Here is a 139,105-nt window from a genome sequence, read left to right on the forward strand (position 1 = left end):
CAAAGAGCTCAGGAGGGCTGGGTCTTCCATTCTTGGGCTTCCTACCACATGGCTTAGTTTTCACTCACCCCAACACAACACACACACACACCTACACACACAGATTTTTTTTTTCACTAGAAAACCCTGCTCTATGTCCTCAAGGTTTTCCTGCCTGCCTGCTTGGTTCATGCTATCCTTCCATCCTGGAATGTCCTCCCTCTTTTCATGTAAAGTCCAGTTGTCCTTCCAGGTTCAGCTTCCTGGATTATTACTCTGATCCTTATGATTTTCTCCCTTCTTGGAAACTCCCATGGCATCAAGTCAAGAGAGAAACAATGTGCCTTTTTGATTTCCCCGGGCCGGATCCTTAGCGCCGAAAGTCAGCCTGCTTGTAGTTCCTGTGAATGTTCCCTAACGTCCAGGTTGGTACTGGACAAACTGGATCTTCTCAGTGGAGCCCTGTCCTTAGGACCCTACGGCGGAGCCGGCGCTGCAATCCCACCGTGAGCCACTAGAGGTCGCCCGTCTACACGCATCTTGCCCAGCCCAGGCTCCGTGCAGCACACACATTACTAGAGCCTTTGGAAGTAGGGCAGGCTCATTTATTTCCTCTCCAACACAGCCTCGGGCCATCAGAGCCTCTGATGTCAGGGTCCCTGCCGTGCAAGCTGCAGAATGAAAACACTGCAAATAAGAAAGGTCACTGCATCCTCTCTACACATTTACTTCTCACCTGAAATCTCCCCTTCACTAGCAGCGTCCCAGCTCAGGGTCTGAATATTTTTCCTGACTCGATATTCTGACCGTGACTACGGTGCATGTGTGTGTGTGTGTGTGTGTGTGTGTGTGTTTACAGATTATTGCATCAGATCCATGGCCCAGCGATGTGTCAAGGAAGGTTTCCATCCACCCTCTTCTCATTCAATCTCCAAGAAGTTTCTGACCAGGGCATTGATGCTTCCACACTGTTCTGCTTTAGCTACTGTTAATCTCTAGAATAAGAAGATTAACCTTTTAAAACAAGGCTCTTATCAAATGGCCAGCCTTAGTGTAGAGGTGGCAGTCAGGTTTTATTTGAGAGATTTCATGAGCCCAGAGCAACAATCTGAAGGGAGCACAGTGGGTCTGAAAATGGGACAGATGCCACAGAGGGTAGGAAGAGCACAAGTGTAAGCACCTACAGTAACCTGGATCATGCACACCCAAGTGCCCAGCAGGGTGTCATGTTGGCGTTGCCAACCAAGATGCTGACATTAGCTGAGTCAGAGTGATTGTAAGGGCTTGGCAAGAGAGTATGCTCACTGCAGAGATTTAAATGGAGGTCCAGACCCTAAGAAGAAAACTAGCCTATATAGCTCAGCTTGGAATAGTGAAGATCTGAATTCAAAACCCAAGTGCAAGCTTTGTAAGTAGGGCTAACATGTTTCAAGACACTGGCAGGTTCTAAGTAGCATTCAGACCCACTGGCAAACTCTATTTTTTTTTTTTTAAGATTTATTTATTTTTAGAGAGAGAGGAAGGGGAGGGGCAAAGGGAGACAATCTCTAGCAGACTTCCCACTGAGTGGGGAGCCTCATGCTGGGCTCGATCTCATGACCCTGAGATCATGACTGAGCCGAAATCAAGAATTAGAGACTTATTCAACTGAGCCACCCAGGTGCCCCTAGACTCACTGGCAAACTTTAAAGGAAAGACCAATTTGCTTGTCTATTTCATCCATCACCAATACCACCATCAAAAGGATGCATTTATTAGTAGAGGCAGTGTAGCATCTCTGAAGCCAAACCACCTGAGTGGGAATCACGGTTCTGATATTTACTAGCCATGATTTAAACTCTCTGCCTCAGTTTACTCATCTGTAAAATGGGATCAATAATAGTACCTACCTCACTGGATTACTATGCAGATGAAATGAGTTAATATGTGTAAAGTGCTCAGAATAATGCCGGGCACATAAGAAGCACATATGAAAATATAAGCCATTTATTTTTTATTATCTATTTTGCACAAAATGTATAATAAGGCTTCTCTTCTCCAGGCTTGGCTGAGACTGCAAGGAAGAATGCCAAAAGACTTTTCCAGAAATAGTACAGTGACCATGTCACTTTCAGTTCAACAAGTCTCTCCTTCCCTACACAGCCAAGTTTAGAATGATCTTAAAGGTATTTGAGCTATTTGTTTTCTGTTCCTTCTCTTCCCTTTAAACAATAGATCTAAAACACATGGAGAATAACAAAACCAAGAACTGGTTCTTTGAAAAGATCAACAAAGGAGACAGATGTTTAGCTAGGTTGACTAAGAAAAACAAGAGTGAAACTAAAATAGCTAAAAATGGAAATGGAAGAGAGTCATGACTACTGATTATATAGAAATTTAAAAAGATCATTAGAGAGTATTATGACCAGTCGCATGTCAAGAAATTGGATAACCCAGATAAAGTGGACACATTCCTAGAAACACACAGTCTACCAAGACTCAATTATGAAGAAATTGAAAATCTGTGCAGACCTATAACTAACAAGGAGATTTAATTAGTAAGCAAAGATCTCACCATAAAGAAAAGTCCAGGACCAGATGGTTTTATTGGCAAATTCTACTAAGCATTTAAAGAATAAAAAAAATGAATAAAAATAAAAAATAAAAATATAAATAAATAAAGAAAGAATTGCACCAATCCTGTGCAAACTGGTCCAGAAACTGAAGAGGAAGGAACACTCCCAAACTCATTTTAGGAGGCCAGGATTACCCTAACACTAAAGTCAGACAAAGACACTACAAGAAAAGTACAGACCAATATCCCTTTTGAATATTGATGAAAAAATGCTAAACAAAATACTGTGAAACAGAATTCAATGGCAGACTTAACATTTTTAAAATGTCAGTACTACCCCAAATGGTCTACAGGTTCAATATAATCCCTATCAAAATCCCAATGATATTTTTTTTTCCAAAATAGAAAAATCCGTTGTGATATTCATATGGCATCTCAAAGGACCCTACATAGCCAAACCAATCTTGAAAAATAACAAAGTTGGAGAGCTCATACTTTCTGATTCTATTACTTGCTACCAAACCATGATGATCAAAACAGGGTTTTGCTGACATAAAGACATACAGACCAATGAAATAAAATAGAGAGCCTGAGCCCAGAATAAACCTTCATATGTATGGTCAATTATTTTTGACAAAATGTCAAGACCATTCAATGGGGAAAGGACAGTCTTTTCAACAAATGGTGCTGGGAAAATTGGATATCCACACGCTAAAGAATGAAGTTGGACCCTGATCTTACAACCATTCAAAGTACATCAAAGATCTAAGTGTAAGAGCTAAAAGTATAAAACTCTTAGAAGAAAACATAGGGGAGAAGCTTCATGCTATTGGATGTAGCAATGATTTCTTCTATATGGCACAAAAAAATCAGGCAACAAAAGAAAAAATAGATATTGGACTACATCAAAATTAAAAACCCTGTGCATCAAAGGATACAATCCACAGATACAAAAGGCAACCCACGAAATGGGAGAAAATATTTGCAATTTGTGTATTTGATAAAGGTCTAGTATCCAGAATATATAAAGAATTCCTACACCTCAACAACAACAGTGTAAAAATAGGCAAAGGATTTGAATGCCTATTTCTCCGAAGAAGAAGTGGCCAATAAGCACATGAAAAGATGTTTCACATTACTAATCATTAGGGACGTGTATATCAAAACCACAATGAGCTATCATCTCAAACCCATTAGGATGCCACTATAAATAAAACCAAAAGAAATAGAAAATAACCAGTGTTGGTGAGGTTGTGGAGAAATTAGAATTCTCCTGCACTGTTGATGGGAATGTAAAATGATGGCAGTGCTAGGGAGAACAATATGGCGGCTCCCCCAAAATTACAACTAGAATTACCATCTAATCCAGCCATGACATTTCTGGATGTATATACCCAAAAGAATTGAAAGCAGGGTCTCAAAAGTTATTTGTACCTCTAGTTCATAGCAACATTATCCACAATAGCCAAAGGTGGAAGCAACCCAAGTATCCATAGGTCCAAGAGTGGATAAACAAAAATGCGGTAGATACATACAATGAAATATTATTCATCCTTAAGAAAAAAGGTGGTGCTGACATATGCTACAACATGCATGAACCTTGAGAATATCATGCTAAGTGAAACGAACAAATCAGAAAAGGACAGATACTGTATGATTCTACTTAGATAAGGTTCCTTGAGTAGTCAAATTCACAAAGAAAGAATGACGGTTATTACCAAGGGTTGCGGGAGGAGGAACAGGGAGTTAGTGTTTAATGGGTAGAGATTTTCCATTTTTCAAAATGAAAAGTGCTCTATAGACTGATGGTAGTGATGAGTACATAACAATGTGACTGTACTTAATGCCATTGAAATGAATACTTGAACATGGTTGAGATGTTTGTGTATTTATACGTGTTTTCCACAATAAAATAATATGGATAAGAACTATTCACTCATTCCACAACTATTTCCTGAAGACCTACAATGTACCAAGCACTACTTCAGGTGCTGGAGGGCAGCAGTGAGATATGTAGATGGCCTTGCCTTAAAGGAGGTTCCATCTAGTCAGACCACACTAAACAAGAAATCAAACCAAAAACAGAGAAGTAGACAAGGTCATTTAGATACTGTTGAGTGCTCAGGAAAATTAACAGAATGATATGATAGTGGATGGCCTACAAGGTGGGGTTTACTGAAGATGGGATGATCAAGCAAAACATGTCTGAGAGGTGACATGCGAGCTAAGATCTGAAAGATGAGACATAGACAGGCAAGGAGCCAGGGTATGAATGAGATAAGCAGTTGCAAAGACCCTAAGGCAGCAAAGAACTTGGGAGTTCAAGGAGCAGAAGAAAGACCTGGGCTAGCGCATAGGGATAAGGGGAGAATGGGATAGGATGAATTTGGGGGGCCAGATAGTGGCTACATCTTAGAAGGCTCTGCTCCCTGGTTTAAAGGGTATAGATTTTATTCTGATGAGGAGCTACAGACCAGATCTCAACAGAGTGGAGACATGATCCGATTTGTGTTTAAATGAGGGGGAAAGAGTGAAAGCAGTGAGACCAGTGAGGGAATGAGAGGAGATGGAGGATGACTGATGGTCTCACAGTGGAGGTGGAGGGAAAGGGGAGATTGATCATTATTTCTAGTTTTTGACATGGGGGATGGTGGTGCCATTTACTAAGAAGCAGAAGACAGGGAGAGGAGCAGACTGGGCTAGGAGAAGAGGAGTTTGCTTTTACACATGTGACATTTAATACGAATATTAGATATCCAAATGGGAACACCAACTAGGCATTGATATGTACAAATTTGGAGCTCGGGTGAGAGGCCAGGCATGGGAATTGAAACTTGGGAGCCATTGGTGAATAGCTGTCTACAGCCAAAAGCCCGATTGGTATTATGCTAAGGAGGGAGTGTGTTTGGGGTGTTTTATGTGACTATTTGCCTAGAATGGAGAGTACAATTGAGCCCGTTAGTTAGAACGTCTCACACAAATTTCCCACCAGAAGCAGTTTCGCTCTCCTGGATCAGATGTGTAGGTCCACGCTCTGTAATACATGGAAGAAGATAAAAAATTGAACTGGAAGGGGTGGTTGGGGGGGTGGGGGGGTCCTCTTTCTTTCATCTTTTTTTTTCCAAGTCTTTATTTAACAAGCAAGTTTTTTTAATGAATGCCAAAAGCAAATTAATTTAATTGCTTTCCTAGTTCCCACTCTGAGCATGGCACTGGATAGAAATTATGGGAGGCAGATGAAAGAAATAAATGTGACTCCTCCCTGTAGGAAACTTAACTGCTTGGAAAGAAAGGACATTCACGAAAGAGATCATCAACAGGTACTGTGTTACGTGGGTTCAGCCAAGGAAAAAGAAACCACTGATTTCATTCAGAAAAAGATTGAGGAAGTGAACCAGGTATGTAAAAATGGTGGAAGGGTTCAAGAGTTGACTCTCAACTGGCCCTCAGGACAAACTCCTGTAACACTACAGCTGGTCACCAGGGAGCTAGTAGCTCTGAAGGCAGCACCAGATCTGTTGAGCTCAAGAACACACTTGAATAACTGCCATTCAGGAATCAGGAAGCTGGAATCAGGAAGCTGCCAGCACTGTGCTATTATGGAAACTGCCTCTTGACATTCATAAAATTAAAGAATGGACCTGGAGCCCTCACTCCCCCCACCTCCTCCCCTGCACGTGCGCATGACTCTTTCAACACCTCGCAGAATGGACAAGGAATATTGCTACAGAAATATTTTTCATCTCCACAACCTTTTTTTTTTTTTGCCATTTGAAAACAGCCAGAAGCAAAGGAAGACAGTCTCCACCTCGCTGTAACCTTTCAAATCTAGCACAAGTGCACCTACTTGTCGGAACCGATTTCCTGTCCTGAGTTTTTGCTACAACAAAGGCTGAGAAATGTGACTTTCAGGTTTCTTGCCTCTGAGGTTCAGGGAGGCACCCTAGGATTGGTTCTAAACTGGGGATAATTTTGCTCCCCCCCGCCCCAACCAGCCCCAGAGACATTCTGCAATGTCTGGAGACATTGTTGGTTGTCACAACTGGAAATGAGTGGGTGCTAGAGACATCTAATGGGTAGAGCCCAGGGGTGTTGCTAAACATCCTGTGAAACAGAAGTCAGCTCCCACAACAAAGAATTGCCTGGCCCAAAATATCAATAGTGCTGAGATTGAGAAAGCTGGTTATAGAAAAAAGTAAAACAGAGATTGAGAAAACCAAACTGTTGTGTCCAACAGTTGTGAAGGGCCCAGATGAGTTATGCAAATAATTAGTCTCAAATTGCTTTGGTTTTGTTCTTCAAAGAAAGTCAATCAGTCAGAGCTGGAGAAGTGAGAGAGTTTTTCATGAATGATGTGGGACTGGAATTGCATTCTGAAGTTTGTGAAGGATGATATACCCTGAGACAAGAGTAAGGAAAGGAAAATAGCATGAAGTTTGCAGTTAAGAATAAGAAGGCTGGTTTCTAAGATGAAAACATGATCAGTGTGATCACAGTGGGACATGGAGGTTATGAAGTTTCAACATAGGTGTTTCATCAGGTGGCGTCGGATTGTCAAGAGCTTTGAACATCTGCCTGAAAAGTTTGGACTGCAAAGTGGCAGAGCTGAAGGGCTTAGGATCTAGGCCAACGTACGCTTGAGCCTGATTCTTCCCCACCCTACAGTGAGACCCTGGAAGCCCTTCTAAACTTTTCCCAGCATGCAGTTTCCTGATACCTTTACAGCCTCTCTGGTTTATGTAAGATCAGGATGGTGCATGGCCTCATTCCTCTTTGCCTTTCTAACAAGAGGGATCCTTTGGAGACTTGTAGGTTTCCTGATTCAGGAAGGAACCAGACAATTCTGGAACTTGAAAGCCATTTTTTCCAATGCAACCCCAGTGGTGGCTTGTCTAGCCTCTCCGTCAAAAGCCAGGCAGAAGAGTCAATGATCACATTGTAATTTTTTATTACATTAGGTGGACTATTTCTATTAATTTATTAAACACTACTAAGGATCGTCTGTATATCTAGAGTCATATAAGTATTACCCTCTAGCTGAGGCTATACATGCAAGTATTAGGCTGTCTTCTAGACTCTACATGTGCAAAGTAATAGAGTGACAAGATAATTACAGGTGACCCTGAACAACATGGATTTGAACTGCATGGGTCCACTTACATATAGTTTTTTTTTCCCTATAAATGTAATAAGTGCCATACATATATTTTCTCTTCCTTATGATTTTCTTAATAACACTTTCTTTTCTCTAGCTTCTTTATTGTAAGCATACAGCATACAATATATACAACATACAAAATGTGTTAATCAACTATATGTGTTATTGGTAAGGCTTCAGATCAACAGTAGGCTATTAATATTTTTATTCAAGCTATGCCTTTTTTTTTTTTTAAGAGAGAGAGAGCCCATGGTGCAGAGGGAGGGGGCAGAGGGAGAAAGAAATTCAGACCCCGAGCTGAGTGCGGGACTTGGTGCAGGCCTTGATTTCAGGACTCTGAGATCATGACCTGGGCTGAAATCAAGAGTCCGCTACCTAACCAACTGAGCCACCCAGGTGCCCCAGCTATGCCCATTTTTTGAATTGTTTGGTTATGGTTGTATTGTAAGAATTATTCATCTATTGCAAATACTAGATACTTACAAAGTATAGGATTTGCAAGTGTTTTCTCCTGTTCTGTGGATTGCCTTTTTACTCTCTCCATGATATCCTTTCATGCCCAAAAGTTTTTCATTTTAACAAAGTCCAATTTATCTATTTTTTTCTTTTGTTGCTTGTGCTTTTGGTGTCATATTTAAGAAACCATTGCCAAATCCAAGGTCATGAAAATTTACCCCTGTTTTCTTCCAAGAGCTTTATAGTTTGAGCTCTTATATTTAGGTCTTTGATCCATTTTGAGTCACATTGTCTTTTGAACCACCTTGCCTTTTGTGGAACTCAAATTCAGATGTTGCCCTGCCACCCCTATAACCCAACCTCCTCCAACAAATGTTCCCTGCTCACTGCCTACCTATGATGGTCTATTTAGGTCTTCTTTCTCTGGATGGCCCTCCATTCCCCACAGACACCTTTCTAAAAGTACCCCCACCCAAATGTTCTTTCACCAAGATCACTTCAAATATCTGGCTGTTTGCTAGTGGCAATGGGAAAGCACTGAATAAACTTGTGGGTACTTGGAATTCAGAACAGCTGACCAGTGGAAGATATGCCCTTTCTAAGATCTATTACATTTTACCAGTAGACTTTTTAGAAAAAAGAATTTGTTTTTCAGAGCACTTTTAGGTTTATAGTAAAATGGAGAGGAAGGGACAGAGCTTTCCCATGCACTTCCTACCCGTGCACATGCACAGCCTTCCCCATATCAACATCCCTTCATCAGAATGGTGCATTTGATACAACTGATAAACCTACATTAACACAAAAAATTTAGAGTTAACTCTTGGCATTGTAGATTCTATGGGAGGTTTGGACAAACATATAATGACATGTACCCACCACTGCGGTATCATAGAGTAGTTTCACTGCCCTAAAAATCCTCCATGCTCTACCTATGTATTCCCTCCTCTTCCCTGATCCCTGGAAACCACTGATCTTTTTACTGCCCTATCCAGGAGGTCATATCTTTGGAATCTTACAGTATGTAGCCTACCGGGGATTTTTACAGTTCATTTTTGCCTTACTTCAAACATCAGATCCACAAACTCTTTGAGGAGATTGTGATTTGTCTTCTCGTGTGTCCAGGAGGCATTCAGTCAGTACTTATAAATGTGTGAATGAATTATTAGTTATGGCATTTCAATATCTTAGCAATCACCAATATGCACCATCTTTGGAAAGAATGACCCTCTCTGAAGCACCAATTTACAACAAACATCTAATGTGAAACTAAAGCAGCAGCAAGACAAGTCTGGAATCATTATGGAGGGCCTAGGTGACCCTTTTCCAACAAAGGCTTGGACCATCTACCTGTCTAAGGCATAGAGACACTTTTAGAGACAGAGTCACAGATTGCAACCACAGGTGCACATCATATAGTAACTGTAGCTTGTAAGATTATTTCTATATGATTTCCTGTGATGTGGTTTATTCATCCTTAGGTTATCATGGAGAATTAGGAACAAGGTGACATCCTTGTTTTTATCCTTACTGTTATAGGAAAATGTTCTTTTGTAGGAATAATTCTTCAAAGCACTTCAAAATTTCCTATACTAGGATTATAAAATACACACACAGTTCTTTTTCCTCAAAGAATTGCCTGATTTCCGTAACATCTTTTCACTAAATTGTTTTGCCAATTGTGTGCTCAGTGTTAGGGTGAATTTATGTTTTACTTTAGAGTTGCTTGTTATCAGAAACTTGAAAGAGCTGAACCTGTCTTTGGTTAGGCAAAGACATTTTGCTTTGGTGACGCAAACACTAAAAAAAGGTCTCTAATGTTAAATTATGGGAGATCAAATATTTCATGTTCAACAGTCACACAGCAGAGCAATTTATTTGCCAAGAATTTCTACACCAGATGTCTAAAAAATATATATACACCTATTATTTCAAATGTTGGGCAGTTCAGCCAACAAGTTAATTATTTGTGTGTGTGTGTGTGTGTGTGTAGGGAGGTATGCATAAAGCTGCCAACCATTTTTCCCCAAAGAATTGAACATTGCAGAAAAGCAATAATAATATGGCAAAAAAAAAAAGAAATTAGAAGTCTTTTGCTTATACTTGAACAATTTTTTTCTGACTTCCTCTTGGTTGGCTTCTGTGGGTGTCTGTGTGTGTTGTTGATTTATTTTAGAGGCTGTAAATGGTAGAAGGCCAGGGCCGAGCTCATGCTCTTAAAGGAAAGAAAATTGTTGGTAGCTTTGGAGGGAGGGTAGGGCAAAGGAACTGCATGGCAAATAATTAGGGAGTAAAGCCGTCATGCTTCCCATAGGCCATAAAAGGTTAAGAAAATATCAAAAAGGTAATAAATGATTATTTTCATTTTATACATCCTAAGCCCCACCATAAATCTATATGAACAGATAGTCTCTGGAAGTGTTGCCTGAAGGGGGAGAGAAGAGAAATTTGAGCAAGCAGGACAAGGAAATGGATGTTGCAGAGATTGGCCTCTGGGTAGGTAGGAGAGGGTGGCCCTTAACCTATGTATGCCTCCAGCCTTCTCTTTTTGGTACACACCTCGCTGGCTACTTCCCTTCTTCTTCCTCTTTCTCTCAGCCTCTTTTTCTTATGTGTTATCTCATTTCTGTGGATGATATGTACTTGAAACATGTTTATATTTTTTGTATTTGTTCATCAAAGTTGTAGGGTTTTTTCCCCCAAAATTTATTTTTTTAAGATTTTTTATTTATAGATTTGAGAAAGAGAGAAAGAACATGAGCAGTGGGGAACAGCAGAAGGAGAGGGAGAAGCAGATTCCTCCACTGAGCATGAGCCTGACATGGGGCTCCATCCCAGGACTCCAGGATCATGACCTGAGCTGAAGCCAGATACCTAACCGGCTGAGCCACCCAGGGGCTCCATTTTTCCTCAAAAATTTAAAGTGAATCAAATATCTTCTGTACCATACACCCTGGTCTCTTTCCCCAGTCTCTTCCCTCTAGCTCCCATAGACTGGTTGTTGGTTGCTTATTTATTTGTTGCTTTATACACTAATTTAGTCATTCTTAACAGATAAAGCAAATTCCCTAACTCTGCCTCAGAAATATTAGTGGACGGGCAGCCCGGGTGGCTCAGCGTTTAGCGCCACTTTCGGTCCAGGATGTGATCCTGGAGACCCGGGATCAAGTCCCAAGTCGGGCTCCCTGCATGGAGCCTGCTTCTCCCTCTGCCTGTGTCTCTGCCTCTCTCTTTCTCTGGGTGTGTGTGTCTCTCAAGAATAAATAAATAAAATATTTTTTTAAAAAAAGAAATATTAGTGGACAAAATGGAAATGTTTGAGAAATGTTACACAGGAATACCTCTCTTTGCTATTTTTTTTAATTTGCTTATTCCCTACCTAGTGGCAGAAATGATTAAGGATTGCTTACAAAAATGTGAATACTTTGGAAAGACAGAACAAATGAAAAGCAGGTCGGAAACTGAGTCAAAGGAATAATAAAGATGGAAAGTTCAAAAGTACTAGGAATATGTCATGTTTTAAACTTGTCGAGATGGCTCCTCTGCTCATTTTGGCTAACAAGACCTATTCAAAGAGACTGTTTTTTAGCAAAGGCTCTTTGGCCAACGTAGCAGGGGGAGATCATCTTCCAAGACAAGATTTCTCACTGGTTTCCTGGTTCCTTGTTCTATCATCAGAGTAAAGGAAGCACAGTCATCTCTACTGAGAGGAGGCTTCTCCAACACAAAAGGAGGAATTAGGGGCACAAAGCAATAATATATAGGGCTAGAATTAGAAACCAATAAAGACTTGAACAATTCTGATGTCTACAGTTTGCCTGATGCAGTACATTCTAGATCTTATTTATCTAATCAGGATTTCTCAGCCTCAGTACTATTGACATTTTGGGCCAGATCTTTCTTATACGGGGATGCCTATATTATAAGATGGTTAACAGCATCCCTGCCCCCTACCCAGTGAATACAGGAGCCTCCTCCTGTTGTGACAGGTATTTATGTCTCTGGGTGTGGGCAAATGTCCCCTATATAGGGCTAGAATTAGAAACCAATAAAGACCTTGGTCTTTATTGTGAACTATTAATCTAAATGGATTCAAATCTACTAGGCATCCTGATGAAGTGGAGAGATAAATGTTCTTCCTTCAGGGAGCTTGAAATCTTTATTGGTAAAATTAAGTGTATGACTTGATGGGATGAGCACTGAGTATTATTATGCTATATGTTGGCAAATTGAACTCCAATAAAATTTTTTTTAAAAAAATTAAGTGCATGAATCTGAACATTAAATGAATGAAAGAAAGAAACACTAAATCATTAAACCCAATAAGCCTGATTTCTTCTTCTGAAAATCCCTTTAAAAAATCTTTATCGAGTCCTTGTTTGGTGCTCAGTGGCATGCATGGCACACCTGTTTTTTTAGCCATTGTAAGGATCAAGTGAGAAGACGTGTGATTTCTTATTTTTTTATTCTTATTATTATTACCTTTGTTATTATCGGTGTTTATTTAAGCTTCATAGTTTTCAGAGTTATTTTTAACTGCATTCTCTCTATAACTTAGCAGGATGTTGTTGTTTTGGCTCCTGTCTTATAGATGAGGAAAGTAAGGCTCAGAGAAGAGATGTATTCCACTGATAAACAGCAGGTCCAAGACTTAACTCTCAAATACAACGTGTCCCATCTCCTCCATATTGTCTGCCAAAATGAGAAGAAGTGGCTGGACAAATGCCATAGAGTGGGACATCCACAGGGGTCTGGTTGGGATCAGCTATGGACATCTGTCTTCTCCTTCCCAGACATAACTACTCCTAGAATTCCATGTTACACTGCCAGAAAATGAGAATCAAAAACCCAACTGGAGGCATTTGCATTTTTTTAAAAAAACAATCTAGTACTCTTCTAAGCCTGTGCGCTGCATTCCAATTTCTGTTCAAAGAGGCTTCATCAGCAGAAATGTTATGTCTTAGAAGTCACCTGGGCTTTGTGTACATTTAGCAGGGGCAATTCAGACCAAGGATTTCCTACGTTCCCTTCAAAAGCACTCAACCTTTTCCAAGAAAACCTTTGGTTCTCTACAACTGTGTAATGGACCATGTCTACAGTTCCCCACTCAAGGCACTGTCATCTGTGCTTATGCTAATTTTTGCACAAAAGAGCTATTCACTGGGCCTTACTGCCAACCGCTCCTTGCTCCCCTTTACTATGACTTCAGCCAAAATCAGTTGATGATGTGAGACCCTTCTCTGCCAAACCTGCACCCTCAAGGTTGAGAGTCACCAGGGATGGCTGGCCAAGAAAGAAAAAGATGCTATTAGAAGATTGAGGAATAGGAATCACGAAGTAAAGAACTTGTCCTTCTTCCCTGAAGACGTGACACAAGTTCTGAATGTCAAATTTGGATTTGGGAGAATATTGACCTTTACCATCAGAGAATCAACAGACACATTCCCCCTATACATTTAGCAGCTCTTCCCTGGCCCTCCTACTTTATTACCACCACTCCACCTCCCTCTACCTACACATGCAGACCAAGAAAACACTTACAGCTTGTGAATATTTCAGCAGTGTGGTTTTAAAAGGTACATTAAATTTATCCTAGATGTTGTGTGTCTGATGTGGATAATGTTACGTGATGGAATAAAGATCTCCAAAGAGCTATTCCTATTAATAAATTGGCAGATAAAATGTTAAGAGTGAGCCTCAACTCTTGATTCTCAAAAAGGGAATCATATTATCATGATAGAACTTCTCCTAGGAGAGTACCAGGACCTCTTCTGCCTAGAAAAAAACATATTTTTTTCTGTTTCAAGAATTATAGGAAAGGAAGAACTAGAAAGGAAAATTAAAATGAAACTTGCATTTTGAGAAGCAAGTAAATTAAAATACCACTTGAAGCCTTTAATTCAAAAACCCAAGAGAAGTTCCTTGTTAATTTAAAATTCACTAGATAATAAAACTCTCTACATTAATTGCAAATACTGTATCATACCGTATACTATACATACACATGAATTATATATCTAGCAATAATTTACTTGATGCTTCGAAACACAATCCTAAATCTGTATGCATTCTATCCAAGAGCTTTCAAGAACAAAACTCATTGTTTCCTGGGCTCAAAGTGGCAGAAGGGGAAATTACAGATCTGGGACTTCTTTGTCCTCTATCACTATGCAAAATCTTAAGCATTTGCAGATGTGGAAAGAAGCAGTCACTAAAGGTTTCTAGGAAAAAAATGTTTTCCACTCACTGCCCACATGCTATCATAACTTGGATTTCCTAGAAGAGGGCATATCCTCCTTGTCACCCATGAGCATTTTATTTTTTAATTTTTATTTATTTATTTATGAAATTTTTTATTTAAATTCAATTTAGGTAACATGTAGTGTATTATTCACCTCAGGGGTAGAATTTAGTGATTTATCAGTTGCATATAACACCCAGTGCTCATTACATCAAGAACCCTCCTTAATGCCCATAAGCATTTTAGATGAATTGGACAAACTTCTTCAAAAAGGCAAAACTATATCTGAACCATTTCAATTGGAACGGAGGGCCTTGTCACATGTTTCAGAGTCTGGCTGATTTAACTTTAAAAGCACTAGAAATAAACCTCAGGTTAAATCACTTAATCCATCTGCGTTTCAAATCTCTCACCTGTAAAATGTGAGTGGTACTAATAGCTAATGTCTATTGAATATTTGCTATATTCCAGGCACTGTGCTGTGTGCTTTATATTATTTATTTCACTTAATCCTTCCAATAACCCTTTAACATAGGTTTCATTATTGTCCACATTCCCAGATGCAAAACTGAGGCTTGGTGTTTAAGAAAATTTGAGATGATCACACAACTAATGAGTGCCCTAGTAGGAATTCAAGACCTGGTACAACTCAGTATGAACTTTTAACCACATTCTATAAAGTTAAATAACCCTTAAAATATCCAGGTGAGTATCTGGCAAAGATAGTAATAAAACACTGCTGTGAGTTTGAAAATAAAATCTGCCCTTAGGTATCTTTGTTTATGACAGAGGTTCTCAATTTTGGAATATATTCAAATCACAAGGGCTATCTTAAAAAATAATAAAACTTTTTCTCATATCCCCATCCCATAAAAATTGAATCAAAATCTTTGGGATGGAGACCTGGGTGTCTGTTTTATTTTGTATTTTTAAGGCTTCTGGAGTTCTGATTCCCAGTAAGATAGAGAAGCACATACTGCCCCATTTCTCCCACTGAATGCAGTTATAAAATCTGAACAGATTGCATGGAGCAAATATTTGAAGTCTCTGAAAAGGGAAAAATAGTAGGTAAAAAAGCAGGTGGATTAGTGAAGAACACCAAAATTCTTAGTCCTACTAAACCATAAATGAGTTTGCCTTTTTGAGGGAGGGAGGGAGACTTGGACTCAAAGCATCCTAAAACTCAGAAGTGACCACCATTGGCAGAGATAGAAAGATCTCCAGGAGAAAAAGAAACATGTCTCCCAATAAACAGGGAGAGTGGGAGAAATCCCTGTTTTTCTAATTTTTTCCTTTATTTCTATGTTCTTGTTCTCCAGGCATTAATGACTAATAGGTATTTAAACTTCGAGGGAAGAAGTGGTCTGAGGAGCATGAGGGGAACTTTGCCACTTATTTTTCTTGTATCTTGGCCCTAGAAATAAGCACATTGTAGAAAGTACTTGGCAAAGTGGACAAAGCCCCAGTTCTCTGCCAGAAGACCAAAAAGGGGAGCCTCAAGGAATTGGAATGCATCATGGAGATAGCAGAGGGTGAGAAGCTTGAGAAAGTAACCCTATGAAGGGTTTATGGATTTCTGATCCCATGAGCTCTACAATTATAGATTTGATGCTAACCAACATCTCATAAGCTCTGAGAGTGGAACTATGGGATAAATTACTGCCCAAGTCCCAGAATGACCACTGGACCACTGGATGGTGCAAATATGGGACTGATCCAAATAGTAATGCAAGACTTTGAAAATGGGATGGACATCAAAACTACAGAAGGCTGTTTGGAACTTGTGGCCTGAATCCAACTAAGTTGTTTGGCTGGTAAAATAAATACTTCAAAACTCTCCATAGATTTAAGAAAGACCCAGAGTCTCATAAAATAATTAAAAATGCCCAGGATAAAACTAAAAATTACTCAGCATAAAACTCAAAGAAGAACTAGAAAAATTTCAGCTTGAATGGAAAAAGGCAATCAACAAATGTCAACACTAAGATGATATAGATGTTGAAGTTATTTGACAAAGACTTTAAAGCAGCTATTACAAATACGTTCCAAGAAGAGTAAACCCTCTTGAAATGGTTAGAAAGATGGAATGTAGATTTTTTATCAAAGAAACAAAAGCTACAAAGAATAAATAAAATAAATTTAACATTTAGGCCTAAAAAATAGAATAACCAAAATAAAAACTCAGTAGATGAGGTCAAGAGAAGAATGGAAATGACAAAGGAGAGAGTCAGCAAGTTGAATATATGTCAGTACAAGCTATCTAATCTTAACAACTGAATGAACAAAATATTGAAAAAACATAAACAGAGCCTTACAGACCTCTATGACAATATCAAAATATCTAATATTCATGTTATTGCAGTCCCAGATGGAGAGGAGAAAATGAAGTGCAGAAAAAATATCTGAAAAGACAATTGCTGAAAATCTCCTGAATTTTGTGAAAGACATAAACCTACAGATTCAAGAAGCTCAGGTAACTCCAAATGGGAGGGCGGGGAGGAGGGAACCCCACAGAGAAATCTATGCCAAGACACATCATAATCAAACTGTTAAAAAACCCAAGACAAAGAAAAAGTATTAAACCAGTCAAAGCAAAAATGACACATTTCTCATAGGGAACAATGTTTCAATGACTACGTATCTCTCATAACAAATCATGAAAGCAGAAGGAAGTGGCTTGACATTTCTTTAGAAAGTTCTATTGATCCAGAATTCTGTATTCAGCAAAAATAATTTTGAAGAATAAAGGGAAATTAAAAGTGTTCTCAGAAGAAGGAAAACAAAGAATTCTTAAGTAGCAGATCCATCAAACCAAAACCAAAACAAAAATACCTTCTAAAAAGGAAGTTCAGACAAAAGGAAAATGATATCAGGTGGAAATTTGTAATATCAAGAATGAAGGAAGAGCCACAAAAATGTTAGATAAATAGGTAAATATAGTAGACTACTATTCTTTAGTTCTTTAAAATATGCAAGATGATTGAAAACAAAAATTATGTGTCTGATTGGGCTTTCAAAATATATAGATAATACATAAGACACCTAAAACATTAATGGAAGGAGGCAAAGGAATCTATAAAGTGGTAATTTTTCTGCATTCCAATTAAAGTGGTAAAATATTGACCCTAAGTGGACTATAGAAAATTAGGTCTGGTTATTGCAATCTCTAGAGAAACTACTTAAAAAAAAATCCAAAGAATTATAGCCAAATAAACAATAGAAAAATTAAAACAGAATACTAAAGAAAACATTCAAATAACCCCAGAGAAGGCAGGCATGGAGAATAAAATAGAAAACAAATAGTAAAATATAGCTTTAACCCCAAACACAGTGAAGTTACTTAAATGTAAATAGTCTAAGCACACCAATTACATATTGTCCATCTATCTGCTGTCTACAAGAAACTCACTTCAAATATAATGATAAATGTAGGCTAAAAGTAAAAGGTTGAGAAAAGATAAATCACATAAGCCCTAATCAAAAGAAGGATGAATAGCTATGATAATTATCAGGCAAAGTAGACTTCATGAAAATGAAAATTGTTAGGGATTTAAAGGGACATTACATAATGATAAGCAGATCAATTCACCAAGACATAACAATCCTGAATGTGTATGCGCCTTACAACAGATTTCAAAATACATAAAGCAAACACTGACAGAGTTGGAAGGATAAATAGGCCCATCCATAGTCATAGTTGGAGACTTCGATGTATCTATCAGTAATTGACAAAATGTGTAGACAAAAAAGAAAAAACCAGCAAGGAGAAGTTGGAGAAAAGGCAACAGAGTAACATTAAAATGATCAATGGAAGAAGAAAGGAGTTTGAAATATTACAGGCAAACTCACCAACTTCACAGTTTGTTTTATGTACCGCAGTTATAAAAAGTAAAAATCCATATAGTACTTTCACTAAAGAACTTTTTCTACAAAACCAGAGGCATCCCTCTAAAAGCATTTCGTTTCCCTAAAATATGATTGACCTGAAGGAAGTCACGCACGTCTCCCTTCTTAACCTCCTTTTCTTCATGGGCAAATGAGGGGCTAGGGGCTCCCCACTCGCCCCACCCATCCTCCCACATGATTAGATTTTATCCAATGTTCCTTCTAGCTCTGTGATTTTTCCTCTGCTTTTATTTTCTGGTGAATTTTTTTTTCTAGGCTGGTGTTTTCAAATCATTCTTTACTGATGGAGCCAAGGTATCTTTTCATCTTCCTATTGTTTAATTTGCAAAGAAAGTATTAAAGATAAGACAGGGTGGGGACCTGAGTCACTGTCATTCAAACAAAAGGCTGTGGTCTGGAAATCTCCCCTCAGACACAAACATTTTGAAACAAAGGTAGAAACCAACATGGAAAATGAAAAAAAAAAAAAAAGTGAAACAAGTTCCAACCAAACATATTGCTTTATTTTCTGCTGAAATCTCTTTTTCCCCCTCTCATGGAGACACAGCTTAGGCAATATTTAACCAAATATTACTTATGTGTAATGAGAAACATGGTCATATTGCATTTGGAAAGTTGTAAGTTACAAACAAAACCTGACAAACTGTTCCAACTTTGATAATCTGAGAAGAAACAGAATAAATTAAAAGGTAAACCACATTCTTCTCAGCTTCCTGATGGGTTTTGTCCAAACAGCTTGAACAACTGCAAAATATTATTCAGGTAATTTCCAGGCATTCCGCTATTACCATGAGAATTTGAGCAAAGTTTATTGAACATATATAGTATTGCTCTAGTTTTAGAGCCTTTAGAAGAGGTAGGAATGTAAACGATAGGATCTCTATTTTCTAGTTATTGTAAAGACTTCTCACTAGGCTCTTAAATTCCAAGAGGGCAGAAAGTGTGGTTGTTTTGCTTATCAGTTACTTATTAACCAATTCCTGAGACAGTGCTGCTGAGAAGGTGTGCTTAATTCTAGTTATAGGATATTAGGGAAAATTGATCACCAGAGCTAATCTTAGCTAGCTCCTTCCTAAGGGGATGCCTTTTCATGCAAAAATGAGTTATATGTATGTACCCTTAGTCATAAAATGATTGATTGATTTGTTTGTTGTTTGGTTACATGATTATTTGATATATGTACACAGGTAACAACAAACAATCTGTTGTTTGTTGTTACCTATGTACATCCTCCAAAACAAAAGGATTGATGAAAATTTTCAGTTTCCCTATTGGTTTTGACTGTCCAAGAGCTTCTAAAACCAATCACCTGGAGATCTTATTAAAATGCAGATTCTGGGGGCCCCTGGGTGGCTCAGTTGGTTTAAGCATCTGCCTTTGGCTCAGGTCATGATCTCAGGGTCCTGGGATCAAGCCCCACATCAGGATCCCTGCTCAATAGGGAGCCTGGCTCTCCTTCTCCTTCTGCCCACCCCTTCCTCCCCATCCCCTCACCGCTGCTGCTTGTGCTCTCGCTCTCTCTTTCTCTCAAATAAATTATATCTTTCTAAAAATTAAAATAAAATAAAATGCAGATTCTGATTCAGTAGGTCTGGGAGAGAACCCAAGATTGGCATTTATAATGAACTTCCATTGACTATGGTCCGTGGACCACATCTTTTGTAACAAGACAAAGAAAGTGGGCAGTTGCCAACTAGAAATGGTGTCCAGGTGCACGTGCAAGAAGTTAACATGGCTACAATGTGCAGCCTTGATAGGGTAATAAACACAGAATTTTAAACTGGAAAATAACTGCACAGGTTATTTTGGAGGCATGAACCCTTAGGCATAAGGATGCTAAAAGCGACCTTCCTAAGGCCCTACAACTGGTTGTGGATTTGTTTCCACTGGGACTGGGCCTTGGGACTCCTGATTTTAAACCTGTTCTTTCTGCAAGTTGATTGTATACCATCGTAAAAAAAGTTTAGGAGCAGCCACTACATTTTCCTGGATGAAGGAAGGGCATCTCAGCCAAGATGAGAGGTGTGTTCGAGGCTGGTAGCCAAACATAAATGAGTCTTGGGCCTCGTTAAGCATAACTGAGCTACCCTCTTTCCCCAGATTACGGTCCTGGTGGCCTATGTCTGGTAGAGATGAGGCATAGTGCCTAGAGCACCCCAGAAAATATTTTCTGTAGCCTGATTCAGGACATTTCCCCCCCAGGGAGCAGCAGGCTAGTAGCTCTGTTTGGGGGCAAGTTAGTTCAATTCCATGCTGCGGAGCCCTGAGAGTGAATTTCTAGGGCCATCTCAACAGTCTGGCTTCCCTAGGCCTGCCTTGGAAAATGTCTGACTGCCCATTCTGATTTCACTAAAACTGGGGAGTGTTACTTCCTACATAAACCTGAGAAACTATTTTTACCTGGTTTTGTCTTCATCAGACTAGAGAGGGTGCTCACTGAAAACGTAAATAAAACCCACATTTTCCAAGTTGTACAGAAATCACCAGCATTTTTCAAAAAGCACTCCTTGGGAGCTTGTTTTCAAAGGGAAATTTTCTTGCTAACCAAATCTCAGGATACTTACAAAATCTTAATTCTGTTCACAATGTGTCCATCGTGTCCGTAGTAACCAAATGGATTACATTTTGGCTCCCTGAGGGGAGGGCATGCATGGGCAGGAAACACCAGTAATAATTTGGGGTTTTTGAGCTCCAGGAGGGTACTGGTCTGGCATCACTGCTAAATGCTGGAAGGTTTTAGGAGTCTCTGCCTAGAATTGTTGTAGCAATAAGGGTCACTGGCTTATTTCTGAGTGAATGGAAATCTCATAATAAGTTAAGATGAACATATTGGACCATCCCCTTCTGAGAAACCGAGTCCTTTTCAGGGACTTTCTCTCTGGAAACTCTCCCTTTCTGCCCACTACTCCACTACCTTCAAGTCTTCGGTTGAAAGAGACAAAGCAAAGTCAGCAAGATTAGCACAGATCTTTGCGGTTCAATGGAAAGTACACAGGGAGTGAATACACACCTGTCTGAGTTTGGGCTATGTCTGTAACCAGCTGTGTGACCCCTTAGCAAGTTGCTTAACTTCTCTTCTGTTTCAATTAGTGCTCATAAAATAAAGAAATCAGACTCTGTGGTTTAAAAATATATATTTTTATGAATAATAGTGAAAGGGAATATAAAGGAAGGGAGAAGAAATGTTGGGAAATATCAGGAAGGGAGACAGAACATAAAGACTCCTAACTCGGGGAAACGAACTAGGGGTGGTGGAAGGGGAGGAGGGGGGGTGTTGGAGGGGAATGGGTGACGGGCACTGAGGTGGACACTTGACGGGATGAGCACTGGGTGTTTTTCTGTATGTTGGTAAATTGAACACTAATAAAAATTAATTAAAAAAATATATATATATATATATATATTTTTTAGCCAGAAATATCTAGGTACCTACAGCTTGGTTTCTTTCTAGAGCTCATAAGCCCATCAATGGGGTTCTGACTTAAGAGACAAAAAAACTCATTAATGAGAAGAGTGTCCTATTTAGTTTGACATTGAATTCACTTTAAAAAATCAAGAGTACCTAGATGATGGAAACATATATTAAATACCCACCAAAATCAGGAGAAGACCATCGCTCAGCACATTATTAATTTTAAACTAATCAACTTGGCAGTTTGTGGTTGATGGTCCATTTCATGTTGGCTTGCTCTTTGGCGTGCTCTCTCTCTCTTTCTTCCTTTAAAGTGTCTCCCTCCCCTGTCCTCAGCTTCGGCTTCATCTGAGACTACTTTAACTGACACACTCAGGTGAGTCCTCTCTCAGTACTCTAACCCAGCCAGAGGAGCTCTAACTTAGAAACACAAAACCCCATCGTTTAACAACAAAACACCGATTCTCACAGGAAGCAGGTCTTGCCTTGTTTTAATAAAAACAGTCTTAGAGCACATACCCATGCACAAACCACACATGGAAAAAATGTGTCATTTGTACCTTTGGCTGGAGGAAAATGTTGATATTGTACCATGGTTAATAGAGATTGAATCAGCATTGAATCTCTAAATGACTCCCCACCCCCCCACCCCCACCCCGCCACAAGTGGGAGAGGAGAGTTTAGTTCCAGGGAGAGAAAGGCAGAGGAAACTTAATCTAAAGTGACTTGGCATTTTGGTTCACCAAGAACCAGGGTGCTGGGAGTCAGATTTCAGCATACAGAAGGGAGGAATCCCAAGTGCATGAAAATGATGACAAGAGAAAGAACAGATAATAACATCAAAACTAACTCTAATCCACCATGAGGCTCTGTTTGTTCTTCATTAATAATGGTGGAGTCTGGTGAAAAATGAAATAGATGAGCGAGAGGTCTTCACAGAGCGTTGCTTCAGCGAACGCGCTGCCAAGCTTACATGTGGCATGTTGTAACTTTACTACTCAGAATCATAAAAGAGCTGGGCATGATTCCCAGAACATTGCTAACTTTTCTTCTCTCTTTTGCGGTCCACATATTATAATTGTATGATTTCTTTTTTCCAGGGCCATTTTCAACTCTAGAAATGGAGAGAGTATGCGATGCACATGTTACCTAAGTTTAGATCCGTTCTCTCCCTAAGAATTCGGCCCCAACGTTTAGCTCCCATGGGAACAGTGGTGGTTTAGAGGGTGTGAGAAAGACGGCCTGCCTCAGTCAGAGATGAAACTGCACCAGCACTGCAACTAGATTCAAACCCCTGGAGACATCATGAGGGTTGGATTTGCCCTACCCACCCCCCCCACCCCTCACTCTTGGCAGGATATAAGATGTTGGCCAACTCATCTCAACTCATTCCTTTCTATTCACCCCCAAAGTTCTGGGGATCATCTCCTGTCCTTGCCTCCCTTCCTCTACCTCACAGAAGGAAGCATCCTACCTACCTCTCCACCAAGGCACACCCACTGTGTATGTCCTGAACCCTGTCTCTGGACTAAGCAGTCCAACCCACGCATGCATCGATGTGGACTCATCCACACAACTACAGGGTCCCCTTCCACAGTTCGTTCCTCTCTGCCTCCTGGCCCCCTTGACTCAGTACCCCTTGCTCTTTAGTTCAGAAAGATGGGAATACTGTCTCAGTTTTAGCAGCCTGCATCCCCAATCCTCCTCCGAGCTTTGTGCTTGAGGCTGTTTAGAGGTCAAAGTTGTGGAAGAGGAAAATGAACAGGAAATGAACAGAGGAAAATGAACCCTGGAAATTCATTTCTTCACAGGCCACATCTCTAAGTTTCAACCTCCTTCCCCCACTCCCAATCTACCTGCACATCCCTAACTTTCAGAGCTCTTTTAGCATCTTTTCATTTTTGACAGAGGCAGGTCATCCTGATAATTTTACCTCTCCTCTGGGTCTCTGCTCATGGCCTTCGAGCAACCCCTCTCTTTCCAAAACAACCTTCCCTCCACCCTGCCTCCCACCCTGCCTCCCACCTCTGTTCTCTCCAAGCTCCTTGAAGATGTATTTTTCCACATGAATAGACTCCATCTCTGGCCTAGCAGGGGCACCAAGGTTTACCTCTCCTGAAGATTGCATCTAAGAGCTCCGGACTATCTACAAGAAGCCACTACTGAAAGATTGATTAAGCCAAAGCAGGCAGATTGGAGATGGAAATTGAAGCTTGGAGAAGTGACCTGCAAGGGAATGAAGTTGTCAGATACCTCTCTCTTTCTTTTCCCCTCCTTTTCTCATAGCTTTGCCCTGAGGGCAGCCCTGAACTCAGAACTGGGAAGGGGACAGCACTGGAGGCTGCTGAAACTGAGATAGTATTTCTAATTTTCTGAGTTGAATGCTGAGAGAAGGGGTGAGAGTATGGAGAAGAGAGAGTTAGAGAAAGGGTCCCACAGTTCTGTTGATGATCCACACAAGGGCGTGCATGGTCAGATCCAAGAGCACAGCAAAGGTTTTGAGAGCTGGATGGATACCCACCTCTGATTAATCTCTGAACTGGCACACATGTGGAACACACTCAAAGTAGCATAACAAAGGCTTAAAAGGAACTGAGATTAGAAGCACCACCCACAGAAGGCAAAACAGAACTTTCAGCCGGAACTTAACTAAGTTGATTGTCTGATGAATCAAACAAACAAACAGACAAAAAACCCTAACACTTTCCGGAGAATTATAATAAGAATCCACATAACAATATTCATGAGGGCCAGGATAAGATCCAAAAGTGCTCAAGAATACAGAGAGCTAAGAAAATGTGACCAATTCCTAAGGGAAAAATAAGCAATATATGTCAACACTGAGATGACCCAAATGTTGACCATTCCCAAACTGAGATTTTAAAGCAGCTACTAGAACTATGATCCATGACATAAAGGTAAAAAATATGTACAATGAATCGAACAAAACAACTCAGCAGAAAAATATGCACCACAAAAAGGAATTAATCAGAAACTATACAACTGAAAAATGAAAGAGCTCAAAATTCAAAGATTCATCCAGTAAATTCAACAGCAGAATGGAGATTATCATCTCAGAAAAAAAGAATCCGTGAGTTTGAAGATAGATCAATAAGAATTATCCAATCTAAAGAACAGAGAGGGAAAAAATAAAATGAAAATAGAGCCTCAGGGACCTATAGAACCATATCAAAAGGTCAAATATATATGTCATGGGAATTCCAGAAAGAGATGAAAAAGAAATTAGAGCTGAAAACTTCCAAAACTGGAGAAACACATAAATCTATAGATTAGAGCAGCTCAGTAAACCCCAAGCATGATTAACTCAAAGTAAACCACACCTGACATATCATAATCAAACTACCGAAAGCCAAAGATGAAAAAGAAAATCTTGAAAGCTGCTCAGGAAAAATGGCACATGACATGTGGAGGAACAATGATTCAAAGGACTGTGAAATCTCAGAAACCAGAGGCCAGAAGACAGTGGATCAATGTCTTTAAAGTGCTGAAAAACCAAGAATGAGACAGGGCTTATAACTGAGAGAGGCTGGAATGCAGGATGATTACTAACTCTGGTTTCAGGTCTTGGAAATGGGACAGAAATCTAGAGATTAGTGTGTTGGTGGGACTCAAACAAGAAAAGACCTGCTTGACAATCAAGGCTTGTCTGACAACTAGAATGTCAGATCTGAGACTCACACACACACACACACACACACATACACGGTGTGTGTGTGTACAGAGTCCAAGAGCTTCTCAACAAGCTAGGAGCAGAAGCTGCAGGAAAGGGCTCATGGGGATGTCAGATCTGGCTAGATATTAGCTGTCTTCCATACATGTCCAAAATGTCTCACCGTTATCCACACAATGCCCTCTGCCTCGATCCCCTACTTTCTCATCTCAATATGACTAATTTCTACTCATCCTCAGTGGCCTGGTTCACATGCAACCTCATTTATGCCATAGCAAAAATTTACCAAATACTTCTTGTGTACCAGGAGTTGAACCTCTCCATAACATCTTTCTAGATCTTCCTACTGATAGCAATTTCCCCCACGCCCCAATTTTCATATCTATTCATCATACTCATTTTACACCTTGTGTTAGAGCTAGCCATATTACAGCTAGCATGTATGTTGTGTATTGCCTAAGGATAGAGGCTGAGTATTACTCAGCTTTGTGTTACCAGCAGGGTCTGTCATGGTAGCTGAAAGGTACTTATTGTTCAGGACTTTTCATGAGCGAAGTGAGTGGATACCTTTTTTCTCCTAAGCTAATTAAAAAGCTACCAGTCGTTAAGAAAAGCATGAATCACTTCTATCTTTAAAAAATTGCTTGATAAGATAATTATTTACTCTAGCAAATGATAAAAAAGTGGAAGGCAAAAAGAACACTGCTGTTTCTTAGAATTATCTCTCATAATTCTTTGGCATTCACTCATCCTCAAAAGACTCACAGCATGTACACAGAGCTGGAAAAGAACTTATGTGTGAAAGACCAAACCCTTATTTTACAAAGTAGAAAACAGAGAGGTGAAGAGTCTGCTTTAACTCTCACAGTAATTGAATCGGACTGGAATCGAGATCTTTGCGGCTCCCTCCTCTGAAGTTCATGCTTCCTCTAATTCAGGGCTGTGAGATACAGATTTACTGAGATAAGAAAAGACCAGAGTTTGGTTGGATGAGCCCGGATGGTTGGTTAAAGCATTGAAGAGGCTGGTCATCTTCTCTCAGGGGATTAAGGATCTACTGTGAACGTTAACTCAGTGTTTGCCTAGGCCTTCCTGAGTGACTAAGGCTGAATACAACCACGACTCCTGCCTCTCCGGCAGTTATTCTACTCACCATTTATATCCCCATCACTTGAAGTAGGAGGGCGCTCAGAGGGAGCCACTCCTGAAACAGGGTGGAAAGCATGGTTGGAAAGAAAAGCTCTGCATCTGATCTCACTTCCATCAAAAACTGAGTAGAGGACACCGAAGAACCCTGTACTGCCTTCGGTGCCTCAGTGTCCCCACTTGTGAAAGGCTGTTGAAAATACCAGTAATTCTGCAAACAGAAATGGTGTGCATATTAGCTGGCCACCAAATAAGACAGATTTCAGATGCAAATAGTAACAAAAAGCTGGAGAAGTATGAAGAGTTTTAGGTATAAAAGAAAGACAAAACTAAAAAGATAATCCCCTTAAGACACCGAGTGTGTGTGTGTGTGTGTGTGTGTGTGTGTGTGATTCCCAAAGTAAGAGGGCCAGGGTAATACTGTCAATGCTTAACTCCAAAATAGATAAAAGGTTAAAAAAAAAAAAGTCTGCTCTATTGAGGAAAAAAGTCCTGAAATAACCTATTACTGGTGTTCAGAAGTCACAAGGTCATCATTCATCTTTATAAAAAGGGATGCTGAACAAAGACAAACAAGGTAAAGGTTTTGCTTTTACATAACATCAGGCCAGGTAGAAGAAATAGCTGTAATTCCGTAGGCCTCAAGCATGACAGAGAAATTTAAAGCTTTAAGAAATATCCTATGAAATGCTGTACTTCTGGTTTCAACAAATGCTTGGAGACATCATGAAAGTCCTTTTGAAAGGGACAGAAAATTTTGTTCATCATTTCTTTCAAATACTTAAAAAAATATTTTTTTTCCAAAATTTGACAGTCTCCTCTCTATCTTGACCTAAAATCAGTCAGTCAGGCAATCCACACCTTTAGAGGCTTGCATCTAATTTTGCTATCTCAGACTTTAATATTTCTTAACCTCGACGTGGAGTAAGGCTTTACTCTAATGATGGTTAACATTACCGACTCCACGAGCTCTGAGTTTGCCACTTGACTATAACTGCCCTTGTCATGTTCTTTTAAATCTGTTTATGTACACACAGGCACACATTCTTACAAAAGGAGGAATGGAAAGAAAAATCACTGTGTTTGTCCAGTGAAATCTTGATTCAGATGTACTCCTAGTTGCAGAGGTCAATGCATAAGAGACCAGGGTCACAGACTGACCTGTAGCAAGAATAAAATATCTTCAAACTCTCCTGTTTAAGAAGGAATATGAATTTGAAATTATTTAAATGATATATGCAGGTTTCTCTTAATATGAAAATTATATTTCCCCCAAATTTTCTAGTAGAAGGGCATCCTTCAGTATAGCAAACATAGAAAGCTCATAACACTCTGGTTCAGTCTTCTATTTTCAGCTAAGGGTTGTGTTTTGTTTCCTCTTTTGAATTATTAAAATCTGCATGCCCACTAATGCTCTGCACTTTGCAAAAGTATAATACTAAGAAATCTTATATTATTTTGTATTAACTTGCGGATTTTTCTGGAGGAGGAATATCATTTAAATATTCCCTAAAGAGAAACCAAAAGGGAGAGGAATTTTCTTAGGCTTTCGATTGTAGCTTATAGTGAATGGGGAAAATCAGTTCTCACTTAGATCTACATGGCTGTTTGTGAGCAGAAAATAGTTTTAGTTATTGTGCCTATGCAACCAAGATTTTCTGGGACAATCCCAATTTCATTCTTTTCAATAAATGTGCATTTCAATTATGCTTGTAGGAAATTATCCAACACTCATACTCACAGAGGTGATTAAAGTCCATTGTGGAAAACTGTTCACTGCAGCATTATGGGTAACAACTGGAAGCAAGTTAAATGCCCTTCAGTAGCAGAACAGTTTAAGAAATTTCATCCAACACCAAGCAGATTCAGGCAGATCTCTATGAACTGTCATGGAAAAATATCCAATATATATTGTTCATTGGAAAATATCAGGTCACAGAACAGGTGTTTAAAATATACCCAACTGTGTCATACTCAGAAAAATTCTACCATATATGTTTGTAAAGGGCTAGAAATTTTCTGATGGATATACAAGAAGCAAAGCAAAAGATCATCTCTGGGGTTGGGATGGAGGGTTAATGAAAAAATGGAACACTTTTACTCATCATTCATATATCCTAGGTCCCAGTATTTCTATGCCACCTTCTATTAATTAAACTCCCCCTGATGCCTCTAATTCTCATTGCTTCCCACTATGTATCAGACCCTGTATTGTCATAAAGTCCTGCAGTCCTGGCCACAAGATGTGAGCTTGCATAAGACCGGTGTGAAATGGTTGGAAGAGAAAAGAAAAGAAATGTCACAGATCTTAAACTAGCAATGGGTTTGACTGCTGAGGGCTGCAGCCAACAGGCGAATGTTGTGTCTAGAGGGATTAAGTATTCCAGTCACCAGGAATATCAACGATGTTCTGATCAGAGTTGGGTATAGGGGCTGCCAGGTGGAGGTAACACAGGAAGTCAAGCACGTGGGAGCATCGCCATTCAAGTTGTCCAATGTTTTCCTTGGACTTGGTTTGTGGTGGACATGGCTAGTTGCCGTGTAACCCAATACCTATTCTCTTTGTCCTCTTCATAATAGAATCCAAATTTTGTTTGGGGCTACAAAGTATGCAGGTCAAAACACTCACTTCTTCAAACTCTCTTAATACAGAAGGGGCTGTGTTACTCAGTATTGGCCAATAGGTTGAAAGCAAAGAGTGCTTCGGGTGACACTTTCTGAAAATTACTCTTTTCTTGATAAAATAAGGACAGACTCAGCTGACTTGTGCCTTTATCCCTTCATGTCTCAACTGGCCTGGGAACAGATTCAATGTTCGGGGGTGGAAAAGCCATCTTGTAACCACAAAGATGAAAACCAAATACTGAGAATGGTGAAGGAGCTCAGCTTTGATGACCTAGGGCAGATTCAGAGGTCTGAGGCTGCTGCCTCCTCTAGAGTTCCAGTTATAAAGAAAAATAGCCCTCTGTCCGGGAAAGCTGCTGTAATCATCTCTATGGTCAAAGATAATCCTAGCCAATTCTGGATCCTCCAACAAAAGGGCAGTCACGATTCTGGATGGATCACGAGAGCTCTGAACAAGTGGGCTGTGGTCAGGCAAAGTAGAGGAGTCTGAAAAATGAACCAAGAACTCTAGAAACCAGGGCAATGGCCTGGGAAAACCCAGGGAGGCTTTATGATTAATGATTTCACTTGGAAATCATTAATCTGTTTGTAGAGTGGGATCCTCCAGGAAACAGAATACAAGGTGGCTTCTGGCTGTTGTATAAAATAGAGTTCACTCTTCCCAGGATCAGCTGCTTTCTGGTGCTCAGCCTGTAGACTAGATCCATTTTCCCAGATCCTTGGCTAAGCCACGGTGATGAAATCTATGCACCATTTCCTTCATTTCTCTGCCAGGACTCTAGTAGAGCTTCAGGCTTCATTTGCATCCAGCTGCCCATGGGTATCAGAAGCTGTTTGACTTAGCAGAGCCAGTAGCCTGGGGTTGGGTGCAGAGAGCAAGAAAGAAAGAGTTGCACTTTCCAGTCACCTGGCTCCTTGGAGTGGCATACCATCTCCTGCTCCCTTCTGTTACTTTTATTAACTAAAGAAAAAAGAAAAGAAAAGAAAAGAAAGAAACAGAAACAAAATTCCATAATCAAGGAAAGGTGAGTAAAAAAAAAGATAAATAAATAAATAAGTGCTAACTGGAAGAGTTTCTTTTTTTTTTCTTTTTCTTTTTTTTTTTTTTTTTAAACTTACTCGGAAGAATGCATTATCTGTTAGTAAGTAGTGTAAGCAATTATCTTTAGCGTGGAACTGGTATATTTTAGGCAATCCTACTGAAATGGTGTAAACAACATTTCCTGTGTCAAAAGCAGAGATCCAAGTCTGTTTTAGAATGGTCCTAATCTCCATCTATTATAATTTCCACCAATAACTTGTCTTTTTATATATGCTGGCATCTGTGTGAAAGACAGCATCCCACATTGACCAAGTCTCCATCTGGTGAGAGGCGGGAGAACAGGAACATAGGCTGTCACTTTATGCAGATGGATTTCTATTAATACAAACAAGTGACCCTAAAAGAGAAATTGGCTAGCTCCAGCATAACTTTAAGAAGATTGTTCTGAATTTCCTGAAAGCAGGTTATTTCTAAATACATGGTGTTGCCTTTTAAACACAGATCAGGCATTTTGTCCTTCTAAGAGCTGGTTTTACAAAGTGGGCTTGCCATTCTGAGCCCATTTGCTCGGGGAGGGAGAGGCAGGAAAAGATTGCAGTGAGACAGACAGACAGGGTCTCTTGTGGGAACAGCCCCAGGTTTTCCTGATGAGTGTTTCGAGACCCATCAGGCTATGAATCCTGGAGAGAGGGCAGGGGAAGGGAGTAGTTTAACCCATCATGGCTCTCTGCCACCTGTCTTTTCTGCTTCCTTACCATGAGAATACGTGGCTTGCAAATATCCTCAGTGCATCCATTGGGTAAATTTACATTCTGAATCTACACATACAAACCTTTACCAAGGGAGTCTGCTTTTAGGGTCACTAGGAAGGCTTTCACTGACTTCTTCTTCCTCATTGACCCACCCCTGGCCAGCCGTGACAAAAGCATAGCAACTGGGCCATGGAGAGACTCTCGAGAGTAATAACTCCTAGTTGTAAACAACCCAGTGGCCTATCAATAGAGATTGAGTGATGTTATATCCATGCAGCACAATACTATGATATAGTTAAAAATCATATTTTGGAATAGTTTTTTTTTTTCAAACTGGTTATTTCAGTACTCCTTCAGGGCTTCTGCCCTATGTTTGGCTCTCCTATTTTATACTTAATACATTTCTTTAAACGGACTTAGTTTTTAAAACATACGTATTCCCACCCATCCTCATCCTAAGTGATGATATCTACGACATGAGTTTGATGTGCTAGTTGTATTTTTCAGTACACACTAACCTAAACAGGTAAGTTTAAATACTTACCTGTTAATACTTAACAGGTAAGTATTAAAATTTAAAATGTTCAATTAAGTTTGGCTAAAATCAGTATCCCCAGCGGTACTCTTCCCACTGTTAGGAGAAACCCTGCTTTAGAAGACTACCTGGTGGGATCCCTGGGTGGTGCAGCGGTTTGGCGCCTGCCTTTGGCCCAGGGCGCCATCCTGGAGACCCGGGATCGAGTCCCACGTCGGGCTCCCAGTGCATGGAGCCTGCTTCTCCCTCTGCCTGTGTCTCTGCCTCTCTCTCTCTCTCTCTATGTGTGACTATCATAAATAATAATAATAAAAAAAAAAGAAGACTACCTGGTGTCCCTGGAGCAAAGACTATGCTGTTAATTGAAAACAAGCAAACAGATCAAATTTTTGTGGAAATAATGTCTGTTCATGTGTGTGTGCATATGTGTATGAAAAAGATGCATATGAACCCCATTGTTAATAGTGGTTAGCTCTATTAGTATGTAATCTAGTCTCAGATTGACTTATGGGTTTTTTTTTTCACAGGTGTCTCCTTTATTTAAAAGTGATGATTAACTCATTTTTAAAAAATAGTTTTATTGAGATATAATTTGAATACTAGAAAATTCATCTTTTTGAGGTATAAAATTTGGTGTTTTTTAGTATATTCACAAAGTTGTATACCATAGACTATACCTAAATCTAGGACATTTCATCACCCCAAAAAGAAACTCTGTACACATTACTGTCACTCTCCCATTGTCCCCTAAATCTAGTCCCTGGCAATCACTAATCTACTTTCCATCTCTACGGACTTGCCTTTTCTGGAAATGGCATAGAAATAGGATCACACAATAATATGGATTTTTGTGACTAGCTTCTTTCATTTCAAGTTTCCTCTATGTTGTAGCATTAGTAGTACTTCTATTCTTCTTATTATAGAATAGCTTTCTGCCACTTGAATATACCACATTGTTATTTATCCATTCATTAGTTGATAGACATTTTTTGCTACTTCTACTTTTTGGCTATTATAAATAATTCTTCTGTGAACATTTGTGTACAAGTTACACAGGGACATATATTTTCAATTTTCTTGAGTCTATACCCAGGAGTAGAATTGCTGAATTACATAATAACTCTAGGTTTAACAGTTTAAAGAACTACCAAACAGTTTTCCAAAATGGCTACACCATATAAAAATCCCACCAGCAGTGTAGGAGGGTTCCAATATCTCCACAACCTCACCAACATCTGTACTTGTCTGTCATTTTTGTATCCGCCATCCTAGGAGATGTGAAATGGTACCTCATTGTGGTTTTCATTTACATTTCCCAGATGACTAAGGATGTTGAGTATCATTTCATGTGTTTATTAGCCATTTGTACAGGCTTTGCTTTATTGCACTTCACAGAGACTGTATTTTTTATAAGTTGAAGATTTGTGGAAACCCTGCAGCAAGCAAATCTATCAGTGCCTTTTTTTCCTATAGCATTGGCTTGCTTCATGTCTTTGTGTCACATTTTGGTAATTGTTGCTTTATTGAAGTGGTCTGGAACTGAACCCGCCATGTATCCTATGTATCCCTAAATGTCTATTCAGATCTTTTGCCTATTTTTCAGTTAGGTTGTCTTTTTATTATTGAGTTATAGGTGTTCTTTATATATTCTATATACAAGTTCCTTATCATATATATGATTTCAAATATTTCCCCCGTTTCATTCTCTTGATAGTGTCCTTTGAAGCACAAAAGTTTTAAATTTTGATTAAGTTCCATTATGTTTTATTTTGTTGCCTGTGGTTTAGGTGTGATATCTAGAGTTCATTCTCTAATCTAAGGTCACAAAATTTATGCCCATGTTTTTTTCAAGGAGTTTTACCATTTAGCTCCTATATATGGTCTATAATCCATTTTGAGTAGAGGTTTGTATTTTGTTTGGGGAAGGAGTCACATTTCATCCTTTTTCATGGACATCCAGTTGTCCAAGAATGTTTTTTGAAAAGAATGTTTTTTTCCCCATTGAAAGGTCCTTGGAACCCTTGTCAAAAATCAGTTGATCACTAATTCATGAATGTAAGGGTTTAATTCTGAACTCTCAAAGCTATTCCGTTGATCTGTATGTCTAGACTTACACCAGTACCTCACCATCTGTATTACTATAGCTTTGTATTAAATTTTGAACTTGGGAAGTATGAGTCCTTTAACTTTGTTTTTCTTTCTCAAGGCTGATTTGGCTATTTTGGGTTTCTTAAATTTCTATCTGAATTCTAGGTTCAGTTTATCTCTTTCTACCCAGAAAAAGGCAGCTGGGATTCTGATACAGATTACATTGAATCTGTAGGTTAATACTTAATACATAATAATACTAAGGTCTGATCCATGACCAGAGGGTGTTTTTCATTAAGTTAAATTTCCTTTAATTTCTTTTAACAATACTTTTTAGTCTTCAGTACATAAGTCTCACACTTCTTTTATTGAATTTACTCCTAGGTATTTATTCTTTTTGATGCTATTATTGTAAATGGATTCAAATTGTGTTTAAAACCTCCTTCTTTATAGTTCCCTAAATTTTAAAATTACTTATAATGATGACCTAATACTCTTATAATGAGAAAGAATATGAAAAAAGTTTCAGCCTCATGAAGATTTGAGAATCCTAGATATGGATTCTTCTGTGGATTTTTTTTTGATGTCTGAATTTGTGTTGTAGTTTGGTTCTAATACTTCATGTAGCCTCTAATGGAGCTTGAAAAGTTAGTTTCATTCTTAAACTTCATGTTTAGCACATTGTAAAGATGCAAAGTACAAGTGTATTACTTGCAATATACCAGATCCTAGACATATTGTTTAATAGAAATGAAAGACATTTTGTTGGAAGTAAGATCAATAAACCTTCAGTTTATAACCTTTAGTCTATAAAGCCAATCAAAGCACTTCATGGTCCTATTCAGTAAAGAGGAAAGGAGAACAAGGATCTCAGTGAGAAGGAAAGAAGTACCTGTTTGCTTGGTCCAAATTTTGAGTGCAGCTGGCCTTACAGAGAAATTAGCTGAATTAGCTGCCCATGCGGGATCTCACTCCAGACTGTAACTTACCTTTCTCTTGCAGGTTTACTACATTGTAGCTTTAAATCAGTTCCCATCAGCTGAATCGCCAGGCGCCTTGGAGATCTTCATTGGAAATCTCAGCCAAAGACTTTGGTTTATGGCTTAAATCTGTCCTTTGCAGTATCATTGATCGGTTGGTTGGTTGGTTGATTGATTGGTTGGTTGATTTTAAATCAAATAGAACTTCTCACATTAGTGGTAGGGCTATTTCTTATGAACTCTTAGCTGTTCTAGTGAATATAACGAATATAAGACTTGTTTGGTAATTGCAGCAACTACAAGGAATCAGGTCATTTGTAACTGGTCTAAAAGATCCCTGATCACAGAGACAGTCCCCTGAGGAAGGCTGATATCTCCGCATCTAAAATCATAGTTCCTGGCAAGAAAATTACAGGCCAAAAATATTCCACAAGGAGAAAAAGGGCCCAGAGGCAACAGTCATTCAGATGAGCTCTCGGGAAAATACTGTATAACCTAGGACTATCAGCCCTTACCTTACCAGAAAGTATACACTGAAACTCAAAATTCTCTCTATATACTTCTCTAGCATCATCTATGCTTCTCAGTAAGCCTATGTCATGAATTGAGAAAGAAATAAGCATTCACCCCCAGAAAGCACCCCTCAGTAATAGCATTCCACAGACTTTATTTTAGAACCAAATCTATAGTCCTCAGCCTCAGAGAAAGAGTGAAGTTTATAATACTATTCAAATTCTCTTAACAACTGCCAGCCTTTCAAACAAAAACCTGGGTAAATTGAACCCCTTCTCCCAAAACCTAGACTTCCAATGTCTTGTATACCAATTTCTCCACCCTCCTTTCTCGACATAAAAAGCAACAAGAAAGTAACCAAAGACATAGTCAGCTCCAGTGGCATCCTTAAGATGAAGCAGACAAGGTATGCTGACACCTGTCTGCAAAAGACCTGTTCCTTTCTTTCACCACCAGAACCTGTCCAGAGATCTGCAGCCCTCCAAGGACTCAGATGCTGCACACAGCCAAATAATGCTAAGCTCACCTCCCAGGAGAGGAAATTGAGTCAAATTGTCCAGGTAAGAAAGTTCAGGGTCTTCTACAGGCCTTTCCGGGGATGAGCAAGAGGCTATCATACCAGAAGGAAACTGAATTAAAAGGGTCAAGGTTTTAACCAAGAATCTCCTCATGAGGTTGAATGTTGTGTGATAACATTTTCATCAGTACAGACTCTTGGGCAAATTGTTCTGTTCATCTCTCCCTGGGAAGCTCAACCCAAATCCTCAGCCAATCTTTTTCTCAGCGGTCACAGAGCCCTCCCTTGCCCAGCATCTGCACTTCTTTGCAAGACCTCCCTCTGAAGATGGATTCATGGGCCTATGCTCTTCCCTTCACTACTCTGCATGGCCCCGGGAAGCCAGGCCTCACCTGACGATGGGTCAACAACTATAGAGCCATTTAAGGTCAAGTCCTCCAAGAGAAACATTGCCTTTGTTTTCTGACACTGGCAGTAGCTAAGCAAGTGTCTTCTGGTGACCATTCATGTTTTTTCTCAAATAAGAAACATTCTCAATTTTCTCAAACTGAGAAACAGTCTGACTTGATGTTTCCTTTAGACTTTAATGTTACCTACTTACAGAATGTTCCATGTTTTGGAATATTCTTCCTTTTCTGAATCTCCTCTTCTCCTTGTATTCTTTGCAAGTTTCCAGGCCAAAGAATTCTGGTGGAAGCAAAGGCTTTAGCAACTTTGATTTTTACTCTAATGAGAGGGTCAGCTTGCAGAATCTCAGATGAACATAATCCATTTTATTCAGATGGCAAGAATGGACTCCCCATTCTGGTCCAGCTTCCTGATGGGATCAACTTGCTCTATCATTATATATCAACCCTCTCTACTAATGGGCACACAGTTTCCTTTAATGTGTGGCATCACTCTGACAGTTCTCATCATACATTAGCTGACTGAACACTTATTGGAAAATTGAATGACAGGTTTGGCAATGGTTCTTTAAAATTTCATCTACAGAAAACAGGGAGAGTGAAGATTCATCCCTCTTGGTCGTTTCACCAGACATGTCTGCATGAATCAACAAGGACTAAATGGATATCCTGGTGACTCACTGATGGCATATTTGGTGAATGTGGGATGAACATTGCATATATCTCTAATCAAGAGTGGATATCACTGACTATGAAGTAACCTACTTCTTTGCATTTCTCTATTTTCTTCTCCCCCTTCTATTTTCAAAATGGGTATTTTAAATTGGGTTAAAAGACATTAATTTCCCCCTCTTAAACTTACTCTAACCACAATGACAGGTGCTTATTAATAGTTTAAAATGTTAACTAAATGAATAAATGATGAATGAGTGACTCCATAGAACAAAAATGGAGAATCAATTGTGGTATAATGCTAAGTAAAAATGAATAACTTAAAATTAGAGTTAGAATACTGCTGCAAATATATAAAAATTGACTATACATATGGACAGCTTTAAAAGACAACAGGACATATGAAAATATTGATTTTGTTATGTGATCAAATTAAAAGAATTTTCCATCTTGTCATATCTAACACATTGCAACAAAACAACACTAAAATAAAATAAATCTGATCGTACACAAAACTACATATGAGGAGCTATGAAATAAGGAAGCTAATAATATTACAGGAGATGAGCAAAAGATTTAAAGCGTGGTCTCAAAGTATCTACTCCAATCCACCTAACCAAAAATTATAAACTATAGATAACCCCCTCTTGATGGCAGTCTTTGGATAATCCTAATTTTAGTTTAATAAAGACATTGATTTTAAAAATTTTATTTATTTATTTATTTATTTATTTATTTATGTATTTATTTATTTATGAGAGAGAATGAGCAGGGAGCAGGGCAGAGGGAGAGGGAGAGACAGCATATCAAGCAGACTCCCCATTGAGTGCAGAGCCAGAGGCGGGGCTTGATTTCACAGTCCTGAGATTATGACCTGAGCCGAAACCAAGAGTCGACATTCTGCTAACTGGGCCACCCAGGCACCCCAATAAAGACTTTAAATAAGGACAAGGAAAAACTGGCAAGGTTAAAAAGAAAAACATCCTTTTCCAAAACAGGATTATATAAACCTCAAAAGTGAGTATTAAGTTTAACTTTCAGGGCCAACATCAAGGAAATATGAAGAGTAGTCCCTACTGGTGTGACCCCTGCAAAAAGGATACCAGGAACATCAGACTTCCTTGACTTCATGAATTCTTTCTCTTAACTTTAACTCTTCTGTGATCTCTTAACATTTTGTTGGTCCTAGGTTTGAGCCTGGAGGAAATACATATTTTAAGCATCTGCTCCATCATCTAAAGCTGATAAAGCTCCCACACATATAGTCAGACTTGCTTTGCTTCCATGTGGATTTAGTGGTCCCCAATTTTTGATGCCCTTGACAGTTTTGATGAGCCCTCTCACGATTGTCTCTTCTCTCTTTTTAGTATTATTATTTTTTGCTATTACTGGAATTTTATTGAAATAGAGGTTTACATGCAATTGTGAGAGATGGTAAGAGAGATTCCTGTACACCTTGCTTAGTTTCTCCCAGTGGTAACATTTTTAAAAACTATAGTATAACAGCACAATCAGGATATTGTCTTTGATAAAATCCATCAATCTAATTCAGATTTTGTGTGTATATGTGCAAGCTCATGTGTGTTAAGTTCTATGCCATTTTATGGATGGCCTCCAATTTTTGCCAAATTACTTCCCCTAATGTTTTCTTCAGACATAGTTCATTCAGGATATTTTCAAAGTACAATCGACACAACATTTAATCTGAAGTGTTTTTCATCTGCCCCAAATTAGAGACTCATTGGTTTACAATTCATCTGTTCAATGGTCTACATCTACTTTCTTCTCAGCATTACAGGAAATGAATTTTCTTGGACTTAGATGAACATGAATCATCTTTGGGTTAATCTGTTCCATCTGGGTATAGATTCCAAATTCTTCATGGTTTATTCATTCATTCGAAAAATATTTACTGGTTGATTACTGAGTCCTTAAAGCAGTATCCAAGGAGCTTGGTGTGCAGTGGGAAACAACAACCGGAATCTCTGCTCTCAGAAGACTTATAATCTAGGTATCCCAGATCATGCAAACAATAAACTGCTAGAATCAAGTAGGTAGGGATTAGCTAAAAGGGTGGACGTGTTTTTAAAAGTTCAATGCATTTGCCTTAACAAATACATGACCTTCATCTGGCTTCCCTGGAAATCCATCTACCTAAAGAAATAAGACAATATATTATTAATAGGATTCAAAGAGAAATACTGCAGGAACATTCCATTTCTGACATTCAAAGGGATTATGCAGCATAAGCCAAGCAACTCAAGCTATTATCTTGAGGGGGAAGATTTTTCAAATCTTTATTTTGTCCTTTAGTGTGGCACTGGCCAAGTTTGAAGAACCTGGTACGTGGAGTTGTTCTAAGTGGAGAGAGGATATTGCTTCCATCCTTTCCAACCAGGCCAGAAGCTCGATGTAAAATGACACAACTTGGGAAGCCTTGGAGGGGAAAAAAACAGAAATAAAATAAAATAAAATAAAATAAAATAAAATAAAATAAAATAAAATAAAAAGTTGAATTTGTATCACGCATTCAAGTTACAGTGTGAGTGAAATTTGCTATCAGGCTACCTGAACATTAAATGAACAAAAACTATAATCACTGAAGATATTAGATTGTTTCCAAAGTTCAAAGAGATGAAACTCTTAGCCTCAGGTTGACTTATTCAGAATCTTGGAATATATTTTGCAGGTAACTCTTTAGGGTTCACCCTTCAAAAACTCATTCTCTACCCAGATTCTTCTTAGGTTATTTTATGGTTGAAAGTACCATATTGTTCCACCTGTCTTTTGCCATTCCAAAATTTACTCATCTACAATTTGGGCAAACATTTTCAACCAGATTCTTGTTCAAGTGCTTGACTTGACTCAAGGCTCTTTTTTGAGTAAGGGCTGGTTTTGCACAGACACCCTGTCATCAGCTGTTGTGCACAAATAAGGTAGCCCCCCATCTGGGCTAGCATACCAGTCAGGATACTAAATTTGCACAACAGAATGTCAGCTTTGCCACCTGCACACCTGTTACCTAAAGCATATGGCTCTCTCTTTAATCAACAGCACAAAACATAGACTCTACATGCATTCCTGGGAGATTTCAGTCCTGCTTTTGATCCAGCCCTTGGCAATAGCTTGCTTGAAACATCTGATATTTGAAGGAGAGACTATAAGACATGCTAGCTACACATTCCTCTAGGTACCTCAGTTAAAACATTTCCCTTTTAAGTGTAAATATTTCAAAAACAATGTATCTGGATGCTCTCTGTGATCTACCCCCCCCATAGAAGCTCTTGCACTAAGATGGATTATAATGGAGAGAAACACAGATTTACTTGTAGTTAATCTTGGCATCACTTGCAATTCTATATCTGATGAGCATATTTGAAAGCAAAGATGAGGTTGCAGAAAGCTGGAGGAGATTCTCTGTCCCTCATGAATCTGTGGAGTCATGGTATGGTTCTCAGTTGCTTAGCTCCCGGCTTCTTTTTTTGTGAAAAATAAACATCTAAATTATTCAAACCACGGTTACTTCGAGATATTTCTGTTATGTGCAGTGAGAGTCCTGACCAATCGCAATCTTAAAAATCACTGTGGTGCTCATTACTTCACTAAACAAGTATTTTTTATCATTGCAAATATACCTACCAGGCACCATTCTAAATATAAATAAGTGGATAAAGTATGGTCCCTACACTGAAGGAATAAGGAATCAAAAATATATATAATGCAAGCCACATATGTAATTATATTTATTTATTTATTTTATATCTATATCTTTATTTAGTTACTTTTCAGTGAAGTTGTTGAGGAGTAGAGCAGCACACATATTCTGTGGCCAATGACTTTGGCAGGAAGGTTCCTTTGGAATCTAGCATGAAGCATATGGCTGTTTCCATGGGCATGAGTTACTTTTCCCCGGATTACTCAGCTTGCCACCAGGAGTCACTGTGTTGTTCTTTGCTTTGTACACATAAGGGCACCTCTTGTCTAGATAGAATTCAGTTTCATCTCAAGCATCAACACCTTCAATTTTAAGATCTGTATGTTCCCTCTGGTTCTGGGGACACTGCTTATAGTCAGCAAAAAGGGCCTTGCACCACAGCCTTCCACATATATTTGTTGTTTTAGGAGTTCTCTTCCCAACAGGGCTCTCCAGGCTCCAAGATTGGGGTAAGAGCATCATATGTGTGATTTTAAATTTTCTAGTAGCTACATTTAGCAGAAAAGTGAAAATAACAGGTGAAACAGGTTTAATTATTTATTTTCCTTAACCCAATATATCCACAATTTATTACCTTAAATCAATAAAAAAATATAGCAGTGATATTACCCTTATCAATTGCAGGGTTTGTGAAATGGGAGAACCATTCAAAGGGTTGTCTTCACTTTGTCAATGGTTTCCTTTGATATGCAGATGATTTTTATTTTGCTGTGGTTCCCTTTGTCTACTTTTGCTTTTGTTGCCTGTGGTTTTGATGTCATACCTAAGAAATAATTGCTAAGACTAATATCAAAGATTTCCCTCTGTTTTCTTCTAAGAGTTTTACAGTTATCAGTCTTAAGTATAAGACTTTAATCCATTTCAATTGGTTTTTGTGTGTAGCATAAGATAAAGGTCCAATTTCATTCTTTTGCATATGGATATCCAGTTTTTCCATTGCTTGTTAGACTATCCTCTCTCCATTTTGTGTTTAGCACACTTTTTGAAGGTCAGTTGTACATGAATTTACTTCTAGACTTTACTTCATTGGTCCATGTGTCTGTCTTAATGTCACTACCATACTGGTTTAATTACTGTAGCTTTGTAATATATTTTGAAATGAAGAAGTGTGTTGCTTTTAGCTTTATTTTTCTTAAGATTGCTTTGATGATTTGGGATCTTTAGTGGTTCCATATGAGTTTTAGGCTCGTTCTGACTATTTCTGTAAAAAATGCCATAGGTATTTTGATAGGGATTGCATTGCATCTATAAATTGCTTTGGGTAGTATGAATATTTTTAAAGATATTAAGTCTTCCAATTAAAGAACATAAAATGTCTTTCCACTTATTTGTGTTTTAAAAAATATTTTTCACTCTTGTACACTGCTAGTGGGAATGTAAAATGGTGCAACCAGTATGGAAAATAGCATAAAGTTTTTTCAAAAAAAAAAAACTTTAAAAAATTTGTAAAGTTCAAAAAAAAATAGAATAGATGTTTACTGCAACATTCTTCACAATAGCCAAGATAGGGAAATAATCCAAATGCACAGCAATTGATAAATGAAAAAAGAAAATATGATATATATAGTATACATATATATGTACACACACGTATATGTGTATGAGTTTACTTTACATATATATACATACATGTGTGTATATATTTGATCTTGTTTTGTGGATGGTGGTGGGACCCAAAGGAAATAAGATCATTAATAACATGTTAAGAACTGGCTCAACACCAATCCCTGGGGACTACAGTGGATCCCTTCCTTATTATGTGACAGACTGTTATTTATCATTCATGCCTGTTGTTTGCATTCCTCTTGACAGTTTGCAATCTTTGCAGGACCATCCTATCAAAGTTAGTTTGAATGGATTTTTAAATTAGACCTTTGGAAGGTACTGTATTAAATGTTTTACTGAAATCTAACACCCATCGTATCTATTTTGTAACCTATAGTCATTAATTAAGAAATGTTACCACTCACACACACACAAATATATATATATATACACACACACACACGAAATATTATTTAACCTTTAAAAAGAAGGAACTCCTACCATATGTGACAAAATGAATGCAACTAAAGGACATTATGCTAAATGAAATAGGCCAGTGAAGGGACAAAAACTGCATGATTCCACTTATATATGGTGCCTAAATTACTCAGACTTATAGAAGCAAGGAGTAGAATGTTGGTTGCAAGGGGTTGCAAGGATGGGGAAATGGGATTTTGTTCAACAGGTATAAAGTTTCAGTTATTCAAGATGAATAACTTCTGGAAAACTGCTGCACAATATCTTGCCTAAAGGGAATGATATGGTGTTGTACACTTAAAAACTTGTCAAAGGGTAGATATCATCTCAAATATTCTTATCAAAATTTTTAAAAATGGAAAATAATAGTTATGAGACATTTTACATTTTTTTTTGGTACCAGGTCTTCAAAATCCAGTGTATATTTTATATTTATAGCACATCTCAATTTGGACTAATACATTTCCAGTGCTCAAGAACACAGGTGACTAGTGCCTCTAATTTTAAACAGTACATATCTTGGTGAGTATATATGTATATGTGTGTGTGTACGTACACACACAATCCAAAGTGTAGATATTAGCTTCAAATATTTCTGTTACTAAGAGTCATAATTTAGCAGTTCTTTCAAACTATATGTGCAGTTCTCCTCGCTTGTGGATATAACTACTTTCAACTTTTCTATTTCTTTTTATATGTATCACAATATATGTATTTATTTATTTAAGATTTATTTATTTATTTATTTATTTATTCATTAGAGACACAGAGAGAGAGGCAGAGACATAGGCAGAGGGAGAAGCAGGCTCCATGTAGGAAGCCTGATGTGGGACTTGATCTTGGGAGTCCGAGATCACGCCCTGAGCCAAAGGCAGAGGCTCAACTGCTGAGCCATCCAGGGGTCCCACAGTATTTTTAAACAATAGACTTATACTACTATTTTATGATTTTTACATCTAACCACTAACTCTTGTCCCTTTTTTTTGGAGATGAAAATTTAACTCTTTTTCACTCTCTCTCTTATAGGCATACATACTTTCTTTTTCTTCATATTCCAAATAATCATTATGATTATGTTTACATTATTCAAATTGAGATACAAAATGTGATATATTTACTTTCTTACACAAATTTTTGTTTTTCTAGAGTTTATAATTGCCTTAGTGTTTTCATGTGCTTTTTCATATACCATGAGTTTTTCCTTTTAGCATTCCTGCATAGATATAAAATAAATTCTCTTAGCATGAGCAACCATAAGGAATTGTAACAATTTTATTTTTTCCTCATCAGTATCTCTCCTGGAACTCTCTAACCACCTTATATAATGTGAATCCTAGGTCCCTAAGCCTCAAACATAGTTTTCATCCTGGATCATCTTTTCATTGCAACACTAGGAAGTCCTTTTGACCCTGTTTTGATCTCCTGTTGCTTGGATTTACTAGTGTCTTCCTCTTTTTTGGTTTATTCTCTTGCTTGGGTGGAACACATTCTTTTGTCACTTCATGAGAAAGCATATATACGGAAAGTAGACTCTTGAGCTCTTGTATGTCACAAAAGATTTTATTTCCTTCTGATACTTGATTAATAATACCTTGTTCCAAGAATACCTTGGACTGATTTTTCCTCAGAATTTTCAAAGTACCATTTTGTTATAACTACTGATTTTGCAGTTCAAAAATCCAGCTCCATATGATTAATAATAATTAGTCTTTGATCTTCTCTTTCCCCTAGCAGACTTTAGGCCTACTTCCTATTCCAGGTTCTAAAATTTCACTATTCTAGGAGTCGATTTTTTTCATTTTTTTCATTTGTTTCAGCCCTCAAGGGCCCTTTAAGTCTGTAAATATATGTTTTTCAGTTCTTGACATTTTTCTTGTGTAATTTATTTGATAATATCCTCCTTTCATTTCTCTATATTTTATTACTAGGACTTTTATTAATCTATTTAGATCTCCTAACTTACTTTTCTCTTCTAATCTCCATATCAATGTCTCCTTATTACACTTCCTGAGAGATTTCCTCAAATTGACCTTCCAAGTCTTATATTGAATATTTAATTTATGTTATTCCATATTATAGTTTTCAAAAAATTATATTGATTCCAATCCATTAATATTTGTGGAGTATTTCCTTTTATAAGTTACTGTATTGGGGGCTGGTTATGGGGGGAAAAACAAAAATATCTCTCAATTCAAAGAGCTTGTAATCTATAAAGATATATACAAGTATATATAAAATAAAAGCTACAGTAATTTGATTCAACAAATCTGAAGTGGAGAAGGAAGAAATATCATCAATATTGTTCTCATTTCTAAACCAGAACTGCAACTAATGAGCACAACAGCAAGTCACTTAAAATATATGGCTATATGATCCCCCACACTAAGAAAACTGACAAATTTTCCTTTCAACTTTTTTTTTTTAATTTTTATTTATTTGTGATAGTCACACAGAGAGAGAGAGAGGGGCAGAGACATAGGCAGAGGGAGAAGCAGGCTCCATGCACCGGGAGCCCGACGTGGGATTCGATCTCGGGTCTCCAGGATCGCGCCCTGGGCCAAAGGCAGGCGCTAAACCGCTGCGCCACCCAGGGATCCCCCAAATTTTCCTTTCAGATGGACACTACTTAAGATAATACTTTGAGGGGATCCCTGGGTGGCGCAGCGGTTTGGCGCCTGCCTTTGGCCCAGGGTGTGATCCTGGAGACCTGGGATCGAATCCCATGTCGGGCTCCTGGTGCATGGAGCCTGCTTCTCCCTCTGCCTGTGTCTCTGCCTCTCTCTCTCTCTCTCTCTCTCTCTCTCTCTGTGTGTGTGTGACTATCATAAATAAATAAAATTTTTAAAAAAGAATACTTTGATTGACATTAGTTCAGTAATTCTAAAATATGTCTCATAGCCCATGACAGATATAATGAACATAAAGCTAAATTCAGAAGAAAATATATCCCATCCTGTTACAGAATATTTTGAGATCAAATAATAAAGCTCTTTAAAAGTATGTAGGATATTCAACTACTGGCACACCCTACATGAAGAGATCACTCAATTGGTTTTTGTCCTGGTTAAAAAAAGAATCCTCTAACCAGGGTCACATATGGGATTATTCACAAGTCTTAAATCTAGTAATAGAATGGATAATGGGGAGGCAAGAAGCAATATTTCACAGTTTTGACTCAAAATGTCTGAGCAGCATTTATAATAGAGCAACATGAAAGAATTGCTATTTGACACAAGCAGCAGGGGACTCTAATCCACTTTCCCAGCATTATGGAAGCAAGACAGGGTTCTAGAAAAGGAAGTTAGAAGTCAGAGCTGTATTGCTTTGAGAGAACCCACTCAAATAAACAGTGGCTTTTCTTCATCCTACTCCCAGCTTTACTGAGATATAATTGACATATAACGTTGTGTAAGTTTAAGATGTACAGTCTGTTAATTTAATACACTTATATATTGCAAAATGATTACCACCATAGAGTGGTTAACACCTCCATCCTGTCACATAATTATCATTTCTTTTTTTTGTGGTGAGAACATTTAAGATTTACTCTTTTAACAACTTTCAGGTATATAATATGATATTATTAATTATAATCACCATACCATACATTAGATCCCCAGAACTTATTCATCTTAAAACTGGAAATTCATCCACTGACCAACATCTCCCCATTTCCCGCACTCCTCACTAGCCCCTGGTCACCACCATTCTACTTTCTAATTCTATGAGTTCAGCATTTTAGATCCCATATGTATATAAATTATATAGTATTTGTCTTTCTCTGACTTAATTCATTCAACATAATGACATCACATCCTATCCATGTTGTCACAAATGGCAAGATTTCCTTCTTTCTCAATAAATTCAAATAATAATAATAATATTTAAAAAATAATATAATATAATAATATACTGAATATAGTAATATTCAAATATATAGTATAATAATAATATAATATAATATAATATAATATAATATAATATAATATAATATACAACATATATATCTTCTTTATTCAATCATCCACTAATGGACACTTAGGTTGTTTCCATATCTTGGTTATTGTGAATAGTGCTGCAATGAGCATAAGAATACACATATCACTTCAATACCCCATTTTCATTTCCTTTGGATATATACTCAGAGGTAGGATTGGTGGGTCATATGGTAGTTCTATTTTCAATTTTTTGAGCAACCTCCATGGTGTTTTCCACTGTTGCTGCACCAGTTTACATTCCTATCAATAGTGCATAAAGGTACCCTTTAATCCCCATCCTTGTCAGCACTTGTCCTCTTCTGTCTTTTTGATGATAGATCTTCTAACAGGTGTGACGTGATATTTCACTGTGGTTTGGATTTGAATTTCTCTGATGATTAGTGATTTTGAGTACCTTTTCATATGCATGTTGGACATTTGTATGCCTTCTGTGGAAAAATGTCTATTCAGGTCTTTTGCCCATTTTTAAATTGGATTATTTGGGTTTTTTTGCTATTGAGTTCTGAAAGCTCTTTTTGTATTTTGGATATTAACCCCTTATCAGAGATATGATTTTCAGCCATTTTCTCCCATTCCATAGATTGCCTTTTCATTTTATTGATTGTTTCTTTAGCTGTGCACAAGCTTTTTAGTTTGATGTAATTTTTCCTGTGTGCGTGTGTGTGCATATGTGTGCTCCACGCCACCAAGTGAATCTCTGACACCAGCTGGGTGTCCTACAATTCAATTCCATTTAGTTCAGACACTCTCTACCTGGAGTACCTGAAGATAACTCACAAGTTATGTTACAGGCTCAGCCCTCCAACACTGCCCTCCCCACCACCACACACTTCAGGTGCCAATCCCAAATCCATGTTGTCCTCTGAGATTCTGACCCTCTGGCTATAGATCAAAGGTTCTGGCACCCCCCTCCTCGGGTTACATTAATTTGCTAAAACAGCTCCCAGAACTGAAAGATATATATATATATATATATATATATATATATATATATATTTACTAGACTACTGGTTTATTATAAAAAAGTATAACTCGGGAAAAGCTATATGGAAGAGATGCTTAGAGCAAGGTATGGCTCAAAGCTTCCATTTTGTCTCCAGGAATGCCACTCTCTGAGCACTTCCACATGTTCACTGACCTGGAAGTTCTCTGAATCCTCTCTTTTTAGGTTTTCATGGAGAATTTATTACACAGCATAATTGATTAAATCATCATCTATTCAAGACTGTACTCAGTCTGTGGCCCCAGCACCCCATCCCAGATCTAAGAGTGGGACTGAAAATTCCAACCCTCTAACCACAGGGTTGGGCCCCTTGGCAACCAGCCTTCATCCTTAGGCTAGCTGTGGGGTTTTCCAAAAGCCACCATTTGCATAAAAATAGACACTTTTATGTCTCTCATTGCTTAGGAAATTCCAAGGGTTTTGGGAGTTCTATGCCAAAAACAGGACAAAGACCAAACATGTATTCTTTATTGCAAGTCACAATATCAGTCTTCAATCCATTTCAAGTTCATTTTCGTGAATGGTGTAAGATAAGGGTCACATTTGTTTCTTTTGCATGAAGTTATCCTATTTTCCCAAAACCGTTTATTGAAGAGACTATCCTTTCCTCAATTGAACACTCTTGGCTCCTAAATAACATCTTTTCATGCCCTAGGGTCCAGAAGTGAAATTGGTGGATGGGGACATTATTTTGTCTGCAGATACAAAAGAAGCTTCCCCAAGGGATGTGCTGGCATTTGAGATTGCTAAAGAAAGCCTAACTATTCTGTGACTATTATTCTTACTCAGATTTTTCAGTTTCAAGGACCCATCATCACTGGGTCCATGTTTTGGGAGTGGCTGTGAGTAAGTGATATGGCACATTATTAAGCGGTTTGGTCGTGATCTTTCACACTGTGTCTCTGTTATAGCAAACCACATTCTGTTGAGGAATAAACCTGTAGTAGGGCTGTGGACAGTCAAAAAAGGGGTATTCCTGCACACCAGAAATACATAGATCATAACAGCCCATTTCATTGGCTTAACTGCTTCAGACCTCTATAAGGCTGATCCAATCAGCTGTGCTGTCTCTAGAAAAAAATAAATAAATTTAATTTGAAGATCAGTAGGTGGATTATCTCATCTTCCTTTAGGAGATGAAAAAGGCCCATGTGACTGATTACATTATGGGGAAAATTCCTGACGGACCAGCTAAGAGTCCATCTCTGGGGGAGGTTGAAAGTGCGGTTAGGTTAGGTAGGAAGCCTCAGTTTAGAAACTCGGCCTAAGTGACACCATTTTGGGCCTATGGTTTTCTTTTTAATAGTGTCCATTGGCTGGTTGCATGCCATAAGAAACCAAGCAGTTTGTGTGCTTAACAGATTTCTTCATTGAGAATGTTGTCTTTGTATCTCAAGAGGCTAACACAGTGTTTGGCACAGCATGAGTGCTCCATAAATATTTGTTGAATGAATGAGCTCTAAGAAGCCTTAGACTAAGCAGTTTAGTTCTCTCCTAGCTACCTGCTGTGCTAAAAATCTCCTTGGCTGATTCTATATGATACTTAGGAGACCTTTCTTGTTTTTTTATATTTCATTTCTATTAGGTTCAAAGAAAAAAGTTGAATAGTACTTCAGCAAATATTTATGGAACACCTACCATGTTCAAGGCACTGTTGGGGAAATAAAACTCAAAGGCAATGTTTCCCCTACAATAGCTTAAAGCCTCAAAGAAGAAGTAAGATATATATATATATATATATATATATATATATATATATATAGTAGATAGATATAGATATAGATATAGATATAGATATATACACACACACACAAATACATTCTCAGAATTACAGATTTCTAACTAATAAATGCATCCATATGCTATTGGTATGTCTCAAGTATTCTATATGGGATACAAAATAAGCCCCCCTCCTGTGAATGCTTAGTATTGTTGAATGTTGAGACTAAATAACTCTGAGCCATCCCTGGCCAGGAGTAACAGTCTTACTTTCAAGGTTTTCCTTACCAGGTACAGGTATTCCCCACTCTTCAAAAGCTTGCATTACACCACTTTGCTTTTAGGAGAGACCTACACTGGTATCTGCTTTCACTAACCAAAAGAAATCTCAAGAACATTTCACTTATATTAAAAAAGGGAAAAAGTGAAAATAGCATTCAGTGTGTTTTGCAATGAGCCATGATAGAGACAGTATGCACCCACCCTGAGCAGCATGAGTGGCCCCGCCAAACTCCTCCCCCCACGCTCAGCATCTCAGCATCCAGCCTCCATAGCTGTGAAATGTGTCTGTGAACATCGATGCTTTACGTCAATTTATTTTGTGCATCTATTAGCAAGATGTGTCCTAAGGTGTCAGAAAAGGATAAGAGACATTATTGGGGGTTCTGGAAATGCTCAAAAGTTTTTTACAAATGAATGGTAATTGGTTCTTCGTGTTAACGCCATTTGGGCTTACAGAAGATTTTATAGGAATGCTCTACTTTCAGATAGTGGGGGATACTCATACTTCCAAAAACAGCTGTGAAGTTGCTGAGTATAGCAGTCTCCATATTCCCCTTCCCCAAACTATTCTCTTTTGTCTGCTTGCTCTGAGCCTCAGGAGGCTGACCTCTCTCCATACCACTGACCACATCACTCAGACTCCACGGTCTACTCGTTTTTGGTTGGGTTGGGCCACAGGGAGGCACTGGCAGGAGATGAGAGGTAGAGAGAGAAAGATTGGAGTGTTTGTTCACCTCTCTTCCTCCCTGCCTGGGAGTTGTTCTGATAGCAGCTGGATGTCTCTCAATGATGGATCCTTTCTAGAGACCTGCTACTCCAGCTCACATCAGTGACACTATTCACCTTTGCCCTTGTGATGGTTAATTTCATATACCAACTTTCCTGGGCCATGGGGTGCCCAGATATCTGGTTAACATTATTTCTGAGTGTGTCTATGAGGATGCGTATGGATGAGATTAACATTTGACTCAGTAGACTGGGTAAAGAAGATTGCTCAGTCCAGTGTGTGGGTGAGTCTCACCCAATCTGTTGAAGACCTAAGCAAAATAGAAGACTGGCTAAAAAACAATTCTTTCTCTCGACCTGACTGTCTTAGAGCTGGGAGATCAGTCTTCTTGCTGTTGGACTCACTAGGACTAGAGCAATACCGTCAGTTCTCCTGCTTCTCAGCCCTTGAGTCTCAGGCTGCAGCTCAAACCCATTGGTTTTTCTGGGTCTCCAGGTTGCCAACTGCAGCTCTTGGGACTTCTTGGCCTCCATAACTGCATGATCCAATCCCTTATAATAAATACATACGTACATACATACAAACATACTTATCTTATTGGTTCTTTTCCCCTGGAGAGCCCTAAAACTCCCTTTAAGACCCAGAGATGTAACAGCTTCCCACTACTGTCAGCCTCTCAGGGCCTCAACATTGCTTCTCTGTTCCTACAGCCCTGCTCACACTTCTGTAAATAGTCCCTTCTATAAAGTTTCTCAAAACCCCAGTTGAGTGTGCCATCTGTCTCCTGCCAGAAGGCTGCCTGAAGCAGTTTCCCATAACCATCTTCTTGTTTACTATCCCAGCTGGGATGACACTGGAGTTCATGTCCCCTGAGTTCAGAGGTACATTAACACCCACTTCCCAAACCGCCGGCCTCCAAACACTCTCACTCATGGATCTAGGTTTGCTCAACAATGGCCTGTCTCCTTCACGCAAGAGGAGGTTTGGCATCACCTTGAAAATGAAGAATTTGTAGGGCTTATTTATTATGATCGAGTTATCCAATATGGAAGTGCTGAAGAAGCAACTGACGTGTAAGGATTTTGTTTTATCTAAATATAGAATGATAACAGGTTACTCATGCTTGGGACTGCCTACTTTGTCTTAATCTTTTGTGAAAACAAGACAGTCAGATGAAAGACGATAAGAAGTAGCTGAAATAATCCTTTTTCACTGTGTTTTAGATACATTATGGATCAAATAGATTTGGGGAAAAAAAGGATTTGGGTCCTTTGGTTATATACTCCAGCCATTTTTAATAACTTTATTTATTAAAGAAAAAAGAAAACATATGCTTTGTTCCAAACAACTGACTTTCATACTTTTGTTATGAGATTTCTCCTATCTCACAAGTATTTGTTTATATATCCAGAGTGGTATACCTGTTCTCCAGCAGGACCTTTATCTTATTTATCATTTTATCTCCAAAGCTATAACCATGCTGGTGAACACAGTACCATAAGCATTTATTAAAGGAATGAATGAATAAATAGCAATGCAATTTGAAATGTAACTCATTGTAAATTGTTAACTACTGAAGCTAATGTCCCTAAAGTGGCACAGAAGATTCTTCTCTTCTTCCTATAAATGGTCCTGCCCTTACATCTTTCCAGGCTACTTCTTATCTATTATATGTTGCAATCCTTTGAAATTGTTTAGCAGCCAGTAAAATGGCCCCGAATTCCATGGTAAGCTGTTCTTTCCCTTCCTATGGCATGAAGACTGCCTTTTTACCAATATAAAAAGAAGTTTGCCGTTTTCAAATCCTCACCTACAAGCACATGGATCACAATACATCCCCTCTACTCTTCCAACCTGCATGTCTACACAGGAGAATTAACAGTTTCTATAAACACGGGGAAATCTGAGGTTTTTTTTTTTTTTCTCATTCTGATGATTTATTACATAGTGATTTGGTGACTCAGTGGTAAACCTAAGAATTTTAAAGTCACGAGCAAATTTTCGAAATGGCCTTTATTACTCTTTGCAATGCACAGTTTTGAAGGGAGAGAATGGAAGCAACTTCTTTCCTGATTTTTGTGTGTTTTCCCCAGGCACAAGTATCAGAGTAATTAACCCTCGGGAGGCTGAATAATCTATGCACAATCATTTGCCACTCCTTTGGTTGTAGAGTTCAGCAGAAATGGATGTTCGCTCTGTCTTAGGTAGAGACACAGGGAATTCTAAAAATTCTCTGAAACTATTCCCTGTTGAATGAGAAGAATGTTAAAGTATTAGTAGCTTTAAGTGAATTATAAAACATCAATGGCTTAATACAATAGGAGTTAATTTATACTCATTTAACAATCCAGTGAAGGGTTTCTGATAGATGGGCAGATTTCCTCATGCAGTGATGCAGGGACCCAACTCCTTCCATATCAGAGCTCTTCCATGCAGTAGGGCGTGAGTCCTTGGAAACCAAAAGCCACCTGGAGAAGAGTATGGAGAATGTCTTATGAGAGCTTGTTCAGATTTCATTATGGAGAGCTCGGCCATGTGGCTCTACCTAAATCCAAAGAAGCTAAAAACCTTGGGCCCCAGTTGGGTAGCTATTTCCCAATCACAACATCCACTGGGAGAAAAGACCCCAGATTTCTCTCTGAGCAGCAAGCTGACTCTGCCATAGGAAGCATGGGCACAGAGGATCTAATCCCCAGTAGAATTCACTCAGAGGAAAGAGGCACGAGCTGAACGTGAATACAGGAATGTGAGAGATATCCTCATCACCCTCTCCTTTTAGTCTATATCACAAGTCCTGATGCTGTTACGGTTATCTCTCATTTGAGTGGGAAGTCCAGATGTTCCCACCTCCCAAGATATGGAAGGCATATAGTAGAAATATCAGTCATTTTCTTCCTGTACCCACACTTTCTTCTTAGAGAACAATCCACCCCTTTGTTCTAATGGTCTCACCATATAGACTCTGCTGAGGCCAATGGATCCCATGTCTTGTTCCTTTCGCTCTTGGTCATAGGTGAATAGAACAAGGTTAGACACCAACCCAAGCCAAGCCAATCAGGTACCATCTCTCAGAAACTGAGAGTTGGGATTCAAAGATACTTAATTGGTCTGTGTTAAACTCCTAGGTGAGAAAAAACTGGTACTGGCCATTTCTGTTTCAGCCTGTGTTGCAACAGCTCAGAAAGTAGATCTGGAGGGCACCTGGGGGCTCAGTTGGTTAAGCCTAAACTTCAGCTTGGTTCATGATCACAGGGTCCTGGGATCAAGCCCTGTGTCGGGCTCCCTGCTCAGCAGGGAGTTTGCTTCTCCCTCTCCTTCTTCCTCTGCCCCTCCCTCTGCTCATGCTCTCTCTCTCTCTCTCTCTCTCTCTCTCTCTCAAATAAATAAATAAAATCTTAGAGAGAGAGAGAGAGAGAGAGAGAGAGAGAGAGAGTCGATCTGGGGTGGCACAGAGAAAATGAGAGACTGAGACACAATAATCCTGAATCTTAACACCAGTTCCTGGTTCCGTCAGGTTAGCAGTTTCCAAAAGTGTCTTTCCAAACTCTACCATTGAGTTAGAGCTAATTTGGATGAGTTTAGTTCCTTGTAGTCAATTAGTCTGTAAAACTCTTTTCTACTTGGCTGCAGAACTTTATCTCCCTGATGACAATAATGGAGTATAACTGTGAAGTAAAGCCCATCCATGGGATTTATTACTACACCCCAGAAATAGGACCCTTTCTATGCCCAAACCTTCAGAAATTCCAGTGATGGCACAGAAAGATAAAAGGCAAAGTCGAGCACAGTGCCAGTTAGTTGCAAGCCAAATGCCAAGTCTAGTGAGCTTTCTTTGGATGGTGTGGAAAACCAGATAATGTGAAATCATGGATTCTCTGAAAAGTGTTCTTCAAGGACAGAGATGAAAAGCCTAGAATGTTTTTCATGACTATGTATGCATTGCTAGTGTGGTAAACAAAAACTGGCCCCCAAATATGTATGCATCTTAACTCTCAAGCCTGTGAATCCTACTTTATATGGCAAAAGGGACTTTGCAGATGTGATTAAATTAAGGATCTTGAGACTGGGAGGTTATTCTGTATTATCTGGGTGGGCCCCATACAATTATCAAAGTCTTTATGAGAAGGAGACAGGAGGATCAAAGAATGAGACAAAGATAGGACTTAAGACCCATCTCAGATTTCTGACCTTGAGAAATATAAGAGATTAAATTTGTGTTGTCTTAAGCAACTAAATCTGTGGTAATTTTTTTTGTAGCACCAGTGGAAACTAACATAGCTAGTAAATAGTTCCTTGCATATTATTTTAGAATGAGCTCAGCAAAAGTATAAAAGAATGCCCCCTACTTTTCCTGGCATTTTATGGAGGAAGAAGAGGATGCTTCCTTACCAAATGCTCTTTCAAAAACAGATTGGAGGGGTGGCTTATGCAGGAAGGTAAGAGTAGGTCTTTATCTGCAATTCCAAAAAGACTGAGTCAGGAAGAGAAGTAGGTCTCATAGAGGTCATTCTTTTTTTATAAGTGGGTTTAGAGGAAGACATGACTTCTTAACCAGGTGTATCAACCATCTAGAATAAACAAAGCTCTCTCCTTGAGCTCTTTAACCACTTTTCTAGTGCACATATAGGTTACTAGTCCTGTCTTTATCTCTTTCTCTCCTTAATGAAAAAATTCAATTCTTGACACCCAGTTGTTGGTAGAGGCCCATGCTTGGAGAAGACATCATTACTATCTTTTATAACTTTTGTCTGACCTATTGGAATTTTTTGGCTTCTAGGCATCCAAGCTTTGCAAGTTGAGAAAAGTAAGGAGGAAAGAAAGAAAGAAGAAAGAAGAAAGAAGAAAGAAAGAAAGAAAGGAAAGAAAGAAGGAAAGAAAGAAAGAAAAGAAAAGAAGAAAAAGAAAGAAGAAAGAAAGAAAGAAAGAGAAAGAAAGAAAGAAAGAAAGAAAGAAGAAAGAAAGAAAGAAAGAAAGAAAGAAAGAAAGAAAGAAAGAAAGAAAGAAAGAAAACACATCAATTATAGCTTCTTTTTTAGACAATTCTCTTGCAGTAGACAATGGTAGTTACTGGTTTCTAACTTTCCAAGCTTGGCTAATCAGAGTCCTCACTGGGACTGATACACAGACATTGGAATTGCTGAGAAAGACAATACTAATCTGGGGTTATCTTCCTACCACATTGGTTGAGACTGTCCTTAGAACAGCTCTAAGGAGAGCCTAGTGTATATGAGAGAAGGAATGGGACAAAGACCTATGGCATCAAGTACTGGCTGTTAATCCATATGTTCCTATCCCATAGATTTCTCTTCAACTGTGTGAGCTACCCCAAACTTCTTTTCAGCCGCATAAGCCAATTCATTCCCTTTTTGCTTCAGTTAGTTTGAATTGTGTTTCTGATTCTTTTGACAACTAAATGAGCACTTCTGGTTATATTAGAAAATATGTCAGTATATAAAGGTTAAATTTTATTTCAGTGAATTCCAAAAACCTGTTTTGTAGTCAGAGAACATATTTTGTATAATTCCAATCCTTTTAAGATTTAATAAGAGTTGTGTGATAGTGCAGGCTATGGTATATCTTGATGAATGTTCTCTGTGCTCTTGAAAGGAATGTTGATTCTGCTGGTGTAGGATGGCATGTTCTATAAATGTCAAACTGGTCCATGGGGTTGATCAAGTTTTCTATACTACAGATTTTCTCCTTACTTGTTCTACCAGTTATCAAAAGAGAGGTATTGGAAGCCCCGACTGTAATTGTGGATTTGCTTATTTCCTCTTCCAGTTCCTCCATGAAATCATCCATTTGCAATGATGAAATATTTCTTTTTACCCTTCATAATATTCCTTGTTCCAAAGTCTAGTTTGGATATTAATATAGCTCATCAGTGTAGCTTTCATTAATTGGTATTTTTATAATCTGTCCCATGCTTTCACATTTAATCTATATGCATTTTTACATTTAAAATTAGTCTTTTATCTGTAGCATATAGTCAGGTCTTCCTTTGTGATTCAGTCTGACAATCTCTGCCTATTATTTGGAGTATGTAGACCATTTAAATTTGACATAATTTTTTACTTTATTGTGACTAAATCTATCACCTTGTTATTTTCTATTTGTTCCATGTATTCTTGGTTATCTTTTTCCTTTTTCTGATGTCTTTTGGATTAACTGAATATTTTGAGGATTCCAATTCATCATAACTATTGTTATCCTCCTTTGTTTTATTTTCCAGTGTTTGTCCCAAGGTTTATAATATATATCTTTAACTTACTATAGTCCATCTTCACATAGTATTATATTGCTTCATGTTTAATGTAAGAGCCTCAAAATAGTATACTTCTATTTCTCTTCTCCTGTCTTTTATAATACTGTTTGACTTTGATATATGTTATCAACCCCAAAATATATTTTTACTAATTTTCTTTTAAAAATCAGTCATGTCTTGGAGCATGATTTAGGTGATTTTTTTTTTTAAGATTTTTTTTTAATTTTTATTTATTTATGATAGTCACAGAGAGAGAGAGAGAGGGAGGCAGAGACACAGGCAGAGGGAGAAGCAGGCTCCATGCACCGGGAGCCCGACGTGGGATTCGATCCCGGGTCTCCAGGATCGCGCCCTGGGCCAAAGGCAGGCGCCAAACCGCTGCGCCACCCAGGGATCCCTGATTTAGGTGATTGAACTGATTTAAGGTGGCTTACTAGATTAAGTACTTGCCTTCAGCTCAGGTCATGATCCCAGGGTCCTGGGATCAAGCCTCAAGTCAGGCTCCCTGCTCAGCATGGAGTTTGCTTCTTCCTCTTCCTCTCCTCCTCCCCCCAATGCTTGTGCTGTCTCTCTCTCAAATAAATAAAATCTTTTTTTTAAAAAATCAATCATCTCTTAAAGACACTTTAAAATAATAAGATATTGTCCTTTATAATTACCCACATATTTTTCATTTCTTGCACTCCGTGTTCCTTCATTTTTGTATATAGATCCAAATTTCCATCTAATTAATGTCCTCTAGCTAGTTCTGTTGGCAACACAGTCACTCAGCTTTTATTTGTCTGAAAAGTCTTTATTTTTGAAAGATAATTTTCTGAGTATAGAATTCTGGGTTGACAGGTTTTCTCAGTACTTTAAAGATGCTGCTCCACTCTTGTCTAGCTTGCATCATTTCTGACAAGAAGTCTGTTGGCATCTTTATTTTGTTCTTCTACGTAATATGTCTGTCCTCCTTCCCCCAGCTGCTTTCAGGGTTTTCTTTTTATTACTGATTTTAAACAATTTGTTTATAATGTGCTTCCATGTGGTTTCTTCATGCTTGGGGTCAGTAGCCTTCTTGGATCTGTAAGTTTGTACTTTTCATCAAGTTTAAAAAACATTTAGGCAACATTTCTTCAAATATTTTCCTATTCTTTCTTTTTCTCCTCTCTTTTGGGATTCCAATCATGTGTTTGTCAAATGTCTTGATATTTCTCACAGGGCATTGATTTTCTTTTCACTTTTTCTAGGCTTTAAAAAAATGTCTGTTTTATTTTAGGAGTTTCTATTGCTGTGTTTCCAAGTTCACTGCAATATCCAATCTGCTGTTAATCCTATTCACTATAATTTTTATTTCAAGTATAGTGTTTTTCATTTCTAAAATTTCCATTTTGTTCTTTTTTTTAGTCTTTCCTTTCTCACTCCTCATGTGCATATTTTCCTTAATATCCCTGACCATATTTATAAGATTTATAACAGCTGCTTGATATTCTTGTCTCCTAACTCCATCATCTCCATTATTCCTGGGTTGGTTCTATTGATTAATTTTTTGTTACTAGCCATATTTCCCTGCTACTTTGAATGTCTGTTAATATTTTTATTGGATACTGGACATTGTGAACTTTACATTATTGAGTGCTGGATTGTGTTGTATTCACTTAGTGTGAAACATTGTTCTGGCATGTAATTAAGTAGCTACCAATCAGTTTGATCCACTTAAGGCTTGCTTTTAGCCTTTACTAGGGCAAACGCAGAGAGGCTGTTAGTCTAGGGCTAATTTAGCTCCACTTCTGGGAACAGCAATCTCTGAGCTCTGTACCCAATGCCCATTTTTATACAAGGGTTCTTTCTAACTTGTGGAAGAGTGATCTATTCTCAGTCATATGTGATCTTGGGAATTTTTCAGCATTCTCTTTGATGGATTTTTCTCAAACTTTCCTGCCAAAAAATTGAGAAGATCTCTATGAACATATCTGCATCTTTCTCTCTCTTTCTCCTTTCCCTCTATTCTGTCTCTCCCTTTCACACACACACACACACACACACACACACACACACACACCTAACACTTTAAGACCACAGAAAAATCCTGCTTTTCAAATTTTTCTATGAAATTTATCATTCAGCAATGCTTCTTGCCTGATTCAATTTTTACCTTGATGCTTGCAAAATGACATTTGAAATTTTACTAGTTGGTCTCTGGCATTCAACTGTAAGCAAGAACCCTCTCTTCTCTCTGAATTACTTGTTTGTCTATTATTATTAGCATGAATGCATTATTTCTTATTTTTTCAATGATTTACATTTCATTACTATGGTTCATTATTTTTATATTATTATTATTATTGTGTGTGTGTGTTTAGATTTTCCCAGACTAGGCCTTTGAGAGCCCCTTCAATTTGAGACACATCTCCTGACAGTCAATTCTTATTTCCAACAAGATTAAGATGCAGGAAGTAAGATTCCTAAGATCAAATCACCAGCCTGTCCTAGAAACTACGATTATTTTCTCATTGTACATTTCCCTATAACTAGGATAGGCATTAGGCATCAATCTACTGAGTTCATTCTATATTTTTTCAAATCTTTCCTGATGATATATTCTTTTGTATACTGATTGCTACAAGTTTCTGTGTGTGTATATACGTATATACAAATGTGTCTGAATTAAAGAAATCTGTAGAGGGGTGCCTGGGTGACTCTGTCAATTAAACATCCCGCTCTTGGTTTCTGCTCAGGTCATGATCTCAGTGTCATAAGATTAAGCCCTCCAATCAGGCTCTGCTGCTCAGTGGGGAGTCTGCTTAATATTTTCTCCTTCTCCCTTTCTGCCCTTCCTCTGCTGTCTCTCTCTCAAATAAATAAGTAAATCTTAAAAATAAAGAAATCTGTAGATACAACTCTGGTTGGTTCATTAGACAACTGCAAGACAAGATGTGAAATATTCTACATAAGTTCAAGTGTACTTATGCAAGAATCCATCTAAATGTATAAACCTCATGGCTACGTAGTCTGATGATGATGATGTATATGTGTGTGTCCACTGTTGTTAAAAACTACCCTAGGAACAGGCTGTCACTTTTTTAAAACCACAGAGAACATAGCATTGTGTACAGTTGGTTATCAAAACCAGACTAAGCTTGATAATTGCAAGTAGCTGCTACTGGGATCAGTGAAGTCCAGCAAAATGTAGATGAGGGAGGAAGCTGAAATTAGAGTTAAAGCCAAGTCCAAAGTAGAGGCTTGATATAAGCCTCTGGCTTCCAAGTCAGGGAGAAGCAGAGGTGGAAGCCCAGTACCCTGGAGAGCTCCCAGAACAAGACAAGTTTGCTGGGCAAACTGAGGCTTATCTTTAGAATGCCATTTTGATTCTTTGCTCTCTTTGAAATTCTCAAGCTTGAAACATTAAAAATGTTTATACCTGCATGTTCCCACTCCCCATATGCCCAACCTTTTCATGGTTTTCATTCTTGCGATGGTTGATTTTATGTGTCAACTTGACTGGGCCACAGAGTGCCCAACTACTTAAGTCAAGCATCATTCAGGTGTTTCTGTGAGGATGTTTCTGGATGAAATTAACATTTGAATCAGTATACTGAGTAAATCAGATTGCCCTTTTCAATGTGAGTGAACCTCATTCAGCCAGTTGGGGACCTCAATAAGAACAAAAAGACTCAACTAACAGCCTTCAGCTGAGACATCAGTTTTTTTCCCTGCCTTCAGACTCAAATTGAAGCATTAGCTCTTCTTGGGTGTTGAGCCACCAGCTTTTGGACTAGAACTTATGCCATTGGCTCTGCTGAGTCTCCAGCTTGCTGACTGTAAATCTTGGGACTTCTTTCTCCCTATGGCTACATGAGGCAATTCCTTATAATAAATCCATAGATAGGTAAATAAAAAGATAGATGATAGATAATAGATAGATAGAAGATAGATAATAAGTAGATGATAGATAGATAGATAGATAGATAGATAGATAGATAGATAGATATAGCCTACTGGTTCTATTTCTCTGGAGAACACAAACTAAAGCAATCCTCTTAAGAGTTTTTGCAATTTTTACATTGAGTGGAGGGACTCTAATGGAACATTCATAGCTTTAGATCTACAAAACCCAGAATAAAGACCCTGGAACATAGCATTAAACAAATACACAAACAAAATTCATAGCATTTCCCTTTTACTTCAGTGTGAATGTGGCAGCTGAGTGTAGTCTCTCGGGACATCTTCCTGCATGTATGTGCAGTATGTGAATGCCTCAGAGGGCTATGATCCAAGAGCCCACAAACTCATATTTTAACCCTTTCCTGCCATTCAGCTTACGACACACAGCAGTCGTTTTGAGATAGCACCAAGTTCCACGGCTCTCCCTTCCCAGCTAAGCTGCCACATGTCACCAAGCACTGCAGTTCTCCCTTGCACATTTTGCATAATCAGTTTCTATTCTGTCGTGTTCTCTCACACATGGTGTTCAGAGACTTTTCTGGAAAATAGAGAATATTTTTCAGCTCAGATGAGTAGCATGATTTTACGTTGCTCAGACTGTTTGGTAAATGAAGTCAATTACTCATATATCTGTCAGATGAAGAGAAAGACACATGGATGAGTAGAACCTGCTTTTAGATCTGGAGACCACCCCTTTGCCTGCATGGTTACTGCATGAGTCTGCAATAGCTTCTAAATGTTTCCCACCTTTTAATATATTCTACATTCTACAAGCTACTCTTTGATCAAACTGCTAACAATACCTTTTACTACTTGGCCTAGGGATCCAATTTTATAACTGATCTAGTAGCATCACCTCTTTTCTGAGACTCATCTTTCTGAAATATAACAATGGGATAATAGTGTTGTACCCTCATTGAAGGCTTATTAAGAGCATTCACTGAGAGACTGTACATGAAGTGCTTTGTGAATTGTAAAGTCTTAGCAGGTATTCATTATTTCTCAAAACCTTTCTATGGTTTCTCATTACCTAAAGTTCAAACTCCACTCTGGCATTTAAACAACTCTAAGACCCCAATCCACCCAGACACCTTTATATTGTTTTTACCTTCTATTACTCTCAGATATGAATCTTCTTTCCAAGCTAGACATGTGTACCCACGTCCTCACTCGATGTGCCTGATGTGGAATAATCAAGTCTGGAGAAATTCAGAACATTGAGGAAACGTGACAGAAACACCAGATGAGCTGGTAAAACTTAGATTTAAATAAACATTTTAGACATAGTTTTTTTTTTTTTTTTACTCAAATCAGAATGGGAGAGTGCAGTAACTCAGTGCCCTTAACTTGGCAAAAATGACCAAGGTTTGATTTCTGGCTATGATATTTTCCAAGTGTGTGGCCTTAGGAAGGTTATTTTGACTTTCTTAAGGTTTCCTTTCTTTCCCTGTTAAAAAGTTTGAACTTTACCAGATTGTTGGGAGGAGTGGATGAGACAATGTACATTAGGAAGGAAGGAAGGAAGGAAGGAAAGAAGGAAGGAAGGAATGAAGGAAGAAAAGAAAGATTCAGAATGGTGAAGGATTATGCAATGTTGTTTGCCATAACGGGTCATTTTGAGGACTGGTGAATTCTTAGTGCTTGACAAGACACTTGCAGAGAAGTTGTTTTGATCAACAAATCCTCATGTAATCCCTATGGTAGATAATTCCATTCTTCCCTCAAGAGGTCCATCCTCAAATTCCATAAGCAGTGGAATTCTAAGGGCAGAAGGAAAGCAGCTAAACAACCTAAAAATACTAATTTTTCTTAAACTCAGAGAAACAGATATTATCTGCACAGGCAGTTGCCTTGTCTCAGAGAACTCATGGGTGATTCAAACCTCTTTCCATTTACAGCCGGCTTTTGATCATTCAGGGACTGTTCACTCAGTTTGGGGCTTTTTCTTCCTCTTCCTGCCCACTGCCTCCTTCTCAATCATCCCCTACCCATTAGCACACCTTCCCATGGGAGGATCAGGAAAGAAACCATTGATTAACTCAAATAAGTAAATGTGCATAACTTTTTAGTAGGTTAAGCTGGCGAAGGAGCAAGTCAAGTAAGATGTGGTTTGTGAGCACTCTGTGAACTTCATTCATCTATGACCATTCTTCCCTCTTATCATAACCACAAAAACTAGAGGTGGGCTGTACTGGAGCCCCTTTGATATAAATTCAGCTTCTTTGGCAAAGAGCCATGAAGTGTAGGGATGGTTTGGGTGGTTTTTTCTTTTTTTAAGATTCTATTTATTTATTTATTCATGAGATACACAGGAAGAGAGGCAGAGACACAGGCAGAGGGAGGAGAAGCAGGCTCCATGCAAGGTTCCCCATGCAGGACTCGATCCCAGGACCCGGGGGTCATGCCCTGAGCCAAAGGCAGATGCCCAAAGGCAGATGCTCAACTGCTGAGCCACTCAGACATCCCTGTTTTTTGTTTGTTTGTTTGTTTGCTTGCTTGCTTGTTTTTTAAAGTGGCTTTTCTTTTTTCTGTAATGAAAGGCTACTCATCTACTTAGGGCTCTTTGGACATTTAAGGACATCAGGCCAGGGAAGAAGATTCATCCAGAGTGTGGCCACTCTGGAGCAATTGCCTTCATAACAGAAGTGAGCAGGACTGAAGGGAAAGTGAGTATCCTTTCGCCAAAACCTGATAGAGATAGTGTATTCCTCACCTGAATTGAATTCAGTAAGCACACTTCTAAGACATATTCGCTCCCCTGAAAACAAGCTGCCTAAACATCTGTGGGGAGACAAAGGAAAACATGGGGAAGGAACCCAGATATGAATATTTCAGCAGAAACGTGGGAAGAAGTACACTGCAACTTGCAAACAGCCTTCTGTACTGCATGCCATAAATTAACACAATATAAATTTATACATATTTACACCACATAGTCTCTAACTATATAAATCCTCAATACTCAGACTTGTGGGGTAGGTGTAAGAGAACAGTCCATATGTTTATTCATGTTCTGTGGAGCTCTAGGGAACTCAGTGATTTTACACACACACATACACACGCACACAGACTATGTAACTAAAGGTGATTCTAAATGTTTAAATCAAATGAATGCCTAACAGCAAAACTCTATTTTTCAAAATGTTTCCATTTTCAAAGATATGCACAGCCAAAGAGAATTTTAATTCTATTTAACTGAGTATTTATCTAGTTGCCTTATGTGTCCCGAAACTTCAGTAGTTACTGATATGTACATAAAGAATGTGTGGAGTAAACTCTTTACTGATGAAAAAGACAATATAAACGACTTTTTCCCCAGGTTCTCCTATTGTATGAAAGGAAGCAGAATTAAAATAAAAGATTTCCTAATTTCTACTTGGAAGCTCCTTAGATGATGGGAGATATTGTCATATCTGGGATGAGAATGGGAAATTGCTGAGATCAGAGTCAAAATAGCTGAGTTGGTTTTGGTCCTGACTCTGCCATTTGCTGGCATATTCTCCTTGGACAAGTCCCTTAACCTCTTGGAGATCTGTATCCTTGGGAAGATAATAACATCTGCCATGAGTACCTCAAAAAATGGCAAGAGTCAAGACCCAGAGTCAGTATAAAAGTCCTTGGCAAGTGTAATGTTTTTGCATGTACTGTCAAGTCATTGTTATGAGTTCTTTCATAATTTGATGCTAAGCAAACAAAATGCATTCAGTTTCTTTTACAGCTTTCTTGGAAGAAATCTGCAGCTGAGTTACTGTTGACACTCTTTGTTTCAGAAGAATGCCATCTACAATGGTCAGAGAAGCATATCACAGCGCCAATTGCCAACTTGCTTTGGCACATGCACGTGTGTAGGCAGGGACTGTCAATGTGTCTTGGACACTGCCCAATACCCAGTGGGCATTTATTAAATTTGGAATAACAGTAGTATTCTAGGGGTAAATGGCTGTCTGACACGAACAAGACAGCAATTTCCCCACATGTCACTACTTAAAGGTATAGCAGATGTAAAGTGAACAGAACCTGAATGTCCTGGCAGGCACCAATGAATAACAATAAAATAGCATTACACTCATTATAGCCTTTGCAAAATAACAACTGCTATGCAATGAAGAATAGAAACTTCATCTCTGCTTTGCTTTACCCTGGCAGTAAATAGAATCCTTTTCAGATAATACTTTGTCTCTATTTCAGGATGATTTGTTTCTCTCACTTTGTGCATGAGATTATATTAGTAATACATCATTTGAAGGCTAGAGAAGAGAAAGTTTTTCTTCTGCTCCCTGCCCACATCTTTACAGGCATTGAAAAGGGCTACACATCACAGAGATGCCCTTAGACTCTATGTAGCAGCCAAGACATAATCCAAACAGCACACAGAATCATTGAGTGATGCTATATTCACATTGACACTTCTGTCCACACCACCATTGCCACCATGCCTAGCAGAGCAGTGAGGGGCACTGCAGAATCACCCAGCTCCATGCACAGTGTCATCATCCTTAGTTACGGTTTGGCATATGTAAGAAACAAGAACAGCACATAAAGGACACACAAGAGCACCAACCCAGAGAAAAGCCCCACCCAGCCTCATCCTCCGGAGCGGAGGAAGGACCACTTATGAAAGAACAAAGATATTTTAAAAGTTCTCTTTCTTAGGTTTTTTTCCTTTATTCTACCCGCAGACTGCTGGGGGTTACGATGTGAAGTTGGGAATGCCCAATCAAGAGTAAAATTTGAAACTTTGAGCCCACAGATCACTTTGCTAAGTCAATGATGAAATCTATGGATTCCTTTCCCAGAAAAATGCATGTGACACAAAATTGTAAATAGATTGTGAATTTTAGAAGGCTTATTGCCACTTCTAACCCAGTTTAAGAGCTTTACTCTGTAGAATCAAGGGGATCGAAGATAGCAAGGAGTGATGGCTTATTAGGTTGATTCTTTTTATAGGACCAAAGTCAGGAGGCAGTGTCTATTACTTTCTTATTGCTGCCAGGACAAATCATCAGAAGCTTGGTGCCATAAAACAATACAAATTAATTATCCGGAGATCAGAAGCCTGAAATGGCTCAGCAGGGCTGTGTTCCTTCTGGAGGCTCTAGGGGAGGATCTATTTCCTTGACTATCCCAGTTTCTAGAGTCTGTTAGAAACCCTTAACTCACAGCCACACTTCATTCCTACCTCATCTTTCATCATTATATCTCCTCCTCTGACACTAACTCCTTATACCACCTCTTATAAAGGCCCTGGGATTACAGTAGACCTACTGGGTTAATTCAAGATCATCTCCTCATTTTAAAATCTTTAACAGAATTACATCTGCAAAGACCCTTTTGTGATGGAAGGTCACATATTCACAGTTTAGCGAATGGACATCTTTGGGGACTGTTATTCAACCCACCACAGGGTGCTTTGAATGTTTTACTTTGCACAAGACCATTTGATGTTCAGGCTTCAGGGCAGAAAAGCTAGCCAGAAATTGAAAATGGCCATGCAATTATTATACTTTCTCCAAGGTTCTATCCTTAGGAAAGTTACTGAATGGGAGCCGGATCTGGGCAATGGGAGGAAATTATTATACCATGGTGCTTGAGAAAACAAGATTCCTTTTCAACCCATAGCTCCAGAGAAAATCACTTGTGCTTACTGTATTTTGAATGAAACTCTGCAAACTAGATGATTGATAATTTTAATGGTAACAGCACTAAAAGAAGACAGAGAACTAGGAGATGGTCAAGCTAAATTGAGATTGTGTGCTTAGAATAATTTATATCACTCTCCCGTCCATTTTCTGGATCTTTGTAAGTCATTTTGCCTTAAATTTCTATATTACCTAGCTAATGTCCTCAACTATCCCCTTCATTTTACTTAGATAGATAGGATAATGTACAAGCTAGCATCTGAATACATAGAAAAAGAAATGAACACGGGCCATAATGTGTTAGGACTTCACAATTACCTGGAGAAACTTCTGCAGATTTCATATAACACTAAGAGGGTTATTCTTAGCAAAATTCACACTTGGTATGCTCAGTTTCAATATGAACTCAATATTTGAGGAAAAGGAAATTAAATCAGCATTTGGGTGGTTGTTTTCTTTTCTGATCTACACCAGACTGGTGTGTCTGGATTCTGTGATCAAGATAGATTTTCATTATCCTGGTTTTTGTCTGTGACCTGTCAGAGCGGACGATTGGGTCAGAACTGAAAGGCACCACATATGCTTCTGAAATGCTTAATTGTAGCAACACAGAAACATTGAATAAGCTTCACATTGAAAATGTTGTCAGTTCTCTTCCTAAGCCCCTCAGTGTTAAAATTGGGCAAAAAATAGACGGTTGAGCAAAGGCTGTTGTTTCCCTGATGTTTTCAGAAGCCAGTTCTCAGTTCTTGGCTTAGCCTAGTGCCGAGTTTGAACTGAAGCTGGTGAGCAGAAAAATGCCATACAATTTCCCACAATGGAAATCAATTGTAGGCTTTGCATCTTTCTGGGGCATTGCAGTAGAGTTCTGTTGATCTGGTTCTTTTGCTTTAAATGGAAAACCCTCCAGGGAAGTTTTGTGTACTCTAAACAAGATCTCTGTAGGATCAGATAATAGGATCTGTGTGAATGTAATACAAAAGCGCGAGAGAGGCGCATGCTAATGCAGATTAGAAATTATTCAACTGAGACTTTCATTTACTGAGGCACATAATATAAAAATGCCACTCTCTCAACTGCCATTTTATTGTGATTTCTCAAAAGCTTTGGGGAAGATTATTTTAAAAACAAAACCAGTTTAACTCTCAAGAAGTCAGGTTGAAAAACAGAACTTAGTATGTTTCCCATAAATACTTGTCTACACTATTTATTTTAAGTTGCAAATGCATTGAAGGTATCTCTCAAAATAAACAATAGTGGATTTGGACATGATCATCACTGATTTCATTTGAGTGACTGAGGAGTAATTGATTTGAAAGAGGGCCTTTTTTTTAAGAGAAATATAATTAGATATCCTAATTTAATGATCCAACGAGATAATACATATAAAGATGCTGCTTTTAGTACTATGATAACCAAAAGAGACTATGTCATGAAATTCCATAAATGCCAAGAATGTTAATCTTGGCATATCCAAATATGTCAAAAATGTTAGTTCTTGGCATTTTCCTTCCTAATTTAGTCATGGTTCTCCAGAGATACAGACCAATAGGAGATAGATAGATAGATAGATAGATAGATAGATAGATAGATAGATGATAGATTTATTGTAAAGAATTGGCTCATGCAATTATGGAGGCTAACTAGTCCTAAGATCTGTAATCAGGAAGCTGGAGATCCAGGAAGCCAACCATCATCAACAGTTTGAGTCTGAAGGCCTGCAAATCAGGATAGCCAAAGCTGTATGTTCCAGTCTGAGGACTGGAGGCTCAAGACCCAGGAAGAGCCAATGTTTCAGTTTGAGTTTGAAGGCAAGAAAAAACAATGTCCCAGTTCAAAGATAGATAGGCAGGGAAATTCCCTTTTACTCGATAGCAGGTGAGATTTTTTAGTTCTAGTCAGGATTTCAACTGATTAGAAGAAGCCCACCCACATGAGGTAGAGCAATCTGCTTTACTCAGTTGACTGACTCAAATGTTAATCTCATCCAGAAACACACAGACACAAAAAGGATAATATTTGACCAAATATATGAGTGCTCCATGGCCCAGTCAGGTTTCAGGTTCACATATAAAATTAACTGTCATACTTCCTGGTTACCATCACTCATCCACCCACCCATCCATTTGTTCAACATATAGTACATATTATATGCTGAATTCAGAGCTAGAGACTAGGGACACAAAAAGAAACAAGGTGGAATCTATTTTTGGCATGAGAGCACAAAGAGCTCCCAAGTAAACTGGTCAAAGTTATTTTAAACCACAAAACAAAAACAAAAGAACCATTTAAAGTCCCTGGGCTGGGTTCTAAGGATGTATGGCAAATCAAGAAACATTTATACAGGAAAATCTTCTAAACTCAGTAAGAACAGTGATATCTGAATCAACACCATTCCCTTCGTCCCTCTGCCCAGCTCAGTTAGATGAAAACCATGCTGTAGACAGATGCAGTCAAGAACACAAGGATCCTTCTCTCTCCAGCTCCCACTCAAAGGGCAATGCTAGCATCTCTCATTCTGTCCCCAGCTACTTGTTGCTGTATGTAAGTTAAGAGATAAGTGTAGCTAAGAGGTAGGAAGGGTCCTCTCTTCCAGCCAGCATGCATTTTTGGGATGGAGGCTCCACTTGGGTAGAGTGTAACTGAGTATAGTGAATCCCTTATAAGGAACAACTCATAAGATGATGGATCTATGCCCCAAAAAAAGACAAGTTGAAAAGACCTAAGGCTACTGTCCCCAGCCTCCTTCACCAAGTGCTCTACTCCAAAAATGAATGAAGTGCACTCAAAATGAAGCACACCATTCCTCCAATTTCCAGCTCCAGAGATTCCAACCAGATGGAGAATGAGACCACAAAGCAAAGAGCTCCAAATCACTTCCTAAAGGAACTGACTTCATTTGCGACAGTGTGGAGAAATCGAAGCCTAAGGACACTCTCAAAAACAATGGATTTGTGGTGAAAGATAGTGGAGAGGAGATTGGTAGTTTCCTTAGAGATAGAAAGTTAACTCTAGACAAGTTGGTTGGCTGAACAGACCTGTGGAAAGAATCCTAGAAATTGGTGGAGTTTAAAAGCTGAGTGTGGGGATACCTGGGTGTCTCAGTGGTTGAGTGTCTGCCTTCGGCTCTGGGCATGGTCCTGGCATCCTAGAATCAAGTCCCACATTGGGCTCCCTGTAGGAATCCTGATTCTCCCTCTGCCTCTGTTTCTGCCTCTCTCACTCTCTGTGTCACTCGTGAATAAAGAAATAAAATATTTAAAACTAACTAAATAAAAGCTGGGTGTGCAAAGAGACAGTTACAGAAACCTCTGCCACTCTGCCGAAACTACTGTCATTTCAAAGTGACTATAAGCTTACCCAAAACTACATCCTGTGAAGAATATCAGAGGTTTAACATTGAGGACAGAAAGGAAAATGGGCTTCACAAAAATAATCCAGTAGTTGCTAAACAAATATGTAAGAAAGAACAAGCCTGGGAGATTAAGAGTGCAATATCCAGAGTTGTCATAATACATTGCCTAAAATGTCCAGTTTCTAACAAAAGACTATGTGACCTGTTGATAAATAGGAAAGTACACACCAAGCATTGGAAAAACATCCAGGAACAGAAACTGCTTAAGAGAGCAACAAGATGTTGGATTGAACGAAGGCCTCAAAGTAACCATTATAAATGTGCTCACAGAACTAAAGGAAACCATAGTTAAAGAAATAAAGGAAGAGGGATCCCTGGATGGCTCAGCAGTTTAGCACCTGCCTTCAGCTAGGGCATGATCCTGGAGTCCCAGGATCGAGTCCCACATCAGGCTCCCTGCATGGAGCCTGCTTCTCCCTCTGTCTGTGTCTCTGCCTCTCTCTCTCTCTCTCTGTCTGTCTCTCATTAATAAATAAGTAAAATCTTAAAAGATGAAGGAAGGTCTGGGGACAGTGTCACACAAAATAGGGACTATTAGTAAAAAGATAGAAATTACAAAAAGGAACCAAGCAAAAATGATGGAAGTTGAAAAGTACAATTGACCAAAGTGAAGATTTCACTAGAGGGACTCAACAGTAGATTTGGACTTGAGGAAGAAAGAATTAGCTAACTTGAAGGAGATCAATAGAGAGTATGCAATTCAAAGAACAGAGAGGAAAAAATGAAGAAAAAGGAACAGAGCCTCTGAGAAACATGGGACACCATGAAGTGCACCAACATACATGCAATAGGAGTACTAGAGGAAGATAGAAGAACAAGGAGAGGAAAGAATATATGGAGAGATAATGGCCCACACTCACCAAATTTATTGAAAAACATTAATCTATCATCCAGGAAGTTCAATGAACTCCAAGTAGGCTAAATGGGAAAACATTCACAGACAAACACATTATATTAGTAAAAACGCTGAAAATCTGAGACCAAGGACAGAATCTTGAAAGCAGCAAGGGAAAAATGTCTTGTCACTTGCAAGGGAACCTCAACAAGACTTATAATGAACTTCTCACCAGAAACAACAGAGGTTAAAAGTTAATGAAATAATACATACAAAGTGCTCAAAGAAAAAAAATTGTCAACCGAGAATCCAATATCTAGCAAAGCTATCTTTCAAAACTGAATGTGCAAAGAAAGAAGTTCCCAGATAAACAAAAGAAGAAATTTTTGACAGAAGAATATGAAGGGAAACTGAGTATTTCATTAATACTAAAATAAAAATAAAAATACTGAAACAAATTCTTCAGGCTGAAAGCAAGTAACCCCAGATGGTAATTTGAATCCACATAAATAAACAAAGAGCACCAGTAAATATCATTATGCAATTATAGAAGACAGTCTTCACCTTTCCAATGTCTTCAAATGTCTTCTTTCTTTTTTGCACTGATTTTGACAGCAATTTTTTGGTTTATACATAACATGTATATAATATAGTGTTGGCCCTATAACACATACAAATGTAATATCTTTGCCAATAAAATCACAAAGGAAGTGGGTGGAAATGAAGCTGTATTGAACTAAGGAAGTGAGTCCAGATGGTAATTTGAATTCATAAGAACAAATGAAGATAATCAGAAGTAATAAATAAGAAGGCTAATATTTTTAAAGCTATAACTATGTAATTTGCTCTCCTTTATTTTCTTTTTTAAAAGACATCAAATTATAAAAAGCAGTCATTATAATAATGTATTCTTTTGGTTTGTAGCACTTATGTATGTAACATATATAACAATAATACCACAAAAGAGGGAAAGGTAAAAAAGCTATATAGGAGTAATATTTGTACATCTCATTGGGATTTATTATAAATCTGAAACTGATTCTGATAAGGTAAGATGCATATAGTTAGTTATACTAGGGCAATCACAAGGAAATAACTCAAAAACTTTAGTGAAAAAAATCATTACAAGAATTAAATGATACATTAGAAAATAATCATTTAATACAAGAGAAAGCAGGAAAGAAGAAAGAGAGGAACAAAAAGGGACAAGATATAAGAAACATAGTAAATAAATAGTAAAAGGACAGATGATAATATTCAATGTGAATGAATTAAATATTGTAATCCAAAGGCAGAGATTGTCAGACTGGATGAAAATACAAGATACAATGTTTTGCAATCTATAGGAAACACAATTTAAATTTCAAGATACAAATAGGGGCACCTGGGTGGCTCAGTGGATTAAGCATCCAACTTTTGGCTTCAGCTCAGGTCATGATCTCATAGGTAGTGAGATCGAGCCTTAAGTCAGGCTCTACACTCAGCAAGGAGTCTGCTTGAGATTCTCTCTCTTTGCCCTCCACCCACTTGTGCATGCACTTTCTCTAAAATAAATATTTTTTTAAAATAAAGACACAAGTAGATTGAAAATGAAGGATAGAAAAAGATAGTCCCTGGGATGCCTGGGTGGCTCAGGGGTTGAGTGCCTGCCTTCAGCTCGGGGCATGATCCCAGGGTTCTGGGATCGAGTCCCACATCGGGCTCCCTACAGGGAGCCTGTTTCCCCCTCTGCCTGTGTCTGTGCTTCTCTCTCTGTGTCTCTCATGAACAAATAAAATAAAATATTAAAAAAAAGATAATCACTGAAAATAGTAACCAAAAGAAACCTGAGGGGGATATACTAATATGAGCCAAAATGGGCTTAATTCCTTTGGAAAAAAAATATTACAAGAGCCAAAAAAAGATATAATATGTTGGTTAAAAAGGTCAATCCCTCAAGAAGATATAACAATTATAAACATATCAGTACATCATAGCCCCCAAATATATAAAGCAAACATTGACTGAATTGAAGGGAGGAACACACAATTCTACAGCAATGGTTGAAAACTTCAAAACCTTACTTTCAATAATGAATAGAACAACCAAGAAGGAGGTCAATGAAGAGATCATGGACATCAATAATAGTATAAATAATTCAAGTTAACAGACATTTATCGAACACTCCATCCCCAAACAGGAGAATACACATTTTTCTCAAGTGCCCATTCAACATTCTACAGTATAGGCCATATCTGAGGCCATAAAACTAGTCTTAATAAATGTTAAAAGACTGACAAAAAGCATAAAGTATCTACTTCCACCACAATGGAATGAAACAAGAAATGAAAATAGAAAGTCAATAACAGAAGGCAAACTTTGGAGCTTATTACAGAAAGGAGGAACCTCTTGAAGCTTGTGACGTATGGAAATTATAGAACTAAAGTCAAGTATCAAAGGTCCTTAAAGAAGGAGAGGAGCAGAAGGTGGCCTCCTCCCTACATCTCTAGCACTGTCAACAACCACTCCTTGACTCAGGTATTATTATCCAATGCAGGTAATCATGTGCACACATTGTGTTATTTCCTGCCTCTGTGATATTGCTAAAACTATCCCCTCTGTCTGCAAGGCCCTTCTTTCCTTCTTTTCCCTCATACACACTCCCAAGCTCCCCTACTTTCCTCTCCTACTTATCTCTCCACACTCAGCCCATTGTTAATTCAGCTAATAGTTTTTCACTCACTATCTACTGGGCATCAAATCTATGTTAGGAGTGATCCAGGGTTAAGCTAAACAGGCAAAATTCTTACTTTCATGAAATACATTCTAATGGAGGGAACCAATGTAACAAGAAAGGAAATCAATAAACAAGATGATGGCATGTCTGTAGTAAGTGCTACAAAGGGAATGGTGGGATGATGGGAGGTAGGTTAATGTGGAGGGTGGGTGTGGTAGTGTTCATACAAATGCACTAGCAGGGCTTCACATGTCTCTTTCCTCTTCTTACTAGGCACAAAACTAGACCACCTTTCCCAGCCTCTTTTTGTATCCAGGTAAGGCAATTCTAGCCAATGGAATATGAGTGGAAGTGACGTGGTTAATTCCTGGGTCAAAGTTTTTAAGACATGGCTATGTCCCCCCCCCCCATCTGTAAGCAACAGTGAGGCCCAAGGAGATGGCATGGCCACAAGGTGGATCTTTGTTTGAATTCTTGCATCAAGAGAGCCACTTGCCAACTAGGAATGGCCACATTGGACTATTGCAGAAGTGACAAACTTCATTGTACTTCAGCTACTCTATGCTTTGGAGTTTGTGTCCATAGCCTAACAAATTTGAGCAAATGCAGAACATTTTAGCTATGGTGCCCAGGAATCCTCTGTCCAAGGAGCTAGTGTTGGATGTAAATAGAGAATGAGAAGAAGACAGCCAAGACAAGAGCAGGAGCACTCCTGGCAGGGGGGAACAGCAAGAGTAAAGGCTCTGAGCAGAGAAAGAGCATAGCATGTTCAAGGAACAAAAAAAGAAGCCAGTATGACTACAGTGTAATGAATGGGGAAAGAATGGAATTAAGTGAGATGAAGAAGTCATCATTCTTAGCCTTTATCTCCTTCTGAAAGCCACCATCTCAAACATTCACCATGATCACTACCAGCTCAGGTGGGTGACCATTTTTGGAGCTCCCATAGTAAGCACGAGTCTGCCTCTTTCATCACCCTATTATCCCCTTATAACAATCTGTTTATGTGTTGGCTACCCTCTAGACAGTGAGCTGTTTTGAAAAAATATTCCATTCATCTGTTTATCTCCAGCATGCGTGCCAGCATGTGTAGGTGCTCAATAAGTGTTTCTGGCATAAACAGATTGAAGAAATGGTGGCCTTACAGTTCTCCCCATGACATTTACTGGGACTCACGTGATGGGAGTTGTGTTAGGGAGCAAAGAAAGATTCTGAGAGACAACTCATCTCCATACACACTGCTAGTTTTACCAGTGTGATCTGACCTCCTTTCACGAAGACTTTCCCTCCTCCCACCCACCCCTCCTTCAGATTCTTTCTAAGGATGACCCATTTCTAAGTAAGATTTCTTCGAGATAACAGGTTGTTGGGAGCCTTCATTAAAGAGGAAGGTTTCCCCTTCAATGAAGATGACTGGAAACAGTGAAAAGACTCAGTTTGAAGCTGAGGGCCCCCTGCCAGTACAATGACCCAGTTAGAAACCAAAACAAAGAACAGATAAATCAAGGGAACAAAAGTCTCCCCATTGCACCCTTCCATCTTCTACTCGCTGCAGTGATTTCTATGAAGTTTTAAACTTGAGGAGCTAATTTAATTCCCCAGAATTGGAAAATGCTATCCAACTACCTCAAAAGTTCTTCCCGGAGAAGTGAAGATATAATTTTATTCACTGTAATGATGTGAGGAGGTCAGTTTTTATTCTCACTGCTCAGAGGGCACACTTCCCTCCATTATTTCACATCCCTCCCTCTCCCTCCCCTCTTCACCACCATCCACCTTAGAAAACTCATTTTCACCTTGCAGCTCTCAAACAACTCAGCAACAACTTTCCATTTATTAATATTGGGGTGGGTCAAGTGTTTGAGGGTATAACAGGGGCTGACATGGTGGTAAAAAGGAAATTATATTCTTTTGGGAAGTGTATTTTTAAAAGATTTTATTTATTTATTCACAGAGAGAGAGACAGACAGACAAAGACAGAGAGAGAGAGAGAGAGAGAGAGAAAGAGAGAGGCAGAGACACAGGCAGAGGGAGAAGCAGGCTCCATACAGCCCTGATGGGGGACTCAATTCCGAGACTCTGGGATTATGCCCTGGGCCAAATGAAGACACTCAACCACTGAGCCACCCAGGTGTCCCTGGGAAGTGGTTTTTAAAATATTTCTACGAATGATCCCCTAATGGCAAAGAAAGATGAAAAGAATACATCTTAGGGTCTGAGGTCAGAGCTTGAAGTAGGCACAGACAAGCTTGAAAAATTTTTAGTTTCTTGTTTTATCTTCAAAATTGCTACAAGACTTTTTATCACACATGCACACATACACACACATACACACACACTCCATTCTATGTTTGTATTAAAATTAAAATATTCTGTCAATCAAATCTTTGAGTAAAATTGGCAAGACAAATGCCATGAAGTTTATCTTATGCCTTCAGATGCTAGTATCTCCTAAGCCCATCATTACTCCCTGAAGATACCCCCATTTTATTTTATTTTGTTTTTCTGAAGATTTATTTATTTATTTATTTGAGAGAGAGAGAGAGGGTGAGAGGGTTAGGAGGAGGGGGGAGGGAGAAGGAATCTCAAGTAGACTCCTCACTGAGCACAGAGCCACAAGCAGGGCTCAGTCTTGTGACCCTGAGTTCATGACCTGAGCTGAAACTTAAACTCTGACTCTCAACCCACTGCACCACCCAGTTGCCCCTGTATACCCCTATTTTAGAAACCTGTTCCTGGGACATTCATCCTTGTAAATTCCAGACAAGTACGTGTAGGGTGTTGAGCTACCTTTAAGTTTCAGTGAGACTGTGGAAGAGCAGATTCTCAATCACCCATATTTTAACACAATCTCAATTGAGCATTTCTAGAATTCTGTTAGGGAGGATGCTAGAGATCGAAGCGGACAGAATTTACCCTTATGCCACTCTTTATGGCCACTGGTGACTAAGCATACATTTACAGCTGTGGTATTACTTATTTCCTTATGATCCATGTGCAGATAGTTATGACATGAGCATGGAGCACTGAAAGGTTGGCAGAGGTTGCTCAAGACAGCTCCTAGCTCACTGGGCTTTGGTCTTTTGTGGACCTCATTCATTTCCTCTATTCTACTGCCTAATTCATTTTCTTCTTTTTGTCAGGACTCCAGAATGGGATGTGACTAGTTATTCTTACCTCACCTGAAATTTCTGGGTGTTACAGACCAGAGGATAATTGTAGCTTCAGATATATATTTTTTCCAACTAAAATGTGATTTTGTTTTTCTGTTGCTCTAGCAAATTGTCATTTTCACTGCAAAAAAAAATGTTATCCAATAAATATTTTTCCCGTCTTGTCAATGCATTATTGAAACACAAACCTTATGGTGCAGTAGGACTCCATGCTATAGAAAAATATTTTATAATTTCCATATTTCTTTTGCGTTGATTTTTCTACCAATATTTTTATTGAAGACCTGCCAACCTGTTGACACTCAGCCTGAGTTCAATGATTTTTCTTTTCTTGGAAACAGGAGGGAGAGCTTCCTCTATGTCCCATATGGTGACAGGTGCTGAAGATGATATTTCTGCCCAAGAAATACACACCTCTGTTATTAAATAACAGCAAAGATTTTTTTTTATTTCTCAGTAGTATTACATGAATTATATCCTAAGAACTATCACTCAATAGCTCTCTACTTTGTTTTCACTTTATATATGGAAAGACTGAAGTTCCTACAGCTTATAGACTGTTACCGAGTTAAAGAAGACAATTACTGATCCAATTTTTTATTCATTGGTAAGGTCTCCAAAACACCTGATGGAACCCCAATGGGTTTTTTTGGTTTTGGGAGGGATTTAAAAAGATTTTATTTATTTATTTGAGAAAGAGAGAGCATGAGTGGGGTGGAAGGGCCGTGAGGAGGAGCAGAGGGAGAGGGAGAAGCTGACTCCCCATTGTGCAGGGAGCCAGATGTGAGGCTCAATCCCAGGACCCTGAGATTACAACCTGAGCTGAAGGCAGATGCTTAACTGACTGAACCACCCTGTCATGTCATGGAACCCCAACGTTTTAAAATCATTTGCCTTGAAATTTCTTAACAATAGTTTCCATTTTTAACCCATCTTTATGTCTTCATAGCAGAAGGTGGAAATTCTAACCACACTATTTTGTAGTATATCTTTGATGAATGCTAGAATAAAAATCAGTGCAGGAAACCAGGAGTTTTGCTATATCATCACAGAGTTATAATGATATCACAGAGATAACATTCTGAGGAAATGGTGAGAAGTTACTGCTGTATTTGTAACTTCCAAGGTTAAAGTTATTTCTCAAAACATTATTTTAGTAACCTATTAAATTTCGTCTTCAGTGAATCCAGCTAAATCTCTTAAAATCATAGTTTTCCCTGTATTTTCTCTTGAATGAAACTGTTACTGGGGCACCTGGTGGCTCAGTTGGTTAAACATCTGCCTTTAGCTCAGGTGATGATTCTAAGATCCTGGGATTGAGCCCCAAGTCGGGCTCCCTGCTCAGCAGGGAGTCTGCTTCTCCCTCTCCCTCTGCCTGACATTCCTCCTGCTTGTGCATGCTCTCTCTCTCTTTCTCTGTCAAATAAATAAATAAAATATTTTTTAAAAGAAGCTGTTACCATATTTGTAGCATTTCCTATGCAAATGTAACCTAAACCAAGATCAGCCACCATGCAAGTGATATGAGTTTATACCTGTCTTGGGAAAAATGGCTGTCCCTGAGAGGTGATCTACAGGCACATTCAACTCTCTTCTGGGAGCAAGGCCCTATAAAGAAGACTTGAAAGAATTACTCAATACACTGGAATCAGAAAAAAAAGAAAAAGAAAAAAGAAGAGGACACAAAGAATGGAACACCGTGATATGTCACCCATGTTTGCTTTCCAGCTGCAGCTTTCAGGATGCTTTAATGGGTTCCTCAGAAGATCCATTTCTTTAAAAAGACAGGCAATCCCAGAATAGCTGCTAAGGTAGCCACTGGAGAATCTTGTTATTAGCTTTCTTTCCTGATCCCCAATGGTGGTCAAGAGTTTCTGGTTGACCAGCTAATGAGGGATCCCGGGAAGGAGAAGTGAGGCAGTATACCTTGAACATCTTTGCCAGGCATGTGAACAATACTTTGCATATGCTGTTAGGGTAGTACTAGCAACAGTATAAGATATTATTCCCAATTTGCAGGTGTAAAAATTGAGGTTCAAAGAGGTGAGATAACTTGCTCAAGTTCACATAATGTGTAAGTAATTGATCTGGAATTCAAACTACAATCTGCTTAATCCAAGGTTTGTGTTCTTTCTACCACACTTGGCTTTGTCCACAGGCAACCTCTGGAGTGGTAAATTGCAGCAAGAACTGTTAAGAACTCAAAAAAGAAAGGCATTCCATCTAGAAGCTGCCCTGTGGAGTTTCCCTGGGCAGAGCCATTATGTCTAGGGAATGCTGTAGAGAGGAGTCCTCTGCTGTAGGCAGAGATGTAGGGTCCCCACAGATCCTTGGAGCCCCACTAGGAACTGGCTAGGGACATTCTCAGAGACCTCCCACCATGCTGTACCCTTCAAGGATAGTGGGGTGGGTGATTAGTGACCACAGTCTATTCATTCTCTATCTTATGCAGAGAAGGTACAAAAAGGTTAAGAATTTCACCCCCAGAAAACCCATAACCAAAAATCCAGAAACCCTGATTTTAAGCTGGGGGAAAATACAAGGATCTCCAAAGTGCCCTAGCCCCCAGATTCTCAGCTACAGGAGAAAGTTAAATTTCTTTTCTGTTTAATTGTCCTGAGTTTTCCTATTTTGAGCTTCAAGAATTGTTTTTAGGAAAAAAAAAAAAAGACGAGCAATTGGTCTGCGTTTACTTTCCTCATGTAAATCTTATTTCTCCCTAACTTCATCTGTTCAGACCAAAACAGTCCTGATGGTCTTAGTCTACTTCACACAGAAACATCAAGAACATCCTCTAGCTCAGTCCGACTTCTCTTAACCATCTGTCAGGTTAGTTGCCCTTGGCAGAGTGGAACCACCACAGACTTCAAGCTCCATAGCCTCAGGAACCATGTGTCAATGTTCTATTCCTGGTGCCCAAGAAAATGCCTGAAACAGAAGTTCTTTTACCAGTACTGTTGCATTTGATGCATTTTTAAAAAGAAATTGGTTGGAGAGAATCTACAGAGGATGTAACTCAACCCCCGCCCCCCCACCCCCGCCTTCAACAAAGGAGAAGCAGAAGAACCAGATGGATTGTCCATGGATATACAGGTAGTGAGTGGCAGAGCCATGGCTAGCAGCCACATCTGGTCCACAACTCTATGCCACAGCCTCAAAACTGAAGCAGGCTCAATAGTTTAAAATTGACTCTCTTTTAATAACTTAGTTCTGCTTTTAGAATCATATAGGATCAGATGTGATTTGTAGACTAGCTTGCAAATGATTAAATGGCCCCCACTTAGAGCACTATATTAGATAAAATGCTTTTGGCTGCAAGCGACAGAAAATCCAAGTTAACTGGCTTAATAAAGAATTTTATTGGCTCACTTAATTGGAAGTCTAGAGGTAAGTCAGGTCTTACATATGACATGTTGCAGCTCTTAGGCTGTTTCCTTGAGATCCTATGGCTCTGCTCCCTGTTCTTTAATCTTAAGCAGGCAGTGAAATGGTTATAATAGTACTAGGCCTCTTGTCAGTGCTCTACAAGATTGAAGGAAGGGAAGCGTATCTCTTCCTATGTATCTCTCTCTATTAGGTCAGGGAAATGTACCTGAAGCCCCTTAATAAACTTCTTCTTACCATGTGTGATGGTTAATTTATTGTCAACTTGGATGGGCTAAGGGTAGTCCAGATAGCTGGCAGTATATTAGTTCTGAGTTTGTCTGTGAGAGTGTTTCTAGAAGATGCTAGTATTTGAACTGGTAGATTGAGTAATGAGCATTACTTTCATCCATGGGGATGGGCATCATCCAATCCACTGAGGCCTCAAATAAAACAAAAAGGTGAAAGAGGGGCAAATTTAGGAGTACCTGGGTGGCTCAGTTGGTTAAGCATCTGAGTCTTCATTTCAGCTCAGGTCATCATCTGAGGATTGCGTGATTAAGACCTGCATTGGACTCCATGCTCAGCAGGGAGCCTGCTTGAGAGTCTTTCTTTCTCTTTCCCTCTGCCTCTCACCCCATGCTCTCTCTCTTTCTCAAAATAAGTAAATAAAATCTCTAAAAATGGGGGGGGGTTGCAAATTTTCTCTCTCCACCTGAGCTGGGACATCTATTTTCTTCTGCTTTCAGATGTTGGCTTTCCTGGTTGTTAGGTCTTTGGACTTGGACTGAATTACACCACCAGCTTTCCCTGTTCTCCAGTTTGTCAATTCCTATAATCTCTCTCAATCTCTACACCCCGGAGTGTGTCTGTGTGTGTGTGTGTGTGTGTGTGTGTGTTGTGTGTGTGTGAACAAATTGGTTCTATTTTTCCGGAGAACTCTAATCTACCACATTTAAAAGAAATAGACATAGAAAAGGATCATCAGAAAAAAGAAGGCTTACAGTTTCTGAGAGGGGATTCATGACCATGGTTACAGCCCCTGGGGAAGGAAGAAGCAAAGAGTCACAGTCCTGGGACAAGTAGAATACTAGACAGCTTACTACAACAGGAAGTCAGGAGCAAGGGTCAGAGGAAAAGCCTGGTTTAAAAGAGAAACAAATGGAAAAGCCTGGTTTAAAAGAGAAACAAATACGGGGCAGCCCAGGTGGCTCAGCAGTTTAGCACCTGCCTTCAGCCCAGGGTGTGATCCTAGAGACCTGGGATCAAGTCCCACATCGGGCTCCCTGCATGGATCCTGCTTCTCCCTCTGCCTGTGTCTCTGTCTCTCTGTGTGTGTGTCTCTCATGAATAAATAAATAAAATCTTAAAAAAAAAAGAGAGAAAGAAACAAATGCAAAATGCAAGTGAAAGCAAATGCCATGTGATGTTAAACACTAGGCTGTTTGTCAGAAAATCTAAGACTCCATCCAAGCAATGATTGCTCTTGGGAAGTAAAGATAAGGCAGGTTCCTTTTTTTTTTTAAGATTTTATTTATTTATTTATGAGAGACACAGAGAGAGAGAGAGAGAGAGAGAGAGAGAGGGAGAGACACAAGAAGAGGGAGAAGCAGGCTCCATGCCGGGAGCCCGATGTGGGACTCAATCCCAGGACCCCAGGATCACGCCCTGAGCCAAAGGCAGACGCTCAACCACTGAGCCACCAGGTGCCCTGATAGGGTAGGTTCTGAAGTGAGAGGTAGTGGGAGGGCTGGAGTGACATGCTATGGGCAGAGGAAGAATTCAGAGGCAAGAGCCAGCTCAAAGACTCCTCTGTATGCTCTGTCCTGCTTATTTGTGTCTCCTGCCTTGAATTTTTCACAGAGTTGGCCAATAACTGGGATGCTTTGCCACCTTTTTTGATTCCCTGCCCCCAAGTACTGGCCTTGATGGTGAGCTTCAATTTCCAGCCCCACTCCCTGGCCCTACATAGAGGCCCAGGTGTAGTTCTTGTTAACCCATTTCTATCAAGACATTTGTAAGTGTCATGATCCATTCCTGATTGATTCATCTATTCATTAGTCAATCATTTCTTAAGACATATCCTGCTCAGAAAGAGTGAAATTTTCTTCCTAGTCAAGACAACATTGTTGGAGCATCACAGAGCTCAGAAAGCCCTTACAAGTTGGCTTTGTTCAAACTTCCAAACTCCAATCGTACTTGGGTTTACAACTCTACATTCCGACTTTGTAAATATCTTCTCACTTTCTCTCTTATAGTCTAGTGACTGCAAGTTCCAAGAGAACTGGGTCTATGTCTTATGAATCCTCTATCCAAAATGGTGCTTGAACATCCTACTAAATAGTGACGGATGGAATGAGCCAGATAAACAAACTAAAGTCCAGGATCACCCAGCTAGTCAATGGGTGGCAACCAGAACTCCGTTTTTTTTTTTTTTTTTGATTCCTTGGGTTTTCTGCATTACAAAAGCAAAAATATATATATAACATTGTCTTTACAATAGCTGTGTTTTATCCTACCTTCCTTCAAAGCATACTAAAGGATTTTTTCATTCATATTCCAGTGGGGAGAAATTATTATTATTATTTTAAAAGTGCTTCCCAGAGGACTCGCTGAGGTAAAGAATAGTGAAGATACCTTGTCACACAGCTCCATTCAGTTTCAAACACTTGTCTCATTTGCTTTTCAGACTAATAGTTAAATCTCCCTATTCCCACTCCAAGGCAAAGAAAATGCTGCTAGCTTTGTCAACAGCAAATAAAACACGGGTAACTACTTTACAGTCAGTTTGTGTATTTATCTTTCAGCATCTATTATGAATCTATTATGAATCAAGCTATACTGGGCATATCTGGGAAAGAGCGTGTGAAGCTTTCTCGCAGAACAAAAAACAATAACACCCATATTCATGGATTGTGATATTCTGGGATAGCCATATGTGACTTTTGTGTCTTCAAAATATTTTATTCTGTTGATACATAAAAGGTTTGAAAATGTTGTTTTCTCGGCCTCTGCTGTTCAGGGAGGCTAGCTGGCAGCTATCTGGATTTTTTTTTTTTTTCTGATTCATATGCAAAGCTATATGGGAAACCCTCTTCCAACATAACAAGTTAATCATTTCTTCAAGAGTAAAAATGCATGGCCTGCTTTTACTGGCCACAAAAGGCACTGGGCTTTAATAGAAAGCGACTGTTAATAAGCAATAAACCAAACGGGCCTTTGCCAGTGCCCAGTTAGTGGCTGTTTTTAATAGTACTATTGAATCAAGTAGAGCTCTCTCTGCCTCTGAATCAGGTCTGGCATATCAACATAAGAATATGCTGTATCGGGTGCCCTGGGTGGCTCAGTTAGTTAAGCATCTGCCTTCCTCTCAGGCCATGATCTCAGGGTTCTGGGTTAGAGTCCCACATTGGATTCCCTGCTCAGTGGGGAGTCTGCTTTTCTCTCTTCCTCTGCCCCTTCCTTCCCTCGTGCTCTCCCTTTCTCAAATAAATAAATAAAATCTTTAGAAAAAGAAAATGTTATATCATAAGGAGAAGGAAAGTATATGGTTATATTTTATTTATTAATATCCCATCTAGACACAGAAAGGATTTAAGGCACCTTACCTAAAGACTTACAGGATAAGAAGAAAAGTAAAACAGATGAAGTAAGTGATAAAAGTAAAGCCAAAGGAAAAGGAGGGCAGTATATAAAATGCACATGGAGTTTGAGATGCATAAGTCAATGCCAGAATTTTTCACCTACGAAATATGCATAGGTATGGCTTACTTTCGGAGAACCAAGCACACACAAATCCAGTCTAAAAGAGAACTTATGAAGCTAATATTTACATTTCAGAAGTATTTTTCAGTTTATAAAAGAATTCATCACTACAGGCATACCTCCTGTTATTTTTAAAATCTTTTACAAATTAAAGGTTTGTGACAACACTACATCAAGCAAGTCTTTTTTTTTTTTAAAGATCTGTTTATTTATTCATGAGAGACACAGACTGAGAGAGAGAGAGGGGGGCAGAGGTATAGGCAGAGGGAGAAGCAGGTTCCTCGCAGGGAGCCGGATATGGGACTAGATTCTGGATCCCGGGATCACAAACTGAGCTAAGGCAGGCGCCCAACCGCTGAGCCATCCAGACATCCCAAGCAAGACTTTTCATGCCATTTTTCCAACAGGATTTGCTCATTTTGTGTCTCTGTGTCCCATTTGGGCAGTATCATAATATTTCAAACTCTTTCATTATTATTATATCTATTATGGTCATCTGTGATCAGTGATCCTCGCTGTTAACTATTGTAATTGTTTGGGGGCACCATGAACCACCTATAGAAGATGGCAAGCTTAATAAAGGTTGTGTGTATATTTTGACTGCTTCATTGACTGGCCATTCTCCTGTCTCCCTCTCCTGGACCCTCCTTAGTCTCTGAGATACAGCAATATTGAAATGAGGCCAATTAATAATTTTATAGTGGCCTCTAAGTATTCAAGTGAAAGAAAGACTCACGTGTCTCTCACTTTATTTTAATTAATTAATTATTTTTTTAAGATTTTATTTATTTATTCATGAGAGACACAGAGAAAAAGGCAGAGACATAGGCAGAGAGAGAAGCAGGTCTCCCATGGAGAGCCTGATGTGGGACTCAATCCCAGGACCCGGGGTCATGACCTGAGCCATTACGACCTGAGCCAAAGGCAGATGCTCAACCACTGAGCCACCTAGGCGTCCTGCATGTCTATCACTTTAAATAAAAAGCTAGAAATGATTAAGCTTAGTGAGGAAGGCACATTGAAAGCCAAGATGGGTCAAAAGCTGGGCCCCTTGTGCCAAGCACTTAGCCAAGTTGTGCATGCAGAGGAGAAGTTCTTGAAGAAAATTAAAAGTGCTAATCCAGTGGACACACAAGGGATAAGAAGGCTGATATGGAGATAGTTCAAGCGATCTGGACAGAAGATCAAACCAGCCATCATATTCCCATAAGCCAAAGCCTAATCCAGAGCAAGGCCCTGATTCTCTTCAGTTCTATAAAGGCTGAGAGAGCTGAGGAGGCTGCAGATGGAAAGTTTGGAGCTGGAAGGGGTTAGTTCATGAGGTTTAAGGAAAGAAGCTGACTCCATAACACAAAGGTATGAGGTGAAACAGCAAGTGTTGATGGAGAACCTACAGCAAGTTCTCCAGAGGATCAAGCTAAGATCACTAACAAAGGTGGCTGCACTAAACAAATTTTCGACGTAGACAAAACAGACTTCCATCAGAAGACGATGCCAGTGAGGACTTTCATAGCTAGGGAAAACTCATCGTCTGGCTTCAAAACTTCAAAGCACAAACTGACTCTCTCGCTAGGGGCTAAGGAACTGGCAATTTTAAGTTGAAGCCAATGCTCATTTAGCATAGTAAAAATCCTAGGGCCCTTAAGAACGATGCTAAATTTACTCTGCTTATGTATGCTCTATAAATGGAAAAACAAAGCCTGGATGACAGCACATCTGTTTACAACATAGTTTGCTGAATATTTTAAGCCCACTATTGAGACCTACTGCTCAGGACAAAAGATTCCTTTCAAAATATTACTGCCCATTGACAATGCATCTGGTCACCCGAGAGCTCACATGGGGAAGAACAAGGAGATGAATGTTGTTTTCATGCCTATTAACACAACATCCATTCTGCAGCCCATGGATCAAGGAGTCATTCCGACTTTCAAGTCTTATTATTTAAGAAATTCATTTCGTAAGGCTACCGCTGCCAAAGACAGCAATTTCTCTGATGGATCTGGACAAAGTCCATTGAAAACCTTCTGGAAAGGATTCACCATTCTAGATGTCATTGAGAGTGTTTGTGATTTATGAGAAGAAGTCAAAATATCAACATGAACAGGAGTTTGGAAGAAGTTGACTCCAACCCTCCTGGATGACTTTGAGGGGTTCAAGATGTCAGTGGAGGAAGTCACTGCAGATGTGATAGAAACAGTAAGAGAGCTAGAGTTGGAAGGGGAGCCTGAAGATGGAACTGAATTGCTGCTAAATTCTCTTATGATCAAACCTACATGGATTAGAAGTTGCTTCTGATGGGGGAACAAAGAATGTGGTTTATTGTATTTGAGTCCACTTCTGGTGATGATGCTGTGAGGATTGCTGGAATGACAATGAAGGATTTAGAATATTACATAAACTTAGTTGACCAAGCAGCAGCAGGGTTTGAGAGGATTGACTCTAATTCTGAAAGATATTCCGCTGTGGGTGAAATGCTATCAAACAGCATCACATGCTACAAAGAAATCATTCATAAAAGGAAGAGTCAATCAATGTGGCAAACTTCATCATTCTCTTATTTTAAGAATTGGCCATAGCCACCCCACCTTCAGCAATCCCCACCCTGATCAGTCTCAGCAGCCAGCATCACCAAGGCAAGACCCTCCACCAGCAGAAAGACCAGGACTTGCTGAAAGCTCAAATAACACTTAGCATTTTTTAGCAATAAAGCATTTTTTAATGAAGGCATGTACATTTTTAGATATTATTGCACACTTAATAGACTATAGTACAAATATAATTTTATATGCACTGAGAAGCCAAAAATATATTTGATTTGCTTTATTGCAATATTTTCTTTATTGCAGCAGTGTGAAACTGAACCTGCAGTATCTCTGAGGTGTGCCTGTATATTCCTATTTAGTGATGATTTTGCATTTAAAATACATTTGTGTTGTTTTTTTTTTCATTTGTGTTGTTGTAAATAAGGCCCCAGTTTATCTATATATGGCATTTTGAATCCTTTCTGCTATGACAGACATAAGTAAATCATTTCTATTGCAAAGGGCGTGAGTGCACAAACATTGCAGGGTATGGTGCTGACAACTACCTCAGAGTTATTTAATCAGAGCATGCATGGTGGGTGCCTGGGTGGCTCAATTAAGTGTCTGCCTTCAGCTCAGGTCATGATCTCAGGGTTCTGGGATGGAGCCCCACATCAGGCTCCCTGCTCAGCGGGGAGTCTGCTTCTCCCTCTCTCTCTGCCCCTCCCTTCACTTGTGCTCTCTCTCAAATAAATAAATAAAATCTTAAGAAAAAACATGCATGGTATGCAACCACCACCAGCAACAGCATACGCCTCTCCAGTAAGGCCAGGACGCTGCTTCCCCAGTCAACTGCAGGAAGAAATCCCACATCTGTAGGTTCTCATCCTAACTCCTCCCTCATCCTCTAAAAAAGAGTCCCATCATAATGTTTATAAGGTTGTGACTTCCTTGAGAACAGGCTTATCCACCTGAGAGCACCCAGCTCACCACTGTGAATACAGTAGGCACCTAAAATATTTCCTGAATTTTGCATGGGGAAAGGAAGGAACAAATTTCTTACTCATTTCTGCATCCATAGGTTTTACAAGTCAGAGGAAGTAAGATTCAGATTCCTGCATACATTTCAGCCCAGCAGTAGACTAATTTCAGGCTCCACACTCTGATGCTGCAGGATTGAGACAGCTAGCAGCTCAGCAGTGACTTCTAAGGGCAGGGACAGGTGGAAAGTGTAGGGAGATGGGGTAAGAAAGAGGTGACACAGTTGGTCTGAGATAAAAAAGATAAAAGGGTCAGATAGGAACAAGAAACCATAGTCACTGCCATGAATGGTCTCAAGGCAAGTGGGAGGAGCTGCCCTTTGACCTTCCCATATTTATATCTCAAGAAGCAATACTCCTTAGGGTTGTTCTCCCTTCAGGACTGCCTTTGACATTCATTCTAATTATAAACGTCAGAGTTGTTACCAACGAGTGATTAAAAAGCCGTAACTTGGAGGTTGCCAGGATAGTCCTGGATACTAAAGCCTCCTGAGGTCAGTCTTGCTATATATTTTCTTTTAGCTATTTTTTTTTTTTTACCATCTGATTTGCCAGTCATTTCTTTGACTCTGTGTGTGTGTGTGTGTGTGTGTGTGAGAGTGTGTGTGTGTGTGTGTGTGTGTGTGTGTTTAGGGAAAAATAACTTATTTCAGCTAAAAGAAAGCTTCCTTTTTAAGTTTTTACAAAGTCAAAAGAAATTCTGAATTTGAGAGTCATATCTTTAAGAATGCTCTGGGCTATTCTTCAAAGGTAGTTCTTAAAATATATTGGAAATAATGTAGTTGAGTTAAAAGCAAAGTACTAAAGTTTTGCCTTTAAAATAACTAGTATGGTATGGAGCCACTTCCTAGTTTTCATATAAAATCCTTGAGAAGCTAAATCCAAAACGAAAAAAAAAAATCTGTGCCTTTAAATTTTTTCCTGCTTAAAGTTTGTCTTTTTTTTTTTTTTTTGGTAATTTATTTTTGCATTTATTGTTGGATAATGATGTACTGCAGAAATATATAAAACACAAGCTGTCTCTTATTCTGTTTGGTGATAAAATGCTCAATTAAAAACAGGTTATGTTGCATGCCCTTGGCATCCTGTGCTGATTTCGTATTGTTCAGAATAGTACATGTCACCCTAAATAATTTTACACGCATCTGTTTTATTAGTAGGTGCTAATTAAACATGCATCTTGTGGAGTGACTTCACATAGGATCATTTTGCAGTTTCCTGTATTATTTATGTAACACTTTGTAGGATCTGTGGGTCACAGATCCTACTATAAACTTTTCCTCCTAAAATTATTAATGAAAAATGAAGTCCCTCTCTAATAGTATGTTTCCAGACATGCTTTGAAATATATTCCAGGGCGAAATTTAAAACAAACAAAAATATATTACTAATATACACTATATTATCCATTTTCCAGAAGATTTATAAGCCACTACAAATGTTCATTGGTTGAGAGTAATGCTCTCTTTTCAATGAAGATCCACAATTCTCCCCGGTATCCATCCGGTCCTACTGTCAGGACCAAAATATCCATGCAGATCATGGTCAGTATGAAGATGCCTGATGATGAGCTCTTCTGTGCCCTTACCTAACAGCTCTGCATGGCACAATAGATCGTATGCACTGCTCCAGTCTGGCCAACGTAGGGCCGCTTCTTCTGTCCCTGGCTTCTTTCCAAATATGTGTTAAAACTTCAAATCTTCAGCCATTAATCGTTTTAGAAATGGCCACTATCCTTTCTTCTGTTCTCCGTGCAGTGTTACGCCACCACAGTGGTCTATCATTCAAGTCAATCATTCTACAGCTAGGTCATGTAGGTAGTTTTGTAACTTTAGGGCCCTGGACCATCCTGGGTCTTGCTCTTTTTCTTTTTTTTTAAGATTTTATTTATTCACTTATTTTGGAGAGAAAGAGACAAGGCAGGGGGAAGGGCAGAGGGAGAAAGAGAGAATCTCAAGCAGACTTTATGCTGAACGCAGAGCTGGACACGGGGCTCCATCTCATGACCCTGAGATCATAATCCAAGCCGAAATCAAGGGTTGGATGCTTAACCAACTGAGCTCCCCAGGATCCTTATCCTTCTTGCTTTCTTTTCTGAAAAGAAAATAAACCAGCATTTCTCAGAATACTATGTCCATAAACTGAAAAAAAAAAAAGTGTCTGGGAAGTAAGTTTTGACTCTCTTGATTCATAAGGTGTATTAGTATATGAAAGGTTCTAAGAAGCCCTACAGCAAAGAAACTTGTTTGGCTCTGCTTAACTTAATGTCCCACAAGTCATGGGATCTGAGAACCTTTCTTATGATCATATGTTGCCGCCTTCAGAACTAGCAAGAAAATGTTTTGAGAATGCCATCCTAGACAATCTTTAATAGACTATTCTAACTATAATGGATACTCTAGGATTCCCTTCTGGGATTCTGCTGTTCCTCTCACAAAGGATCTGAATGCTTAGGTCTCAGCTCAGTTAAACTAAGTGACTCCATATAGTCAATAGTGAAAAAAAAAATTAAAAACTGGCTTAAGCTTGAATCTGGGCAACGGATCTGCCCACCAGTCCCATAGTTCATGGCATTTATCACACTCACACTGCAGAATACAGTACATTAAATCTCTTAACGAGTGACTAATACGCCACCGTGATGGGACAGACGCTTGGGGTTTTAGCCAAGTCTTGTAAATTTAGCAAAGAATATCAGAGCAACTCCTTCTGTTACCCTAAATGTCATGGACTCTTACATTTTCATGAAGAACACGCAGGTCTTGGTTTTAAAGGTCTTACACGAGCACTTTCATTGAAAATCATAAGGTTTGCATACACTGAGAACATGAATACTGCAGTTAGCCTATCTGGAAAGTTCCAGTGGGCACAGGGGATTCTGGAGGGTGGGGGTTGGGAGGTGCCCATTAGATCATACCTCAACACTCTGAGAGATCCCATGAGCAGATGTCAGGACCAATCCCCACAACGAATTTTTAAATATAACACATATTTTCTGGCTCTACTATTCTAGAATTGAACTAAGTAAACTACAAGACCCCCAAAAGCAGAAGCGAGTTTGAAGTTTGGCCTCCATGTTTTGCTCCACACACTTCACTACATCAGCATAATCTAAATAGCTGCTCTTCTAAGGAATCACTCCTTGTTTCTGAATCTAGACTACTTAATTCTTGCTGTGGTTTTACTTCAGCATGAAGTTCATGAGACAGAAGTCTGTGGACGGCAGACTTAGTTTTGAGATGCCCATATGTCTCCATGATTGCTGGCACCCTGCTCCACCTAGTTCCACCTGAGTTCTATCCTCATGCTTTGGTTTTGATTCTAACTTTGCTGTGCTCCTGACAGCTCAACTATTTTCAGAGAAATGGCCTCTTATCATTGGTTCTATCTTGCCTTGGCTCACCTAAATCTGGCCTCCCATCCTGAATCCAACTACAATTACAGAAAATACTATATCAACAGGTCCATTGAGGTGTGCTGGGGGCATAGGCAGAGAACAAAGAATGTCCAGTATGTACAAATAGACTAAGTACATAGCAGTTGGACTGAGTCATTTTGCAATCAAATGGCCATATTTGAGTATAACACTTGTGTAAGCCTCTTGGGTATAGTTTCATGAACTTGCCTTGTATATGAACTTGAGCCACCATGGATTGCTCAACTCAATGCTCATCTTCAGGAAGCCTTTCTTGACTGCCTGAGCCCAAAGAATCTCTTCTTTTTTTTTTTTTTTTTTTTTTTTTTAATTTAGATAGCTCCAGTTGTCTGCACCCGCTGCCAGGAACTTACCATTGTCTCTCACTGGATTATCCGATGGTCTCTTTGGCTCTATTTTTACACAGGACAGTCTTCCTAACTAGATGAGAAGTGTTATCTTAAAAATGTTTATATCTCCCACAATAAAATAACAAGGAAATATTCCCATAATTCCATCAATTAGTGTGACATGGAGCAATGAGATATCTATTTGAGCGAACTGGAAATTGAGATAGAACATGTGTGTTGAGTAGAATTGATGGAAAAGGAAGAAGAAGACATTTAGAGGCAGAATGAAAATGGTAAGAGGGAAGTTCAACTATCTGTTCCCGAGTCTGGTTTAAATTGAACATTGCCATCTTCTTTGTTCCTCAAGGCTTTCAGAATTATCTTCTTCTTTGCATAATTCCCTACACCAGACAAATTATACAGCAAGGGTCTTCCAAAAACTCCTAATGCCCCCCTAAAACAAGCACAACAAAACTCCTAGGAGGGGCACCTGAATGCCATAGTCGGCTGAGCATCCAACTCTTGATTTTGGCTCAGGTCAGGATCTCAGGATCTCAGGATCATGGGATGGAACCCTGGATAGGGCTCTGCACTCAGTGGGGAGTCTGCTTCTCTCTCTCTCTCTCTCTCTCTTTCCCTCTGCTACTCCCTCTGCTCTCTCTCTCTCTCTCAAATAAATAAACAAATTTTTTTTTAAATCCCAGAAATTCAGAGTTAGTGCCTCCCTACCCCTCTGACAGCTCATGAAATGCTCAACTAAGGTGAGAAGAAAACTCTGCCAAAAATTCTTTCCTCATCTCTCTAACTCAACATGAGCCTCAACAATCTTTTGGAAGCTAAGACTCGTGTTCCAAAGAGCACAGTGTCCTACTTAGAACGGTTGTAAAGTCAGAAACTCTCTTCTAATTATCACAAACAGTAATTTGGTTTTTCTTTGAAATAATTTATGCCTCGGAGTGATTAGTTTGCCCTCTTTACATATTCATATCTTTGTGTAATCTATTATCTGTAGCTATGCCTTTTCCAGTTTTGTAAAAAAAAGCATTTTTAGAAGGATAAGCACTGGTTTCTTCATGGTAATATTTGATTAACCTCAATAAGTGATTTGGCAAATTGTTTGCTTTTAAAGATGTAAATGTAAATGTGAGGGGAGAGTTTTCTTTCCAAAATAATTATGACGGTGCCCAGGTGACTTAGTGAGCCAAGATACTCCTAAACACTTGGGCCTAGCCTCACTTGGGAATCTGGCTGCAAAATGCAGAAAGACTCCTCAATTTACTTTTAGACTGATGGCTGTAAGTCTAATTGCAAATGAGTAGTTGCAAATGCCCCACTCCTCAGAGGCTAGGGCAATTTCCTTCCGTCTGTAATTATTAACAGGGGCAAATGAATGTCCATCTGGGAGGATATTAAGAAAGAATCCCCATAAAGAACTGGTAGCATAATGAACTCTATCCCAAAAATATATCAGATAGGTAGGCCTGTGGGTGGATCGAAAGGGAGACCTATATGGTTTTACAGTAACCGAAAGCAGCAAAAATTATAGAAGTCAGGACAAGAGGATGCCCCAGAAGTAAGACTCATTTATCTCTAATTATTGGTCTGCTATCTGTGTTCTCACATCTACCTCTACCTGATACTGTCCAGTGGAGTCAGGAGACCTATATCATATGCCTGGCTTTGCCTTATCCTTGCTGTGTGGCTGGGGGAATTTTATATCATCTCCGAGTCCCATCCTGGGTTTCCTATTCTGAAAATGAGGACAAAAGTGTGTTGCCTCCACTCAAGATGGTAGCCATGAGGATAATGTGTGGTAATTTTGGAACTGTCTCAGTGTCCTTAAGAGCTCTGTGTCTGCCTCATTGACAAGACAGGTCTAAGGGAGACCTCCCCCAAGTCTCCCTCCTTGTGCTCACAGATGGAACCTCTGTGCTTCCCTGCATTCTGCTATTTGCCATCCACCCCAATTACAGACTGCTCTGATGAGGAACTTCTGCTCCTCCCCTTGCCCTTCCCACATAATCTTCTTCCAAGTACTTAGAACTTCCCAAGATGGCCTTCAGCCAAAATGTAGTGTCCGGATCCTTTTTGATCCACACTCAAGAGTTCTAGACTAGACCATTTCAATCATACTCAACCCCTTGTCCTAAAACTCTGACAGGGACATGGCCTCAGGCTTCAGCTTGCCTGGAAGGGATTTAGGACCAGTTGATATGTGAAGGTGCTGTAGACTGTATAGTTCTACAATAATCTATTGTAAAGTGGCCACTGCCAAGGTCATTTTCATGGATAATCCAAAAGATCCTTATAGTTTATACAATACTGGGGTGTTCGCTGAAACTTCTAAGGCAACCATTCCATCTGTGGATAGCTCCAATGATTGAACTGGAATGTGGGTTCCAGTGTGGTTCAAGTGCTACTCATTGGTGCCATACAGAAACTTATCAGCATTCTGCATAATAATTATATACATATTTAAAGACATTTTCTTTTCTGGCCAAAAGAAATCTGTTTTTTCTCCTGTTGTTTCTCGTGGATATACTGCCTAATTCTGCATTGCCTTGTTTTCTTCTCTCTTAAACACCTCCAAAACAAAGCAAAACAAAACACCCACCTCCAGTCTTCCTAGCTTGATTGTACTACTAATAATGGCCAGTACTGACATTTAGCTAATAATCTGCCAACTTCTCAACAAGATTCTGATGGATGCTTTTGCGAAATTTTTAGTGAAGGTCCAAATACAGACTAAGAATGAAGTCCCAAAAGTCTAGCTTATTTCCTTATCTGCAAGCCTGGTGCATTATCAATGAGAGAAATCAATTTTATTTGACATGATTTATTCTTAGTGAATCTGTGCAGGTTTCTGGTGATCACCGCTTCTTCTCAAAGTAAGCCATTTTAGCATCTTGACCAGAATTCATTTTCATTCTCTTTCTAGAAAGCAGAATGGGTTCTCAGTTTTTGGACATTCCTTGTTCTCTTTAACTCCTCCCAGATTAATGACAACGTTCCAGCCATCTCTTTAACAACATCTCTCATTTTTATCTTTTGATAAGAGATGAAGGGAAGAACACCATTTGGATTAAAGAATAAATGCCTCTAACTGTGTGTGTCTGGGGTAGGCACTTTCTGTGTAAACCTGTTACTTCTGAGGTCCAAGAATTCTCTTCAGAGAGGCTGGTGAGTTGAGACAGGGTCCTCTACCGCTTTGAAAAGCCACAATCCACAACCCTCCTGGTTCACCCATGGTCCCAAAGAGCATGCATTATTTCCCGGTAGACAGGGTCCACAGCATGCATAGAAAGGAAATAATCATGAGCAGAATCAAGAGGGTTAGGCGAGTAAATGAGGGATGAAATGAATGAACATTAGAACCTGTGTTTTAAAACTTCCCAATGTGCAACGCCCCTAGAAAAGAGAGAGAGAACTATATTTGTCTCCGTATTTCTCCACTTGGGTTTGGCATAATCAGCAACATCTCTTCTGTGAGGGAGAAGACAAGTGTCTGCTGGTCTGGATTAAGACGCATTAACAGGGGAAGCATATGGTCATTCACACAGTGCCTGTTCCCACTCAGTGCCAAGGTTAACAAATTAATAAAAAGGAAGCGTACCGCGTAAATGTTGAACCTCATTAAGCATGAGATCATCACTCCGAGCTATCTTTGTTTTACAAGAATCTAAATGAAAGAAATGCAAGCCCCACTTCCATACATGCTCGCTGAAAATCACTCTTAGAATAGCTGATCATACTTCTGAGGACAGACAACAGCAGTTTTTAACTGGAAGATGGTGAAGACAGCGTCTGTTCTAAAAGAGTTTTATTGAGATGGTATTGGAAGAAACAGCGTTATTTATTTAAGTACTGCATTGCATTTTTCCTTTGTTCTTTCAACAGGTTAGTAATTACAGAAGTAGCGATTAGCCTTGATACAGAGTACACAAAACGATAAATGGATACTGTGCACAGTGGAGGGGCTCTGCCGTGCCAAGCTTATAATTTTCCGTTGGAGCTAATTATCCTTATTATACTGCATGACTCTTTTTTCTTGAATTATGAGTGGAAAAGTGCTGAATAGAAATTTTTTTTCCAAAGTGCCCTGAACTGTTCAGGGAAATGGGAACCACAAACAATGAAAAGCTTGTTAGACAATGAGAGCGATCATCTATAAAGGGATTCTGAAGGAACTTCTCTTTTCCTGCACTATAGAAATGTAAAGTGCTTATCAGAAAAATGATCTGGGGGGGTTGTTTTGTTTTTGTTTTTCTTTCAGTTTTCCCATAGGCATGATAAGAGAAAGAGCTAGATTCGGCCACCGGCCTCCTCCGCCAAACCAACAGGAAGAAAGACGGGAATGCTTGGATATTTGCCCAGGGCCAGGAAAGGCGTGGAGTATGGGGGTGCTGGGTTGAGACACAGGGGTACAGTGGAATTTGAAGTAACCTACCTATCTGTGAAGTTAACTCCCCAAGGGCCAGACCGCGGTGTGAGGAAAGGCGTGGAGATTCTCCCTGGCCCAAGTGCCACCTGTGAACCGAAGTGAGCTGAGAAACTCGAGTCTGCAATCCAGCTACAACAATCCCCCCTCTCTCTTTTCTCTTTTCCGTGGCCCCCTCCATTATACTGATGCATCTGAGCAGAATCCCACAGATGGTGCATGCTTTTATGAGCTCAATCCTGAAATTTAGTTTGAAATTTCCCCAGTGTCCTCTGTGCTTCTGTCTTTGCAACAGATGCACTTAAATGTTAGCAATTTATTTGTGGCCTGTGCTACAACCAGAGCTAAAGAGGGGAGAGAGGACTGTCATAGGAGGAGAAGCAGAGCTATCAGAGCAGCAGGATGCTCCACACCACCTCACGGCGGGCCCAGCCAGCGAGCCACACAAAAATCAATTTTGTCTTCCCCTCCCGTTCAAGTTGGCGCTATGCAGAAGATGTTCAATCCAATTATCCGGGAGGAAGTTCTCTGCTTTCTTTAGCCTATCCTGCTAGCTTTCCCACGTGACAACATCTCATTTTCCGTTGTTACCATTTAGCATGCCTCTAGATTCAGAGGGACGGGATGCAAAAGTTCATGAGAGTCCAGGAGGCAGATTCTTTTTAAGGACACAGGAGCTCTGTAAGGTGACACCATCTAAGAATACAGCGCTGGTTCCAGGGTAACGTGTGAGTCAATCCTTTTATTTAGTATGTCAACAGTTATATGCTCATTTAGCGGTACTAAAATATTCTTGAGCAGAAAGTTATGGGCTTTCTGTGTGGGCTAAGAAATGTCAGCCCAGATAAGCAGGCAATTAACAGGAGCATAATGTTATCTTCAGCTAAAGCAATCATCACACATGTGATTAGGAGGTGATATGCAATTTCCCGGAGAGGGGCATGCACTAGTAAAACATAATTAAGGCTGGGAAAATATATGGGGGAAGAAGTCACTTCCATTGTTTCACTGGGATAAAATCCCGTGTATGCTTGTGATATTATTACATAGGTCAGATAGGCCACTGGCCAAATTGTCCAGATCCCGTTCCCTGTCCAATGGTATTGGAAAAGCCGCTCTTTGACCCCATGGCTCACAACCTTCTGCCTTGATACAGAGTGAATCTGGTCACCTTCTTCACCTTCACCTTTTCCATAAGACTCTTCATTAAAATGAAGATGTTCCAATGTCACCAAGTCTAAGTTTTTAATCATTGTTGTCTCTAACGAATTGGGTTGAGTTTGAAGTTCCTTTAACAGCCAGCCCTGGAATTTTGAGTCTGCCATTTGTTTCTTGGATGACCTACACAGGTGATTTCGATCTGACCCTCAGCACCCTCTTTCATGAAGTGGAGACACTAATAGCACATATTTTAAAGTTCCTTAAACCACTCTGCAGGAATGTGGCAAACACCCCTTCAGTAAGAGGCTACACTAGTATCCAGTTTCTTTGCACACACAAACTAGGTCACGATGCTTGCCTGACGTGTCTGATCTCCAGTGGCCTGGTTGGTAAGTACAAAGCTTTAGAGTACTCCCTCACTCCTTCTGGTGAAAATTACTTTTCTAAGGTATTCAATTAGATAATTTATATTTTTTAAAAAGCCAAAAAATTAAAATTAAAAAAAAATTTTTTTAAAAAGCTTAGCACTCTTCGTGACATTCTAAGAGCTTGTAACAAACATTTGTTATTTATAGTCATCATCATCATTATCATTTTAAATAACAATATTTACATTTGAATAATATAGATTAAGTAAATTTATATTTAAATAATGACATAATTAATAAATATATGTTTAAATAGTAATTTTTTTTAATTTTATTTATTTATGATAGTCACACAACAGAGAGAGGAGAGAGAGAGCAGAGACACAGGCAGAGGGAGAAGCAGGCTCCATGCACCGGAGCCTGACGTGGGATTCGATCCCGGGTCTCAGGATCGCGCCTGGGCCAAAGGCAGGCGCCAAACTGCTGCGCCACCCAGGGATCCTAAATAGTAATTTAATATATTTATAATTAGTATAATTATTTTATAAGCATCATGATCATTTAAAATGAAGCAGCATGCATCACATAATAATACCAATATTGTACTCCTATATTATAAAAAGACAATGATGCCTTCACTCATGGTCATCACCATTTGCAAAATGTCAAGTAGAGAGGTTCGCTATGAGTATCAATAGGAAATAAGCTCCAAATGGAGAACGGTTTTTCTAAAATCCAGATCTGATCATATCACTCACCTGCTTAAAACCTTCCATGGCTCCCACCGTTCTTAGTTTAAAACCCAAACCTCCCAGTGAGACTTCAGGAGGACCTCATGATTGGCTGGATCTTGCCTCAACACGTCCCTCCAAGCACAGGCTCCTGGACTGCAGTGTTCTTTCTTCCCCTCAGCCACCTCAATGGCTGACAACCACATGGCCTTTAGGGGCTCACTTCAGGAGGACTTCCTCCTAGAAACCTTCCCAATTCTGCACGCCTGAATTGGCTGTCTGGCCTGTCTGATCTTACAGCCTGGTGGAGGGCTTTTATTTTTGTTTTTGTTTTCTGTCAAAGAATTCTCTAGAATTGCCTCTTTTCTTCTCCCTCACTAGCCTGGGAGCTCTGTGGGGGATTGTGAGCCTGTTGAATTCACCACTGTGTAAGCACTATGTACTTATGGTTCATTTACATAACAAATTTTCTTGAGTCTCTACATATGCAACGCTAAATCCTCCATCCTCTGTAATGTGAGCTGCATAGCTCAAATGGATTAGTAATTTAAAATTAGATTTAGCCTAATACACATACATACCATTCTGCTCAGATTGGCTTATTCTATTACCTTATGACATTAGGAAATTCTAGGTGGTGGTCAAGGTTTGGGACATCTGCCAATATCTTTACACAAGTCAGTTTTTACTATTAACCACAAAATGCCTTGGTGGGTGGGGCTAATGAGAGACAATCCCGGGAGGGCGGTAGGAGACAGTCTACTGCTTATTTATTCATTGGAGGGGTATGGGAGGAGGATGAAACCCCTCCCACCAAGCCATCCTAGTCCCCCAGGGGCTGGGTTTCACCAGGGAACCTCTGCCCTGGTGAAATCTCTGGCTGGTTTGGAGGGTTGGCAGGGTCAGCTTTAAGGATCCATGGTGGCCTCCCAGACTTCCCAACCTCACTTCCCAATTAAGTGTCGGAAGCCAGCTTCTGGAAATTCCAGAACACAGGAGCAGAGAGAGCTGGGCCTCCACACAGATCTTGCAAGGCTGCTGATCCTCAGAGGGCGTTCTGGGTTGTCAGGCAATTCTGACAGATGGTGCCATTCCCCCACTAAATTTCAACACCTGAAGTTCAGATTCTCTGATTAAGGGAAGGAGGCTTTGTGTTACTTGTTGACAGTTATGAGCTATAATCATGTTTAAATCTCCCTGCAAACTGTATCTGTTATGCCAAAATAACTCTGCAAAGGTTTACAGCCTGCTCAGAAGAGTAACTCCTGACGTTACTAGATTTTTAAACAGCTGAGATGTAGCGCTCAGGAATTTACGTCCATGGAGATTCATAGATTTTGTTAAGTATATACCTCAACCATAAAAATGAGAGGGGCCAATTTTGTTTATGCTCTTAGTTTATTGTTTGCTTGGCTAAAAGTCAGGTTGCCATCCTCCGAGAGGACAGAACATGAGTCAATGACTAAGAAAACTTAAAAAGGCTTAGATATGGCTGCTTTTAGCTTTCTGAATTGCTGGCGCCCACTTAAAATAACAGATGTGCTAATATTTCCCCTGTGTTACACAAATGCTAAGGGCAGTGGAAAGCTGATCTTCTCATATTTCTTAACAGTTTTAGTTCGATTATGACCCTGCACTGCAAATGCTAAGATCTGCTGGAGCTTTATACTATCATTATTTTCCTATCGGTTGAAGCTGACAGGAGATCAGTGAATGAATGGAAGACTCAGACACTCCTTTTCAAAGATTGTGAGGCTTCTGTTAAATTCTCCAATAGGACAGATTAATTATACTAATGTGCCAACATAATTATGATAAGGATGTGAATAAAATGAATGTACAGGAATAAAATGTATTTGCCTATGTAACTGTTGAGTTCTGCCCTAGGGGAAAAGAAGTCTGGTGTTTATGTTTAGTGATTTTTTATCTCCATTCTGTCAGAAGCAATGATCATACTGTTGCAGTTAAAATGCCATTCCCCTTCAGATAGACAAGCAGAAAAGTCACGTATGTCCCAGAATATTTCTACCAGGGGAGCATCCGTGTTGGCAGGAAAGGTCAGAGTGATAGCGTTAAGGTCACTAGTAGGGTTTTAAAAGCACAAGCTTCTCCAGTTCTTCTCTATTCTTCTCTACTCATCCTCTAAGTGCCTGACCAATGCCCCATTGTGAGGCAGCCACACAGCACTTGAAGAGTATGGCCAGATTGTACAGTTGGCTGCTTCTAGGGAGTAACTCAGGATGCCCTTTCTCTTGCCAAGCATTACAAACAAAGGCAAGCAAACGTCTGCCTGCTGGAAGAGTACACCATCTTGTAAATCACCTTGATGACTTAAGTCAAGTGATTCCAGCTCTCTGGAGGAGTCACTAAGTTCAGGCAATGCCCTGGTGGCACACACCACCTGCCTTGGACCTTTTTATACTCCCTTTTTCACTTCTCTTCCTGACATTTTTGCTCTTTGCTCTGATTTCTCTTCCCTTTTTTTTAAATTTTAATTTTTACTTTATTGTGATAAAAATACGCAACATGAGATCTATCCTCTGAACAGATTTTTAAGTATGCAAGACCGACTTATTAACTGTTAGGCACCATGTCGTATAGCAGATCTCCAGACCTCATTCATCCTGCATTACTGAGGCTTCATGCCCATTGATGATCAACTCTCTCTTTCTTACTCCACCTTACCCCGGGCAACCACAATTCCGATTTCTGCTTCTCCGAGTTTGATTATTTCAGATACCTCAGACAAGTGGAATCATGTAGCGTTTGTCCTTCTATGACTGGCTTTCCTCTTCCTTCTGACTCAGCAACCTTATACCACAAATTAAAGAGGGAGCAATGGACAGTGAGTTGAACTCCAAAGTACAGAGGCACTCTGTGATTTGATGTGGGGAGTTGGGCTTTATACTCCTCTTGGAAGTACACATCACTGTCTCCTGAAGCAGCTAAGCCAGGGAGCATCAGTTCTTGCTGACTCATGATTCCACCATGACTGGAGAGTCTTTGAACCTTAAAACCGGGGTTGTCTGTGGAATTATTAAAAACTTCCGAGACTTCTTTACAAGACTGAAATTACACCCTTTATTCTCTAGATCGTTCTGTTTTATGAGCTACAAAGTAGTTCTGTGACGGATCCACTGGTTGGAGTAAGCACAGGCCTCTCTTCCTGGTAGGACTCTGGTTCCGTTACATGGGGATTTCACTATTTCTCTCCATATTCTGGAAATAGAGGGCTTACTATTGTTTGTTGGTTTTGTTGTGTTTTGATTGAGTAATAGCCTTCTATCTTTTTTATTTATTATGTATTTATTTCTAGAGATTTGTTTGTTTGCTTATTTATTTATTTATTTATTTATTTATTTATTTAAGAGAGAGAGTGTGAGCAGGGAGAGGAGCAGAGAGAGTCAAGCAGACTCCACATGGAGCATAAGGCTTGACGTCGGTGGGTCTCCATCCCTGGGTCTGGAGATCATGACCTGAGCAGAAATCAAGAGTCGAGCACTTAACCAACTGAGCTAACCAGGTTCTCCAAGTGATAGTCTTTTATATGAAGTTCCAGATTTACTTTAAGATTTTGAAATAAAATAAAATAAATTTGTATGAGAGTTTTGGTTAGGTTTTGTAGATTTTTTTTGGTGAAAAGAATTTTTTTAAATTATCATGACCAACAGCTTCAGTTAATTATGGCTATTGATCTGTGTGATGTGGTGTGGTGTGGTGTGGCAGTAGTCCTTTTGACTTTTGCTCTATATACATCTCACTAAAATCATGACAAATTAGGTATAAGTTGAGTTATAACCATTCTGAGCTATAATAATCTGAAATTTAAAAAATTAATTTACAAAAACATGTATTACAAAAACCAGATTATCTTTTATTTTTAAGATTTTATTCATTTATTTATTTAAGAGAGAGAAGTAGTGAGAGAGCATGAGCGGGAGGTGGGGAGGAGAAGACTCTCTCCATCCCAGGACCCTAGGATAATGACCTGAGCCAAAGGCAGACACTTAACCGATTAAGCCACCCCGGCGCCCCTCAAATTATTTTTTTCTGTAATACCATATATTTATTAACCTTATAAACCACCTAAGCATTTATTAAGTATAATTGACATATAACATATCAGTGCAACACAATGATTTGATATTTGTATTGGATATTATATCACAGATATGATGAATCAATATTATGTTGCAAAATGATCACCACAATAAGTCCAGTTGACATCTATCATAGTTACAAAAAAACTCTTTATTATTGTAATGAGAATTTTTAAGATATATGCTCTTAGCAACTTTTAAATATGCAATATGGTATTATTAACCATGGTCACCATGCTGTATATTTCATCCACAGGACTTATTTATTTACAGCTGGAATTTCCTACCTTTTGATATATTTCACCCATTTCACTCAAGTTATCTTTTAAAAGTATATTTCTTCTAGAAATGTGTAAAATGCTGGTTATTCCAAAATGATCCCAGATGAAGAAATAGATTCAGTAAACGGGATACTTTTTATCGTGTAATAATACTAACATAGTATTTATGTATATTTTAAGCACTGAGTAAAATAATCTTATGGTCTCTAGCCATCATAGAAAATCAGCCGAGTCCCTAAAGGAACTTTATTATAACCTGCCCTTCCCCATACACACACACACACACACACACACACACACACATACACACAGAGCACATCTTTGGACATTAGCCTATAAAGCATCTCTAAAGGTCTTAGGGCCAATTAGCAGTTTCTATAAAGATCTTTACTTGTGGAATTACAGGGAGTCAGGCATGTCTTAAAAGTATGCTTAATATTCTTTAGTAGCTCATACAGAAATTTTAGCTGCCTTTTAAAGATAATTTCCATTTTAAAAGAAGCAAACAAGGGGAACATATACAAAAATTTCTGAGAAACACATGTACATTTAGAAACTCAACGTGTAAGTTTATCAACAGCAGTGGCAAGAGAATTGGACGCGGGTTGAAGAGAACTATGTTCTGTCCTTGTCCCACCAGGAACTCTGGTGACATGTGTACTCAATCTCAATTCTTTGAGCCTCATTTTCTTTCCCAGAAAAGGGAGATAACATCTTTCAGCCTCCTGGGGTTATTGTAAGGCCAAAATGAGAGGATTGACATGAAGCACTTTGAAAAGTTGAAATCTCTGAGTAAATGCAATATCTCATTATAAAAATAATCCAGACTCTGAAAGGTCTGGGGTCATTGAAAAATAAATAGATTATTCATAAAAAATAATATGCTTAGAAAGGTCAGACAATAAGTTCTATGGCTGTACATGTTCTTTTTAAAAAATATAGATTCTCTACCATTTTCTGATAGTTGAGCATCTCTCTCCAATTCCCCTCATGGCCTCTTAAAGAAAACTGTCTGGTGTTTCTGGGATTAACTTTAGCTAATTATTTAAATCACATAAGCCTAAGAGCTGAAACACACCTTTTTCTAGAAATTCAACTTAATGAGACACTTTCCCATCCTAGAATGGTTTTCTTTTTTTTTTTTTAAGGTTTTATTTATTTATACATGAGAAACACAGAAAGGGAGGCAGAGGCAGAGACAGGCAGAAGGAGAAGCAGATTCCTTGCAAGGAGCCTGATACGGGACTCCATTCCAGGACCCCAGGATCACGCCCTGTGCTGCAGGCAGACACCACTCAACTACTGAGCCAACCAGGCATCCCTAGAATGGTTTTCTAGTCTTGATTTTTCTTTCTTTTTAATCTTTTTCCCAATTATATAAGCAACATGTGATTATTTTAGAAATTTGAAAAATAGAGAAAAGCAGAGAAAAAGAAAATAAAGTTACCCAGAATCTCATCATGTCTTTGAAAAGTTACCTAAATCAAGAAGTAAAATGTCCCTCTTCACACCACTAGTCCCAATCCCCAGACACAACCACTGTTGTCCCTAGGAACATATCTATCCTTTCTTACTTCTCCCAACATCACCAGCCCAACAACAGAACATCCATATATGAACAGTAATAATCGAATCCAACTGCTTTACAGTCTTCCAACTTTCTATCATATAAAACCATAGCTTTACACATATTTTTTTCGGTTCTGTCCATCTGAAGCTATATTTTAGTTAAGAGCTTATTAACTCGATTTACAACTTTTCTGTACTGCCACAGATGGAAAGTGGCCTCCATCTGTGCTCTGGCCCCCAGGCTCCCCAAATGTGTGGGGCAGGTTTGCACCAGGGAGCCTGCTGTAGCGTGTGGTCCCTCGTCCCCTGGCTCTGGCTGGCCCTACAGAACCCCTCAGCCGCCATCCTGCCCTACATGTCAAGCCCAGTCCAGGACTTTCCTAGAAATACTGAGGCACTCAACAGAAGACTCAAATAGGAGAAAGTGAAAAAGGTGGCAGGGGACCCAACAGTACATTTATTCCTGTCCTAACAATTATGACACTGTATTATGAAAGCTTTTTTTTACCTAACCATTGCTACACAAGACTGTGAGCTTGTGAGGGCAGCTGCTGGGTCATGTTGCAGGCACAAACAATAGCTCTTGAAGCAGCAAAATGAGTGGCTGAACAAACAAGTGAGCAAATGAGAGTCCTGAAACCCTGAAGTGAAGTGGAAATACAAGATGACTTACGGCTCTCATCAACCCACAATTCTGAAAGCAGACCTCTGAGACAGTACGCGTGAGGCACCTTTGGCCACCTCATTTCACAGGCATATCTTCCCGTCTGTGAAAATATGAGTGTCATTAGCCTCTAGTCAGATGTGATGTTTCCACCCTGAGTATGACCACTAACACGGAGTGCTCTAGTGGAAGTGGTAACAGCTTTTTAAAATTAATGCATCATCCATATAGCTGAGATAAAACTTTGTTGCTTTTAACACTGTGGATGTATTATCAAGCTCCACTGTTTGTTCTTGAGTTTGACCGCATATCAGCCAGAATTGTGATTTTTTTTGACCCTTTGAAGTGATAATGCAGTAAGGAATCAGAAGAGAGCAAATATAAGGTAGGTAAGGGTCTGTTCATGCATTTTAAAGGTGGTAAAATAAGTCGTGTCAGCTAAATTCAGAGTAAAGTTGCTAGTGTTGATAAAATGGCAGCCAAAATCTAGGAGAGCGTTCTGCTGGCAGGCCCAGAATGACCATTTTTATCTCTAGGATCAATGTTTATACAATATAAAGGAATCATAAAACAAAAACACAAGCATCACTGAAATGTGGGGTCAATTTCTCAGCTTGCCTTTTGCAATCACAGAATCAGCCATGAAGCTGGGCTTGGATTTTCAGACCTATAATCTGGCAATTCTGTGTTTAGGGATTTTATCCTGAGGAAATAATCAGCAAGATGCACAGATACACAAAGATACTCATCATAGCATCGCTTATATTAGTGAAACACTGAAAGCAATGTTATATCCTACTCTAGGAGAGTGGATACACTAAATGTGGTGTTTGGAAACCAAAGGACAAAACATTACAAAACCATCCAAAATCACCGAGTAGGAGTACACAAAATCGTGGGGGGGGGGGGGGTAAATAATCACAGCATATCCCACAGCATAGTGTTAAATGAACAGTTTGTAAAACAGTATCCAAAGTGATTCTACTGTTGTTTATAAAATTCCCAGGTATGCATTGAAGTCTGACCAGAGTGTTACACAACAGCGTTTTACCGTGGTTATCACTGGGCAATAATTAGAGGAGTTTTTACTTCCATCTTTGCTCCTTTCTCTATTTTATAAATTGCCTATGGTGAACTTGCGATCAAAAAAATAAGATTTTAAAAAAGGATGACAGGGTTTCAATTTGTGATGTTGAAGATGATCACGTTCTACACTGGACTCCCATTCTGCAAAGATCCCACCCAACACTCTCCTTGCCCACTTCGTGTTGTTGGATTGTCTCACTAGGTTGGATGCTCTTTTGAGTGTATGTCTAGTTCATTTTCATGTTCCCAACAGGAAATACAGAAAAGCTCGCAAAACTATCCTGTGTTTTCTCAAAGATCCAGACAAAATTAACCTGGGGAAATCCTGAATTCTATGCCACCATGGAACATGGCCTCCATCCTCTCTTCTGGTATGGGGCACACAACAGTCACTTAGGTTTAAACATCATAGGAAACACAATGTGATGGGCTCCACCTGTGTCCGTCTAATTTACATATACTTTCATAAGCATTTTACTATTTACTGTAGAGGCACATCACTCAAGTTTAAATAAATAGTTGATGAAACATGGTATTGGTGGCCATTTCAATAAAACCCTGAGAATTAGTCCCTTGTTCAGAACATAATCCTCATCACTACATTATTTCAAAGAGGAATCAAGTCTTTTTAAAATCTTTTTCCAGGACTGGTCCCTCTCAGGAAGTGAGAGAAATGCCTTCACACCAGCGGTTCTGTGTTCTTTACCGGAGTGGGGGGTGGTGGTGGGGTGGGGGGTAGGGGGGAGGGAGTGCCCATCACTCTACCTGAGCCCTTGAGTGGCCCTGTTGGTAAAGATGCATTTAACACACACCTTAGGAGATTTATGAGACCCAATCAGTGTCACAGTGACCAAGCCCGTTTCTTGGAAGGTCTGTAGCAGGTTTAGACATTCGTGCATGTGACTCTCTGGCAGGTAATTAGGGACAATGCAACTGGTCTAGACTGGGACTTTTCTGATTCCAGCACACTGAGCCAATCGATATGCATTCATCATTACATGCTTATTGTTAACATGATTCAGCTTCAGTGACTCATTGGCATCACACACAGGACAGTCTGTTGTGTCTCGAGACAGGCAAGAGAGTTTAAGGAATTAAGAAACATCCCCCCCCTTTTTTTTTTTGCCTAAAGGTGCTGAATACTCCAGTGATGAGCGATGAGACCTCACTTGTGAGGTAGAGAGCAATGCAAGCTAATGAGGTATTTCGTTCAGTGTGCGGATGGCTCCTTCTCAGCATTGTCTGCATGGCTGAGCTAGCACGCAGCATATGCTGCTTAGAATTGTAATTATTTTTCATTTATAGATGCCTCAGCCTTCCAACTTCGTTATATGCTCCAGAAGGGTAGGGGCCACATTGCTTCCGTCTGGGTCTCCAGCACCTTACACCCAGCCACAGGGAGAGTAGGCACCCGGTAATGGTGACCAGTGATGGTTGTATCTCGGTGACTGTGATGGTGCTACTGGCAAAATCTGCTATGCTGACCAAATAAAGGTAAAACTTTTAAGAGGTGCTGTCAAGCTTGATTGCCCAGTGAAACTTCTTTGGCCTGCTAATCACTGAAAAAAACAGGCTCTCTCACTCATATGAGATTTCCCCTCCTTCCTGTTCTCAGCTAGAAATACCATGAGAACAGACTGTCTCACAGTGTTTTCAGATTTCCACTTCTAGTCCCTGCCAAAAGCAGGAAGTGCAGAAGTGGGCGATAATTCTTTTTTTCTTTTTAGAACACTTTATTAAAGAGTTTTGGTTGTTACTTGTTTTTCCCCTTGAACCTCATTAGAATTAATTTGAGCAATACTTTGAATTTGCATAATGATTTTCTTATAAGGCACACAAAGGGTTTTGCTTATCAATTCCACTCCACAGGGGAAGGTAGAAAGAGTACAGAGGTACAGAATATTAGAGTTTGAGGGCACCTCGGGGATTTTCTACTCCAGCTTTTTTTTTTTTTTTAACTAATGAGAAAATTGAGACCCAGAATTATCACTTGTGAAATTTCTTGCCCTGTGTTGGCACCTACCCCCTTGAGCCTCACACCGTCATTCCTCTTCCCTTCCTACCACAGAGTGACACCCTTGTTCCTCTCATCTTACACTCATACCACCTGACCTCCCACTCACCCACCAAACCCCACCCCTATCTACTCTGTCCTTTCTGGTCTCCTGCTCCTGATGCATCAGTCACGCTTTCATTTGGTGGGAATCAAAAGCAGATTACCATCACTAAAAGTGCCAAGAGTGGTTCTTCACTGTGTCTGACAATACTATTGAAAATGGAAGGAGAAAGGAACAAAAGAAAAGAGGAAGAAAGGAAAAAAAAAACAGTAAAATATGAAAGACAAAGAGAAGGAAGCATAGTTTCATCAGGGGCCAGGGAAATTATTTCCCTATTACTGGCCTGGTATCTTCTTTCAAAACCCTACGAGGTCTCAAAATGCCAGCTGTGGTTGCTGCTCTATGCAAGGTGCCATTTTGGTTCTATCTCCTTGAGGTATTTATCCTCCCTCACCTTGCTCTGCTATTATCGCCATATATGATGAGTGTATCAGAGCCCAAAGAGGTCAGTCCTCCAATGAGAGCCAAGGTGAAACCAGAAGTTGGCCTTCTAGGGGCTATGGGTTGAATTGTGTTCCCCACAAAATTCCAAAGTTGAAGCCCTAACCCCCAGCGTGACTGTATTTGCAAATAACATTTTTAGGAGACAAAGTTCAGTGAGGTCATAAGGTTGGGACCCTAATCCAATAGGACTCGTGGTCTTACAGAAAAGAAAGAGTTCTGTCTCTGTCTACCCCCCAACCCCACCTCTCAGAATTCCCAGAAGAAAGGACATATGAAGACACAGTGAGTAAGGGGCCATCTACAAGACACCTCAACCTACTTCGTAGGTATAATGATTTCCCCTCATTAGGCTATATCTCAAGTAACAGACCTAAACTAAATTGTCATAGGACTGAAACAAAGTGACAACACAGTGCAGGTCGCAAAAAGGCAGGTGAACCATGTTCACTCCAAGGCAGATTTCCTGGGAAGCTCACACAGCTATAGCTTTAGGATGCACACACTTGCATGGGCCCTTTCCTAAGCCTGGAACCTGATTCTGTATTCATATATTTTTACTTTTTAAAATAGAGCCATCTGTCTCTCCTAATTGTATGTATCTCACACCCCACATCTCACTCTTGCACCCAACAAGTATTTATTTTGCTGGGTTTTATGCTGGACACTGAGTGTATTAGGTAGGGAACAAGACAAGGCTGTCACAGCACAGTGAATGAGTTTCATAAATAGATTATTTGTATAATTTAGGTAAGAACCATCAAAATATGTAATAGTGGGGATGGGAGAAGAGGAGGGAGTCTATGCCCACTCCACAGGGTCTCAGTAGATACAATCTGGATCTAGCTTGCTCCTGCATGCCCCCAAAGGCACCAGCGATGAGCACACTTCAGAAACTGGAGGAAAACATATCTATTGAGGACTTGCTTTGCTTCAGAGAAAGTACTCAGTATTTCACATATGTTATCTCAATCATTTCCTTTTTAAAAAGGGATTTATTTGTTTTAGAGAGAGAGAGAGTGGGGGAAGGGACAGAGGGAGAGGGAGAGAGTGTCCCAAGCAGACCCTGAGCTAAGCGTACACCCTGATGCTCCAGTCTTGATCTCACGACACTAAGATCACAACCTGAACTGAATCAGCCACCGACTGAGCCACCCAGGTGCCCCTCAATCATTTCTTACATCCATGTGGCATTAGCACTATTATCTCCATTTAGTGAGGACATGAGGCTCAGAGAAGTGAAATGATCTGCCCCTGGTGGGGCTACCTTTATTACTTTTACGTCCAGTTCCACCTGACTCTAAAGCTTACAAAGCTTCCAGTTTGCCAAACCTACTGATGAGTCCCTACGGCTAACAGTAAGGGAGGAGGTGATGGAGGGAGAGCGGAGAAGGGATCCTCAAGCTTTCTGACTTATTCCTCCACAATTCTTCAACTGGCACTCTTTCCACATTGCTCTTACTCACGTGGGGTCCAATTTCAGAGTGCAGTGCACAGTGACTGCAAGTGAGTGCAGGCTTCGGGCATCATCATGCCTTTAAGTGCTGTGTTCCAGAACTTCCTCTACTCTTTAAAGGGCTTTGAGCTCTGTAACTCTTGGGTTTTTAAATCCACGAACACCCTGATTTATATTGATTCATCCTTTGGAGGCCTAATTCTATGAGAAAAGGAAATCATTCGAATTTTGAACATTTTGGAACTGAATTAATCATGCCTCACTATAAAATCTTCACCCCACATAGCCCTTATGTAAGCTCTTTTCCTGTGCAGACAAAAAAGAAAGAAAAAATTGTGTCAAATGATCATAAGCCACTTCTCCTCTGGCTATGAGTATAACAAGAAGTACTAGTATGACATGCAGTTTTTCTCCTTTTATCTTCTTAAAAGACCAACCAGAAATCCAATGTGAAAAAAAAATCTCATGTGATACTAAGTTTGCAAATTTAAACTAGGAGTTCTGTAGTCAAGACATGTAAAAGTTTCCATAGCAACATGAACTCTCATCTTTAGGATTTTCAGTTCTATTAAAGCCATTAAAATCATACTTTTGTGTATACATCAAATATATATACAGTGTGGTCAGAGTTAAGGTGGAGGCTTGTTTTCCGCATTTTAATTCTAAATGATTTTTGTTATGGATCCATATACCTAGTTTGAGAGTGCACCTTTTGTAAAGGGATACTATTAAGCGGCAGGTTGACGTCTTTTGTTCTTTGCCTCGTTTTTTCCTCTTTTTATATTACACTCCTTCAATAACTGGGATGCCAAGGGGATGCAACCTATCAGAGCCCGACTGCTATAAGCTACACCAGAAGCCCACCTTACTGTAATTGTGGTGCCACCCCCCCTGCCTCCCCACATAATGCAGATCCAGCTTCCTCTGGGAGCCAAGACAGAGAGTGGCCAGGACTAAGTATAGGTTCTCCCGGATTCCCCTGGACTGACCTACTCACACAGGCTGCCTCCACAATGTGTTTCCGGATCACTTTTTAAAGCTGGGAAGGAAATTGGCTCTGCCAGAGGTCACAGTCAGCCAGCTCCGGGAGGAAAAAAAAAATGTCTCCTCAAACTAAATCTGAGTAGAGAATCTAGTAAAATCCTGGATCAACTGGAAAGGGTAGTTGTACTCAAGGTTTCATGAGCTATCCATAGAAAATCACACATGTAATGAACATTTCCTTGAAGCAAAAAAAAAAAAAAATCCTAATAATTGTAAATTCTTGCTCTCGGTGTGGATGGTGTTTATTTTTCCAAAATAGGGTGAAGCAGATGGGGATGGCAAGGATGCCGGCAGATTCCCATGAGTTCCCCCAATATGAAGCCGTGTTGGACAGTTGAGGACATCTGGAGTGAACATGGGGGAGGGAAAGGAACATTTCTTCAATGCACTTTTCGTCTGAAATAGTATCACGGTGTCATAGCCACGCAGAAACCCTGAATGGAGCAGACGAATGGATGTGCAGAAGGCTTAAAGTGAAACCAGCCTCCAATGATTGGGGCTATTTTTAGTTTTCTAATGAAGAAAGCAGCTGTATTCAGAAAGGCTGTCACTCGCTGCTTATGAGACCAATTTGTTCTGTTCCGGGGGTTCCAGCATTCATCACCAGCGAGGCTCCCTTGGGAGCCTCCCAGAGGGGCCCAGAGAAGCTGTTACCATGCATTTGGGGTTTTTAAAGGATATGGAGAAGATTCATGAGAATCTTAGTTTATAGACCTATTACGACTGGCAACTAACACGCTAAATAATAGGCTAAGCCTATGCCTCTCTGGTACAAACCAGGTCTCCTACAATTCGGTTTCAAAGCCTGAAGGAGCAAAGGACACAATCCCAGCTTACTCTTTTGATGACCTAAGTGGCGAGGCTCTGTCTCTTTCATTCTCTTTGGCCTGAGCTGCCAAACAAGAGGATAGAAGACAGTAGATGTTTCCCAGAAACTGAAAGGCAAGCACTGAAGGGTGACCCACTTTTAGAAATAAGAGCGAGCAAGAGAGTGATTTACTGCTGTATCAAAGAGGAATTGAAGGAGTCTAGATATCGTGAGCGAGAAAGCTGTTATCTGAGATCCTGAAAAAGTTGGATTTCAGCACAGAACCTGTCACCTTCTCGGGGGGCTGCAAAATTCCACGCACCCTCGTCTCTCTCTCCGCACTGTGACATTTATGCATGAACTTCACACAGGGCTTTGTCTAACATCAGACCCCAAATAAGACCTTCATTAAAACTACTCGTATTTGGCAGTAGAGTATGTCTCTTATTTCTAAATATTTAACTTGCTGGCAGAAATTGCCCATTATGTTAGCAGGAACTCGTGAAATTGCAATAGCCCTGCAAATGTGGGTCATAAATCATACCCACCTCTGCCTTGGAAAAATGGAGAGGAGGGTGGCAAACGGAATGGACAGAGTTCCTCCCCTGAGCAGTGATAAGGATGAGGGCCCAGCAGAGTCCAGAGCTCCTCATCCTGGGTACCCAGTGGCTCTGTCCAATGTCAAGGTGGATGCCTGGATGCCAGGCATCACCTGGATGCCACCTACAAGAGGACAACCCACAGCCATTCAGAATGGGTTGGGGCTTTGAGAATCATCAGCACATATCCCCAGGTTCAAGTGAAACAGAAACGAGTTTGAAAATCTCTTGTAAGTTAAGAAAAAGAGTGAAAGAGGTTTTGAGGATGTAAACAACTAAGCTAGCAAGACAAATCATCAATAACCACCAAACTGTAATACCCAAGGCTGGCCTTGCATCATTTGTAAAACAAGTCAGCCTCCATGATATTTGAAGTTTCCTTCTGGATCTTAAACTTGGACACAAAAGATGACTGAAACCCCTTCCCCACAAAAGCTTTCATTTAAATGTGTAAGTGCCCTCACGTTGTGCACGTTCTTCTCACCCAGTGGGTCTCAGCCCTGGCTACATATTAGAATTGCCTGGGGAGCTTTTAAAAGCTAATAATGCCTAGACTGATGCCTGGACCAATTAAGCTGGAACCTCTAAGGTGGTGATACCCAGGCCTCCAGATTTTTAAAGCTGCTCCACCGCATTTGCTCCTCTCAGATACTCAGAACAGCCACTCAAGACACTCATCACCCTAGACCTGTACTGCACATTACACAGTCACTTAGCCACATGGGCCACAGGAGCCGGGAAAGGGGGCTTTGTCCAAGCTGAAATGCTTGATTGGAAAAAACACACTGGGTTTTTGAGACTTAGTGTGAAGAATATAAAATCTCGGATTAAAATATTTTTGTTGTTGTTCAAGATTTTATTTATCTATTTTGAGAGAGAGAGAAAGAGTGCTCGCACATTTGCACTTGTGTGTGTGTGTGTGTGTGTGTGGAGTAGAAACAGAGAGAGGGAGAGAATGTCCAGCAGACTCTGAGCTGAGTATAGAGCCTGGTGTGGGGCTTGATCCCACAACCCTGAGATCACAACCTGAGCTGAAACCAAGAGTTGGACGCTTAACCATCTGAGCCATCCTGGGGCCCCTAAAATAATTTTAAATTGATGACATGTTGCAATAGTATTTCAGATACACTGAGTTAAATAAAATACATTATTAAAATGATTTTTACTTTTTTTTTACTTTGTTTAGTGTGATGACAGGAAATTTAAAATTACTTATGCAACTCACATATATTTCCATTGAACAGCACTGTGCCAGCCCTATTTTAAGCTACTGTTCTAATATTCTCTATTAGAATATCTCTATTCTCTAATATTCTCTTCCCCACCCTAGAGAGTCTCGATTCTTTTGACTTTTTCTCTTAAATTATTTTCCCACTGTGAAGGGCTATTACTCTTCTCTGAACCTCTTCCCTGGTAGACCTTAGAGTAAATAAAATACATTTGGGCTTAGAATTTGGGGAGCTGGTGGGTGGGGGTGTTTGTGGAATAACATAAAACTTCCTAAGCTCAGAATACCTCTTTCAACTCTATAAGGCCATTCTATAATGCCAATTCTGTAAACCCATTCTATAAGGTGGGTTAAAGTACTAGCTCCCATGAATCTTTCGCCAAATATTCCCCTAAGAACTTTATCCACCAACACTCACCATATTTGCAAAGAGTAACATACAGAAGGAATGACATCCAGCACAGTTAGCCTGTACAGATCACAAGGTGCCTGTCTAGATTGTGAATAGGGAAGGTGAGTAAGAATAAGATTGGAGGCCCCACAAATAGGCATCCTGTGCAATTAGAAAGCTCATGAGGACCTAGAGTTCTCTCCGGAAGCTAGAGAAAGCTAAGCAGCATGCAAGAAAGATTTTGTCCACTAAACAACTTTGCTGAAGGATTATCCCACTCTTTAAAAAAATTTTTTTTGTTTTAATTCACTCCTTAGAGACAGGTAAAGTGGGATGTGATTATTCATTTTGCCAAAAAAATCCTCCTTTAGATTAAGATTGGCTGTCTTTTGCCTTTAAATAGCAACTCCCCTGGACATAGTATTCTATTTACAAAAATTCTACTTAATCACCTCCATAGCAGAGCATGAAGCACCTTGTATTCCAGAGAGGATCTTCAAATTGTTGAACGCAATGAAAAGATTCTCATCCCTTTGCCTTCGTCCACATGCATCTCAGGATTTTTGTCTAATTTGTCACCACTCGGCAAGCACCCATGGATGGAGGCTTCAGTGAAATCCACCTCTCGGGCCAGCACTTCCCTCTGTCCTGGGCACTTGGCATTTCTTCCCAGGGTGTCCTTGTAAAGGGCTGGATGGCCGCCTTGTTTCTGACATCCCCTTCAACTGCCCAAAGGAGCTTTTAGATGCTGGAGCCTTTTCCGAGGGGCTGTTACCACCCTGAGGGTCATCTTCCCAGGTGGGGGTCCTCGGCAGGGTGCCTGTGCACATTCTCTGTTTTTTCATGCAAGTCATCATGGAAAATGCATAATGGTGTAGGGGTGAAACCACATGGGGGGAGGAGGCTGAGCAAAGGAAGGGTGATTCCAGCTTCTAAGCTCTTCCCTTACTTAACAGAACTGCCCGCCCCCATCAGTGGTGAGCACTGCCTCTTTCCATTCATTTCACCCATTCTCACTTAACCCTTTATATTCCATTTGAAACCCATTCCGACGTGCAGATTTACTGTTGCTCTCCATGGGACACTGACGCCAAGAAATCATCCTCTGCCCTCCGGCCCATGCTATCATTCCTGCATATATACATCCATCTGGTATTGCCAGACAGTGATGATTGGAAACCTGTAGGCCTGAGTCCAGGGGAAACAAGGGGCTTGGTGACCTCAGGCCGGGCTTGGAGTTTAGCTGCACCCTCCCTCCCCATATCATACCATCGCATCTGGCCCTTGATTCTATTTTTGCACCCATCACAGGGAGCTGGAATTTGTTATTACAAGCGTATCTCCCCTACTACTCCTTGGGGGAAGGAAATGTGTCTTATTTCTCTCCTTATCTTTAAATGTAGGCCAGTGCTAGTCACATTGGGTACTCAATCAATGTTCAGCAAATGGATGAATGAATTAAGTATGCTAATCAGTGCTGCTCAGCAAAGGGACTGACAAAAGAGATACGTCTCAGACCCAAATCAGAAACCCAGTTAGTGAACCATTAGGAATGTGGATGTTTGAAGCAGTAATAGACGGTTAGGCTGGGCTTCCCAGGGAAATATGCAAAAGGCAAAAAGAAGCCTAGCAGCCGGCCAGTGAGTATGGTCAACAAACAGCACAGGGCAAGAAGGCTGGGACAGGGCTGAGAGATTGACATGAGCCCGCACCAAGGGCGCTGGGCCATTGGGACCTTACTGGGAAGCATGCACAGGACAGTACACAGCCTAAGGGTCTGAGGGAGGGTCCTCGGATGCACAGCAACCTGAGGTCAGAAGTATGGGGAAAAGGGCATGAGATGAAGGGTAGTGCTGAAACCCAACGCTGGTAAGAAGGGGCTAAAGGAGACAGAAGGTCCTCCAGTCCAGCACATTTCCTGTCTGTCAAGCGTTTGAGAATATGCAGTTCCTCCCGTGGACCACAGTTCCTGGGTCACTGACCAGGGACTCAGAGCATTTTGAAGTGGGCCAGGGATCACCGACTCAACTCCAACCCAGAATCCCTTTTGCTAACTCACCAGTAAAGGCATTTTCCACTGCCGATGGTTTGCATGATCGAAATCCTGCATGCCCAGCCCAGTATCATCTGTCCTAGAATGGGTTGTACACACACATTCTCAGGCCCACCCAGACCCCCTGATCAGGAGAGGCCCAGCAATTTGTATTTTCACCAACACTCAGATTCTGAAATGAATTCTGAGCAGGTTAGGCTCAAGAAACACCATCCTTACAGATATTGATGGCTCTAGAAGCTTCTTCCCCTGATGATTTTCATTCATAGCCAAGGTTAAGAACGTTGGCTTTTGGCTTTTATCAATTTGCATAGCTTGAAGCCTCTTCTCTCTGGGCTTGTTAACCTCTTCTATAAAACTGAGACACTACTATCTTATTTACCTTAATGCAAGGTACTGGGTTAGATGACTCCTTAAAGTACATTTCAGCACTAGAGAAAATGATTGGGTCCTTGAAAAAGAAAAGGAGAAAGAGAGAAACAGAGAAAGAAGGAGGAGGGAGGGAGGGAGGGAGGGGAGAGAGAGAGAAAAGAAAGAGAAGAAGGAGGGAGGAAAAGACTAGAAAAGGCTGATGTTGTGAAGAGCAAGCCAGCTAATGCTCTGCAGGACAAAGCAAGGCTTCTAGAGGTGGCCATGGAATATTTATAGCTGAATCAAATATATAGACAAGTAGCACTTGATATCTCTCTATTGATAAATAGATTTTAATGCAAGGACCATTTCAAAACACTTTTATATAAAACTAAAAGACTTTCACTGTCTGCATTTTCCATAATGAAAACTATGCTAAACGCCAGAGCAGAATCAGACAAGGTGGGCCAGAATGGGACAGGCTTGGGTCTTTTTGAGTTAAGTTTGGCATTCTCTTCTTATTTCCTCTTTTCTCTACCCCTACCTTCTCAGTAGAGAAGAATTATGGAAATCTCCCTGTTTCCAGACAAACCTGGGACAAAGTAGACTAACTGACAGGAAAGCCAAGGGCCTGGGGGTGTGGACACTACAAAAAATAAAAGCAGAAGCAATAGATTCATTGATGTCCCAAGAAGCTGAGTCTTGGTAGGGAGCCAAGGCCACACTGAAAAGTCACTAGGCACAGCCAGGAACATAGCAAGTGTCCAAGTTTCTGTGTCCAGAGTGGGACAAACCTAAGGAGGAGTTGCTTGTGTAGATGAATCTTCTGGAAGCTGACTGTGCCAGACTGGGATGACAAGTAGAGTTTCTAAAAGAGGACTGAATATCCATCTCAGCTAGGGAGAGAGGGAGGGAGCCAGGGTTCAGTGCCAGAGAATGTCCACTATCAGGTCTATACACATAGATTATGATAGGAAGGGTGCCCCCCTTGGGTTGTGCAGTCTCAAAGTGAACAACTATGCATGGCGGCCCCACATGATAAGTATGATATCAAGAGATATCATTGGGGGTAGCCCTATATTTCTTCCAAATCTTGTCTCTTTTTTTTTTTCCTTCAAGGACTATTATGTTAAAGACACCACACAGAGGACATGAATGTAATCTATCTTCTAATTCGCTTTTCCTGTCATTTCCCTTACCTTCTTACTAACTGGTTCCTTAGGTTCTCAAAGACAGGGGAGCTGGGATCAGAAATAAAACTAAGCATTAGCAAGAGCCATTTGAAATTCTATTAGATAACCCTTTCAAAAATATGTTAACTTTGAATCAATTTGGCATAAATTTAAACTAGAAAGCTTGGATCTTTTCTGTTAATTTAATTCTGTTAAAGAAGAAAGAAAGAAAGAAAGAAAGAAAGAAAGAAAGAAAGAAAGAAAGAAAGAAAGAAAGAAGCAGATGACAAGATCGTTTTATTTTGCAAACTTCTTTTCAGAGAGGTTATGCAAGATCCCCAAAGTGTGTCCTAAATAAAATCTTGGAGGAAAATGAAATCTATATCCTCACTGTGATAGTTACTCGTGAGCCCTGAGAAAATAGAGTCATTTCACGAAAGAAACATGAGCAAACGGGTGGCTTGGAATGTGTCTTGGCTTGAGACGGCCAAGATACAAAGAAAACGAAAAACGTACCTGGCATCTTGGCCACGTTTCCTCCTTAGAACAGAACTTCATTTTATGGAAGACATAATTATCTCCTAACTCCTCCAATGCTGGCTGTCTAGCTAATTCTATAGAGACAGCCTATTTAAATGTTCTAGGAATGCCATGCTGGTACTGCTTGCATATGAAATGCAAGGCCTCCCGAAGATTTTACAGAACGGTGGGGACTGTGGTGCATAATTCTATGGAGTGAAGAGCTTGTCAGACCTAAAAGTAGGTACCTTTTACTTTTTTGTAATTCCATGCATATTTTAGAGACTATATACATTTGCTCGTTCTACTTATGGCTCTATCAAGGTTAAGACAGGACTCAGGCTTCTGTCTGAAATGAGTAACTTAGAAAGCACATTCGGTGAGCGTCCTGTCAGATATATCTATAGCACAGGGCCTTCAGAAACAAGGGGTAGTGGGTGCAAATACCCACATTCAGGCACCATGGAGCTAGGACACTGTAAACTCTCAAACAGGGGGAGGCCTCCAGGGAGTGGTTCAGACTTCCTGTATCAATCCGTGTTCTAATGGCCCCAGTGCATGGGAGACAAAGAAATGTTCCCCTACCTGTTCTTGTGGCAAGCTACATCTGTACAAGTTCCTGAGAATAGGGCCAGTGATTGTTTCTGAACAACCATAACAGAAGCAAAGCTTCCCGGGCTGTCATCAACTAATGCCACGTTCAGAAAGAAAGTTTGAGTAGCCTTAGGTTTATGTCTTCATTTAAAAAAAAAAAAGATTTTATGCATTTATTTATTCATGGGAAACACAGAGAGAGAAAGGCAGAAACACAGGCAGAGGGAGAAGCAGGCTCCCTGCCGACATGGGACTCGATCCCAGGACTCCAGGATCATGCCCTGAGCCAAAGGCAGACACTCAACGGTTGAGCCACCCAGGCGCCCTAGGGTTATGTCTTCTTGATAACTGGAAAGACATACAAGGAATGGAGACCTCTCTACTCTGTTCCTGAACTTGGTAAAGTACCCTCCCCTACTCAGACATGGGAGTTGCCCCAGTATCATTTTTGTGGTCCTGCTATTACATTTTAAGAATCCCAGGAGAGGGGATCCCTGGGTGGCTCAGCAGTTTAGCGCCTGCCTTTGGCCCAGGGCGTGATCCTGGGGTACCGGGATCGAGTCCTACGTTGGGCTCCTGGCGTGCCTGCTTCTCCCTCCTCCTGTGTCTCTGCCTCTTTCTCTCTCTCTCTAGGTCTATCATAAATAAATAAATCTTTAAAAAAAAAAAAAAACCCAGGAGAGGCCTTCATGTTTTCGGAAAAGCTTGTTGTGGCAAGGGCAATGATATTCTGGAGATGGGGAGAAGGAATTCAGGGGATGTCAGAAGCAAAGGAAGAGCATGGCCATTAGGGTCTTGGGAATTCCCAAAGAAAGGGATAGAGAAATAAACTCTAAAGGAGCTCCTTCTATTTCTTCTTTCTGACAGAATGAATCAATGCCTCTATTTTTTTCCCACTGAATTCCAAAGCATCCCCCACGGATCAGCATTAGCAGAGTCATTAGACACACCCACATCTGAGAAGCTCAGAGCGTGGTGTCGCAATTGCATCCCCCTCCAATCAGAGAGTGTGTCTGTGTACAGAGGGCAAGGGAGAGACTCATCCTCTCTTGTATGAGGATTTTCTTCAGGCCTAAAAATAGGCCCAGCACTATTTGGCCACTTCTGGGGCTGGCGGCGGGGGCGGTGTGGATCTCCATCTCTCCAGCCTGCTTGGATAGGACCCCGCACCCCACTACCTCTTCCAATGCAGAGCAAAAGGGAAGAGCGTGTGCCCGACCGGCTCCTTCTAGCTCCAAAATCTGGTTATTTATCCAGCCTCCATCTGTAAAATGGGAGTAATAACAGTGCTGCCGGCAGAGAGGAACTGTGAGAACTGAGCAAGGTAACCCATGCTTAGAGCTCTGCTTAGCTAGTAGCAAACACTCAGGAAATGCTGGTGGTTATTTTATTGTCATAATTTTGTTTTTCTCAGCATTGCTGAGTCCTCCAGTGATGACCGTTTCCTTTAGGAAGCCAACTGCCTGGACCTAATGGATAGCTAGCTTGAGGATAAATACTCTGAAAGAAGTATCTGAAAGAAGTTCATCTGAAAGAAAAATTTCCGGGCTTGAAAAATAAATGTTATCCTAGGATAGGGGTTGGCAAACTGTTTCCAGAAAGGGCCAGATAGTAAAGATTCCACACTTTTCAGGTCATCTTGTCTCTGCTGCAATGACTCAACTCCACTGTTTTAGTGCAAAGGTAGCCACAGGCAAATAGTGAATGGATGAGTGTGGCTATGTTCCAATAAAACTTTATTTATAAAAACAGGCAGCCGTTGGCCCACAGCTAGAGTGTGCCAGCCCCTGTCCCAAGCTATAAACTGGAAGAGAGAGAAACCAAACCCATCATATTCACCTCTATGTCCTACTGTTCAGCATCGTGCCCACTACATCCTTGTTGCTCACATTCTGATTATTTCTGAGTAAATGAATGAAAACTCCAGAGGGACCCATTTTTCTTTTTTTCTTTTTTAAAACGTTGGACTTTGGCACATCTCTTAGGACAGTGAAATGCACACTTCTAAGTTCTGCCAACAGATATGACAAAAGAGTTTCGGGGAATAAGATACCATATCCATCTAAGGGGTTCAGGCTCTCCACAAATAAGTGTTACATCCCAAAGAAGAAGAAGGAGAAGGAGGAGGAGGAGGGAGAGAGGAAGGAGAGATGATAATGACCCAGACTCTAGCAATCCCCCTGGAGCTGACATTCTTAAAGCTTTATCTGATTGTCCATTATGGACTTAAATGTGGCACAAATGGAGGGCATCCCCTTTTGCTGGGCAACCCCAAGCCCAAGGAGTGTGAGACCTGAAATTTCCACCGCTCTGTCCAGATTCCCTGGAGACAGGAAGCCCAGGCATGAGTCCCCTCTGGAGTCAGACAGTCTCCTGGACCCTGAGAGCTGAAACAAGTGACTTCCTCTCTTTATGCTTTGAGCTCCTCACCTGCATAAAGGAGACAGTGATGTTAGTGTCTTCTGTGGTTAAGGTGAAGATGATACAAGATGATGCTCAGCATGTTGTCTCATTAACAAGCCCTCAACAAAGATTAGCTTTACTGTTTCTGGACCAACACCTCCCTCCTGTTGAAGACATCGCTATGGGCAGCCTTGCTGTGGTTTTGAACAGACAGTCGCTGCCTAGGAAAGGAGGAGCCTGAGAGGGGGTACTTCCTACTACCCTCCCATCTTTACCCAACTTCCTTCCTGCTCTTTCCCTCACCACCTGCTGGTTTGCACATCTACAGGAAGTAGTGGCAGTGCTCTGAACACTTTTAGGAACCAGGACATCCGCTGGAAGCTGGAGAACATACTCCCAAGTGTTCAAATTAGTGAGAAGGGGCACACTCTGAAGCACACTTGAACAAGCAGCAAAGACTGGAGAGACGTGTCCCGTGCTTTCCACGCTTAGCTGGTTTACAAAAGACAAGGGTTCTACTCCTGGCTTACCATGAGCAGGTTCTGAGGTCTGAAGCCACACAGAGCTTCTTCCTCTGCCTCAGTTTCCCCATTGGAGAACAGGAGATAACAATTTTAAGATCATCTGGGGAAAAATGAAAATCCAGGTTAAAGTACTTGGCAAAAATGAAACATGATTGTCATAGGGCAGCATCACTTAACAATAATGGTTATACCGGTATCAGGATAATGATATAAGCCACTGTAGGTCTAAAATAGTTCTAGAATAGCTCTGCCTGGAGGCTAACTGACCTCAAAGCACCTTCTAACTGATTCTCTATGACTACAATACACCCTCACCGATTTCAGAATAAATGTGGCAGGCGTGGGGGTCGAAGCCCATCTGAATTACTGAAGAAATAGACTTTATTGCAATCGGTCTGTCAAATCCAGGCCTTTTAGAAATAATATTAAAAAATGGATGTAGAATAACCAAATGTTCCTATGACATGTTTGCTTAGTAACAGATAAAAAATATTTATAGTTGCTTGTACCTGGGGGGGTGTTTACAGAGAGTTGTAGGGTACTCGAAAACTATTTATTCTCTTAATGTAAATTTTTGTCTGCAGTCCCTGGCCTGGATCCTGAGGATGGTGTTGTTTTACTTTTTAGTTAGGTGTAAAAAAGAAGATAGGAACTCCTTTCATTTGCTTAGCAAGCCCCGTCTTCATAGATACTGCAAATCTGAATCTAAATATTTCCTATCTAAATCACACAGCTTCGAATTTATGGAATCTGCATCCCTAATGTCCAGGGCCCCAGACTGCCATGCAGATTCACAGGAGGGCTGAAGTCTCAGCCCTGGGCCTTTCAGGGAGCAGGTGTTGGTACACAGAGGGATCTTTCCCTTGCCACTCCACCCTGACCACAGTGCATGTTTGGCAGCCAGGTTACGTATAAAAGCTTGCAATCTCTGACTAGCTAGGAGAAAAAGCAAATAAAGTTAAGTGACCTACTAGCCCGTGTTTGGATCCAGGCCCATGAGGACTTTAGTCAAGGTCCAGAACTTTCGGTGGGAGGTCGGTCGAAAGCCAAGGGGCTGTGATTGAGCTCACGTAGTTTATCCCTTCAATGGAAGTTGCCCATTCATGGGGGTGACCTCTGTATTGATCGGACTGAGGTTTATAGGGAACAAGGACAGGTTCAAAGCAGAGGGGTAAAGGCCAATGAAGCAACCTCCCGTCCCAGGGCTGTGTGCTGGGGAAGAAGGTGGTATGGCGGGGCTGGCCAATGCACACTGAAAAGAAGTTCAGCCAAGAATCAAGATAGGACAGGTGTCTGGCCAGCGAGAGCAGGGACCATCCAGGCTCCACCAGAAGATTGCTGACTGTCACGATCTTGTGACCCTCACTCCAAGCCCAGACCCCTGTTGCCCTCAAGAAAACAAATAAACGAATGAATAAATATTTGTTTCTTGGTTGAATGAATAGAAGTTTCCAGGCCACACAAAGTTATGTGTGGGAAAGTCTGGGACAAAGCACATTTACGATAGTAGCAGCAGAGATAATGGAACAGTATGCCTCCTTTCTGAAATTGCTTGCCTTGGGGCCCAGGTCCTAAATGTCCGGGGTCCACCCCTTGTTCAAAGGAGAGCCCACCACGATGGCTCTTCTGAGATGCAACCCTATGATCTTTTTTTAGGGGTCTCTTACCATGCAAGTGGAAATTATAATTTTTTTAAGCTGGTGGTACACCAGGGGCAGGCAGGTTTGCTGAAAGTCATCCACTTTTTAGGATCAGCCAAATATTAGCTTGCATCCAGTAGGTGGCACTTGGATAATGAAAGCCCCTGAACTCCTTGTGGAATTTGATAATGGCTTTTTAAAGCCATGTAAACTTTTAAAATACGATGAATCAAGCCACAATCCATAATTGTGGTTACGGATGGTTAGTGTTTGGATATAAATAACACCATCACTCCCTGAAGGCTCCTAATTTCAGTCTGAAATTCAGGAAGAAGAGCAATTTTCTGCGAAAATCTAAGGCAGGCACAATTGTTCTGATTCCTGAAGAATCCTGAAAGAAATAAGGTCACAGGGCCTTCCCTGGTGCTATGATGTTTATGTTCAGTGATTTCTTTCTCTCCTATTAAATGTACCATCTGGAAGCAAGCTCACCATCTGGAAGGACTCTAAGTAGATTCCAGATGGATCTCCCTTTGATCCAATCGATATAGACAGGAGAACACCGAGAACAAACTCTATTCTATGTTTCGAGTAGGCTGCTATATTTCAGAGCGTGGGCTAACCAACCAAGCCCCACACTGACACATTAGGAGCAGGTTCTGCAAGAAGACGGCGAGCCCTGAGACACAGAAAACGGCTGCAGAGAAGGGCCAGGAGGGACAGGTTAGAGGTTGAAGACACCCAAAGTCCTTGCAACACTACAGGTCACTGCTTCAGAGGATAGTGTCATCATTTCAGGCTTTGCTTTCTTTCCCCAAAAGGTCACGGTCTATTTTCACTTGTCTGGCACATTTGAGAAAAGAGGAAGAAAAAAAAAGTTAAAGATTAGCTCAACCTTTTCTCCCTGTGGCTGTGCCAAGCTGCTACACTCACCGTGCTACAGAGTGGAGGGATAGAGTCAAGTGCAAGGTGCCTGGTGTTTCTTCTGAGCAAGCCAGCAGCCCCAGAGCTGAAACCAGAGAACCGAGATGAGATCACCCAGTGACAAGAAGAAGGGAAAGGCTGGGGAAATGTGGACGACAACTCTGCCCTGACATGTGAATGAGAATCTCTACCTCATGGGGTTGTTGGAAGGAACAGAAGCACGCAAAGCACCTGATAAAATACAGAGCATGTAGTAGATGCTCAGTAAAACTGTAGAGTTGGTTTTCTTTCTTCCTCTTTTTTTTAAAAAAAGATTTTTAAAAATTTATTTATTCATGAGAGATACAGAGAGGCAGAGACACAGGCAGAGGGAGAAGCAGGCTCCCTGTGGGGAGCCCGATGTGGGACTCGAATCCAGGACCCTGGGATCACACTCTGAGCTGAAAGCAGGTGCCCAACCACTGAGCCACCTAGCCCCCCGCCTTTCTTCTTTTTTTAAAGTTAGACAATGCCTACCAGTCATGGTTTACAAAATACTTTTAGAACAGTCCTATCTTTGAGTGCCATGAAACCTTTGTCTCAATACTGTTTTACTCACCAAGATGAGAGTTTTAATGAATGGTCCAGAGTTGCATGTCCAATAAAGAGAGAGCTCATACGTGGAAGTGACGGGATCATAGTCTCACTTCAAATGGCCTTTCCCTGTACCAGGTGCATCAACCTTTTATGGCTTCAATGCTTTTCCTTCCTTCTTCTATGAGTTTACTATGGTTCTGCATCTATGATCTTAGAAGTGGTACAAATACAGAGACATTGTAGTATTTTTTTCAGGAGCACCTCATTTTGGGATTGTTCTCAATGGTTGTATATGTAACATCGAGTAAACCTTTCTGATTATTTGGAGACACAATTAGCTGTGTGTGAGTTTCTGTGTTTCTACTCTGGGCTGAAATACAAGCATTTAAGCCCTGATATTATCCAGAAAGAGAATAATCACTGCTGTAATTCTATGCTACACATAAAATTTAGTATGCTCTACATTTGGTAAATTGCACATAAAACAAAATACTTATGGTATTTAGTGTAGATAGATGATGGTGATACATAATCCAAATTAGAAAAGGAAAAAGGAAAATACCCTAAAGAGGGGGAAAAAAGGTATCTTTTTCATGTTTTATGATTATCCGATGTTGGGTTATATGGTTCTAATTTGTTCCTATAATTTTACTAAGACTTCTGGGTATTCTCCTCATAAAGCTCTATTTATGGAGAGCTTAAAAAAATTAAAAAGTGAACCCTTTTCAAGGGAGAATTTTTCTATGTGATTGGTCATAGTCTAATTTTTGCCCAAAAGATGGCTTTCTTCCAGTCCTGCTTAGCTATTGGAACAAACTTGGGTACCTCAGCCACAGAACTGTATTTTGTCTAATAAAAACATTGTGGAATTTGCGTACCATATTTCAATACCCAGGAGATTTCCATTTATTTATTTATTTGTGTGTTTATTTAGTTATCCAACCCTATTTCTGAAAGACATAATAAAAAACCAGAAGATAACACCAGGGAGGTATATATTGAAATCGTCCTGTCCCATGGTCCTTGGTGTATGTGCCGAGGAACAAATGTGCCCTGTCGGTCTTGGCATGTGATACACCACAGGCTCTTTGCACAAAGTTGAGAGACCCAGAGGTCAGTGGCTCCTGGTGGGAAAAACACGATTTGGCACCATAGCTTTCTCTTCCTTCTCTGGGAGTGGGGGTTTAATTAACGATGTTGGAAACGTAAGCTAAACACAGACACTGTCGCAGTAGGAGGCAGCAGCATGAAGGCCCAACCTTGGGTTTTGGGCCTTAAGCCAATAGGTATTCAAGAGAAAAATGGTGCCATCTGCCCAGCTCCTCTGGGGATTGCTATGGCCAGGCGACTCACCATGCGGTGTTGGTGCTTTCCCTTCTCTCGTGAATTAAGATTCGTTATGAGTGCCTCTTGATCTCTTGTCACCTCATAACACATGGCAAACAATATTTGAATAAGGACCCTGGGGAATATGTATGCAGTCCCTAGAGTAGAGGTACTAGTTCAAAGAGCTTAGTCCTTTCCTCCTCCCATTCACAATGGCTAAAAGAGACTTATTTTATTTTATTTTATTTTATTTATTTTATTTATTTATTTATTTTTCATTTATTAAATTCCAGTGTAATTAACATAGTGTACAATATAATGATTCAGCAATTCTTTATATGACTCAGTGCTCATCTTCATAAATGTACTCTTGATTCCCTTCACCTGTTTACCCCAGACCCTCACCTGCCTCCCCTCTGTTAACCACCAGTTTGTTCTCTGTTGGTTAAGAGTCTGATCTTTCTGTTTGTCTCTCTTTTATTGTTGTTTTGTTTTGTTTTGTTTCTTAAATTCCACATTATGAGTGAAATCATTATGGCATTTGTCTTTCTCAGACTGACTTATTTACAATGAAGAGACTAATTTTCCTGGTGGTCCTATAACCCGTTCCTGGTACACTGGAAGGCAACTGCAGATTTGGGCCCCCGAGGAGGAAGGAATAGAGGACAAACATGTAAATGTCTCATTACAATGCAAGTTAGTATTGGAAATACTATCAATAATCTCTGTCGTTATCATGTTTTAATGACTCCTTTCAACTTAAAATATATACTAATCTTGGGCAAAATATAGTAAAATATATACTAATCAAGTTAGAGAGAGGAGACACAAAATTGCCACTGGCTACCACTGGCAGTTTCTTATAGTCATCAAGACATTCCAAAGTCTGGTCTTCAGCTTTGAAGATCTGGACAATTTATTTTATTTTTTTCAAATACCTAGATGCAGGAGGTCTGGTTCACAAGAACCAACCTCATAAGAGACTGATGCATAAACCATAACATCAATTTTAAAAGTTTTTAATGGAAGCTATTTTTTTCTTATGGCTGAAAATTTAAAGTTTATCATCTAGATCACCCATTTCTCAATGTCAGAAATGTCCGTTTGGATCCAGAAGATTGTTTAGGAGCACAGAATCAGAACAAAAAGGGATGGCTGGATTGTCTTTAGAAATACTTTAACTAGGCCATGGATGGACTATCCTTGCCTTACCACAGAGTATTCCTCTGTAGTGATCATGATGCTCATAACTCCGAGATCCAGTGTCTCAGTCTTTGGATAACTAAATAAATACAATTTTTACCCTCTAACTTCCACTTCTAAAAAATCTAAGTAGGCCATATTTTATGGACAATATAACATATCAGCTTAGTAAAATCACACTCTAGTCCTGTCCTGAAATTATGATCAAATCATTTTAAGTGATATCAATGGTTTTTCAGAACTTTCTTTCATTTTAAAAAAATATTTTGTTTATTTATTTGACACACAGAGAGAGTGTGTACAAGCAGGGGAGGGGCAGAAGGAGAGAGAGAAGCAGACTCCCCACTAGGCAGGGACGCTGATGTGGGGCTCAATCCCAGGACCCCAGGATCACAACCTGAGCTGAAGGCAGATGCTTAACCGACTGAGCCACCCAGGTGCCCCCAGACTTTCTTTTTTTAAGTGATTCCTACTGTTGGCTCTATCAATTTTGTACAGATTTTGAGTGTTGTCATGTCAATTGTCAATATTTTCAAGTTCAAGGGGACACTTTACTTCACTTTGCTTTACCAGCATCCTTTGGTGATAGGTGGTGAGAAAGGATAATAAGATCTACATTCACCTGAATATATGTGGGTCAGCACTTTCTAATAAAAATTTCAGAAGTTTAAAAAAAGCTATACCTATAGCTCCTTAATTCAGCTTACTTAGGGAAAAGACTAACTTGATTTAGCAAAAGTCTTAATCACAGCTTTTTTTTTTTTTTAAGCTCTGATTTAATGAAAAGGAGTCTGAATTAGAATGAGTTCTCTATTCTAGTTCCATTTCCATTCACTTTGGCCAAGACCACTAACATCTCCAGGTCTGTTTCCTCATTTGTTTTAAAACCAGAGACTATGGAGCCCACTTGTCTCTAGGGGCCCTCCCAGTGTTTACTATCTTTAATGCGTGTATTTGTAGCCTTCAAGGAAAAAACAAAACAAAACAAAAAACCCCTAAACTACCCCTTTTTCAAGCCAGTAAGAGTACTTTGTACTAATTTGATGATCCTGCCCCAGTGAAACACAGTTTTTCATTCCTGAAACTCTTAGAAGTTTAATGACAAAAAAAATACATATATATATACATATATATATTAAATTTCAAAATTAGTTCTATGTCTGCCTTTAAAAATATACAGCAGGGATGCTGGGTTGCTCAGTGGTTGTGCATCTGTCTTTGGCTTAGGTCGTGATCCCAGGGTCCTGAGATCGAGTCCCACATCAGGGTCCCTACAAGAAGCCTGCTTCTCCCTTTGCCTATGTCTCTGCTTCTGTTTCTGTGTCTCTCATGAATAAATAAATAAAATCGTAAAAAAAAAAAAAAGAATATACAGCATCTCTGGGGTGCCCAAGTGGCTCAGTCAGTTAAGCATCTGACTCTTGGTTTCAGCTCAGGTCATGATTTCAGGGTCCTGGGATGGAGCCCCAGATTGGGCTCCCCATTCAGCGAGGACTCTGCTTGTGGATTCTCTTCTCTCTCTGTTTCTCCTCCTGCTAGTGCATTCTCTCTGTCATCTCTCTAAAATTAATAAATAAATCTTAAAGAAAAAAAAAGGAAATACAGCATCTCAAGTTGGGCTTGAATGAATGCTGGTTGTTCAAAAACCTTCATTGATCACATATTATTTACTTGGGTTTGGGAAGTGAAGGAGAATAACAAAGGTGAAAACAGTGTGGTCCCTGTCCTCAGACCTCAGACACAGCAGGGGAGACAGCATATGCACATCTCCTCTGTAATATGGTACCAAGTGGATCCACTTATATGAAGCCCCCAAAGGATAGAGCAATTAATTCTGCCCAAAAAGGAAAGAGAAAAAGAATTCTTTCCAGAGAAAGTGACATGGAACCAGGCTTTAAAGGATAAAGTAGAGAAAAAGAGTAGGGTTGGAGCATGGAGCAGGGTGGTCTGGAGGGTGAGGTGGGAGGGGGGATAATTGCCCTAAGAGGTGGCTGGAAATGTGAATAGGAATGTAAGCAAGCTTTGAATGATACACAAAAGTATTTGGACTTTATCTATAACCAGGAGAGTTCCATGGTCAGATTAGTATTTGGGGGAGGCCAAAATGCTGTGGAGGGAGGTTTTGACCAAGGAAAATCTGGAAGCAAGGCTATTATAATACACTAAGCGGCAAGGAATGGGGGCTTGTTCTAAGATGGTTAGAACAGGAAGAGATGGATTTGGAAGAGAGCACAGAGGAAGAGGAACCTGAAGGAACAGGAACTTGACAGTTAATTGCATGTGGGAGGTGACACGTAAAGGGGAGGGCATGAAAACAAGACTCAGGTTTTTTATTAGATTGGTGCTACCCAATGGGCAGTGGTCTTTATGCTTACAGACACTCTAATCTGTGCCATACAAACAAGCAGTGGTTGCAAAAGATGAGTGAACTTCCAACAAGCTGCATTTGGATAATCATGAAGGCTCTATAATAAAACCCACAAGCAAAAGGATTCTTAGTGTCTACAGACTTTTACATGGCTCTGAGTTATTAACTACCAAAGAAAATCAAAATGACCAAAAGAATGTTGAGCTTTTGCAGAAATGTGGTTTTGAGAGTTTGAAGTTATATTTTGTTTAAGGTTATATTTGTTTGCTTTGTGTGGGTCATTTGGGGGGGGGGGTGTTTAGTGTTTTTCACATGCAACTTTGTTTGCCTAAGACATTGACCTTAAAATGGAAAAGATGCAGGGGCAGCCCTGGGTGGCTCAGTGGTTTAGCATCGCCTTCAGCCCAGGGTGTGATCCTGGAGACCCGGGATTGAGTCCCATGTCAGGCTCCCTGCATGGAGGCTGCTTCTCCTTCTGCCTGTGTCTCTGCCTCTTTCTCTCTCTCATTCTCTCTCTCTCATGAATAAATAAATAAAATATTTTAAAAAAAAAAGAAAGAAAATGGAAAAGATGCAGTAATAGCACATCAGGTGGACAAACGAAGGAGAAGCAACCAAAGCTGGGAGGCCAGCTCCATACACTAATAGGCCCTCTTGCCTCCAGGGAAAATTACTACAAGGCAAGTACACTGCAGCATGTGTTAAAATATTTTGCATTTTTACACCCAAACAAGATACAAAATATATTATTTTAAAATTAATTTTGCCATTGACATGTAATAAGCGATTCTCGAAGTGACTGTTCTGAGTGATTGTTCTAACAATCCTTATTATCCAGCTGAATCTCACCAACAGTGAGGATTGTCGTTTCTATTTAACAGGTGAGAAAACGTGATGCATAGAGTTGTTAAATAACTTACCCAAGATCATTAAGCTCACAAACAGAGGGACTAGGGTTTAGGCCAGGCAATCCAATCCCAGAACTTACGACCTTAACCTCTCTGCTCTGTTACCTCCAATTAAGTACAACTAAATATTTTGCAATATTTGCAAGTAATAAACAATTAAATGTAGAACATTTGCTGACATGGGGAAGTGTATAACCTACTATTTTGTAAGCCAACAAAGCTGTAAAACTATGTATGGGGTGACATAATTCTAAAAATTATATTACATATATAATACATGCATATACATCATAGGCATAGAAAAAATATATACATCCATAGTTTAACAGTGATTATCTCTGTGTGGTAAAATTATTGGTGATTTTTATTCTACTTAATAATTTTCTGCATTTTTCAGATTTTCTAAGATCAATTTTAAAAAGTTGTATTTGAACTTCCAGTTGCCAGGCCAACCTGTAAAGAGCTTGAAAGTTGTCCCCCCTGTCCTCACGACAAAAAAGAAGTGGATCAAGCTAAAATTCACTGACTCTTCTGAGATCCACCAGAGAATTGAGGTCACAGAGCAAACTGCTGCCCTCCCCAAACTGGAGAGACAGATGGGCAGATACAGAGCATCACAGCTGACATGGAAGAGAAATCTCCAGCTGGAGCCAGTATCTGTAGGAATAGTTGAAAGGAATACTTGTAGGAATACTAGAGGCTCAGTGTATCCTAGCTTGAGAGCTAAGAATGTCTAAGGAGTCTCATCCTAGAGGTCCTCCTAACACTTCCCTGAATTTTAAACTCCAGGAGCCCTACCAGGGTCACATTGTGAAGATGGGTGGAAATTCCCTTCTAGCTTCTGGCTGGGGGTTGGGGGTGGGAGGAGTAAACATTTTGAAATAAACCCAAAGCATTCTGTTCTCCTCCAAAAAGCCTGCCCTCAAGAGAAACTATTTAACCAAGTGTAACCAACAGGTGCTTTATAGAACATAACCATCACCCCCCCCCCCAGGGAAATACCCAACTCCTGGCCCCTCTAGCTTTTGACATGGGGGAAGGGAAATACCCATCTCAGGCTCCCTGGAAGGCAGACCTAATGACAGGACTGCAGAGCACTTCCCCTGCCCCCACACCTTACCACCACATCAGTTAGGGCTTCTTTATAATAACGGGTGATGACAACTAAAAGACCTGCAAGCCTCAGACCCTATTTAAGGAGTCTCTAGGAAATCCCAAAGACAGCAGGGCAGACAAAATAAAGACACCAGAGGAAACTTCACACCACAGCTACAGCAAAGAGCAAACATAGCCTAACTGCTGGCCAGATGCCCATAAAACCTCATGTTAAAAGTCTAGCCATCCCAGTTTCTTTCACCCCATAGAGCATGTACAGCTTTCTTTCTTTTTCTTTTAAGATTTTATTTATTTATTCATGAGAGACATACAGAGAGAGGCAGAAACATAGGCAGAGGGAGAAGCAGGTTCCCTGCAGAGAGCCCGATGTCGGACTCTATCCCAGGACCCCCGGAACACGTCCTGAGCCAAAGGCAGATGCTCAACCACTGAGCCAGCCATGTGCCCCGTGTTCAGCTTAAAAAAATTACATAGTTTAAGGGAAAAACCAGGGTCTGAAGAGACCAAGCAAGCATCAGAACCAGACTCTGGCATGCCAGAGAGTTGAGGATGATCGGAATAGGGATTTAAAAATAACTGTGATTAATATGTGAAGGGCTCTAACAGGAAAAGGAGAAAACATGAAAAGAACAGATGGGTGATGTAAACAGAGAGATGAAAACTCGAAGGAAGAAGCAAGAGTAAGTGCTAGAAATAAAAAACACCATAATAAAAATGAAGAATGTCTTTGATGGGCTCGTCAGGAAACTGGACATGGCTAAGGAAAGAATCCGTGAGCTTGAAGATATGTCAGTAAAAACTTCCAAAGCTGTAATGCAAAGAGAAAAAAATTAAAAAGACAGAACAGACTACCCAAGAGCTGTGTGACAATTACAAAAGGTTTAACATGCATGAAGGGGGAATACCAGAAGGAGAAGAAAGAAAGTAACAGGAAAAAAAAATTAAGTAATAACAACTTGATAATTTTCCAAAATTAATAACAGACCCCAAATCGTAGATGTAAGGAGATGAGAGAACACTAAGCGAGATAAATACCAAAAAATCTATGCCTAATGTATATCATATTCAAACAGCAGAAAATCGAAAACAAAGAGGAAATCTTGGAAGAAGCCAGAAACTTTTTAAAAAACCTACCTATAGAGGAGTAAGGACAAGAATTATATCAGATTTCTTTTTTAGAACCCATGCAAGAGGAGAGTGGAGCAAAATACTTAAAATGTTGAGAGAAAAATCTACCAACCTAGGATTCTCTATCCAATGATAAGATCCTTCAAAAGGGAAGAAGCAATGACTTTCTGAGACAAATAAAAATTAAGGAAATTTGTCACAAGTAGACCTGCCTTGCAAGAAATGTTATGAGACATCCTTCAGAAAGACTGAAAATGATCCAGGTCAGAAACTTGGAACTGAATAAAGCAAGGAAAAGCATCAGAGAAGGAATAGATGAAATAAGCCAAGAGCCCATACTCACACTGAAGATGCAGGAGCCCAGAGTCACCTACCATTGTCACCACCACTGCCCAAATCAGAGCTCCGTGAGGACAGGGTACACTCTGTCTCTACAGTTGCTGGAACTGCCCTGCCCCAATAGGCTCCCAGAAGCTTCATTAGAAGCAAGACACACACACAAAAATAGCTTCTTCTCTCTTTAGTTAATCTCCCACAAATAATCAGAATGGTGTACTTTCTTGGCCACCAGGCACCATCCTCACCCTTTGACCATATAATCAGAGTAGTAGCAACATCATGCATCTGCCTAGCAGCATGCAACTATTCCTATTAAGATGAAGACACCCTCACCTTCTTCCTAAAAAGAGAAAGTGCAAAATCATTTCCACTACCATAGTTACATCTGGGAGATATTAATTCTGCTTCTAGAAGTAATATCCAGTTTCAGCCACAGTCCTAATCATTATATTCTATTATCAAAAGACTAAATTGTAGGGGCACCTGGGTGGCTCAGTGGTTGAGCCTTCAGCTCAGGGCATGATCCCAGGGTTCTGGGATGGAGTCCCGCATCGGGGTCCCCTCAGGGAGCCTGCTTCTCCCTCTGCCTACATCTCTGCCTCTCTCTGTGTGTCTCTCATGAGTAAATAAATAAAATCTTTTTTAAAAAGACTAAGTTGTAAAGTTAACCACCAGCAAAACTGACAGACCTATAGCTAGAGTGACCAGTACAAAAAAGAGAGAAGACTCAAACAACCACCAACATTCTCTATATAAAATAGGAAAAAGAAAGGAGGGATCCCTGGGTGGCGCAGCGGTTTGGCGCCTGCCTTTGGCCCAGGGCGCGATCCTGGAGACCCGGGATCGAATCCCATGTCGGGCTCCCGGTGCATGGAGCCTGCTTCTCCCTCTGCCTTTATCTCTGCCTTGTCTCTGCCTCTCTCTCTATATATGACTATCATAAATAAATAATAAAAAAAATTTAAAAAAAAAAGAAAGGAGGAAAAAATATTGGTTGCACACACTTAAGTATTGTGGGTTGAATTGGGTTCCCTCAAGAAGTCCTAGGCTCCAGAACCTGTGAATGTGAACTTACTTGGGAATCAGGGCTTTGAAGATATATTCCAGTTAAGAGTATAGGTGAAGACACACACGGATGGAAGAGGCCATGGGACGGTGGAGAGAATTATGAATCAAGGAAGGCCGAGGATTGCCTGTGACCACCAGAAGCTGGAAAAGATGAGGATGGGCTCTTACCTAGAGCCTTCAAAGGGAGGATGGCCCTGCTGACACCTTGATTTCAGATTTCTAACCCCTGAGAAGGATGAAAGAATAAATGTGTCTTGCAAAACAGAACAAAGCAAAACTTGTATTTACTTTACAATTTTTAAAAAGCACCCCCCCCCATCCCAATCCCCAGTTGTCCTTGCCTCGAAGGAGCAGCTGGGACACAGTTGGGCATCTGGAGCGCCTCCCCTGGTTGAAACTCACTTGTTTTGTTGTTTTTTAAATTTATTTATTCATGACAGAGAGAGAGGCAGAGACACAGGTGGAGGGAGAGGGAGAGAAGCAGGCTCCACACAGGGAGCCGGACGTAGAACTTGATTCCGGGTCTCCAGGATCACATCCCAGGCCAAAGGTGGCGCCAAACCACTGGGCCACTGGGGCTGCCCAGGAGCATGTTTTTCATGAACTGACTCAGTCGTGCTTTTTATTCCCTAATACGCACTATCCTGACTTTGTTCTTCAAATATGCATCTAGTTTTCAGGTAAGTGCTTAGCTACTGTAGTATTTAGATTTTTAGATTTATTTATTTATTTATTTATTTATTTATTTATTTATTTAAAGTTTTATTTATTTATTCATGAGAAACACAGAGACAGAAGCAGAGACACAGGCAGAGGGAGAAGCAGGCTTCCTGCAGGGAGCCAGATGTGGGACTCGCTCCCAGGACCCCAGGATCAAGATCTGAGCAAAGGCATACACTCAATCACTGAGCCACCCAGGTGCCCCTAGATGAAAATATTTGAATAGTTTTTAAAAGTATTTAATTTTCTCTATGAATTTATGTGATCCACTATTTTTTTTGTTGGATGTTGTTTTTTGTTCTTTGGGGGGAGAGGCCCATCTAATTCTTACCTATATTAGGGTCCCAGCAGGAAGCAAGTGACATCTTCACTTTGGGATAATTTGAGAAGGTGTATGCAGGGTGTGGGAAAAAAACAAAAGATAGATTGCATAGAATCCTGGGACTCATTACAGCCAGCACCACCACTAGGACCAAAGGGACACATGATATTTAAATGGAAGAACATATCTTAGAACAAATATTTGGATCCCACCATGTAGTAGAACGCAGGGTGCCGGCTGCAGAGGATAGAGTACTACATGCTCTCCTCCCTCCTCATGGGACTTTACAAGCAGGTGGGAGACACAGACACTCAGCAAATGACTACACAAATTAGTATCACAGACAGTGGGTGAGTTCTATGAATGAAAAGTGGAGGAGGCTATGAAATACTTGAGCCGAGATGGGACCTGGCTCCCACCATCAGGAAAGGCTTTTCTGAGAAAGCGATGTTCAAGCATCTGAGATCTGCAGGATGCAGGAGAGTTTCCAGCTACAAGAGTGGGCCGGGAGAGATGGTGGGAATGGTGCCGCAGAGACCCTGACACTGGAAAGGACATGGATATGGATCATCAAAAGTTCCAAGAGAAGCCCCACAAGTTTGAAGCTCATGCCCATGAGGGTAAGGAAAGAGATGTGGAGCTGGAAAATGTGGAGGGACCAAATCAAGCCAAATTTCTAAGGTTAGATTGGAGATTTGGAATCATATGAAGGGGAAAAAAAAGGATTTTAAATGGGATGCAGGATCTGTCTGCATTTCTAAAAGATTCTTAAAGACAAGGGCTGTATTTTGCCCATTTTCTAATCCTGTGGGGTAACCTTACACGGAATTGATGCTTAACATATTTATTGAACTGCATTTCAATTCTGTGAGAATGGTGTTTTGGAAATTGTGTATAGTAGTAAAAATTAAAGGAGGGAGTATGGAATTAAATTTGGGACTAAGCTATAGTCGCTTCTTTCTGAAAATCTATTTTCTCTGATTACTCTATGTCAGGGTCACAGAAAATGAAAAAAAGATGCAATTGCTTAAAACCACATAATATCAGCATGGAGAAAAAGGTATTTCTCATGGATACCGGTTAAAACCATCCGCTATGAAATCAGACTGTAGGAATTTGAATCCCAGTTTACTTGCTGTGGGTCCTTGAACAAGTTACTTAGCCTCTCTGTGCTTCAGTTTTCTTAACTGTGAAAAGAGATTAGAGCAGTGCCTTGTTCATCTCTTTGTTGCGCGATTACATGAGAATACATTAAAAGCTTGTCAAAGACTGTTGGGCACCGTTAAGTGCTCAATGAATGTCACCTATTACTAATTGCATACAAATTTCATGGTGTGTACGAGGAGTTGCTTTCCCCAACTGTAAAATAATTTGCTCTTTAAGATGTTCCCATTTCTTGGTTCTTAACAGTAGCTGTTGTTTATGTGCTCATAATAATTATACAACGGCAATATGACTTTTACAGAAATGTTTAATGCATCAGGGTTTGGTCGGGCTTATTACACCAAGTAATAAGATCTCTCCCTAATAGTAAATTGTTTTCTGATATGTTCTGGATAATGCCCTTTAAGAAAAGCTTAATGCTAACGACACATAAACCCATGGCACATCATTTTCCTTGATTTCCAGGTGATTGGAAGCATTACTAATCATATCTGGAGTTCACATACAGTCAGAGTCTTTATTTTTTTTCCTTGTGTCCATATGCCAACTTGCAGAACACTGTGCATTTTAAGATTTTTTTCGTCCCCATACTCTCCCTATATATTTATAAGTGAAAAATATACACATCAGTGTATGAACACTCATGCAGATTGGTCATCAAGGCTCATGGAGGTTAAAAGTTATCCTTTAGCTCGGTAGACAAGATATTCATTCTCCTTCTCCTAGCTACAAAACAAGATTTCCAGTCTGTCAGTTTCATAAATCACTCTCCAACTAGTCCATGACAGATAAAGATCAAAGAACAAGTTAGCACTGAACTGGTTACAGATTAGAAGTCAGTTGACAGCAGGCCCCATTGTTTTTTCTGTAATGTACCCCAAATGGGGACGCTTTTGTGCATGGGTGAGCATGCCCATACTTGTTGACAGAATTATTTTTAGAAAGTAATGCTTTCCCATTTATAAAACCCAGAGAGAGGCTGCTGAATGTGTAGGCAGTAGTTCTCAACTCTGGCTGCGGATCAAAATTACCTGTGCGGCTTTGAAAAGTTTGCAGATCCCATGACCTCACTCTAGATCCATGGTTCTCAGCCGGGGTTGCACATGTGAATCGCCCCAGGGAGGTTTTGAAAACCAGGATCCCTGCCAGGCGGCCCCACCCCAGCCCAATTGCATCAGAATCTCTGGGGGTAGGGCCTAGAGAGAGGAATTCCTTCATCAGCTCTCCGGGTGATTTCTAATATATAGCCCAGGCCTGAGAACCACTCTTCTAGATGGTTTGAATTCACTTACTCATTTAACAAACATGTTCTGGTGGCTGCTATAGGCAAGGCATTGCTGGCAACAGAGCAGTGAAAGAAATAAACACTCCCTGCTCTCCCGGGATTAGAAATTGAAATCAAAATCTTCAGAGTCGGGGCCTGCCTAGGCATCTGAAATTTCTAGAAGCTAATCAGCCAAGACTGAGAATCAGGGAGTAGCAGAAAGAGCAGGGAGTCTGATAGCTGTGTTTGAATCTTGGCTCCTCTGCTTATTGGCTCTTTGATCTTGGGTAAGTTATGTAACTGTTCTAAGCCTCTGCTTCCTTATCTTTAAAATGGTGGAAAGCAAATCTTCTACTCTAAGGCTGTTATGAGCTTTAAATGAGAATTTAAAAAAATTGATAGAAAACCTTAGTGCAGCGACTGGCACCTCCTAGACTTTCAGTAAACGTTAGTTTTCTCCCTTTGTCCTTAGAGCAATATGTGTGCTCAGTCCATATGATGTACCATTGAAATAGGACACACTGGCCAGGGCTTTCCAGGAGTTATGGTGTAATAAACAATTAGAGGCCGCGTCAGACCAGAGCTATGCCTAGGTGGGTGCTATCGGCTTCCTTTATTGCTGCAAGGGTTCTGGATGGAGAGAAATAATCACTGAAAGTCAGGAGGCAGAGATTTCCTAAAGAGGGGGGAATGTGAGAAGGGGCTTCGAGGGGCGTAGGTTTTGCCAGAAGAGGAGGGGGGCTGGTTTTGCTAGCTGGGGAAACAGCAGAGCAATGGAAACTTCTAGATGATACTTGAAGGCAGGTCATGCTTAAAGAAGACAGTCCCCTTCTCAACGTTATTTGACACGTGTCTACGCATGTCCCCGCTCGGGAAAGCGCAGTTGAGCTTTCTACCAATATCTGCGTGAATAGCAGCAGCCTACGGGTTCTGTGTGTTCAAGAATGTGGATGAGGTTTATGTTTTTGAGGACACATCCATTTGTTTCATATGCACATTCCTCAATATGTTATTTAGGACAATTTCGCGGGCATCTATTTTTACTTGCATTCTCCTGTGTGTGTGTGTGTGTGTGTGTGTGTGTGTGTGTGTATGGTGGGGGGTGGGGGGTTGGAGTGTGTGTGGGGGGGACCAGCGTGCTTCTTAGACACAACTCACCAGCCTAATAAGTAACAATGAATTTCCACAGCACGAGGAACAAAGAGCTGAATCAAGATGACATCATCCGTCTCCTAGTGAGTTTTCATTCACGTTGACGTTTAAGTCCTGCTAGAGGTTTGCCCAGAGTGTTAGTCCCGGACCAATTGTACGCGGCCGGAGAGAGGGGGGTCGTTTGAAAGCAAAAGCCTGTCTGGCTGCTGTGTGAGCAAGACCGAGAGCGAGAGAGCACCTCGCGGGGGCCGCCTCCGCGGGGGGAGCGCCCAGGCCCCCCAGGCCCCCCCAGGCCCCCCCAGGCCCCCGACCCCCGGGCCTCCTCGCGGCCTCCCACCGCCCGGGCTGACCTACTTCGGAAGTGGTGTGAGCTCGGCCGAGCGCCAAGGAGTCGGGGTGCACGCAGGCCTGGCCCGAGGGCTCCCGGCGGACGACAGGAGGCTCTCTCGGGGGTCGGGGGAGAGCCCTGTGCCGGGCTTGGGGCGGGTGGGGGGCCTGGGCTCTCTCTTTTTTTTAATTCCCAGGGCCTTGGCTGTTACAATTCATCTTTCTGCTCTGGGAGTGCGGGCTGCTGATTGGCCGAGCCTGGTGCCTACGTCAGAGAGAGGCAGCCAATCAGAGCAGGCCCTGCCTGTCTCCTGCCTCAGGCCGCGCGGGGAGCGAGGGGCTGCGGCGCCGGGTCCTGCCCGAGCTCCGTGCAGCCCGCGGGGTGCGTGTTCCCTCCGGGGCGAAGCCGGGAGGAGCCCGGAGACTCGGGGCTGAGTCACAGATCGCGGCGGGGCCGGGGGGGGGGGGCTCCCGAGGCCTGCCCTTGGCCCCCACGTGGAGCCCTGGCTAAGCCTCCCTTCCGCCCGGGCTCATTCTTCTCGGAGTATCTGGCTTTTGTAACCAACGTGGTTGGCTCTGGGGCGTGGGAAAAGGAGGAAAACCTGGGGGGAGGGAACGAGATGTTGGCGATTACCTGCCTCCACCACTTTAAGGGGGATGATGACTCTAGGTCATCCCTTTGTCCCCATCCCTGTCTTCAGGACTGCCTACCAAAAAAAAAAAAAAAAAAAGGAAGCCAGCTCTGAATCTAGGGGGAATTATCAGCACTTGTAAATCAGCTTAAAAACGACTTTTTCAAATAATAATAATAATATAAAAATTTTAAAATAAATAAATAAATAACTTTTTCTGTTCCAAGGCAGCTGCCCTGAATTCACAATAGGTAGATTCCAAGTG

At 40.1% G+C, this 139,105-nt stretch overlaps 1 long non-coding RNA gene and 1 pseudogene across 1 annotated transcript; both read right to left on the reverse strand.

Moving 5' to 3' along the window:
• Positions 1-40,448: 40,448 nt before the first annotated feature.
• On the reverse strand, positions 40,449-40,848 carry LOC121499924 (annotated as a pseudogene).
• An 11,476-nt stretch (positions 40,849-52,324) lies between these two features.
• On the reverse strand, positions 52,325-97,405 carry LOC121499467. The gene is made up of 3 exons (XR_005990133.1): positions 97,291-97,405; positions 52,476-52,608; positions 52,325-52,386 (listed from the first exon to the last, which is right to left on the reverse strand). It is a non-coding gene; the product is annotated as an uncharacterized LOC121499467 (long non-coding RNA).
• Between the last annotated feature and the right edge of the window lie 41,700 nt (positions 97,406-139,105).

The sequence above is a fragment of the Vulpes lagopus genome, chromosome 10, assembly GCF_018345385.1.
Source record: "Vulpes lagopus strain Blue_001 chromosome 10, ASM1834538v1, whole genome shotgun sequence".
NCBI lineage: Eukaryota > Metazoa > Chordata > Mammalia > Carnivora > Canidae > Vulpes > Vulpes lagopus.